Raw genomic sequence first — 141,497 nt, forward strand, 5'->3', positions numbered from 1 at the left:
AGCAAGGGTACAGAGTTGGGCCTCCATGACCGTTAGCTGTATGATCTCCGCATTTTGCTTTCACATCACCACAGCCCACTGCAAACACACGGCCTGACGCTCTGGGTAGACGCGGCGCCCCTGTGCAGACCCTCTCCTTGCAGTACGCAGCCCAGGGCGCTCCGTGTGCACAGGCGTGCACCACGTGTAAAACCGCTATATCGCGTCCAACATAACCCATTAGAAGCACAGCTGACCACAGTGCACACAGCCCTACATCGTGTGGTCCACAGAGCCTGCGGCATTCTGTCCAGAATACGTGGCGCTGTACATGCCCCTGACGACTCTGTGTGCGCAACCCCATGTATACTATGCCCACTTTAAGGTAGTTGGTGTACAGGACGCCTCCGGTGCACGCCGATATTCCACACACACAGTGTGCCACACTGCTCCCATATTAATATTTGCCACGTGCACCCACCTCAGTAACGCTCAGCACAAGAAGCAGTCGTGTCTGCACACCTCCTGCTCTTCTGTGCACACAGGCCTGACGCTGTGCACCCACCTGACACAATCGCGCTCATGCGGACGGGGCTGTGCTGGGTGCCCTCTAGTTCTACGCTTCTTGCCCTCGGGACAATACTCTGCACGTCGGCACTCGCCATACGTGTGCACCGTTAGAATCTGCAGAGGAAAACACCCCACTTTCTGCACAAATCACCCTACAATTGTGGGGAGGACACCCGCTCTCCTCCTGACCCTGACTTTCCCCGCAGTCTCTCGACCCGGGGGCTACGTTTTCACCACAAATACCCCTCCCCCAGCCCCCACCGAGGCCCCCAAGCCAGGCGGCTTCCTTTTCTGCCCAGCGCCCATGTTGGTCTGGGGTCCGCCCGCACTACCTTGTGTCGCCTTTGGACGTCGCCCGGGAAGGGGATCGAGGGAGCGGGGACGAGGGCGGCGCGGGCCGGCGGTAATGCAGAGCAGGGGCGGCGGCGGGCGGGGCGGCTGCCCTCGCGGTGGGTGGTCGGCAGCCGCCCCCGCCCCCGCCCGCGCTGCCGGCCCGGGCACAATCCGAGCTGGATCTGGTTCCCTGCTCGGGTTACGGCGCGCTCTCGGCCCGGGCGGCTTCACTTAAGCAATTAGCTAGTAAAAATACCTCGGGCTTGGGGAGTGGGAGACATGGCAGGCGTGTCTGTTTTTACAGCCCCCTCCCCATTTGGGGATTCCTGGGGCTTGCGCTGGAGCGCAGATTTGATTTGGGGTGGCAGGGGGTTCTTGATGAATCTTTACGCGAGAGCAGAAAGCAGCCGGAATCCCCCGTCTGCATTTTCTCCGACCGTCCCCGGAGCTGGGCCCCTGGGGGTTTTGTTTGTTTCTGTCTGTTTGGATAGCCTGGCTTTCTGGGCAGTCTTGTCTAACTCCCAACAGCTCTAAGAAAAAGATGCCGTTATTCAGTCCCATTTTTTTTTTTTCCAGATGAACACACTAGGTCACAGCATGGGGAATCACAGCTAATAACACTTGTATCATATACTTGAATGGTCCTGAGAGGTCTTAAACGTTCCCACCGCAGAAAAAGAAATGGTAACTATGTGACAGGATGGAGTCATTTTGCACCATATGTATGTATCGAATCAACTGCACACCTGAAATTTACCCAATGAGTCAACTGGGGAAAAATAAACCAACAACTCCTGCCGGCTCCCTGCCAAAACAACAACAACAACAAACTAGGAGAAACTAATGCACAAACGGCTTATGCAACATTCCTACACACTGAAGGCTGGATTCAAACCCAGACCACATCCGATTGTAGGTCTACAGGTAGAGGGTCTCTGCCCTGTTCTCGGGGGCTGTATCCTAATTCTGCAGGGCGACCTAGGACACGGGGCAACGTCACTGAATCCATCTGTAAAGGAAGGGACAATATTGACCTGGGAGGACCATCTGTTAAGGTTAGAAAAGTATTTTTCAGGGCTGTTAGCCAGAGTCTTGGGTTCAGTTTATGGATGCGAAGTTGTGGATTCACAGGTGGGCTCCACGAATTTGGTGAAACCCTGAAAATCATTCTACAAACGTCGCAGGTATATGTCCTTTGGAAGGGGTGTGTGTAAGGTTGTAGATTTCAACAGCTTATCAAAGGGAGTCACAGCCCAGAGAAGGGTTAAGAGCATCTGAGAGGCGTTCATAAGGCAAAGCTCAACACTGGGTGCGTGGCCAACAGTCGGTAAGTTCTGTTATTACCATGTGCTTGTGGCGTCTATTATTCTACCGCCATCAGTTCTGGCATGGGTCTCAGTACCCTTGAGCCTGGAAAGCCAGGGATGGGGGTGGGGGCAAAGGAAGCATTTCTAAAATTCACTCCCTCCACCCCAGGCCTGTAAGGAGGCATCTGGGAGGGCAAAATTCCAACAGCCAGCCTTTGGAGGTGGAGAAGAACCACGGAGAGGTGTTCGCTTGGCAGCACGGGGCCCAGCCAGGCCAGGGCCTCAGTTTCTCCATTTCCAAAACCTACGATCTGAGAGAGCTCTCGCGAGCATCTGAAGAGCCGAAAGCTTGGTCTCTGGGCGCCTCGAAAGCCCTCCTTGCCATGCCTGAGGTTCTCTCCAGAATGGGGGCCTCCGGATCACAGAGCCGGCGCACATTTCCTCCCCCTTTACCTGCTGCCCCGGTGGAGATGTCGGGGCAGGGAGAGCCTCTGTCTGCCACACTCCTGAGGCTCCGAGGCCATTCAGCCCCTCCCTGGGCGCGGTAACTGCTGGCCTTTCCCCTGCAAAGTCTGTTCTACTGCTAGACCTCAGGGGTAAATGGGGGCCAGGTGGGGCCCAGCTCCACACTTCCTTCTAGGAACGCTGAAGCTTTTTCCCAACCCACAGGAGCCCCCACAGGGAGCCAGTGAGAAACAGTGATGTGCAGGAGCTAGGAAAACTGATCTGCGGTTAGCCCAAGGATGAACTCTGCAGCCCTCTCCCCACCTAAGAGAGGGCCTAGAGGGAAGGGAGTTGCTGGGAAAAGGCCCCCCATCTTCATGCTCCATACAGTCCCCTCATTTTGGAGGCGAGCTGTCAGTGGGGGAGGAGCGAGAGAAAGGGAGGTGTCACTATCACTTTCTGGGAGCCTTCGCCCCTCGCTGCTTTGGGAGAGGACCATCTCCCTGGTTAGCTTCTCTTCTATAAAGGTCAGACGCGTTCCCAGCAGCGGGCGGTATCGGACCCCTTCGCGGGGAACTTCCCTCCCGGCGCCGCGGGGCCTCCTACCCTACAGCGGCCATTTGGTGGAAGAAAAAAAAAAAGTGATGGAGAGAGAGAATATGAAAGTGCGTGTGCGTGGACGTGTGCGCGCGGGAGAGGAGCTGCCGTGCTTGTGCGGCCGGCTGTGCGTGGGCGAACGTACAGGGCAGCAGTGTTTGCAAGTAACCGAAAGTGTGTCCTCAGCGAGTAGGCAGGGCCTGAGCTCTCGTGCGAGCGCTGGGGCGCCTGAGCCGTGTGAGGGGTGTTCTCTGGAAAGACGGATGGAGGCCGTGCGCCGTGCTCAGGATGCCTGCGTTCGGCGGGTGCCGGCCGGGCTGTGTCAAGCGGAGATGGGTCTCCAGCGCGCGTCTCCCTGCGCGAAGACACAACCACATACTACGCGGTCACGTCTCTCACTCCCCCCTTCCCCAGCCGGCCCCTGCCAGCGTGCGGAGCCGAGACCCTGGGAGAGCAGAGCGGAAGCGCGGCGCACAGAAGGTGGCTTTGCCTAGAGCGCGCTCCGCTAGGGTAAGCTACGCCGCCGAGACGCCCAGCTCCTCGCACGGACGTGCCAGGCGCCCCGAAGGCGACGAGGCGTCTACCGCCGAGGCTGCAGGCGTCGGAGCGAGAGACGGTTGGGTCAGCGGGTGACAAGGAGGCCAGAGAAACCAGGGAGGCCGGTGGGCTTTGAAAAGCGCCGCGGTGCCACACTTCGAGCCCAGCACACGCCTCTCGCCCCTGCTTGCGCCGGGGCACGGTGTCCTGGCTCCTCGAGATGACCCGCGAAAATACCCCTCGCCTCCTTCCTCGGAAGTCTGCGGAGCGAACGGCACTCACCTGGCTCCCCGCGTGCGACGTCGCGCCCGGCTCCTGCGCCGTCTTGCGCTCGGCGCCTCCGCCCCCCACCTCGTCCTAGCCCGCACCCCTGCGCCCGGAGGGTGGCGGAGGAGGGCTGCGTGCGAGCCCCCTGCTGCGGGCAGCCTGGCGCGCGAGGGCCGCCCAGGCCCGCGCTCCCCGCCCGCGCAGACTGCCTTCCGGAACCTGGCCTGGCGCGCAGTGTCAGAGGCCCCCGCGGCGGCGGCAGGCCGAGCCCACAGGGGCATTAGGCCAACTCCCCCCCGCGCACGAGGAATTCTATTATTATTATTAAAGAATCCCCCAGAACGTGTTTACGTTGGGCCGTATAAACTTCCTGCCAGGGCCTTTACCATCTGCGAGAAATCGGAACCTGCTCTTGCGAAGCGGGGACACAAGCATCGCGGGGCCAAATAGGCGGGTTTTCAGCGTGTATGTTGGGGGTGGGGGTGTCAGCTGAGCTATGTGTGGACTCACATCAGAGCGTGGCTGGTGTACACACGAGTGAGAGTAGGTGCGAACTGAAGCTCCTTTGGGCCTTTTGTGTGTGCGTGAGCGAGCGCGTGAGTGGGCACGCACATGCCTGAACGCCATGTGTGCGTGAGTGGGAACGAACGCGGTTGTGTTTGCAGGTCTGAGTCTGCGAAATTTACCGCGTTTGCCTGTGCATCAGTGTACGCACGAGTGCACGTTAGTGAATGCGCCCCGCCACTTGTTGAAGGAGCCCGTGGGGTCCTGGTTCCCCGCAAGGCCAGAGGTTCTCACTCGCTCCCCGAACGACCCGCGGCGCCGGAGACAAAGCTGCAGCGATCCGCCCTGCGCTTTCGTTTTCCGCCCGCGCTCGGCTCCAGCGGCTGCCCGCCTGCTCGCGCGCTGCTGGGCGAGTCCGAAAAGTCCCAGGCGCGGCGCAGTCCTTCCCGGGGCGGGGAGAGAGGGTAGGCGGTCCCTCGCTGGAACACCCGCCCGCCGGCCGCGGGGACTCGTAGCCGAGCCGGCTGTGCCCGCGATGGCCACGACCCGGCGGTCACAGCCGCCACTGCAGTTGCGATTCGCCACCGGGAAGTACGCGTCGGGGAAGGCCCGGGACTCCGGCTGCGTTTTCCTCCGCGCGGCCCGGGTAGGGAAGGCGGGGTGGGGGGCGGGGAGGGGGTGGCCAGCGCGCAGCTGGGCTGAACCCCGGGCCGAGGGCGCATTAACACTTGCTCGCCAGGTTGGTGGAGGCGGGGCGGGTTCCGCAGGCGGCCGCTGGGAGGCGAGGGTGGGGGCCCTTTAAGCGCCCACCACCGCGGGGTGCCGGAGGGGGGCTGGGAGGGGAGGGAACTCCTGGAGGGTCTTACGCCGGCCCGCGCGAGACGCCGCCGCCGAGAGACGACACGGAGCGGGCGGCCTCGGCTGGAGTCGTGGAGCCGAGCGCCGCGGGTGGCGAGGACCGAGCGCTGCTCCCCGCGGGGGCGCACGGCCACAGGCCCGAGAGGGGGGCGCCTCCCCCCTCAAAAAAAACCGGTGTGTGTGTGTGTGTGGTGGGGGCTTCCTCGCGGCCTCCGCCCAGGCTGCAAAGAGGCTGCTCTCAGCCTCTGCTCGGCTCCTTCCCTTGTGGGAGGGCGGGAGGGAAAGAGGGAGGAGAGTAGGGGGAGGAGGGAGCGGGAGGGAGAGCGGGGGGCTCTGCGCCAACCGCCCGCGGACCCGGCCGCTCCTCGGGGAGGACGGGCGGGCGGGGGAGGGCGCGCCGAGGCTCGCTCCGGAGAAGCGGCCGCCGATGACGGCAGAGGTGTAGCCAGCCCCGCGCGCGCAGCCCCCTCCCCCTCGGCCCCCTCCCCCTCCCCCTCCCCTTCCTCCTCCTCCTCCTCCTCCTCCTCCCGACTCGTCGGCCGCGCAGAGCAGCAGCGGCAGCGGCGGCGGCGGCAGCAGCCACCCGATGTCTTCGGCGCCCGAGAAGCAGCAGCCACCGCACGGCGGCGGCGGCGGCGGCGGCGGCGGCGGCGGGGGAGGCGGCGCGGCCATGGACCCCGCGTCGTCCGGCCCGTCCAAGGCCAAGAAGACGAACGCCGGCATCCGGCGCCCGGAGAAGCCGCCCTACTCGTACATCGCGCTCATCGTCATGGCCATCCAGAGCTCGCCCACCAAGCGCCTGACGCTCAGCGAGATCTACCAGTTCCTGCAGAGCCGCTTCCCCTTCTTCCGCGGCTCCTACCAGGGCTGGAAGAACTCCGTGCGCCACAACCTCTCGCTCAACGAGTGCTTCATCAAGCTGCCCAAGGGCCTCGGGCGGCCGGGCAAGGGCCACTACTGGACCATCGACCCGGCCAGCGAGTTCATGTTCGAGGAGGGCTCCTTTCGGCGGCGGCCGCGCGGCTTCCGAAGGAAATGCCAGGCGCTCAAGCCCATGTACAGCATGATGAACGGGCTCGGCTTCAACCACCTCCCGGACACCTACAGCTTCCAGGGCTCTGCCGGCGGCCTCTCGTGCCCGCCCAACAGCCTGGCGCTGGAGGGAGGTCTGGGCATGATGAACGGCCACTTGCCGGGCAACGTGGACGGCATGGCTTTGCCCAGCCACTCGGTGCCCCACCTGCCCGCCAACGGCGGCCACTCGTACATGGGCAGCTGCGGCGGCACGGCGGCCGGCGAGTACCCGCACCACGACGGCTCAGTGCCCGCCTCCCCGCTGCTGCCCGCGGCGGCAGGCGGGGTCATGGAGCCCCACGCCGTCTACTCCGGCTCCGCGGCCGCCTGGCCTCCCTCTGCCTCGGCGGCGCTCAACAGCGGCGCCTCCTACATCAAGCAGCAGCCCCTGTCCCCTTGCAACCCCGCGGCCAACCCCCTGTCCGGCAGCCTCTCCACGCACTCCCTGGACCAGCCGTATCTGCACCAGAACAGTCACAACGCCCCTGCTGAGCTGCAAGGTGAGTGGGGAGCCCCGAGCTGTCCCCAGGACTGGGCGGTAGGAGAGGTGTGGTGGACATCTGTGAGCGCACTACAGACCTAGCCCCCAGACTGCTGGCGCCCGGGTCTGGAGCCTGCGGCGCCAGTCCCCAAGCTGCACCATGGAGGCCTCAGCTCCCCAAGTTGTCTCTCTGTCCACCTCGCCCCGTCTGAGGGCTGAGGGCAGCCTGGAGTCCCCCCATAGACTAACATTCCCTTTTCCTTTCTGTTTCAATGCCCGGATATGTGCTGGCAGCCCCAGCCTGGCCAGGTAGGCCCCATCCTCACCTCAGAGACTTAGACTGCAATCTTCTAAGTCCCCTCAGGTCCCTTAGCCCCCTGACACCTGGGCAAGTTCCCAGGATGGAGCTGGCCCGTCCCCAGGGCAGCTGGCTCGCTCGCCCTGCTCTGGGAGAGCCGCCTCTGCTCTGAGCCGAGCAGGACGGAAGAGTTAGGCCCAAAGCCGGTGGGGCTTGGCGCTGGCGCTCAGAAGCTCAGAGCCGGGCCTTTCGGGAACCAAGCCTGGGGTGTACGAACATTGAGTTTGGGGCTTTCTGTGGCAATAGAGGCTGAGAGGGGCCCAGATCGAAGGTCTGAGCTTCGGGCCCCAACAAACTGTTTCTCAGGATCCAGGTTTCCAGGCCCACAGGTACCGCTCCGCTTCCAATCCCCCCTGAGAAAAAAGGATGCACAGCCATCTTCTCCTCTGGACCCTCCGTCTCCGTCTCCGCACGCGCTAGTAGCCTTCTGGGTCTGGTTCTTGAAAGAGCTTGGAGGGATCCAAGCAGGGGCCTGTCAGGAGTCAGCTGTCAGCAGCCAGCGGGAGGCAGGATCCGGGCCTGGAGAATGGAGGGCTCTCTCCACGGGGGTCGCACAACTGGGGCTGCTTCAAACTCCAGCCAGGGTTCCAGAGGTCCTGCAGGCTCCGCTCCCCGAAGACCCTTCCTCTGGAGAAGCCCTCTTTGCCCCTGTGTTGGCCCCTGCTGGCCTGGCTCACTGCTCTGGGGACACCGCCGCCTCCAGGGGCTGGAAGGTGGCTGCCCGGCGCCAGGCCCAGGCCTCAGGCTGCCCTGGAAGTGGAGGCCGCTGGACCTTCTCTGCTGGCCCCTCTCACCCCTTCCCCATCTGCCACCGGAAGCCTCCCAAGCCAGGCTCAGTGTCCACGGAGGGAGAGGCCGGGGCAGCGGGCACCCAGGGTTGCAGGGATCCTTGACCGTGTCTGGGGAATCTTCCCTCTGGGTGCCGGCCCGACTGAGACCTGAAACCGGGAACTGGGACGTGGGGAGGCCTCGGCCCAGCGCCGAGCCTGGCAGGCCTGTCCCCGGGGCGCGCCCCACAGTGACGGTGCTTCTCCACCTGGAGCCCGGGCCTCCGGAGGCCACCCTTTAACGCCCCCTTTCCTCTTGCCTCGCCCCCGCAGGCATCCCGCGGTATCACTCGCAGTCGCCCAGCATGTGTGACCGAAAGGAGTTCGTCTTCTCTTTCAACACCATGGCATCCTCGTCCATGCACTCGGCCGGTGGCGGCTCCTACTACCACCAGCAGGTCACCTACCAAGACATCAAGCCCTGCGTCATGTGAGGCCACAGCTCCGGGGCCCCTCCGGGCAGGGGCTGGCTGGGCGCAGGGACTTCGGAACCCGTCACCAGAAACTGCTTTATTTTTTTTTTGAGGTATAACCGTCAGCAGAAGAAAAGGGTTTGACCCCTCCCCAACCGGATTATTGGGAAAGGGATCCCGTGAGGCAAAGACCGAGCGAGGTCGGCAGCTCCCCCCCACCACCACTCCCTCAACAGTTTTTTTTAATGGTGGTGGCGGGGGCCTGATCTGACTGCAGCTGTTGATAAATAAGTATCTATTTTTGATCCGACTGAAACCGGCTGAGAAGGTGCTGTGTGGGGGAAGAACTCTCAACATCTGAACACGCATTTCTGCTATGGTCTCTCCCCATCTCCCCCTCCAACGGCAAACGTCGGGGAAGGTTTTTAGGAGAAAGGCAAACGTGTGAAACCGTCATTATCAAATACTTTTATTTTTTGGTTGAGTATTTATCGTTTTATTTTTAATTTTTTTGGAAAGAATGTCTTGGAATGCGCGTCTCCTTTTTAGAGCCGTCTCTTGTAGGGAAAGGAGGGGCCGACAAGAAGTCGCCCTCTCCCTCCCCACCTCAGAAGTCCTCCCGTCAGCCACAGGTGGATCCTTGTGCGAGTAACTTGCATTTCTGAAGCCACTGCTCATCTTAGGAAAGTAACCAGGAACCCAGAAGCAGGCGGCTCTCCCGGCCTCTGCCACCGTCCTCCTCCGCCTTCCTCTCCTTCCTTCTCTTCAGGCTTTTTTTGGTTTGGTTTCGAACTTTGTTTTGACTTGTTTGGTGGGTGTTTTTTCTCCCGAGACCCAGCTGTCTCCGATCTCTACTGTAAACCTCCTGGTGGGAGCGTGAGGCAGGCAGGGCGCCGTGGGGACGGGGAAGGCCCGCAGAGCGCCCTGAGTCAGGATTGCGGTGACGCAGAAAGGTTAAGGCACTTTTTAAAAAAAACCATAGCAAGGCTCATCCTGTTATTTATTCTACTTTCTTTCCCTAATAATCGAAACACCGCATAGGCGCCTCCGTTTATCAGTATTAATGGTGTAACTTTGTTGGCAATATTTGCCGCGTAGAATTTTTTTTTTTAGATATCCATTGTAAATTTGAAACTAAGTCTGATCTGTGTAAAGACAAATTTCCATATGTTTTATATAAATATATATATATATAAAATGAAGGACCCCCCCCTTTTTTTAGTATTTTGGCTGCTGGGGTGCAGCGTTTGTGACACGTATTTTAAATTTCCTTCTGCACTGTATAAAAATGACAATTTGAGGATGTTTTTGCCTTTTGTGTATTTTTTTCCTAAAAAAGAACAAAATAAAAATGTGTAACATTTGTATATGGCCTTATATTGTATCAACTAGAAATAAAATTGCATGAGTATTTTATTGGGATTGCAGAATATCTTCAAAATATAGACAGTAACCAGCCTGGGATCGCTAGTCTTATTTTTTTTCTTTTTTGTATTTCAAGTATGGATGATTCTTAATCTTTTTTTCCCCTTTTTATTTGCTGGCCAATCCTTCTCTTTTCACTCTTCATTTCACATTGAAGTGAAATCTGGACAAGAGTAACTATTTTTCTTGGCTTCTGTTTTTTAAAAAGAGCCCTTTGCCCCTCTAAATGTCATTTCTTGTTTAAAAAAAAAATAAACTAAAAAAAAGACTGTAGTTTTCCCTCCCCCAGGGAAAAACATACATATATATGTGTGTGTGTTCGTACATATATGTATACACAACATTTTACACTTTCTTTTTGGTCACTCCAGGACCAATGAGAAATGTATTTTGAGTTTCAAACTTTACTGTTTCCAACTGTTATCGATCATGGAGCATCTTCTAAGGTGTTATTTTTTTGATAGGATTTTTTTTTTTTTTGGTGCCCTACACTTGGTTTTCCCCAATGGTGAAGCAAATAAACTTTGAGCAAGAAAAAGGCTGTGTTGGTGGGAGAGCAAGGTGATAGGCACGTTTCCCCCCTAAATCATTAGGGGGTAAATCCATTTTAAAAAGTCTGTCTCCCCTACTGACCCTCTTTCTATTCCAACTCCCAGCTACCTAGGAAAACAAACACAATAAAGTCACATTGCCGGTGCAGCCGTTCAAGACCCACCACAGTTTCTCCGAGTCGTGGGGTCATGAGCCTCTGAACCTGGTTCTTCTCAAATTTGACATTTTGGACATGAGGGCAATTTCTCCGGTGCTCTGTTACATCAAAATTATCAATAAACTCGCATGGGCAATTAATGCCCAAACTAACAGCTATCTATAACTCGGAGATAAAGGGGACAGGAAGAAGCCGGCGACTTTGTCCCTCGGGTCTCAGGCAGCCGGAGCGGCGGGCAGCGCTTGGGGAGCAGCTTCACCGAGGACGGACGGAGTAGGCCCTGTCTTTGGGGCGGAGGCCACCTCTCCTTATCCCCTGCCCCCACTGATGCCCTGGAGAACCCGGCCAGAGAAAAACCCTCAGGCCTCCGTTGCGGGAGCCACTGCACTGGGGATCCAGACAACCTCGGCGGGCAGGCGGGAGGGGCCCCCTCCTTCCTCCGTTGGAGCCTGCGCCCCAATTAGAATGGAGGCTCCGGGGAAGTGGGGCTGATTAGGAGAAACCCAATGCCGGCCCAGTCGGCTCGTGCCCTGGTCTTCTGCTGAGGCGTCTCCAGACCCCGGACCCACTCCCTTGGCTCCTTGGCGAGCCAGAGGCCTTTGTGCGCCCTGGTAATGCAGGGCTTTGGCGCCACTGGACCAGAGTCCGGGGCGGCAGTGAACCCCAGTTTTCCTGTTCGTCTCCCCTGCAGCGCCTTCATTTCGGCAGCGCGCTCACATCCCTGCCAGGCTGGATGGGAGGCATCCAGAGGGACTGGGGCAGGAAAGCCGGCCCTGGGGAGCCCAGTGATCCGGGATGGGCCTGACCTGGGGCCTGGGGCTGAGAGAAAAGTCCAGCCTTCCCCTCAGAGAGGAGAGTCTGGCTTCGGGCAAACCCGGAAGGGCCAGATTCTACAGGCGTAACTGCTTCCACATCCACAACCAAGATTTCACAGGCCTGCTTTGCAGGACTGCATTCGCTCTTGCGGAGGCCGACCCAAGGCCCATTTTGGTCTGGCTCATGCCAGGACTGCGGGATGAAGCTCCCACTGCTAGGTGCCAACACAAAAGCCTGCACAGTTCGTGCAAGTTACCAGCCTACAACGCAAACGCGCTTCTAAGGTGGTCACACGGCCTGCCCTGGGTGTGGGTGCGTATACTTCTAGCTTAGGAACATCCTCCAGAGAATTAATTCAAAAGTCCTGTGCATACCTTTAGGGTTTGTCCTGGAACAATGCAGACGAGATACCCTAAAGGTATGAATACCCCCTAAAGTAACAGGCCTGGGGGTGGGGAAGCGCCAGGACAGAACTCGATAGGGTTTCTATAAGAAGATGATACATCCCGCCTCGGCTGCAGCTCCCTGCAGCTCTCCGCGAGGGGCCGACACCCTGGACACAGCCGCGCCTCGGCTGCAGGCCATGGCGGCCCCAGGCAGCAGCTGCAGCAGCGCCTTGGCGCTGTGTCCTGGCTCCCTGGCCCCTGGCGGAGGCAGGCCCAGAGACCAGTCTGCACTCAGGGTGTGCGCTTCAGATGGAAGGGAAAGTGCCAGCCGGGTCCTGCTGCTTTCTTGGCTCTTGGGGCGAAACTGTAGGGGTAGGGGTGGGGAAGGTGAGGTACTGAAAGCCTGGCTCCCCGCCGGCAGCACTCCTGGAGGTAGTGCAAGGACGCAAGGACGGAGCTGGAGCCCCAGCCCCACAAGGCTTGACCCGGGCAAGCCACGTCACCTCTGAGCCTCACTTTTCCTCCTGTCTAATAGTAATGTCATGTAGACCTATGGGTGAGGTGATGCCTGTCAGGAGCAAGACAGCCTAGCTCTGGGGTGCCCAGATGGGAATGGCTATGAGATCCAGGCATTTCTTATCCTTCTCCCCTTCATTGTGGGGATGGGTACCAAACAAGATGCAAGAACTAATATTTTACAAGGCTGCCCTCTCAGGGGCTTGAGTATCCAGCTTGGGGACTGCTGGACTCCCCATCTTCCAATATGATGCACCTGGACATTCGTTCCCTCCCTTCCCAGGGAGGAAGAAGACATCATCCCATTTAGCTCAAGAGATGAACTCTGACATGGGGTTGAATCAGGGGTTCCGATAAGGACCCACCCCAGGACCTCCTAACCTCTGGTCAGGAGACCCCTGAGCTCAAGGGCTTCCCTTCTGAGAGAGTGACTCAGAGACTGCCCTCATCAGAAACACCAGGGCTGTCTGTCTGCTCCAACTGTGGGTGGGGGGTATGTGTGTGTGTGCTGAGTCACTGAGTTAGAACCTCTGGAGGAGGGACCCAGGAATCCTCAGGCCCACAGACTTCCAGGGGGTCCTGATGGGCACCAAGTTTAGAGTCTCTCCTCCGAAGTTCTCTGGGCTCCTGAGAAAGCCTAGGAGAAGATGCCTCACTGTGGCCTCTGCTGCCCCCTCCCGTCCAGCGGCCCAGCCGGCTTGTGGTGTTAATGGAGAAGCAGCTGAGCAGAGTGCCTGGAGCCAGGGCTCGCAGACACAGGGCTCGCTCACATTCAGGAGGTGCCCCGGCTGGCCTGTGGCCATCCTCTTTACATGGCACCTCCATTTACCTCCTCAGCGGCCCTCCTATGCAGATCCTATAACTCACTGCTCCCGTTTCCAGATGAAGAAAGCAGCTTGGGGAGGTTAGGTGATTTTATCCAGACAGTCCTGGTGAGGGGTGGAACTGAATGCAAAGCCCATGTTCCCAACCACTGTATTAATACCACGTGGCTCCTGGACACCCATTTTCCTCCAGCCACGAGGCCCAGTGAAAAAAGGGAGAAGTCGAAGTCTGGTCCATGATCCAGCTTCCTACCTGTGCTGAGGAAATGATGATGGGCAGGGTCTGCACAGGGGACTGGGGTCTCTCTGATCCCCATGCTGGCCTTTGGATGGGGTGCGGAAGCTCCCCGAGCAGCCCCAGCTCAGACCCCTGACATTCACCTCCTCTCTGGGACGATGAAACTGGTTTTCATGTGTTCCCACCATAGTCCCCCCTTGAGAGATCCCTTCACTTCCTCAACTCCCCCTAGTCCAGTGGAGAAAAACTCAAACAAAAGTTGAAGCTCAAGACAAGAGAGACCAGTTGGAGCAGGACGTTTGGCTACAGCCTCTTGCTCTGCTTCTGGGATCTTCTGGGCATTGATGGCTCAGAGTTCTGAGCTGTTTTAAGGAGGGAGGGGCTTGCTTAGCATCTCCCGCTGGCAAGCTGTGATGGAACACTGACTTACTGTGGGCCCACAGCCGCACTGATTTCTGGGCCTTGGGGATGGGCAGGGGAGAGGGACACTTGAGTCTGCAAATGTGGAATACTGTTTTGTCAAGACACATGGGCAGAGGACGAGCTGGCACAAATTCCCTCGTTCAGAATGCCGAGCATCCACTACCCTTTGCCACTGGATCAGACAGGATTCAGCGGCTGACACACCGTTGCTGTCACAGATCCACAGACCAGCACAGTTTCCAGCCCGAGGATATCTGGGGTCGGTCATGCCAACACCCCGAAGAGGTGATGTGCACCAAGGCCAAGGCACCCAAGCCCTGAGTAGAGGCAGAAAGCTGGCGCTGTTTACGACCCTGATGTTGGATGGTCGGGCTTCCCCAGTGGGCACAGTGGTAAAGAATCCGCCTGCCGGTGCAGAAGACTCAAGACTCGAGACTCGGGCTTGATCCCTGGGTAGGGAGGATCCCCTGGAGAGTCTCTCGGACAGAGGAGCCTGGTGGGGTACAGTCCATGGGGTCGCAGAGTCAGACACGACTGATCGACTGAGCACGTGTGCCTGCTGGCATGGTCACCAAGGTCCCCTCTGACCTACAGAGCAGGCTGTCTGAGGACGTGCACGGGGTGAGCCTGTTGAGAGGACGGAGGTGCTGGGGGCAGGTGGTGGCCGCGCCCTGCGGCTAATTTCCCACAGTGCCTTGTGTCAGTGGGCTTGCAGCCCAGGAGAAGCACTGCGGCTGGACCGTGGCTGAGGAGTAACAGTGGTGATACGCCCCCCCAGGCTCGTCTCATTAAAACCAGGGAGGAGGCTGGGACTCCGGGAGCCCTACTGTGTCTAGGCCCTGGGATGTCTCCTGGAAGAGGGTACAACGTTTCTGTTTCAAACCAAGTCCCAGAGTTCAGCAGGCCCACGTTTCTGGATCCTGCAGTAACACCTTCTCACGGTCCCAACTCAGGTGAGCAGGGACGGCGGGCCATCTCTGTCCAAATGGTGCGAGGCCCAGCGAGTCCTTCCCTGGAGGAGAGCTAGGGGTGTGCGGGTGAGCAGGGACCATCCTCGGGAGAGGCAGCGCCTCTGAGGGCCCGGGAATTCCGCCGCTGGCTGCTTCTGGGGCGGCAGCGCCCCCTGCTGTCCACTTTGCAGTTTGCGCCGGGACAACAGCAAGGGCCCTCCGGGAAACCGGATCTCATGAACGTGGCCAGAAGCTGTGCACGTGAATCCGATTTTGAGGTGTTAGAACGTTGGACTTTTGTTGAGGGGCAGCTGGCATTTTTTGGGAGAGGGTCAAATTAAACGAATTTACTCTTTTCCTAATTACACAAATGAGAGGGCTTATTTAAAATAAATAAACTGTAGAAAAGTGAATGTTAAGAAAGCAAACACGGATTCAAACCCATCCCTGGAGACAGCATGTCAGCCCCAGGAGACGTCTCCCTGCACACAGAGACTCTGCTGTCCCTGGAGAAGGATGACAAGCCCAGTGGTGGAGACCTGGGGAGTCAGAGGGCCTGAGTCCGAGTCCTGACTCCGCTACTCCCAGCTGTGAGCTTGGGCGGTGGCGATGGCTCAGCCTCCTCTACACCTCAGCTTCCCTGTCTGTAAGATGGGGGTCATGGTAGGGGCACTTCTCTCAAAGCATTCAGTGAATCAGAGACTCTATGAAGGGCTGACAGGTGAAGAAACCAAGAGAGGGCAAGCAGTCTGCCTGAGGACACGGCGAGGGCCTGTGGAAGCGGGACTCACGGCAAACCCTGGTGTGTATGGCTCCCACCCCACGTACTTCCACCACCAAAGCAACCGCCTCTGCTGTCCCCATGGGCCACCGTGTCTCCCAGCTCCCCAGGGGGCCTGCTGGTGGGCGAGAGGTGATGGATCCATGTCTCCCTAGAGGACAGGCTTATCCCTTGATGGTGGGGAGAGGCCCTGGGGCTGAAGGCCAGCTCTGCTGTGTGACCTCATCAAGTTGGATAACCTCTGGGAGCTGCACCTTCTGCACCCAGAGAGTGAGGAAGACAAGGCCTGCTCCGTGGGATTCTTCTAAGGGTTAAGTGAGAGAATCCACCCTCAGAGGCAGGGAGGGATGTTTTAGTTTGCTCACAACTCAGCACTTCAGGGTCTGAGTTTACTGCTTCCAAACAATCCTAAGTCCAAAATGTCCACATTACATGGTCACATGTCAGCTCCCATCATAACCTTTGTGGATTTATGGACGTTGAAAATAAAGAATTCCATTCACAGGAAGAAATCCTGCCCCACTAGAGGAACAGGAGTGTTGGTTCCACTGTTTAGAAGTCTCTGCATGTTTGAAAGATTGCCCAGGCAGTCTCCAGTGAAAACCTTGGATGATGACAGGGATTGAGGAGGCGATGGGAACACAGAGGGGAGGGCATGGTGGGGTGGGGGACAAGGGGCTCTGCCTCGCACCAGGGAGCAAGCCAGTGAAACTCAGTGCCTGAGTCTCTCACCTATCCAGGCAATAACACACGGGTCTATTTCTAGCAAGAGGAGAGGCTGGCCCGGTGACCGGCAGATGGCGGGCTTCCAACAGGGACATGCAGATCGGAACTGACAGGATAGACTCGATACAGGATGTGGGCCAAACCTGCTGCCTGCTGCCAGGAGACTCCCCTGCAGGCTCCCAAGCTGAGCAGACCCCAGCCCCAGGGCTGTGTCTGCCACTAGCATGTACGTGCCCTGGGGGAATCCCCCCCAAACAATCCTTCTTCTAGAAAACAACCCGGTTTTGTCTGCCTCCTTCCACCTCAGGTGGTCAGGCGACCGTGACGCACAGGGATGGGACAGAAGATACACAGATAATCCTGGTTCAGCCTATGATCAGCTACATCCTGACTCCTGGCTTCACTACCAAAGCTGGGTAACTGTGGGCAAGTTACCAGCCTGTGAATAGCGATGTCCCTTGAAAGTGCCTATGAGGATCAGGTGAAATTATGCATTAGCATTGTCTATTTAACTTGTATTTCTAAATTACACCTTCAGTAAGTGTATTTATAAATATGTTATACATTAACATCATTATAATATAAATGAAACTGTGCAACTGATCATTAATGAAAAACAAATTACCCTCCAAACTGAAAGCAGCAAAAATCACCCACTTCACTCCTGACTGCAATCTGGGCAAAGTTCAGCGGAACCAGCCCGTGTCTGCTCCAGCAGGCATTGGCTGAGACAGCTCTTCTGGGGCTGGGACTCACGTCCAAGATGGCACACCCATGAGGCTGGTGGGCTGGCAGCACTGGTTCCTCTCTGTGAGCCCTCTCCATGCGCAGCTTGGGTTGGGCTCTAAGAACAAGTGTCCCAAGAAGATGGGGTGGAAGCTGCCAGTTCCGTGGCCTCCTCAGGAAAGGTGTTCGACAGTGTTCACCCACTTGTCTCAGAGCCCAGATTCAAGGGGATCTGCACAGATCTCTTCTCTCAATGGGGCTGTTAAAGAACTTTGGGTGGCATTCTACACCTTCCATAGCACTTAAAACAGCTCAACAAGTTAGAGGCATTCTTCTCAGGAGGGAAGACACAAGATACCAGCAGAAGATGTCACCCAACTCCCAGCTCCGGGACAGGGGAGGGGTCAGGTGGGCAGTGCCCCCTACGGCATACTGTGGAAAGTGATTGTTCGTTCAGCTGCTCGTTGACCTCTTCCTGCTTTCAAGTATGGAGTTTTGTGTAAGATTTATTTTGAAGACAGACCTCCCCACAGTAGCCCTACCCCTCAAAGAATCCACTTTGAAAATGACCAGAGAGCCCACAGTACCTGTTGTATGTGGAACACTGGACAGGTTAGATTCAGATACAGGGGGCGGGAGTATAGCAATCCCCAGTTATTTCTGCTGTGCAGGGGGTGTGAGGACTAAAGATCTGGAAGTATCCTCTGCAAGCCAGGTGCTTCCCTGGAGCCTGTGGGGGAGGGCGGATGGCAATGTGTGGCCATGCTCCCGAGGAATAAAAAGAAGAGATGCAGGGAAGGAACCTGTTTTGCTCCTTTGGCCAAAATGCAGACAGCTTCATTATTTCATACTGGTATCTCATAGCTGGCCCTGGTTCCTTAAAGCCCAGTGCAGTTTTCTGAAGCTTGGCTAGGTGGAGTGCTGGGATCTGCCACTGATGTCTGCTGTGGGTGTGAACGGGGAGCTGGATTTGCCCCATGCTTCCTATCCCCTGCACCTGATTATGCTTTCTAAACGTTGCTCTCATCTGACATTTATCTTCTCACCTATATCCCTCTTCACAAACGTGCGCGGTTGCAGTTTCAGCTACACAGGCTCTCCTTTCCTGGGTAGCTGACCCTCAGCCGTACCTGCTTGCAGCCTGTGTCATCACGTCTCTTTCCCCCTCTGCGGCACCTGAGAGCAGGTCTGTGTGTCACTGGAGGGGAATCAGGGTGGCCAAAAGGCGGCTGAAGGACGAGAGGAGGGCACACCTACAGAAGTTGTGGCGGGACCCCTCCCCTCAGAGCCTAGGGGGGTGGCTCCCCCACTTCCTGGCAGCTCAGGGGTTGGGGGCTGGGTTGGGGAGGGTGCGGTGTGAACAGTGCCATCCTGGCTCCTTTGCTGGAGGTTAAGATACAGTCATCCCTTGATATCTGTGCGACTGCTTCCAGAAGCGGCTGTAGATACCAAAATCCACTGATACACAAGTCCCTTGTATAAAATTGTGTCATACACTTGGCCTTCCATATCTATGGGTAATGCATCCTGTAGTCAAAATTCTCAGTTGGTTGAACCCAGGGATGGTGAGGAATCAGCAGGTGTGGACGGCCAACTGATAATGCAGGAAGCCGGCAGGGTTTTGGGGGCAGAGGCTGGGATCCAAGTGACCACCTCACCTGGGTCTGGGGCCTTGAACAAGCCGGTCACGCCTTCTGAGAGCCCCGTTTCATCTGTAAGTCGCCCATCTGCTGGTGCAGGTAAGGCACTCTCAAAAGGCAGAGCTCTTGTCCGCTGGGATGTGCAGTCCTGGCCTTGGGGAGCCTCCAGTCCAGACGGCCCAGGTGTGAGATGGGGGCAGAAGTGGGCTGAGACCTGAAGTGACCATCTGTACCAGGCTCAGCACTGCCAGAACTGGCTGTGGGGCCAGGTGGGGGCACCACTGCCCCCTAAGTGGCCTTACTCTTCTCATTTGCAGAAATGGGTAGAACGCTGCGCACTGCTTCACAGCTGAGACAGTGTGTGCTGGGACCTGGGCCCACAGAGAACATGGCACACGTTACTTGTCTGCACTGGGTGGCCAGACTCCAAGGACTAGGATGGACCTGCTCACCTGCACGTACTGAGGGGCCACTAAGTGCTACCCTGAGCAGTCCAGAAGCTGATTTTAGACATAGGAGACACATGCTGTAGCACTCCAAAAATGATTTCAGTTCAGTTCAGTTCAGTTGCTCAGTTGTATCCGACTCTTTGCAACCCCATGAACTGCAGCACGCCAGGCCTCCCTGTCCATCACCAACTCCCAGAGATCACCCAAACTCACATCCATCAAGTCAGTGATGCCATCCAGCCATCTCATCCTCTGTCGTCCCCTTCTCCTCCTGCCCCTAATCCCTCACAGCATCAGAGTCTTTTCCAATGAGTCAACTCTTCCCATGAGGTGGCCAAAGTACTGGAGTTTCAGCTTTAGCATCATTCCTTCCAAAGAACACCCAGGACTGATCTCCTTTAGAATGGACTGGTTGGATCTCTTTGCAGTCCAAGGGACTCTAAAGAGTCTTCTCCAACACCACAGTTCAAAAGCATCAATTCTTCGGCGCTCAGCTTTCTTTATAATCCAAGTCTCATATCCATACATGACCACTGGAAAAGCCATAGCCTTGACTAGACGGACCTTTGTTGGCAAAGTAATGTCTCTGCTTTTGAATATGCTGTCTAGCTTGGATATAACTTTCAAGGAGTAAACGTCTTTTAATTTCATGGCTTCAATCACCATCTGCAGTTTTTAGAGTCCCCCAAAATAAAGTCTGACACTGTTTCCACTGTTTCCCCATCTATTTCCCATGAAGTGATGGGACCGGATGCCATGATCTTCGTTTTCTGAATGTTGAGCTTTAAGCCAACTTTTCACTCTCCTCTTTCACTTTCATCAAAAGGCTTTTTAGTTCTGCCTTCACTTTCTGCCATAAGAGTGGTGTCATCTGCACATCTGAGGTTATTGATATTTCTCCTGGCAATCTTGATTCCAGCTTGTGCTTCTTCCAGCCCAGCGTTCCTCATGATGTACTCTGCATAGAAGTTAAATAAGCAGGGTGACAATATACAGCCTTGACATACTCCTTTTCCTATTTGGAACCAGTCTGTTGTTCCGTGTCCAGTTCTAACTGTTGCTTCCTGACCTGCATATAGGTTTCTCAAGAGGCAGGTCAGGTGGTCTGGTAGTCCCATCTCTTTCAGAATTTTCCACAGTTTATTGTGACCCACACAGTCAAAGGCTTTGGCATAGTCAATAAAGCAGAAATAGATGTTTTTCTGGAACTCTTTTGCTTTTTCAATGATCCAGCAGATGTTGGCAATTTGATTTCTGGTTCCTCTGCCTTTTCTAAAACCAGCTTGAACATCACGGTTCATGTATTGCTGAAGCCTGGCTTGGAGAATTTTGAGCATTACTTTACTAGTGTGTGAGATGAGTGCAATTGTGCGGTAGTTTGAGCATTCTTTGGCATCGCCTTTCTTTGGGATTGGAATGAAAACTGACCTTTTCCAGTCCTGTGGCCACTGCTGAGTTTTCCAAATTTGCTAACATATCGAGTGCAGCACTTTCACAGCATCATCTTTCAGGATTTGAAATAGCTCAACTGGAATTCCATCACCTCCACTAGCTTTGTTCATAGTGATGCTTTCTAAGGCCCACTTGACTTCACATTCCGGGATGTCTGGCTCTAGGTGAGTGATCACACCATCGTGATTATCTGAGTCACGAAGATCTTTTTCGTACAGTTCTTCTGTGTATTCTTGCCACCTCTCCTTAATATCTTCTGCTTCTGTTAGGTCCATATCATTTCTGTCCTTTTATCGAGCCCATCTTTGCATGAAATGTTCCCTTGGTATCTCTAACTTTCTTGAAGAGATCTTTAGTCTTTCCCATTCTTTTGTTTTCCTCTATTTCTTTGCATTGATCACTGAGGAAGGCTTTCTTATCTCTCCTTGCTATTCTTTGGAACTCTGCATTCAGATAAGTAATGCTAAATAAAATCGTCCATGCATAGTGACAAATTTTAGAGAACATACAGAAATCATAATGCAGAAAACACAAGGGTTAACACTGCAGCCTGGAGAAGCGCCCAGAAGACAGCTCATCCTAGAGGGCTCATATGGATTCCAAGGGGGAGGAAGGAAAAAGCTCTTCCTTAAATTCAACGTCTTGTCCATCCCTTCCTAACCCAACATTAGAAAACATTCTCTTCTATTATCCCCGAATTCCTTTACATTTATTTTTATGTTCAGATACTTAATTAGCCCGGAATTTATTTTTACATGTGGTATTATTTAGCATCACTGACATAATGCACATGAATTTGAGCAAACTCCAGGAGACAGTGAAGGGCAGGGAAGCCTGGTGTACTGCAGTCCATGGGATCACAAAGAGTTGGACACAACTTAGTGACTGAACAACAATGATTTAGAAATCCAAGCTGCTTTATTCACCCTTCAAAATAACAAATGTAGAGGAGATCCTGTCACTATGTCCATTTACAGCTGAGCATGTGGAAGCTCAGAGAGGAGGTGCCCGGCAGTGGCAAGACAGATGCTCTTGGCCCAATCTGTGTGGTTCTGAAGCACATGTGTTAATGCTAGCTGTGTTTTACTACTGTGCAGAGGAAAGACCAGAGGTAAATAAGAGGCAATATAAAGGCTGCTTACGTGGTGGGGTGAGGGATGACACCCTTTGTACAATACTTCTGACAGCCCCAAATTTCCAGAGTGGAAAAATCTAAGTGATGGCGAGCAGTGAACCTCAAAAGAAACAGGACGTTAGAACTGGCCAGGCCTTAGGAACAACACGCTTGACCCTCTCACTATAAAGCCAAGGACACAAATGCCCAGAGAGGCTCCACGATATCATAGGGACTGACAGCGGAGACGGCACAGCCCCAGCACCTGGCCCCGTGCAGAGCGGAGGCTGGGTTTCTGGAGAGGGTGCTGCCCCAGCGTGGTCGAGTCTCCTCGCATCGCAGGCAGAGCTGCACCACCGCTCAGCAAACAGGATGGGACCCAGGAGTCACGGCAGAGCCACTTAAAAAGGTCCATGCAGTCTCAGCAACTTGTCAAGTGCTCATTTTCCATTATTCTCTTATTATGTGAATTTCATGATTATGACACTGACAAATACTCAAGAACCCTGGGAACAAAAACCTGGGTCCCTGATGCCCCTTCTGGCAGAGCTGAGAACTCTGGCTCCAGGGCGGCCCGAGGCGGGCAGAGGGGGGGCACGCACATGCCACATCGGCGGCTATTTCAGGCCCTTGGTCCTGTCTCCTGCCTACCAACCTACTGTCCCAATATGAAGACAATGAATGCGTTCAGACTATGTGTGTATCAACACACCTGGGTTCTTCTGGCTAAAAGTGACAGGGAGCCCAGCAACCTGGCCCAGCCCACAGGGGTCATCCCTAACATGCAAAGCTCAGCAGTGTGAGGAGCTGGCTCCAGGCTCACCGGACACCCGGCCCCAGGAGCGAGGCACGGACACAGCCTGGCCCTCGGCTCTGACTGATGGGTCCCTTCATTTCTGCGCACGCATCAGCAGGCAGTTCTCGAGGCTAGGGGACGGATGGCAGAGAGCACAGGCAGGAGCAGGCTTACTTCCTAACCTCCCAGGGCGCTGCTCCAATGGTGGCAAACCAACAATAAAGACATCAACAAAAACTCAGCATGTCAAACGCAAGAGGTGCTCTGGGAAAAGGGGGAAACCCAAGGGGAGTGAGGAGTTCAGATATCAGGCCACTACTCTGGACTGGGCGGTCAGCTGGTCTGCAATGGCCAAGATGAACACAAGTGACCAAATGACACCAGCTGAAGGACAGGGGCGTGTGGTTCGGGCAGAGAAAGGTGAGCCCAGAGGCCTGACAGTCTGGCCTCCGTTAAGATATTCTACTCCCTGATTTTGCTCACAAAAATGTGGAAAGAGGCGGCATTTAACGAGGAAATCTAAGGGTCGAGTCTCTTCCCAAACTCTCCATCAATGAGAAAATGCTTTTTCAAACAGAGACTGAGTGCCTTGAGAACATTTTCTTCAAAGCGCTGGCAAGGCCTGCCCCCTTGAGGCGTAATGATGGGCTCAAACCATGCTCAGTAAGACCTTCTGGTGAAAAAATAAACACTTCCAATGAATATACATTTGCAAAAAATAAAATAAAATCTCCACTTAAATACTTATCTTGACTTTTCACCCAGGATCAACTGCAAAAGCGCTTCTGTTTAGAAAGCACAGTTCAGCCAAAGTCCAGCTTGATTTTAGGAGAGAAATGGAGGGAAAGATGCAGAGAACACACAGCAGTGGGCAAATGAGTGTGAGAGCATCTGTTTGGCCTCGTCTGTGACACAGGCTGGGACCACTCACTTTTCAAAGCCAGGATCTCCTAGAGGCAGAGCTTCCTGCTGTGCGAGGGCAGCTGGCCAACAGTGGGGATGGGGCGGGGGTGGGGGTGGGGTCACCCAGAGGGAGGAGCCCAGCTACAACAGTGAGGAGGGGACAGAGGTGAGACGACACGGCCAGAGGGTCCCATTGGACTGGCCGCCATCTCCAGCATCAGGGCTGAGATGAGATGAGCAGACTGTGCCCCGGGGATTGGACTGAACCCCCTGGCTTCTGCAGGTTGACTGCACCTTTTTCCCTCTAGCAGTGCGAGGCCAAAAAGCTGGGAACAAAAGGGTCACTTCTGGTTCCACCCTGCTGTGCCTCTGCAGCTGGTCCCTGCCAAGGCCTCTCCTGGCAGACTCGTCTGTCCACCTCCTCTTAATCCCCCATGCCTCTCAAGTTCAGAATGCAGGCCCCCTAGACTGCTGCAGGAATTCACTTCTCTGTTTACTGCCCACGCAGTCCCCTCAACCAAGAGACCAGCAGGGCTGTGACATTCCGAAAGCTGAAGGACCAGGATGCGCCAAAGCCTGAATGTGAACTTCCTGCCTCCAAGAGACTCCAAGCGCCTCACAGGCTGACTTCCTGCCCCCAGGAGACACTGGGCAGCAACTGAAGCTCTGACTTCCCAGAAAGGACCGAATTCAACAGCAGCTCAGGCAGCAACGGCTCCACCACGGCCCGCTATGCTGGGCTCAGAAGTTCGCTGGGGACTGGAGCGGCACGTCGTCATGGGCCAGCAATGGCCAGTCGATGGTCAGGGAGTGGCTCTGTGGTGTGGCCACCCACCAGATCACTGGCTCTCTGCTGCCTGGCCAGCACCACCCTCACTGTGTTGGCACCCAGGCGGAAGCCCTGCAGGCAGGCGATGGCCTGCTGGGCCTCGGCCGGGTCCCGGAAGTGAAGGAAGGCCCTGTGCTGCGGCCCCTGCCAGGTGAGCCGCGAGGGCGCCACGCCCAGTGCGCTGAGGGCCCGCTTCAGCTCGCTCACCCTGGCATCCCGGGGGAGGTTCCCAATCTGAACAGAGCTGGGAGGCACAGAGCCCAATTCTGGTGGGGCCAGGTCCCGAGGGCTTCTGGTGGCACCCGGAGGGCTCCGGGGCCCGTCCTGGAGGGTGACGTCCTTCCCAGCCTGCTCTTCTCGGTGGCGCAGGCTTCTGAGGATGGGCATCTTCCCCAGCATCTCACAGCTGATCTGAAAAAGCAAAGCAGCTCCAGCTATTCTCGGGGCGTCCAGGAGGGACCACGGCTCAGCCCCAGGGAAGAAGCATCAGTCACGCAGGAGCCTCTGCCACACGCGCTCGCGGAAGACTCAGCACCCTCAGGCCAGCTGTCTCCCTCTGCCGCTCTGCGTCCGCCCTACAGGACACAGCACCTGCTAGGAGCTGGACGGCTTTCTCCATTTTCCTGGGGGCCCAGAAGGCAGACAACGAGGCGTCCTATGCAAAAGTGGAGCTAAGATCACTGGTGTGAGGGTTACAGGGTTGTAAATGGCAACTGCCATGGAGACCTCCCAGGATAACAGGGCACTTTCTACCTCCATATCTGTCCCCTCCCCTGACCTATATCGTGGGTGGGGTCAGGTCTTTAATGGGGCAATGGGGATCTCCTACCCCTCCTCCTAAGGGCCAAACCCATCTAGGCATCACCGAAAAAGCACAATTAAGGCAAATGTGGAACAGAACGCTATACTGACAACACTTTCTAGCAATGAGTCATCAGGCTACAAAACAACGGATTCTACACACAATATTATATCTCAGCCAGTAGAACATTCATACAAAGGACCCTTTTGGCTTTTTGGCTAAGTTGATCAAAGAGCACTTGTAACAACAGAGGCGACAGAAGAGGCCCAATACTTGAGGTGGAGGCCCTGTGCTGTGCACCGGGGGCCCTGGGGGCTGAGCAGGGGCAGAATTGGTCTCATGTGTCTTAAGGAACCACACGGCAGAGAAGGAACTCTCTCCACCAGAAGCCCTCACCAGCACTGCAGGAAGACAAGCTCAGGTCTTTCTGACAAATCGTTCTTTAGAGGGGCATTCTGGCTTCTGTTTGGGGCATAAAGCACGTAAACAATCAGTCACCAAGGGAATTCCCTGGTGGTTCTGTGGTTAGGACTCCTTGCTTTCATTGCTGAGGGTGCAGGGTCAATTCCTGGTCAGGGAACTAAGATCCCGCAAAAACAACAACAACAAAAAAATTCAGTCACCAAGAGGCAAGCAATGGTCCAAATGCAGGCTTCCAACGCACATGAGTACCTCAACACAGATCAGCACACAAGATGAACAGGTCTAATTTGTCTACAAAAATAAATAGCTCAAATAGTACCAGAGTCCTCAATATATTCAGAATCACATGCAACTTAGGGCAATGGTTCTTATCCTTGGCAGGGTGTCAGAGACCCTGGAGAGAAGCTAAGGTTCCCTCCCACAAAAGAATCCCCTACAACTGTGTACAATAACCCAACCCCTGTGCATGGACCTCCAAACTGCAAGAGACACACAGGTCCCAGGTTGAGAATCAATGGATTAGGATAAGACTGAGAAGAAACAAGAACGCCCAAGCATGTCAAATGCCCTCTCAGAGACCTAGAGGCTTCCAGCCCCTACTGGCTCCCACTCCCAGCGCTAGGCAGGTAGGTGACTCCACCGCAGCAGAGCCTCGCCTGCCAGACGCTGTTCTTGTCACCGGCACAGCTGAGTCAGGAACCGTGCGAGTCTTCAGAACAGAGCACACTGCTGCACAGAGAAAAACTTCCTCCTCCTCACATTTCCCACTGAAGTGAAGTGAAGTGAAAGCTGCTCAGTCGTGTCCAACTCTTTGCGATTCCATGGACTATACAGTCCATGGGATTCTCCAGGACAGAATACTGGAGTGGGTAGCCTTTCCCTTCTCCAGCAGATCTTCCCAAACCAGGGATCGAACCCAGGTCTCCCACAAAACAGGCAGATTCTTTACCAGCTGAGCTTAAGGGAAGCCCAAGAACACTGGAGTGGGTAGACTATCCGTTCTCCAGCGGATCTTCCCGACACAGGAATCTAACTGGGGTCTCCTGCATTGCAGGTGAATTCTTTACCAACTGAGCCATGAGGGAAGCCCCACTGCTGAGATGCAAAAAGAAAACAAAAACCATGTCTTTGCCATGAAGACACCCATAAGATGGGGCCAAGCTTCCTGATCAAAGGGCATTTTCCTCCACTAGAGGCTCTGTGTCCCAAAGAATCCCAAAGACGTCCCGAGTCCAGCCAACCTGACTCCCTCCCACATCCCTGGTCTGCCTTCTTAAGGGGTTCAAATTCTTGCATTCTTTTGAAGTGTTTAGCAGCAAGTTTAAACTGGTCACATTTAGAGTCGTAAGGATTTCTTAAGTTCCTGGATCATTTAGAAAGGATGATCAAATTTAAAACAGTAATCACAGTCAGATGGAAAGCGTGTCTGTGTCCTTGAGTGGAAGAACGAAGCGTTGCCCCAGTCCCCGCACCAGCAGTGGGGGCCACCAAGGCCACGCCTCCTGGTAAACACGGTGCGCCCACTGGGTGGGCCTGCTGCGAGGCTGCCTCGGCTGGACGGCTGCCCCTGAAGTCCTGAAGTGCCTGTGATTTTTGCCCAGTGGATCCACAGGTAGCTGTGCACATTCTCAAGAAGCCTGGCCCCGTGGGGCAAGGCTCCACGCTCACGCAGCAGATATCCATCCTAGAACGTGTGTGAGGCACACATGCATCCTGTGCGCGTCCCCGGAACTCACTGACCCGAGCCGGCACCCGGACAGACTGCAGTCAGCGGCAGGACGAGGAATGCCCTCCAGCACACCACAAACCTACGGGGTCCACAGCATCGCCATGCCGACACACACTAAGCGGTCTTGGGAAGGGAAGTGCAGAAATGCAAGCCTTTTATGTAAAACTGCTCATTTTGAGAGCACTGTGTTCCTTAGGACGGCAAAGCTCAGCATTAGTGCCCTCTCTGCAGACCCGCAGGCCCATGCCCCATGAGTTCTAAAGGAAAAGCCTCTCTGATGAGGGGGCCTCTGCTGCTTTACTTCCCCAGCCCCCTGGCCCCCGTTGTGCTCCTTGTGGAATGGCACATGTGGGCTGATGGAGGCCCAGAGGTGACAGCCTCTGAGAGCCCAGAAGACAGGCTGGATTCCCACATGGGGACCCGTAGGGGTGCTATTTTTCCTGGCTGGCAATTAGGAACATTTGTTAGGTTTTTTGTCAATTTGCCATGTGAAATAAAAGATATTGTTTGTTAATCAAACAGGAAAAAAAAATTATGCCTTCTGTAACTAATCATTCCATTTGAAAAGCTGGTATAAAGCAAAACTGGCTTTTTTCTATGCCCCAGTCACTTCTTGCTGAAGCACGGAGATGGCAGTCATTTATGAATACATGTTCCCTTTAGAGATTAAGTTTAAAACCTGTCCCCTACAAATGCACACTAAGCCCAACACAATCAGAAATCTGACTCTCGAGGCATCTGCCGCCAACCCAAGACGACACTGGCTCTAACCTCACCCCCGGGCCACACTGGGGTCACGTGAGTCTACGTGGGGAGCGTCACAGAAGGCTCAGGACCTACCCGTCTGTGCCCAGGAGCCAGCCTGAAACAGCACTACAAGCAGCACTGAGCCGCCCCCGCCACCTCCCCGTCCCCGAGGCGCTCTGGCTGCACACACTGCAAGGCCAGGCAAGAGTCTGGGGGCCGGAGGACCCCGCCTTCACAGGGCCCACACAGGGGGACGACCAGCTGGTGGCAGAGCTGAGAGCTCAGGACCCACAGTGAGGGATTCTCGGCACGGCCTCACCGATGGTTAGCATCCCCCAGGAAGACGGTGAGTAAACCGAGGTCCCGGCAAGCAGGCATCGGTGTGGCTGAGGGGTCTCAGGAAGCTGTGGCTGTTTCTCTTTCATCTAAGAGGGATTCTATTCATCTAACACAACTGATAACCTAACTTGTTCCTGTTTTCATCTTTTTCTTACTAAATTATGGGTATTCTCCGAGGCAACCATCTCCTCTCCCTGGCGAGGCCCCCAGAACCCTCCCTCCCTGCACTGCAGCTGGCCCTCAGCTATGAAGAGCGGCCCCTCTGGCACATCCTCCCAGACCACATGCTCAGCCCTGAGCACAGCCCCTTCACTCCCACGGCCGGTGTCTTTGCCACCACTCCATCTAAATGGAGACTGTGGGCCCGGATTCCAAGGAACCTTCAGTTCTAACCACCCTGAGGGATGTTTCAACAGTCATGAAGGATGTTGCACCTTCTCCCTGCTCTCACCAGGGGTGATTCCAGCAGGAGCACAGGTGTTCTGCAGGGAGACCCTCGGGGTGGGATGAGAGCAGAGGATGTCCCCTCTGGGCCATCCTTGGCGGTGGACACTGCTGATTCCCACGCCCAGAGGAAAGCAGCCTTCCAGCCCTGGATGACTCAAGTGTAAGGAATGTGAAATATGGACAAACATGCTAATTTGACCAAGAGTTTCAATCCAATCGGAGCACAACTTCTCCAGCTTTCTCAGTAACTCTGGCTATTTTCCAGCAGACAGCATCATAACCTAGAGGTTGGCTTCCGGGGTCAAACTTCTATTGCAGACCAGTCTGTGATGCATGCTACTGCCTACTCTGGAGAGAAAGTCACCATGGCATCAGCTTATGAAGCTGTGGGTGCTGCCTCCCCAATTCCATTCTGCATGGAGGCGCAGATGGCACTGAGAAAGTCGGCTTACAAAAGGAAAGCCTGATGATTAGGGCCATGTGCAGCTGGGGTGGCAGAAGACAGCTCCTAGAGATGAACCCAGCTGGCAAGTAGATTCGAGGGGCTGGCTCTCCTAGTGGAGCTGGCCACCTCCCACCGCTATCGCTGGCGCCATGTGCAGACCTTGGATCCTGCCTACTTGGAGGATCTCGCGGGCTTCTTAAGCATGTTCTCCAGCCCATGCCTGGAGCCTGATTCAGAAGCTGTTGTTCAAAAGCTCACGGGTGGCTCTAACACACAGCCACGCAGGCCTGGGACAGCAGTCTGACAGAGAACGCAGGGAGAGGGGGTGTCTGTGAGCCACGGGCTGGCACTAGCCTCTCTCCACCTCGCGGCGACCCACCTTGGACCACGCGATTCCCGCTGGCTTGGGGCGCTCACACCCTGTGGTGATGACTCGAGTTGGAGTGAGGATATAGTCCACAGTGAGGTCGTGGTCCTCGAGGAGTGCTTCAGGTATGTCAACGACCTGGTCGAACAGAAGTGGGTGAGGGAGCTGCTTGGGGTGCGGCCCCGGCCGCGTTCGCCGCGCCTGTCGATGGAAGGACGATGTCCCCCAAACCCGTCCTGCTCCAGGCCGAGCTGCCACGCCATCAAGCACATCTGGCCCGGCGAGCCACACCCCACACCCGACACAGTGCAGAGAGAAGGCAGAGGCCCAGCTGCCTCGCCCTGGCCCTCACGCTCCATGCCCAGTGGCAGCTCTGCTTGGCCTGCTCCCAGGAAGCACCTGGCAATCATGGACGATGGTGACCACTGGCGTCCCCTGGCTGACCGCTCCCATCGACACCATCATGGCGTATTCGAGGTCGGCATAGCCTTCTCCCTTCCCAACTCTCCAGCCTAAGAGGCAAGGCAGAGAAGCAGCACGTGTGGGTTCTGGGGAATCAGGCAGGAGCACACTTCTCATCGTGGACTTGGGGGAGTTCAAGGGGAAGTGCCACGTGGGACGGTGCCTCGGATAACACACAGTCAAGGAACTTGGCAGCCTGTGCACCTTTACGAAGGAAGTAGAGCTTGTACTTGCAGGAGATTTATGTTAACAGATCCACATTTAAAAGGGAGGGAAGGGCAGTTTCTAAAGCACTAAAAACAAGTTCCTACTAAAGGCAAATCGTTTTCATTGTGCAGGGACAGTGGGAAGTCTGCATCATGGGCTGGAAGTGAACTGGCTCAGCCCTGCCTGAGGTGCTAAGCAGGGGCCTCGCTGGGGGCCCGGTGCTTAGCACTCTGCCACTGCCGGTGCCAGGGGCACCAGCTCAGGCCCTAGTCAGGGAACTAAGAGCACAGCCCGCAACTTGGAAGGAGGCAGTTTAAGCAGGGCTATGTCGCAAATTCACAAATTTGGCACAAGAAAAGGATTTGTTATCTGAAGCTCAAGGACAAGCTAAGCAGGGGGAAAGGACACAAGACAGTGGACGTGAGCATGCTGCGAGCTCCCAGCCAAGTCCAGTTACTCCTCTCAGTAGGATGCCCAGGCCAGCCAGGAGTTCTGACTTCTATGTGACATCAGCACCATCTCCGAGCACAGAAGCCCCATCACTCAGGCATCCTTCTAAGAGTCAGACCTGACTGTGCTACTTTAACAATGAGAAGTCTTCAACCATGCATGCAAAGAGAAAGACAATTCAATAGCAGGGCAGCAAAGGATACAAATGGACCAGAGAGACAGGCAACAGTGTTCACAGGAGAAACATTCAAGCTCACCCAAATCGGATGTAAATCAAGAGGCAACTCAAACACCATTGCTTACTATCAGACACAAAAAGTGAGGTGTGATAATCCTAGTTACTAACAGGGGAAGAGAGAGAGAGGCAAGGCAGATGGTGTGCGAGGATGAGAGGTGGGCACCCCTGCTGCAGTATAACTTGGCGACATCAGGATTTAAGAACCCACTGGTCCAGTAACTCCTCTCCTAGGAGTCATCCCAGAGAAGGAAATGGCAGCCCACTCCAGTGTTCTTGCCTGGAGAATCCCAGGGACGGGGGAGCCTGGTGGGCTGCCGTCTATGGGGTCGCACAGAGTCGAGCACGACTGAAGCGACTTGGCAGCAGCAGGAGTCATCCCACAGGCAGTCCTCCAAGGCCCCCTTAGGCCATAGGACATGACTACACAACACCCTCCGCGTGTCTGCACACAGAGCGTACCCTGAGGACATAGGTAAAGTGTCTCTAACGGGAACACGTGGAAAACAAGGAACCCAGAATTGCAACATCCTGCTCCTAAGCATCTCACACAGTAGCTCAGAGCAGGAGCAGGCAAAGAGTAACTTTAGGGCAATATGTTAAAGGCTGACACTGAAAAACACAGTGCTCAGGGTTGGAAATGAGAGACTTAGAGTACTTCTCACCAACGACTTACTGGGAATCGCCAGCAAGTTACTGGGAACCTACTGAAGGAAGAACGTGGCTTTGGCTGATACACTTCCAAAGAGAGATCTGGGGATGAACATCTTCGGACAATCTCTTGGCGGGAAAAGAAGAAAGAGAGAGCTTTCCTAGTGACAGGGGCCCCAGCCACACACACAGGTTCAAGTCTGCAATGCGCTGACCCCGCTCCAGAGCAGCAGCTTGTTCCCGACAGCACCAGACAGCACCACGCCGAGCCTGGAGCAGGGCAGGGCAGATGGGAAGAGGCCCCAGGGAATGAGTCCCAGGGCGGGTCAGCCCAGCTCACAGGCTGGCGGGGTGACCCACGCTGTCCCGGCTCACAGGCTTGCAGGGAGAAGCCTCAGGCCCCACAGGCAGGCTCAGGACACCCCGCACTGACCAGGAGGCTACTGCTGCACAAGAAAAAAGAGGTTCAGAACCCAGCATTTCTCCATTTACTGGAGGCTCTCCAAAACCAACTATTTACTGACACACTGCAAATAAATCCAGCTCCAGTTCCAGTTAACTTAAGAACAGAGGAAATCTTTCACCACCTGAAAAGAGATGACCTCATGTCATTTCTCCTGTTAAGAAAAAGTGGAAATGCTGTAAAGGTGTTGAGTGGGGATAAGAGTGGGAGGGACTGAGTTAATTCTTCAACATGAGTGATAGATGCAGTGGTTTCGAGGCCAGGCATGCATCCAGAAAGCTGAAATTACTCACTGTCATCATCTGTAAGGCGACCGGAGGGCTGGGGGAACAGCAGGCTGCAGAGTCACATCTCAGAGTTTCTGTTCTTAATCTTACCTTTTTCAGAAACAGCCACGGACCCCACCACAACCAAGTCCACAAGGACCTTGGAGTCCAAGCCCACGGGAGTGCTGTAGTTCCTCACGCCCTGTGAACAGACACGCGACCTGAGAGCTCCCCGTGCAGCGACACTGCTGGCCTCATAACCCACGGGCAGGCGCGCTCAGGCTCTGAACTTCCCGCGGGAAGCAGGTGGGCCGCCCCCCCAACGGCAAACGATGCGGCATCGCGGAAGCTGTAGCTCAGGAAGCCACGCATCAGAACCATTTTAAGGCAGTTCCCACAATTCTTCACCAGGGGGAACTGACAGCAAAAGGGACAGGACTTTCATTTCATAATATTCAGGAAATCCCTTCCTCCCAGGAGGCAGGAGAGCACAGTGATTAGAGCCCAGGGTCGGGAGTCACAGGAACCGGGTCCAGACCCCTCCTCTGCGGCCTCAGCAGAAAGAAGCTCTCTGAGCATCAGTCTCCTCCTCTGCGGCACAGGGACAACAGCCCCGCCTCGTCCCGCACATTGGAATGAGGTGACAGAGCGCAGGCAAAGCATCCAGCATGTAAGACACGGCCATTAAGCATGTGGGACATGTCAGTTCACCATGAACACTGGAGGCCTCTCTGCATGAACAGCCAGTTATTCAACCAAAGAGCACCCAAAGGACACCCACTTATCCCAACTAACACAGCCTGAGTGGAGGCACAGGGAGGCTACTGCGGCCACGACTCTGATGACAGGCCCTGGGGAAATCTAGGGAACTAGAGTCGGACACTGCGAGGCCCAGTACCCGGCAGGAGTGGCCACCGGACAAGTGACAAGAACACGACAAGTGACTGGTCCAAGGAGCAGTACTATGATTACCTTGGGGCCTCCCAACAGTCAAACCACAGTCATTGGCCCCAGGTGCCCCCACTGTGGGAAGGCCTGTCTTTCCTTAAGCTCACTACACCCATGCAGCAAGGTGTTTCTTGCCCATGGCTGGCATCTTCAAGCCTGTTTCAGGGGGCTCAGTGCCTGGCAGCCTTGGGGAGCAGACACTGGCATCAGATCTTCTGTGCTGTAACCCGTCTGTCAGGCCCCCCTTCTCTCAGGGGTCAGCCTCACCTGCTCAGCTTGAGCAGACAGAGCATGAGCAACCAGGAGTCTCCCTGACACTCCAAAGTCCTATTCTACTTAACCGAGAGTCACCGGAGGGGCAGAGGGACCTAGGCAGTGAGCAGATCCCTCTGTCTCCCCCCGGCATGGTTCCCAGAACACTCCTGAGGCCAAGAGTAAATGCGGAGACAGTGGTGGCAGACACAGGCGGCTGGGGCACGACAGTGGCAGGAGGCTGAGGCGCAAACTCAGCAACGTGCCTGCCGTGAAGTGAGGCGACATCACAGTCTCCTGAAGTGGCATACACGGTGGCAGCATTTCACCACCAAGCTTCGGCCACCTAAATAACAATCGTACTAAGTCTGCGTCTGCGTTAGACATGTCTTTATGACTCTCTATTTGCCATTTTCCTCCACCACAGAGAAAACAACACTCTGAGGTTCATGACCCTGGATCTCTGATTTCTAGCCAGTATCTCATGATATAAAAGAGCCCAAACACTGTTCAATTTGCACTCAAGCTCAGTCGTGAGAGCCGGCCTCGCTTTACTCTGGCCGGGCCACACTTTCAGGAGTGCCCACGAAAGACTGGCCAGTGCCGGCGCGTCACAGAGCCTCCTGGGAACAAGCTGAGTGTTGGTTGCTTTTCAAAGGGGAGGGGATGCTGTGAAGGGGGACACAGACCATTGCACCGGCACCACAGCCACAGCTGACCTGGACTTCAGTACGAGGAAAAGGGCTGCTTTACTGTCCAGAACCCAGGATTATAACTGACCAGATTCCCGCCAGCCCTCGGAAGTGTGGGCCTGGGTCTGCGGCCACATCCACCATCTGCAGGGCAGCATGTGGTGGGCACTTTGAACAGTGACCAGAACCAGGGTCATCTCTTATATTCTCACATTTGTTTTTCCTTTAATTTTTTTTCCACACGTTTTATTATCTTACTTTATTATATGTATCTTTGTATGTCACGCCAAATTCTGTTTTTGCAATAAGACAGATTATCAATAAACGACAATAAAGCATTCACTTGTTATACACTAGACTTAGGTGGAAAATCCCTTTTAGAAAGGTATTTCTTGATGCTCCATTCTCCTTTTCACCAGACTAGGAATCAGATGATCTGAGGTGAACTCCAGAACTCTGAAAAAAGTCACCAAATTCTATTTCTTTGTCTGTAAAATACTAGACAAATTTCATTATAAGGCACTCTAATGTAATGTTTACAGTATACTGGTTTCATGGCATCATGAGGCAGGAAAAGAAAATATTGTTAAATTACTAAAGCCTTTATTACTTCAGCACTTGGTGAGACAATTTCCAGTTGAACATATTTTGGAAATTCTACCCTGTGGTACTACCCTGTGGTATCTGAGAAAATGCTCTAGGACACCGAACAGCATCAAAAGTTAACTCTAGAGGGCGCCAGAGCACCAGAAAATTGGCTTTTCCTTTTCTCTTTCTTACCAGGAAGTTTACTATTTGTCACCCTGGTGCAGAAGAAAAATCAAGTGCCTGGCAGCTTTTCCTCTGGGCTCCTGTAACGACAAGATTGCTGAACACCTCACACCATGCTTCATTCGGTTTTGCTAAACACAGACTTCAACCCAGTGGCGGAGTCACAATGTTCTAACTCACCGGAGGGCATGGCTGAGAGTGGTTCTTCCCTGCGGCTGGCGCTGCTTCCAAACTCACCTGAGAGGTGGCACATTTTCTCAAGATGTCTTTAGTTGCTCCAGGGGGTGGAGTAATCTTATTAAACAACCCCGTTCTCAGTCGTGGTGTTGGAACCAACAATGTTTTTTTGCTCTTTTAAAAGAAAAGACAGTAAATAAATTACAAAATTTAACATGGGAACTTTCTTATGTATTGTTTTAACATTTCAGGAACAGAAGCAAGCTACTATTACCTGTATTTTGGGGTATGTGTCAAGAAGATGAGCTGGTTTGCAAACTCAACTAAATAATACTTGGGCACGATTTTACTTAAGAACAGTTTACACTACCCTGACTCAGAATAAAGGGGCGAGGGTTTGTAAAACTTGCTGATTCTATTCTACTTGCCATTCAAAATTGTTCCCAGTGAAAATGATGATGCAAATCCAAAAGAAGTCTGTCCTGAAGAAAACTCCAACCATAATCTTACTGCCTTATGCTCCTCGAATTACGCGCTATCCAGGTACAATGATGTTTTATTTTGAAGCCACATTAAGACATTACCCCATCAAGCACTTATATCTAATTCGCTGCTCAGTAAATCAGTCTGAGAGATCAGTACCCGTTATAATCAATATTTTACACTGACTTGTGTCAATAGCCGTTTTATTCTATTTAATTCTCAAATGTTTATTGCAAGACCAAGAACAGAGGTTTTCAGAGTGAGGGCCCCTGGGCACCATTTGACATGATCAGCAGCTCTGGGATGGGGCCCAGCAGCCTGGTTTAATAAGCCTACCCAGGACTCCTGATGCACAGGGCAAGTTTGAGAACCACAGCCAAGGACACTGCTGCAGATTATACAAGGGTGGGCCATGAGGCAGTTATAAAATTTTAAACTCTTTTATGTTAAAAATAGCATATCTTACTTTTTGAGCAGGAGATGACAGCCTAAGACCAATAAATGTCCTATAAAATTACAGTTTGGCTTTCTTAAATAAAGGTTTTCAATCCCAAGAAGCGTATTTCAACAGAAGTAACAACAGAGGTGGGTGACTTTGTCTGCAGTCTCCAGACTCTGGTGTACTGCCCAATACTCTGCTAACCCATTGGTTGCAAACTAGAGGTCCCTGGGGAGCTCTGAGGCTCACCAAAGTCGAGGTCCACTCAAGCCTGACTCAGAACTGGACATCAGCAACAGTCTTTCAAAGCTCCCCAGCAGGTGCTAACTTACAGACAGGATGCTCAGACTGGCGGTCTCACAGCTTCACCAGTGTGTTTACCATGACCAAGTTCTCATAATAGCACCAGATGAGGGTCTGGGGCCGAGCCTGGGAAGCTGTACCCCCAGGCATCACCCCCAGGTGATATGGCCGTGCATATCACCATCCTAGCCTGATCAAGTATGCACCCCCCCACCCAGGATGGAAGGTGCCTGCAGAGCAAGGCTTCTCAGGAGGTGTAGGGAAACTGAGTCGCCACCTGAGGCCCAGCAGCATACGACAGGATCCCACAGACCCCACACTGCCCCAACATCAGCCATTAAATGAAATGAAGGCTGTCACCTGAATGGTACTGCTTTTATAGTTTTGTTTATATTTAATTTACATGTGTATTTTGATTTTACAATCACACTGGAGCTATGAAATTTAAATTTATGCCAAGTTTTATACTTATGCCTATTAAATGAAATTATAAATTAAGGCAACCCTGGGGGGAATTTTTCTTCTTGAAAAGGGACCTATTATATATAAGAAACAGTGTTCTAATTCATGTGTTTGGGGAACTCATTTATAAGATTTCTTACTCATAAGTCATCAAATTTCAAAGAATTATAGTATCACAAATGTAGTAGAAGAAATATACATATTGTAATTGTTCTCTTCTGGAGAGGTACATCAACACCTTTCCTCTTTTAATTCAGACACGTTCAGGACTTCTGACTGACAAACAATGAAAGAGTTCTGAATGTCCTGGGAAAAACAATTCCACGGACACATTCTGCATGGAGGGAGTCAGAACCCTCCTTCCAAATGCAGGATGGTGCCCACTCGCCAGCCACCGGTGGCGGGCAGGCTGGCCAGCAGCCAGGGCTCTGGCTCAGGGAATGGGATTACCTGCAGCGCCAGCAACCGGACACCTTCCAGTGGCTTATCAGGGTCCACTTTAAGTTCCTGCGTTCTGGCAAAAACCTCGAGGTCTCTGATGTTTTGGCAAGCCAGATAAGAGCCCTGGTTAGGTAGAGAGACAGAGGTGCACTTACTTCAAGGACGAAGAAACGGGCGTTTTTCTGGGGAGCGTCAGGGTTGACTTTAATGGTTCTGGCCATTTTGAATGCCTGCAAACGTGGGAAATGCTCGGCGGCCCGAGAAGCACCCTGTTTTTAAATGCAAGTGCACGTTACCAAGAGGCCACTGCCCTGAGCCACCTGCAGCCTGACGCTCCAACACCTCCCCCACACAGGTGTGGGGGCCAGTGCTGAGACCAGGTCTGGGGTCACCCGAGAAACGTCTAAAGGGCAGCCAGGGTGCAAAGGGCTTAGAAGCCAGCCCCACTGGCTGGGGCTCCCTCTCAGAGTACATTGGCCCTTAGGAGCCAGTTGTATGAAAAGGCACCACAAGGATCGAAGGCTTCCAGCCAGGAGAAATATTCCACTCTGTACCAAATGGGAAGCAGTAGCCTCAGTACCACCTCAGGGCAAGATGCAACTCAACCACCAATCCCGCACAGAAAGGCAAGAGGTGCTTGAGAGTGAGTGTGAAGTATTAATAACATGATGAAGGACATCTCTAAGCATAGAGACATCCTGGCCAGCTGGTTCAGATTTCACACCACTCACTGTTCAGCGAGTTCAAATTCACCGTGAAGCGGGGTGGTAACTGTCTTACTACTGTTACTCATTCAGGAATATCCCAATTTCCTTGTGAATGTTCCAGGAATGGTTCAGTACCTTGAAGTTGGGAATCCTGTGATGAACAGGCCGGGGAAAATCAGCTAAATTTTGTGATTCCATGTAGTCCCAAATCCGCTCACGAATGTCCTGTTTGGAAACACCTACAGCAATAAAGGGTGTGACTGATAAAACACACGGACAGGACCCCCACAGCACAGCAGTCCCAGGGCCCAGGGCCTGTCTGCTCCCACTGCATCCTCAGCTCTACCACGCCAGACAGAACCTAGGGCTTCTGACCCCTACGTCGAAAAACCAAGGCTGGTGACACTTGACACCTCAACAAATTGTTATAGTCCAAACACAGTGTACATTTAACATAACTCAAGTGCTTAATGAAGCCTATTCTATGAACCTGTAGCAGCAGGACAAACACCACTCAAGCCATGGACCCAAGCACTCCTAAGTCCTTTCTCGGAGACACGAGTCCTGCTCAGTCAAGGCTCTGTGATCTCACTCTGTCTGTCAGGCTTGAGACAGCTATGATTACTTCCCTCTCTCTGCAAGGCCTGTTCGCTTGCCTGAGTGATGTGTAAGCCAGCTGCTACTTTGGATTACCTACCGCAATCCACTTTATTGCGAGAATCTTTATTCTAGATCTCACTTTGGAAACGAATTTTCAGGCAACAAATATTCCTTAATTATTTGATTAGGGAATGCCCTTAGAAATCTTGCATTACCTACATGCTCCTCTTGAAATGGAGAACTACAAAAAGCAGTTTCCAGTTGAGCGGGAAAAAAAATAATAGTGGCACATTAATATAAACGCATTTATATGGAGTTTTGTTTCTCTTGGTCCAAAGGGCTATCCTTGCACCTGTGCAGAAGTTTGCGCCAAATCACTCTGCTGTGACATGGCACCTCTCAACACCTGGGCGGCAGCTTCACCTTCTCAGGTCCTCAGTCTCCCCTGAGTAAAAGCTGCTCAAAAGTGACACAAGGCAGCAGTCCCACAGCAGACCTGGAGCCACCAAACTGGGCGGTAGGATGTGACTGGCGGCTGGCTTCTCACCATAAACATTTATGAATTATGTGACTTTGAATCTTGTGAATAAATTATATTTTAAATAACTTCTTTGTAAATGGAGTTTTAAAACACACAAAGGCATCTATATAATGAAGAGCCTCTCTCACTGTCTCCTGAGTACCGGGTCCCTTCCCCTGAGATAGTCAGTTGCATCCGCTTGTCCTGATGAATTTTTCCCCAGGCATCTCAGGCTGCTGACAGGAGACACTCCACTCCTGTCCCCCATTCTCTTTCCCTCAGAGGGTGCCCGAGACAAGCAGCTACATATACTACAATGAGTTCTGTTGCTGTTTACTTATTATCCTGCAGATTGGCCTGCACGGTATATAAAAAGCACCCTCACACTTTTCTGCAATTGTGGGTAGGTCAAATTTTATTCAAGCAGTCCTTGACTGATGGGCAGGGGGCTTTCCAACCTTGCTACTGACACATGCCTTTACAGACCTCGCCAATTTATAATGATTTATTAAAGGTTTACATGTAGTTTTATCATGTTCAGGGCCAGAGCCAAAGGTTTCCAGTGCTTATGCCCTCAGGCTAGACACAGATCCCCTGGAACACCAACCATACCAGGCCCTTCACAGGTAGACCCCAGAGCGTCCTGGAACCCACTGCAAACACTCTGGTGCCTCTTGACCCTTCTGAACCACGGCAGAAATCAAGACTGCAGATTCATGTGTATTTAGGGAACAAGCATCTCCAAGGATGCAGGACTACAGTGCTGTCGGCCTGGTTAAGGCCATGTAGGCAGCTTCCAGGACTTGGCTTGTTCTTTCCTGCTGGGAGCTCTGCATTTTCTGGTCTCTGCTGGAAGTCTGTTCTACTCCCTGTCAGTCAAACCCTCACTCTTCAAGGCCTAGCTTTAGCACCACCTCCAGGAAGTCTCCCCTCCATGCTGCTCCAGTGCTCTGAGGATCCCTGACACCGAGTGTGGAATGAGCTGCAAAGCCCTGTTGTCCACTTCAGCCTCGTCTCCTGCCACCCCCCACCATGAATTTTAAAAGGGGCCCAATGTTGGTCCCTGGCCTCACACATCTGTACCCCTGTCTTTTTCAGGTCTTTGTACCTCCTCTCCTGTCAGGGCTAGCTGAGACAGACATTCCTCCTTTGGGACCTCTGATTCTTGAGGAACCCAAAACACCCTCACTATTTTTTTTTTTTTTTTTTCAAAACAGAAACCATTAAAACAAATTCCCTGGTGGTGCACTGGTAAAGAATCTACCTGCCAATGCAGGAGACACGGGTTTGATTCCTGGTCCAGGAAGATCCCACATGCCGAGAGACAACTAAGCCCAGGAGCCACAACTATTGAGTCTGTGCTCTAGAGCCGGGGAGCCACAACTGAAGCCTGAACCCTCTACAGCCTGCGCCACAAGGAAAGCAGCCTCAATAAGAAGCCTGTGTCCTGCATGTAGAGAGCAGCCCCTACCTGTCACAACCAGAGAAAAGCCCCTGCAAATAAGGAAGACCCAGGACAGCCAAATAAATAAACACTTTTTTTTTAAAAAGCCACGACATTACTTTCACTAACAACTTAGAGGTCCAACAATATCCCCAGCACTGTGCAGGTCGCTGTGTGGGACCCAGGAATTGTAGGAATTGCGGCCCTTGCTCCAGAGTCAATTAATCATCACATCTGAGTGACTCCCATTTAGAAAGCAGCGGGCTAATTGCAAGGGGAGGGAGAGAATAAAAGGGCAGCGCCCTGCCCTTGGAAAGTTACCAAAACATGGGAAATAATTAGGATAATAAAAGGCGACATATATTAATGTGAGAAATGCATGAACCCTGTTCTGTAACTGCCCGTCAGGTCAGCCTGGGTCTCCCTCCTCCTTCTACCTCTAGCCCCGAGCGCAGTCCTGGCACTTGGCAGGCATCTCCAAAGGTCTTTGTTACCATTCCACCGGGCTACCAGCACCTGTTTCCTGTGCTGTTCGATGCTGCCCGGCCAGTAACGGAGGAGGGGATTTATTCACATTTCTCCAACTCGGCTTTAACAGACCGTGGGGGCAGCGAGAGCCTCAGTACCATCTTTGCCAGGCAATCCTGCAATCAATCACCGAAGCTCAGGGGCTCTGGGGCGAGCCTCCTCAGGGCCTGGGGCAGACGACACAGGAGGCAGAGCTCATCTGGGGGGAGGCGGGTGCGGAAATGGACACCACCACCTACCCAGAAGGCAGCCCCGCTTCTTCTACCTACTCCACCGACAGCGTCCCGACCCCCCTCAGAACCCTCGGAGACCCCGCCTATCCATGTCCCCTTCTGTCTCTGGCGGTTTCTCCGCCCAATCCCTGGGGACTCCTCCACGACCCCTTGCCCGTCCCTCACGTGGCCCCTCCGCGACCCCCAGTCCATGTCTCAGGCGGCCCCTCCGCGTCCCCCGCCCGACACTCAGGTGGCCCCTCAGCCTTCCTTGGCCCGTCTCTCAGGTAGCCCTCAGCGTCCCCTGCCCGACTCTCAGGTGGCCCCTCCGCATCCCCCGCGCGTTTCTCAGGTGGTGCCCGGGGCCGCCCCTCACCCGCCCTCGGCTCCATGGCGACGCTGTCAGTGCGCGACACCTCCCTCGGCGGAGTCCCGTGCAAAGTGACGTCACCGGTGCGCGCACTCCCCGCGCCTGCGCACTAGTCTGGACCGGGGGTGGGGGCACGGTGGCCTCGCCGCAGAGGCCTGGTGGGAACGCTCTGCTGCACGCATGCGCGTGCGATTCTGCGCGCCGGGAGGAGGGTGGTGCGTGTGGGCCCTGAACGTTTATTCTCAATCAGGCGAGCACTGAGCGCTAGGTCTGACTGGCATTTGCCAGGAGCTGGGTGGGCAGAAGAGGGGGCTACCGAGTGAACACCCGTAGCCTGTCCGAGCCCACTGCCAGTTCAAACACACCCACCTCCACTTCTAGTCCCCAGAGGCCCCCTACTCCGAGAAGCCGACCGGGATTGCTCCTCCATGACTCAATTCCTCCCCTGTGAGACTCTACAGATGTTAAATGACACGGTCTGTTTTCTGCTCCCTCTCTTCTCTCCGCATCATCTTCACACAAACACCTCCTAAAGTGCTAAAAAGTAAATAAATAGAATAATAAATAATTCTAATAGCAACAGAAGCTGGCTCCCAAGAAACTAGATTCCCTCCCCGCTGGTGAGTGAGTCACTCTGCTTCGTTCAGTCCTTTGTAGGCCCGTAGGATCTCCCTCTCTTGTGGTCACCGTGAGACCCAGTGGTCACTTTGAGGGAGGATGGTGATTCTAAGCCTGATGTATTTCCTGGAGCTCAGAATACCCAACCCACAGTCTGCAGGCTCGGTGAAAAACAGCTTCCTCACCTCTTTCTTTCCCTGCCCTGTCCAACAATCAAAGCCCTGTCTGCACCTCCCAGGGAGCAGTCTGCTTTTTCTGGGCTCTGATAATGAATCCTTTTACCCCACAGGGTTAATTACAGGCTTGTAAGTTGCTGGTATAAAAAACTAAAATATCATAGACATTGAGTCATGTGTTCAGTCATCCCTTCACGCATACACTCTTGACTGTGTATATATATAGTCATGAAATTATATAAATGTATGTTTCCACATAGACTATTTACATAGAAGTTTGTGTTTTAACTTTTTAAGTTGTCTCTAATTTCCAAGACACTAACCCTAATCTTAAAGAGGCAGCAAAGTAATGAGTTAAGAGATCCCAATTCCCTCACTTGTAGCTGAAAATTTGGGGTTACTTAAAATCTCTAGACCTAAGTTTCCTCACCTTTGAAATGGTGATAGTAACAGTTCAGTTCAGTCGCTCAGTCGTGTCCGACTCTTTGCGACCCCATGAATCGCAGCACGCCAGGCCTCCTTGTCCGTCACCAACTCCCAGAGTTCACTCAGACTCACATCCATTGAGTCAGTGATGCCATCCAGCCATCTCATCCTCTGTCGTCCCCTTCTCCTGCCCCCAATCCCTCACAGCATCAGAGTCTTTTCCAATGAGTCAACTCTTCGCATGAGGTGGCCAAAGTACTGGAGTTTCAGCTTCAGCATCTTTCCTTCCAAAGAAATCCCAGGGCTGATCTCCTTCAGAATGGACTGGTTGGATCTCTTTGCAGTCCAAGGGACTCTCAAGAGTCTTCTCCAACACCACAGTTCAAAAGCATCAATTCTTCAGCGCTCAGCCTTCTTCACAGTCCAACTCTCACATCCATACATGACCACAGGAAAAACCATAGCCTTGACTAGACGGACCTTAGTCAGCAAAGTAATGTCTCTGCTTTTCAATATGCTGTCTAGGTTGGTCATAACTTTTCTTCCAAGGAGTAAGCGTCTTTTAATTTCATGGCTGCAGTCACCATCTACAGTGATTTTGGAGCCCCCGAAAATAAAGTCTGACACTGTTTCCACTGTTTCCCCATCTATTTCCCATGAAGTGATGGGACCGGATGTCATGATCTTCCGGATGTCATGATCTTCGTTTTCTGAATGTTGAGCTTTAAGCCAACTTTTCACTCTCCTCTTTCACTTTCATCAAGAGGCTTTTTAGCTCCTCTTCACTTTCTGCCATGAGGGTGGTGTCATCTGCATATCTGAGGTTATTGATACTTCTCCCGGCAATCTTGATTCCAGCTTGTGTTTCTTCCAGTCCAGCATTTCTCATGATGTACTCTGCATAGAAGTTAAATAAGCAGGGTGACAATATACAGCCTTGACGCACTCCTTTTCCTATTTGGAACCAGTCTGTTGTTCCATGTCCAGTTCTAACTGCTGCTTCCTGACCTGCATATAGGTTTCTCAAGAGGCAGGTCAGGTGGTCTGGTATTCCCATCTCTCTCAGAATTTTCCACAGTTTATTGTGATCCACACAGTCAAAGGCTTTAGCATAGTCAATAAAGCAGAAATAGACGTTTTTCTGGAACTCTTGCTTTTTCGATGATCCAGCGGATGTTGGCAATTTGATCTCTGGTTCCTCTGCCTTTTCTAAAACCAGCTTGAACTTCAGGAAGTTCATGGTTCACATATTGTTGAAGCCTGGCTTGGAGAACAGTACCTACCCCAAAAGAGGATTAAAGAGATGTCACAGGCAGAACATCTTGGCACACAGTGGGCATGCATTATATTTTCTCTTTATTTATTAGGGAGAAAAGTCTTGGAAAAGTCATACATTCATTCAGTAAACACTTCCTGTCCACCTGCTCCAGGGTACCCTGCAAGGCCCTAGGGCTGCAGAGAAACAAGACAGAGTTGCCACTGCCTGGAGAGATAGGACTTGTGTAGAAGACATGAGGTTGCTAAACAAAAGTCAGCTTATCATCTGCCTTGGCCCAGGGAAGACTGAACTTCCTGTCCCTGGGGTGTATTGGGGCCACGTGATCAGCTCAGTGAGTTGCAAATGGAAGAGACATGTCACTTGGACACTTAATTTCCAGGGCAGAATCTCCCTCTCTTGCCCCTGCCGAGGTGACAGGAGAGGAAGCCTTTGAAAACCCAGGCTCCTGAGTGACACCCAGCTGTTGGCTCAAGACTATGAAGTCAATGAGACTTGGGTTATCACTGCAGCATATACCAGCCTCAATTGACTGATACACTGTGTAAGCAAACCAACTATACAGCAACAAGGAAAAGGCCAACTATAAAGTTCTGGCATCCATTTAGCTCTCTTTAAGAAGAAACCCTGGTGCTTGGAAAGATCGAAGGCAGGAGGAGAAGGAGATGATAGAGGACAAGATGGTTGGATGGCATCACCGACTCAACGGACATGACTTTGAGCAAACTGGGAGATACTGAAGGACAGGGAAGCCCGGCATGCTGCAGTCCGTGGGGTCGAAAAGAGTCAGACACAACTGAGTGACTGAAGAAGAACGTACATATATCTTTAGTACTCTGTTTTGGAAACATCTACAGTACTCTATTAAATTTCTCCAATTTTGATTGTGCTAATTGGGGCAGTGCTTGAATTATAAAGATAGATAAGCTCCTTAGGGGCTTCCCTGGTGGCTCAGATGCTAAAGAATCTGCCTGCAATGCAGGAGATCCAGATTCGATCCCTGGACCAGGAAGATCCCTTGGAGAAGTTAATGACAACCCACTCCAGTATTCTTGCCTGGAGAATTTCATGGATAGAGGAGCCTGGTGGGTTGCAGTCTATGGGGTTGAAAAGAGTTGGACATGACTATATTTTTGAGGTCAAATAAGTGGATCCTAAAGGTAATAAACCCTGAATATTCATTGAAAGGACTGATGCTGAAGCTGAAGCTCCAATACTTTGATCACCTGATGGAAAGATCCAACTCATTGGAAAAGACCGTGATGCTGGGAAAGACTGAAGGCAAAAGGAGAAGGGGGAGGCAGAGGATGAGACAGTTAGAAAGCCTCACTGACTCAATGGACATGAATTTGAGCAAACTTCAGGAGACAGTGGAGGACAGCAAAGCCTGGTGTGCTACAATCCATAGGCAGCCAAAGAGTCAGACACACTTAGTGGCTGAACAACAACAAGGCTCCTTAGACATTCAGCTTTAACAAACAAACAAACAGAACAGAACAACCGCAAGTTAATGTGATAAAATCCATGGTTGTTCAAGATTGTTGAACACAAGAAGAGGAGACACTGGGAGCCAGTTGGGTCCCCAAGGTAGTTTGCAATATGGAAACCCTAATTTCCTTCCATGGAAAGATGTTTGCTTCCATCCCTTTTTAATTTCCAAAATAACAATGGTGGTTTCCTCCCATTTGTTTTTAATTTTGAAAATTTTCAAAGTTAGAGAAAAATTGCAAAATCAATAAACAATGAATACCCACATACCATAGGTTCAGCAATTGGCCTCATTTTAGATACATTTCTCTTTCCGTCTCCTCTCTATACACACCCTCCCTCTTAGTTGAATCTTTTAGAAGTTGCAGAGATGATTAGTATCAGCTCTAAATATTTTGACATGCATCTTTTAAAAACAAGACATGCTCTTAGTTGATCACATATAATTATCACACTCGAGTTTTAACCTTGATACAAGACTACTACTGAATATGCTGCCAGATTAAAATTTCTCCAGGTATTCTCAAACCTGTCCTGTATAAGTGTTTTTTAAAATTTCCTCCATCTAGGATTAAGTACTGCACTCAGTTGTCAAGTTTCTTTCATCTTTTAGTGAAGAATAGCCTTTACCCCCGTTATTTTGTTGTTCATGGTGCTACCTTTTATGAACGGTGGTTTGGAAAAGTTTCTAGCAGTGACCCACTTTTTGCCCCGGAAAATATTTCTAGGTGCTGGATTGCAGTGGATCTTTAAGAAAGAGCATTGATTGTGATGAACCCAAGAGTTCATCAGATCCCAGGTAGCTTTTGGAAGCCTGAGACTGCTCTCATTCCTGGACCCTTTCCCTAAAACCTCGTGAGCCCAAGAGAAAAATGTACTGAAAATAGAAGAGACACAAAGCTCCTTTCGCTTGTCCAATCTTTGAGTTCTCTGTTGTGCCTCAAAAGCAGAAGCGGTTGCAGAGATGTTTAAGTTTTTTTTTAACTTTGGTTAAGGTTATGGGTTGTTACTGCCAATGTCAGGCACACACATGCAGCACAAACATTTTTGATGAATTCCCTGAAACTCACGCTACACATGGGGCAGAAAGACAGCTGCCGCGGGGAGACACGGAGGAGAGCAATTTGTTAACAGCCCTGGAAAAAATATTGCCAGACTTGTAGACACCTAAGAGGAGCAGGTTTTATTTGCTTAAAACCTCAGCAAGTCTCCCTAGAGAGGATTTCTTGCTCCCCAAGCAGTTTCAAAGACATTTCTGTTTTCCAACACATCATGTTCTTGACACATTGCAAAACTATGGAAAATGTTTTGTTTTTTCTTGATCCACGCTCGGCACAGTTTATTTACCTTCTTTCTACTTTATTCCTGCCATGCAATGCTAAGGTGCCTCCATACGGTGTCAGCACCTCCATTGTAACCAAAACGGTTGACCCCACCCCCACCCCCCAACTATTTTAAGGGTAGTTCCCTAGTAGGCCTCAAGGTGGCGCCGACACCACGGGGCCGCCCCAGCTGCCTCCAGGTGCAGGAGCCCGAGGCGCCCAGACTAGGGCTCGATGCCGGGTGGCGGGGGATTGATTTCGGTATCTTCTGCCGTTATCTTCGCTTATTATTCTAGTGATGCACGGGGCCCTCTGGGGGCCCGATTAGGCTTTCAGCTCACTGACAGCAAGGTCAAGAATGGCAGAAATCAGCAGCCTCCAATCCAAAATACTTTGGCAGGAAAAAGAAAAGATCGGAAACATGGTTTTTGCAAAGTCCAGGTGTGTGGAAGGTGTTGTTTTAATAACCTGAACAAACATCTCTCCCGGAGTCCTACTGAGCGGAGAAGAAACCTAATTCCAGGGGCAAAGGAAAATGTCTCTCTCACCTCTTCTGTCTTGATTATAAGGACTTCCCCCCCCACCCCACTTTTTTTTTTTTTTTTTTTTTTTGCACTGGGGGCATAATTTAGGCAGTTCAGCCTAGTTCTTTTCAGATGTTATTGGTTTAAACCTGGACACCCTTGTAAACAGAAACTCAGGCAGAAACTGCCATTTGGGGATTTATTTTCCGTGGTCCTTAGCTATTTTGTTTTTTGCCCTGTGATGTGATAAGGCTTTAAAAAATGTTTTAAACGCACCTCATTAAAAGCAGAGTAAATAATATTCCTGTAGGAAGTCTACAGACTGAGGGGTGTTTCCTGATCAATAGTTTGCATTTCCATTAAAACTGTGAGAACTTGGGCTGCCTGTCACGTAGTCAAGGAGAAAGACACTTTTTGCTAAAATTTTTTTTTTTTAGTGGATGTGAAAATACTAGAGTTATGAAAAAATAATAAGGTTGTAGTGGAAGCTGGAGGGGTGGGAGTTCAAACCATTCACCTGTGAGCAGAAGAGTGGGCAGCCTCATTTTACTTCGTTGCCCCCCTAAAAATCAAATTAGAGAAAGAACCCAGAGTGCCCATAAAAAATGGAGTGAATGTTTCAGAAGCACAATATTCTAGGTAATAGGAACCTATTTTGTAATAAATACTTTCCCTTTGATTTTTAATTTATCAGGACATAATACCATTCATCGGTAAGGAACGTATTTTTCTTTTGTTCCGTTTTTGAAAATGAATGAAGTGTACCCAGCGCCTTCTATTCACTTCTCCAAAAGCTAAGGCTGACGGTAGATTCTCGAAAACCCTTTTCTTGGGGATCTAATAAACAACTGATGGGGACAGTGAGGAGGGGAAAAGGAATCCTGAAATACAAAAGTTTTATCCGAAGTCTTCTTTCCTACCCAACCGGAGAGACAACTTCCAAAAGAATTCTGTCTAGCGTTTAGCCCGTCACAGAGTGTCCTGCCCTTCGGGGAAGCGAGCGAAAGGGGACCTGATTATTCGAGGTGTTGAAGAAATAAATACTCAGTGCACAAATAAACAAACTTCCCGGGATTCCTCGAGAGAAGGAGAAAGCTCTGAAGGGCGAGGATCTCCGAGTCGCTCTAGGTTCGTGTACAGAATAATAACGTCTCCCGAGGTGTCTTGAACCATTTGCAATCGCTTGCCCCATCCTCGCACGGAGCCCGGGTGCCCAGATCACCTTATCAAACCGCAGCCAAACAAAAAAGACTAACATACAGAAAATCAACGCGGAGACTCCCGAGGGGGCTTCGCCAGGAGCGGGAGGCGGGGGCTGCGCGCCGGGCTGCGGGTTCCTGCCGGCGGGGCCGCAGTCGGGAGCCCGCGCTACGGACGCGCGTCCCCGGCGAAGCCCCCGCCGACTGTGGCTCGGGTTTCTCCTCGCGGGCAGGGGAGCCCGGCTCTGCCGCAGGGCCGGGTGGCTGGTGCATTGTTCCCGGCTTCGGGGAGCGCGGGAGTCAGCTTGTCAAAGGGAATTTATCTCTGGGAAAAGGGAGCGACGCGGCGAGGCTGGGGTTGGTGGGCTGCGAGCGTCTACGCCGGAGGGCAGAGGGGGAGATGAGCAGAATTATTTCCCTCTCTTCCCCAAACCCCACAACACCGCAACCGATGTCGGGGATGCTTTACCGAATCCACTGAGAGTTTAGAGGATTATATTCTGGAGGCATCGCTACGATCCCCGCTTCGCTTATCTGCCTATCCCCTATAGACGCCTGGGCCTGCCTCCTCAGGCGGGGGTGAGGGGCACTCGGTTTCTATAATTCGCCTCTTAAACATTTATAGGTTATTCTTGACGGCCCTGAACCTGGAAACTCCCCGTTGATTATTAATTATTTGCTTAAATAATGACCACATCCAGAGGAGGCCTCTCCATTCCAATTCAGCACATTTACTTGGAATCCATTATACCTGGGCCCCCACAATTAGGAAATCTAATTATTCGCCTCATCACTCATTAATAAGAAAAATAGTCCCAGGTTCTTTGCTACTTACAAGGTCTTTGGGGAGATATTGGACTACATTAATCAATTCGATTTTATATCTCAAACTCACTTTTATCTGCAGAGGAGAGAGTTTTGTTTTGTTTTTTGCTCTGGGCACGTGGGCCCATTAACCAAAATGTGATAATAAAATAAATTTTAATAAGATATAACTCTTTTTAAGAAAAAAAAAATCTTTTCAAGTTAAGACTGGGCTGCAGGAAAGTCTGGTTCTGCGCGGCTGGGTCTTAGAGCCGACGGATTCCAGCGCTCATCGTCCTGATTGGTGCCAAGTCCCCACAGCGGCCGCCTTATTGGTCCAAAGTTCCTGGAGGGGGCGTGGCCGGGGGAAAGTAAAACCTCGCTTTCACCAAGAAGACTTTTGAAACTTTTCCCATTCCCTAAAAGGGACTTTGCCTCTTTTTCCGGGCTCGGCAGGGCAGCACTCTGGACCCCGGCTCGCCGACCCTCAGGGCTGCCGATTTGCTGAGGGGGGGCAGGGGGCTTGGAGAGCCGCCTTCCCTTTCCTGACGCGGACCGAGGGCCAGCCTTGGTCCACCGCGCGCGCGGCGTCTCCGCTCGGTCCCCGGCCGCCCGCCGAGTCCCGAGAGCGAGCGAGGAGTGAGCCGGGGCCGGCGCTGCGTTCGCCGGGGCGCGCCTTCCAAGATGCTGCTCCGCCCGGTCCGCTGAAAGCGAGCGCCCCTTCCCGGCCCGAAGGCGGGCGCCTCGCGCCGGCGCCTCCTCCAGCTCACCCCTGAGGCTTCCAGGCGCCCGGGGCTCCCCCCGCCGGCTCCCTTCTTTCCTCTCTCGCTCGCGCTTGCTCTCGTAGGGCCTTCCTCGCGGTCCGTGCGCGCAGGCGGTGGCTAGCCGTCTCGGACGCAGCATGCAGGCGCGCTACTCTGTGTCCGACCCCAACGCCCTGGGAGTGGTGCCCTACTTGAGCGAGCAGAACTACTACCGCGCGGCGGGCAGCTACGGAGGCATGACCAGCCCCATGGGCGTCTACTCGGGCCACCCGGAGCAGTACGGCGCGGGCATGGGCCGCTCCTACGCGCCGTATCACCACCACCAGCCCGCGGCGCCGAAGGACCTGGTGAAACCGCCGTACAGCTACATCGCGCTCATCACCATGGCCATCCAGAACGCGCCCGAGAAGAAGATCACCCTGAACGGCATCTACCAGTTCATCATGGACCGCTTCCCCTTCTACCGGGAGAACAAGCAGGGTTGGCAGAACAGCATCCGCCACAACCTCTCGCTCAACGAGTGCTTCGTCAAGGTGCCCCGCGACGACAAGAAACCTGGCAAGGGCAGCTACTGGACCCTGGACCCAGACTCCTACAACATGTTCGAGAACGGCAGCTTCCTGCGGCGCCGGCGGCGCTTCAAGAAGAAAGACGTGCCCAAGGAGAAGGAGGAGCGCGCCCACCTCAAGGAGCCGCCCCCGGCGGCGTCCAAGGGCGCTCCGGCCGGCCCCCCTCTAGCGGACACCCCCAAGGAGGCCGAGAAGAAGGTGGTGATCAAGAGCGAGGCGGCGTCGCCGGCGCTGCCGGTCATCACCAAGGTGGAGACACTGAGCCCCGAGAGCGCGCTGCAGGGTAGCCCGCGCAGCGCGGCCTCCACGCCCGCCGGCTCCCCTGACGGCTCGCTGCCGGAGCACCACACGGGCGCGCCCAACGGGCTGCCCGGCTTCAGCGTGGAGAATATCATGACGCTGCGAACGTCGCCGCCCGGCGGCGAGCTGAGCCCCGCGGCCGGGCGCGCGGGCCTGGTGGTGCCGCCGCTGGCGCTACCCTACGCCGCCGCGCCGCCCGCCGCCTATGGCCAGCCGTGCGCACAGGGCCTGGAGGCTGCGGGCGCCGGGGGCTACCAGTGCAGCATGCGCGCCATGAGCCTGTACACCGGGGCCGAGCGGCCGGCGCACATGTGCGTCCCGCCCGCTCTGGACGAGGCCCTCTCGGACCACCCGAGCGGCCCCACATCGCCCCTAAGCGCCCTCAACCTCGCCGCCGGCCAGGAGGGCGCGCTCGCCGCCGCCGCCGGCCACCACCACCAGCATCACGGCCACCACCACCCGCAGGCGCCGCCGCCCCCGCCGGCTCCCCAGCCGCAGCCGGCGCCGCAGCCCGGGGCTGCCGCGGCCCAGGCGGCCTCCTGGTATCTCAACCACAGCGGGGACCTGAACCACCTTTCCGGCCACTCGTTCGCGGCCCAGCAGCAGACTTTCCCTAACGTCAGGGAGATGTTCAACTCCCACCGGCTAGGGATTGAGAACTCGACCCTCGGGGAACCCCAGGTGAGCAGCAACGCGAGCTGTCAGCTGCCCTACAGATCCACGCCATCCCTCTACCGCCACGCGGCTCCGTACTCCTATGACTGCACGAAATACTGACCTGCCCCGGCCCTCCTCTGCCCTGGCCCGCTCCGGCTTCGCCTCCCAGACGCGACCCTCTCAGACAATTCAGGCTGCAGAGACGCAAAAAGAACCAAAACTTGCCCACCGCTTTTTCCGCAGACCCCGGGAGCAGAGAGCGCGCGTGCCAGCCTCCGCCCTCTGCGAAGCTGCAGGTAACTTTAACTCGCCGCCCCGTTTCTGAGATCCCAAGAAGCCCCAGTACAGGGACGCGGCCCAACGAAATGAATAATGATTTAAAAATCCCCCTCCCCTTCCAAGATGGCTGTGCTCACTGCTCCATTCGGGGTTTCAAAAATTATAACTTATGGACCAAATCCCATAGCGACCCAGTAATGACTCTCTGTAGAGACCCCCATAGACTATGGGGGTCTCTATAGATTATGTATGTGCTGTGTGTAATTTTAAATTTCTCTAACCGTGCTGTACAAATGTGTGGATTTGTAATCAGGCTATTTTTTGTTGTTTTTCAGAGCCATTAATATAATATTTAAAGTTGAGTTCACTGGATAATTTCTCATCTTGCCCGACCATTTCTAACTGACAAAGTGAAAATTCAAGAAAACTATGTGAGGTTTCCTTCTTCCCCTGTACAATTATGAGACATAATTCTTTTCCCAGTTGTAGGTCTTTTACAAAACAAGAAAATAATTTATTTTTTTGTTGTTGTTGGCGGATAAAGAAGTCAAGTATCTGATACTTTTTATTTACAAAGTGTGATGGTGTTGTATAGTAGATTCCTTCCCCAGCATTCCTAAAAGAAAAAAAAAAACACTAAAAATTTAACTTCACCTGTGTTTGTCTTATGTGGTCTTAATTGTTGTACTTGCCTTAAAATAAACCCATGTTGTTTTTCTGCCCAAAGTCCGGACAGTGTGTTTGTATTCTCAAATTTTTACAAATGAGGTGTGGTCACCAATCCACCTGTTTTGATTATTTTTGTTACACAGGTGGGTAAATGTGTAGACACCTACAGATGAGCACAGAGGACTGCGGGAACTCCCCTATCTTCCTGCTGGTGTCAGAAAAGGCTTTTGATTAATTCAGAATCCCACCCTGACCCAGGCAATAGAGAACCAGTCCTGGTTGGATGTGGCTGCCAGAAGGGCTGTGAGCCGTAATGACATTTGCTGTAATGCATTTTGTTAAACGCAGAAAAACATGCCAATAGTCAAAACAAACACCACCATTCCATCCCAATGTCCAACCAGCTCCGATTTAGGAGGTGAGGGAGGGGAAGATAAACATTTTCCATTAGCTACCAGCGAACCAGGGGGAGTCCTGCTTTTCCTCAATTTCCTAAAATGCGGGCTTCCTTCCCTACTTTGACAGTTCTCCAGAAAAGGATCTGAACCAGGATTTCAAAAATCCAAAGGGGATTGAGTCTGTACCATTTAACGACTGTCCCTGGGAGTAGCCAGATCAGAGGTGAATTTTAGACCTCTCTACTTCTGGATTTGATTTCTAAATCTTTACCCTATTGCAGTGAAAAACTTTAAAGTCTCGTAGCACTTAAAAAATAATTTACAATGCTTTCAGAGTTATAAATTTGTCAGCTTTTACAGGATTTTAAATGACAGATGACTTTTCAATTTTGATATCTCATCCTTAAAATTTTAAGTAGCAACACAGCCTCTGTGAGGTACAGCTGTGGGGGGAAATGGCTTTACTATCTGTTTCACTGGCTGAAACACATAGCTCCCCTCCTGGTCTCTCCGTGTGTGACTTTGGGGTCCAGAGCTCCAAACTGGGAATGCGTTTCCCACCCCAGCAGGTGAGCTGTAACCTTCCCTGGAGTACAGCTCCCTGAACTTAACACTTCAGGAGATAATGATTTTCCTGGATAACGGCGGCCTTGAATGTAACCTGGGTATTCTGTTGTTTTTAACATGCCATTTTGTCTCTGTATTATGCTGAAATAGCACTGGGGAAAGTTTCAGCATAATAATTTCCCCCATATGTGCAACACAGATTCTTTCAATCTATGGCCCCAGAGGTGGCAGCTGGTTAAGACATGAGGGCTGCATTTTCTTCCTTTTCGTGACCGCAGGAGGGGTGAGCCAAGGTGCTTGGTGCTTAGTGAGTGGGAAGGACCAGAGACAGAGGGAGAGACCCGGGAGACCATTCTCTGAGCGGCAGAATGAGGCCGCAGATCGCTGCTTGCGGCTCAGGGCACTGGGGTTTCACTTTGCTCCCCTCGAAGAGAGGTTTCTGGCCGGTTCTTCTTCCCCAGATGTTTTAAAGAGTCCTCTCTGAAAGCCTGCTCTCATCTTAAGATCTGGAACTCAGAGGAGGTCTCAGAGACACAGGGAAAACAACGGAGAGAGAAGTGGAACCCACCGGTCAGAGACCTGATCTGCCCTGACACCCTCTGGGGTCTCCTACCCCTTTGCGAAAGTCTCTTAAAGAAGTCCCCGCTGTGCGTGGGCTGCTCACCTGACTGGGTAGCTCCAGAAGGCCATGGAGCCCAGGGCGAAGGCCCTTTCCAGTCCCCTGGGCACCTGGGCACCTGGAGAATGTGTTGGAAGCGTCACCCAGGGCCTCTGGAGGCCGTGGGGTGGAGGCGAGTCAGGGCCTGGGGCGCAGGGAGGCCGGGGCTCTCGGAGCCAGGCCCAGCCCCGGCCTTCGGCCTTCGGCAGCCCGCGCGGCCGCCGGGCTCCGCGGCCTGGGGCGCCCGTCGCTCCGCGGAGTGGGAAGGGCAAGCCAACTAGGCTGAGCCCAGGCACCGCCGGCGGCCTTGCGGGTCTTCGCGTCTGCAGCCGGCGCGCGATGCGGGGCGGGGGACCCAGGGTGGGGGACGTCCTGGCCCCACGGATCCATCCACACGCAGCTCCTTCCCCCGCCGCTCTCCTCGGGAGGCCCGGGGCCTTGGAGGAACTGGGGAAAGGAGGCCGGGGCTGGAAGGGCCGGAATGCCCGTCTCAGGCTGCCAGCACTCCTTGCTTGGGCGGCTCTGCGGTCCACAGAAGCAGTTTGCATGAAGCCGCGTGTGATAGCCATGTTTCTTCCTGACCCAGTAAGATGCAGCCGGGCAGGTCTCAAAGATACTGCGAATAAAACAGAAGCCACCCGAGCACCACGACAGAGACCGTTTCCCATAGACATAACCCTGCGTCCCTCACTGGCCTTGGCTGGGTGGACTGTGTCTCTCCCCAGGGTGCGGTTTTGACAGGTAAAGGCCACCAGAGAGACCCAGTGGCCTTTGAGCACCCTGGTTCTGAGCCCCGGAGGGGCTGCAACTGGAGTATCCTCTGCTTCTTGTGAGACTCAGAGAGACACTCAAGCTCTCTGCTTTCATCCAAGGCTGAGAGCTGGGCCTCTCTCCTGCGTCCAGATTTGGGTCTGCGGCCCAGCAGCCCTCACTGCCCTGGTTCAAGTGGCTTGTCCCGGAAGACGCCAAAATCGGTGGCCATATGCACTCTCAAATTGCTGGAGCAATGGGCTAGGGGGTCATAGGAGCACATCTCGCCGTGTAAACAGGTGTCTTTCCTTCCTGGCCTCAGTCTTCTCATCTGCAGAATGAGCAGGTGAGTGCAAGGGCAGTGCTGGATGCCGGTTGTGCTTTTTCCTTCATCCCTGGCTCCTGCGATGGCCCCTCACTTATCCTCGCTCCTCTGCTCTGCTCGTAAGAGGTGACGACCAGAAGTTAGAGGGAGAAGAAAATGCAGGGTCCCAGGAACGTCAGCATTTGGCTCATAGATCGTTGGGGGTCCATCTCCTCCCCTTTACCCAAGACTGCCTGGAAGGTTGCCTCTGAGCCCAGGAGAGGTTGGTGAGCTTCACCCGAAGTACAGAGCAAAGTTCCCAGGTCCCTGGAGGCTGAGTGATCACTGCCTCCGACCTCATCTCCATCCTCAGCCCCAGCCCTCATCCAAAAAACCGGCAAGGGTTTTGGGCCAGGATGGCCAATGGGAATGTATGTGCCCAATGGCTCAGTCGAATCCAGTTCTTTGTAACCCTATGGACTGTAGTCTGCCGGGCTCCTCTGTCCGTGGGATTTTCCAGAAAAGGATCCTAGGGTGGGTTGCCATTTCCTTTTCTAGAGAAGCTTCCCCACCCAGGGGTAGAACCTACATCTCTTGCATTGGCAGGCAGATCCTTTGCAGATGAGCTACCAGGAAAAGACTCCCCTGAAGAATGAACAGAAGGCACTGGGGGCTCAGAGCCTGTTCAGGGCATCTCAGGGGATGTGGCCTGCATCGTCAGGTCACACTGGGCTCCTGGGCTCGGGGGTTTGGGGTCAGTGGAGAAGTAGAGCTGTGAGGTTCGGCACCTGTAGGTGCGGCCAGGCCAGGGGTGCTGGGAGGCCAGACTCCAGGTGAGTGGAACACACTGGTCAGAGCCACCCAGTGTGCTTGCTGGCACTATATACTTGAAATGCTTTCCCAAACTTTGAGAAGCATTCCCTGTTGGCCTCTGTCTTGCATGGCCTCAGCTCACCAAGGCGTCTGAGATGTTGCTTTTTGACAGAGGCATGTGAGGAAGGGGACGAAAGCTTCAGGCAGCTGGGAGGGCTGGGACCTCACCTCACGCAAGGCTTGTCCTCTCCACTGCGGCAGGGTTTCTGCTCTGCAGCAGAAGGACGGCGCTTGTGTGAAGTTTGGATCTTGAAGGTCTCTTACCAGTGCTACGGTTTTTGCTTTGTCAGGTCTGTGAGGCTTTATCCTGGGGCTGAGAGTGTGTGGAGGCTGAAACGCAGGAAGGGGGTGGGTGAACACCCTGACAAGCTTGCTGGCATCCATGGTCCCTTTGAGGGGGATGAAGTTGGGGAGCGCTTTGTGCTGTCCACATGCCCACCCAGGCCGGGAGGTCACGGAGGCCAGAGAGACCACGCTGACCTCAGGAAGGCTCAGTGGCCCTTGACCTTGGGTCCTACCTTTCCAGCAGCCCCTCTGGACACTCTCTGTGCCCTGACATTATTTTTCCAGATGGTCTCCCAGAGGAAATTTTTTCTCTAACTGGAACCCAACTCAACCGGAGCACCAACTCAAGCCCTACGCACACAGGCCAGCTGAGGGTTCATGCACCTGGGGCATGTTACCTCAAGCTCTCTGAGCCCCTTTCTCAACTGGAAAAGTGACAGGATCATCTAATAGAGCTCTCGTGAGGACTAAGGAACCCAATACCTATATGCAAAGTGCTGCCAAACGTCCAGTCCATTGTAAGAACTGTTGCTATTAGGATGTACCTGAACAACAAAAGAGAAAGGATCCTTGGATCTCAATTAGCTGCATACATCAAGCTACATGCTGATGTGCTTGGGCAGGGCAGTGCCCAGGCCCCAACTGCCCCTGCTCTTTAGGACTAAATCAGCATCAGCTGAGCAGCCAGCCCTTACCTTCATGGCTCACTTCCCCTGAGAGAAGCAGATGACACTGCTCCCCATCCTTTCAAAGTGGGAGAGGAGGGCAGGGGAGGAAAGAGTCTCCCCGGTTTTGTCAGGGTGTAAGTGAGGACTCTGGGTCTCCTACTTAGGATGCCTGAAATCTCCCAGCTCTGGGGGGAGGGGCAGCACAGACCTCTCCTCTCCAGAGGGTTCCCCTTCCCCCCACCTTGATTACTCTAGACACACCTCTCAGCTTCTGTGCTCAACTGAGGGTGTCTGACCGCAGTGAACCCACCTTTGGAGGAAACCATGTGGATTCCAACCTGTGCTATTTACTACCTTCATTGTTTTCTGGTGCTCTCTGCCTGGCCTCAGTCTCCTAATCTGTAAAATGGGCAAATCCATCCTCCCATCTTCTGTAGATGGTGCCAGCGTTCTCAATAGGATTTCCGCAGGGTCCTTGGCATCCACACACAGTAGCTATTATAATGTGACTGTTTTCCTGTCTTTGGAACACTTCCTCCTGAAGACCTGAGGCAAGTCAAATTCCTGGCCTCAGTTTCCTGGTCTGCAGAATGGGGCTGATTTTTTTTAAAGTTCTGTTTCTTAGGATTACTGTGAGAATGGAGTGACTTAATACAAGGAAAGCACTTAGAAGAGTGACAGTGCATAGTAAGTCAAGACAGAATTAGCTATTAATGTTATCCTTATTCTCATCATTCTCAACATTTTAGATTGTCAGTAAAGCGATCTTGAATCTTTTTAGCGCTGCTCTTCTCAGACTTAAGGAAGAATCGTTCATTCACCCCACCTCTACACACACACACACACACACACACACTCACTCACTCACACACACACACACAATGTGTTAACTGTCTTCACACTTAGAAAAGCGAGGCGGATAATCGGGAACACGACGCAGATCATGGTTCTCTTGAATGTCAGCCTTCTTTGTTTACCGGTGAAGCAGAAGAAGGGCGTATGGGGGTGCAGCGCAAGAGCAGGGCTCTCCCCGCCGCCCAGCCTGTGTCTGTGAGGCCTCTGTGGTCCCCGGCTGGTTGCCTGACCAACCCCAGGAGCAGGCTTCCTGCCAGGGCGCTGGGAATGGTTCGTCCTACGCTGAACCCAATTTGTTCTTGGGCCCCCGAGTTGGAACTGCCGCGGTCTTTCCGGAAGCATGATTTCTGGGAGACCCGCGCCCACTGACTTCACAGATGAATGTGCTTTTCCGGGATCTGAAGACTTCTGAACCTGCAGGGAACGGTCAGTGTCTCCATCTGGCTCTCTGAGTCACCCTGTCTCCCCGCCGTCTCCCAGGCTCGGCCGGTCTCCCAGTGAGTCTCCCGACAGAGCTTCCGCACGAGGGCGCATCCACACGGCTCTCGGCGCCTGTTCCCTGCGCTCCCCGGAAGTAAGCCTCCGCTCGGGGCTCCTGCCGGCGGCGTCTTCGGCTGCAATTGCACACTTCACCTGGGAACCCAGGATCCGACCCCTCGCCGGAGCCGGGTTGGGGCGCCCTGCCGGAGTTCTGCGGCCAGAACCTCCCAGAGAGGTTGCTAACTGCTGCCAGCACGTGGAGAGGGACGCGCCTCTCCAGACGGCCGCTAGAACTGGGGTTGTTTTTTCTTTACTATCAGTGCCCTGCCCACCAGCCGCGCGTGTCTCCGCCTGCGTCCCGCCCATGCCCAAATCGGGCAGTGTTTATCATTGTACGAATTCAAACTCGGATTTGCCTCCTACTTTAGAAGGAGCGCCGCGGTGGCGCGCCTCAGGCAGCGCTGTGCGTGCTGGACTCTGGGTGTCCGGGAAACTCCAGGGAGGGCTCGGGTGAGGAGGTGGGGGGCGAGGTACCGCGGAGTAACACCGGTGTGTCTCTCGCTCTGGGTCTGTTGGGGCCGGGCACCGAGGCTGGATGCAAACTGGAGCTTGCAGGAGGCGCGCTGATCTGGAGGGTTGGGGGTGACTCTGGAGCCCGTGGAGCCCGTGGAGCCCGTGGGCTGCAGAAGCGCCGACATTGAGGTTCTGTTTCCATCCCAGGATTGAAGGGGGGTGCTCCGATGAAAGCCAGGGATCCAGAAAGAATACAGCTCTCCGCCCCCTCTTGGCTGGAGGGCCATCCTCGAGACCGAGTCGGGGACCAGCTGGACACTGGGCTTCAGTTAGAAAAGTAGCGCTGGGGACAGGGGCCTGAATGTGTCCCGGGGCCTGACCTGGCGCTCCCTCAAGCCCTGCCTGCACCCGAACCGGTTTTTCGACCCTGTCAGCGAGTTCCTTTTAGGTATTTCAAACGTCCCTGCTCCCCTGTGGTCTCTCGGGAACCCCCAAACACAGGCTTTGCCTTCTGGACCCTCCATTTTAGAGTTGGGATCCTCCCTGCTTTCCCACGTTCAGAGATGATGCCCCGAGCGGCGGCGGTGGGTCCCCAGCGTGGTGCTGCCTGTGTGACAGTGGGACAGCCCTTAAGGGGTTAAGCAGCAAACGTGCCTTAAGGCACCTTTAGTGTCCTTCCTCAAGCTACCCCCACGTGCCATCTTCACCCCTCCCTCTTCTTCTTGGGCATCCACATGGTTTACTCAATGAGATGTTAATTTAGTTGTCCTGAGCTTTTTCTTTCTTCTAAAATATATCCAGCAAAGATCATAAACAGGAACTAGTCACGTTAAGTTCCAATCCACCCCCCTCCCCAAAGGCAGCAGAGTAGGGGAGACACCCCCTTCTAAATCAGCATCATCAAGGTTTTTGATTCAAACCAGGACGTGGCTAAATGTAAAATGAGTCAGGGTGGGGAGTGCTTACACCCCAGGGTGAGTGGGTGGGGTGGGGTGGGATGGGGGGGAAGCGAGCAGGCTTCCCAAATGCTTAATGTAATCATGGGCCAGCTGCGTGCACTTGTAAAGTTGTTATAACCCCCTCCTTGTTATAAACAGGAAAGCGCAGAATATAAAGCAAGAGACCCGCATTCACAAATACCAGCTCTCCCCCGCCAGCTGCCAAAGTCCCCTTTTATGGTGTTCCTCCTTGCAATCTCAGCCCCATCAGAAAGACTGTAGCTTCTCCCCCTCGACTCTTCAAAAGGGGTGATTTTGAAACTTGCCCCCAACCAAGCTGTGGACCAGCTACAGCATGCCTTTGCCAATTCTCAGTGCCCCGGGCCATCAGCATCAGAAAAGCTGGGCTCCTGGGGTCGTCTTCTTGGATCCTCAGGGAGCCCTAGGGGGGCAGGCCTGCCCGTTTTGGGACGCGAGGCCCCTAGGGAGTACACCCCACCCCCAATTCCTCCAGGGCATCCCGAGGATGTCTCCCAGGAGGGCTGCATCCTCTTCTGATCGGGCATTCATCTATCTCCTCTCCCCTGCTAAAATATCTGAGAGCTCTCCAAGACCTCCGAAGGCATTTATGAGACTGTGTCATCTCTCCATCTCCTACTAAGCCTGGGAGAAGAAAAGGTCTTTTGTGGGAGGCCATGGGATTTCGGGGCTCCCCCAAGCCAGAGGTAAAACACCCCTGCGCCCCTCCCACCTCCACCTCGTCTTCCTGGCGGGGCAGACCCTGCTCCGGAGCCACCTCGATCCACATCCTGCCTGACTGACTGTGTGTGCTTACAGCGTCAAGGGGTGGACGTGATATTTCAAACATCAGATCAGTGCGTTTATATATTGGGTGCCCGGAAATTTTTCCAAATAAACACAGCTTGATTCAACTTGGGTGGGCGGACTTATCAACAGACTAATTCTATAAACAAATGAAGGAATAACCCTGAAACCGATTGGCTGGTATCAAAAAGACACGTGGAGGGAAAAGCTTGGAGTTTTTCAGCAATGAAATTTTAATTAATGTGGGTGGGCTGAGAACACAGCGACTGTTTATCATAGACAATTTATTTTCCAGCGCTAAGTCAACATATAATAGCAAACTTACAACAATTATTTAACATTTTTAAAGCCATGAAGAAGGGACAGAGCGCGGAGCGGCTGGGGAGAGCGGCAGAGCGGGAGGCAGACGCAAGGCAGGCTCCCCGGGAGGGCCCTTGCGGCTCCGGGCGCAGTCCCTAAGCCGCCCGGTTGCCGGCGTCGCCGGGAGCGCAGCGCGGCTCCCGCTCGCCATGAGCCACCTCTTCAGCCCCCGGCTGCCTGCTCTGGCCACCTCGCCCATGCTCTATCTGTACGGCCCCGAGAGACCCGGGCTGCCTCTGGCCTTCGCCCCCGCGGGCGCGCTGGCGGCCTCGGGCCGGGTGGAGCCCCCCCAGAAGCCGCCCTACAGCTACATCGCGCTCATCGCCATGGCGATCCAGGATGCGCCTGAGCAGAGGGTCACACTCAACGGCATCTACCAGTTCATCATGGACCGTTTCCCCTTCTACCACGACAACCGGCAGGGCTGGCAGAACAGCATCCGCCACAACCTCTCGCTCAACGACTGCTTCGTCAAGGTACCTCGCGAGAAAGGGCGGCCCGGCAAGGGCAGCTACTGGACACTGGACCCTCGCTGCCTGGATATGTTCGAGAACGGCAACTACCGGCGCCGGAAGAGGAAGCCCAAGCCCGGCCCAGGGGGCCCGGAGGCCAAGCGGGCCCGCTCCGAGGCGCAGGAGCGCGGTTCAGAAGCGCCGCCGGAGGTGCGGAGCGCGGCAGGGTGCCCCCGCCCGGCGACTCCCATCCAGGAAAGAGCGCCCGAGCGCCCCTCGCCCCTTCGGGAAGCCTCCTCTCCGCCACCGGCGTCCCTCCCCTGGCCCAGGCCCGGGTCCCCAGAGGGGGACGCGGGCGACGCGCTCCAGGGCGCAGCGGCGGTGGCTGTCGGCCAGCCTGAGCGCACGGTGGACGGCCGGGCGACTCCTCCGCGCCCCGCCTCCCGCACCTCTCCGAAGAGTTCGGACAAGTCCAAGAGCTTCAGCATAGACAGCATCCTGGCCCGACGGCAGGGGCAGAAGCCGGCTGGAGGGGGCGAGCTCCTGGGGGTCGCCAAGCAGGGGCCCGGCGGCTGTCTGGGCGCCTCGCTTCTGGCCACCTCCTCGAGCCTCCGTCCGCCTTTCAACGCTTCCCTGATGCTCGACCCGCACGTCCAGGGCGGCTTCTACCAGCTCGGGATCCCCTTTCTCTCCTATTTCCCCCTGCAGTTCCCAGAAGCGGTGCTTCATTTCCAGTAAAGCAGACGGCGGCTCCTTTCCCTCGCCCTGGTCTGAGCTCCGTGTGAGCGAGCAGGGCTCTCACCACTGGGAAAGCAATCGCATTTTTAAGTAAATGATTTCCTCTGCCTGCATATGGATCGTGGGAAGTATTAGCATCCTCAGCTGCACAAAGTGGGCACACTCCCCTGCCTCCTGCAAGACGGACCTTCCCAGAACCGGAGCAGCTTCGGAGATTTAAAAGACCCTGCCCACGCTGCGCCTTGGGCATCTCAGACTTCCTACCGCAGGCGCAGGAAAATTCCTTGAACCTTAGGTCAGTCTCATGGCATGGTCTTCCACTAGCACCCAGACAGGTCCTGCGCGCCCGGAGGGAGTGGGGGAGGGCCCAGACAGCCGGAGGGCAGAAGGACGGCCGCAGTGTGGTCCTTTCTGTCTAAGAGCCACGGTCTGACCATTGCCAGCTCGGCTGTCACTGTGGCCCCGGCCTTGGCTTTTGGCCCCAAGGAGTGATGGGTGTTCACAGCTGGGTTTGTCCCTAAGGTCCAGTTGTGGGGACACCAGGGCCAACCCGTTTTTTAGGTTCTTTAGCAGATCCTGGGGCTTGGTGAGGACTTAGGACCAATGTTCAGGCAGAAGCTGAGAGACCACACTTTCACTGTAAATAGAGAAATCTTCTCTTTTCCTTTTAGATAGTAAAAGGAACACACTATATTCTTTGGCTAAAAGCTTGATTCTTTTTACTATAAGGGTTGCCCTGTGAACGTGTGTATTAACAACCTCTATTAAAAAAGTGCACTCTGTGTAACTTAGCATTTTGCTGCTTTACAGTAGATAGCTGGATAGGTCCTTAGTCAATACACGTGCTCTCCAACGCCTGTTACCAACCACAGACATCCGCCTATCTCTTAGCTTTATTGTTTAAGGGGTCAAAACATTTCTAGGGACACAGGAAGTGCACGAGGGTTAGGGAATCTTGATTGTTGCCACATTTTCCAGAACTGTGTAGTGAAAGGACTATTTTTAATCTGAAGAGTTGGGTGAAACAAGCACACGGAAAGCAAGTGGAGGCAGGGATGGGTGAGCGCTCAGAAGAGCAAGGGAGTCCTCTGGGGTCTGCAGGGGTGGGGGGCGCCCCAGGAACAGGAGGCTTAGTGGGAGGCTCCCTGGCCAACTGCAGCTGCCTCCTCCCTCCAAGCGCCAGCCAGGCAGGCCCAGAGCCTGCAGCTAAACAAACACCTTATGGAGGTGACTGCCAGGCTGGGGCAAGGAGTGGGCGGGGGGGGGGGGGGGGGCGGGCAGGGGTCTGAGACAAAGATGTGATTATGAAAACTGAGATTTTCACAGCCCACTTCAGCTGGGAACTTCGGGGGAATGCATCTAAGCTCTCACGGTATCTCTCTGGGTTGTTGTGGCGGTTCTGAGACTTGATTTCCTGAACCTCCAAGCTACCTTAATTTTACCAAACGTGGGCAAAGCATAGTAAGTCAGTAGTTCCTGGAGGGAGGCGGAGATAGGTCTTTGAGATAATTTTTTTTTTAAAGCAGATTGAAGCAGTTTCCAGAACTTACATAAAAGTGAACACAAACTTCACATCTGAGAGCCTGTTGGTTAATATGCTGGAAAAGATATTTCAGACAAATAGGATAATTTAAGAATTAGTAAGCACAGAGCTGACTGAGAATTCATGTTGAAGGCCATTTGCTACTGACCTCCAGAAGCGTCCATGTCCGAGTTCTGCCCAGGCTGGTGGGAACACTGTGGTGGGCGAACTTCAGGGTCCTTGATGTTAAGAACTCTGATGAACCATGCTGAAATCTAAGATCACTGTGATTAACTTACAATGTGCTGGAAAGGCCATTGTTGGCTATTTTGTTATCCTGAAGTCTCAACCTCTGTGAATAAAGTTGTTTTTTCATTAACCTCTCAGGGACTGGTTCAGTGGATTACTGGGAGGAATAAGCAGTATAACAGGAAAGGGGAGACTGGGATCGTATCTGGGAACCCTAGCAGCATTTCTTGGACTCTGGCTTCTGAGGGAGGAGGGCTCGTGCGTGGACCGGAGGGCAGGACGGAAAACTCCAGGACTGGAGGATGTTGCCTGAGGTTCCCCAGTAAGATGAAGATTCTACTGAGCGGGGTATGCTTATAATGTTTTCTCTTTATGTTTGATTTGCTATCTTTTGTTAACTTATGATGGCTCATTTCTGGAGAAGCAAATATTCTAATACTATCATTTAAAAAGGATGGCATCTTAGAGTTACAATTCCAAAAAGTATAGTACACACATTATTTTTCTGGCATAGAAGGAAAAAGGCAGGAGGATGTGTCACTCTGTCAGTGTCTATACATACATAAGGAGGGATTCTCTTACCTCAGCCCCACATTCATCTGGTTGAGGAAAAGAAACAGAAATGGACAGTGGGGTCATTATCTGTGGATTCTACACAATTCCATGTGTGCTGCTCCCTGCTAAGGAGAAAGAGGGGCTTTGGGACTTACGGATCCAAATAGCTGTTCTAATGTCCCAGTTTTAGTTATGTGCTCCTGATTATGGATCAATGAGACCATGAAAAGGTTTCCACTTTTAATAAAAGCAAAATCACCTAGATTTTGAGTAAACCAGAAGCAACCATATTGTCTTGTTCTTGGGCAATGCAAAGTATGCCTCTGTGTTCTCATCTACACAAAAGGACCAGATTCTGTTTCCTGTAGGTGATCTTTCCCTTGTGTACATGCACATGAGTACGCTGATCATAATGGGGGATAAGGCAGGTTTATGTACAATGATAAGTAAGTGTATATGTATGTATATACACAGGTACATATCTGTATATGTGTATATATACGTGTGTATATATATTTTCTACACACACAAATGGTCAGAAATTCATCTTTTTTGCATAGTTGAGACAGACAGACTCGGATCAAGTGCTGATTTCTTTTAGAATAACTCAAGTACTGGCACTGTTGGAAAGATTTTGTTTTGCTATAGAATTTGAACAAGGAATAATTAAGTTTTTTTGCACGATTATAGTAAAACTAACAAAGATATTATAAAAGAGTCTTGGAAGACATACCCACCCGAGACCTTTACTTCCCAGACTCTTGCAAAGGTGCGGGGACTCTGCAAGGGCCTTTGTGTTGTCCGTTCTTAGGTATTTCCTGGCTCCTGTGGAAGCTGATGGCCTCCTGGTTCTCACATGCCCCATGAAGTTTTCCAGAACCGGAGGAACAGGATATGTCTGCCATTTTCCAGGACAACCGCACCTCTCTGGAAAGGAGCCTACTTGCGGTCTCTACCATTTCACTAAAAGTGCTCAGTGTCTATCCATGTGTGGGTTAATGAATCAGCCACACTGGATTTTATTGTTACAGCCAAAGGCCAGAGCCCGTCGGCCAGGAATGCACACACCCATGTGAGCGCACACTCGGTGTGCTTCACAGTGGCTAGAATCTTATTTCCATGAAGCAGGGGTTGTTTCATACAGTCAGAAATACACATGATAATAATCCAGCTTCATTCTTAAAATTGAAGAGCATGAGTTTGTTGGAAAAGTAAAATCTTTTTTTTTTTAAATCCACATTTCAAGCAATTAGTATACCTAAATACCCAGGTGGCAAGTTCTCATCTACATTTGTCTTTGGTCTTTGCCCCAGACTCGGGGTTCTGCAGGGTCAGACAGATCCCCATAGATGGCACAGTGACCTAGAGAGGGTCACAGTGAGTGGTGGGCCCTGGGCCCAGCTGGGCAAAGACTTGTCCCAACTTCCCTCTTCTATCAGCGTGAAAACCAGGGTTCCGGGAGGAACCAGAACCCGACTTAGACGAGCCACTGGAAGGAGACTGGGGTGGAGGCACTATTTTCAGGGGAGTGGGCGGAATGAGTGTAGATGCGGCCACAGCACTGACGGGAGCTGAGCAGAGACACCCAACTCCTCTTCTGCCTTCCACCCTCACCGTGGTGCTTCCAATGGCTAAACCCACCGGAAGTCCAGCCTATAGGGAGCCCAGGTAACAGCAGCCCATAGGGGTTAGCCTGTAGGGGCAGAGAGGGATACAGAACACGCCACGATGGGGACAATTCCAACAGAGCGCGGCCAGTACAGTGAGGGGGGGATCCTTCCTCTAGGGCCCAGACCACACTGCTGGCCTCCAAGGGCCAAGACCAGAATGTCTTGCTGAGTTGCTGGGGCCTGGGATGACTGCACATAGTTTGTATCCGTTTGTGTTTGTCGAGCATTTAAAACAAAGCTGTTCCTTCCTGGGTAGTAGGCAGAACATGACAGATGCTGTCTAACTCTTCCAGAACTCGTGGCCCGCATGCTGGTGTGGGTGTCCTCCAGCCGGAGTCCAGAGGAGGGACTTGAAGGGAGTGTCCCAGCCCGGCAGCGGCGAGGTTGGGCCTCTGGGAAGGGAGGGTGGCCCCTTGCTGCTCACAGCCCCTGTCACCCTGGACAACACCTAGCTTACAGCTGGACTCAGATCCCCATCCTGTGCAAAGTGAGCACTGCGCATACCCTCCTCCCGGGGTCACACTTCTTTCCCAGGCAGTGGTCACCTTCTCCTGCTCCACACATTCCCAGGTCTCTCCAGACACACCTGCTGTGAGGAAACCCCTCCTATTAATGTCTTAGGACTCGTTACCATTCAGTGATTCGAGGTTCAGGTGAAGGAGCGGAGGAGTATGTTAACCCCATCAAGACTGTGCCCACCAGACACAGGCTAATAACCCAGCTCCGCTAATAACCCGGTTGCTGTGTGGCATCAGCAAAATGGCTTACCCCCCTGTGCCTCAGCTTTCTCATCTGTACTGATGGGAGCAACGTTAGTAACTGCCTCGTCAAGCTGTTGTGAGGAGTAAATTTTATTATGGGTCTAAGTTCCTAGTTCTCACCAGCAAAATGGACTAGCACTAAAGCCTTCAGCATTGGGCAGCTGTCAGAACTAAACTGGTGACCCCATGGACCATAGCTGCCAGGCTCCCCCGACCATGGGATTCTCCAGGCAAGAATATTGGTGTGGGTTGCCATGCCCCCTCCAGGGGATCTTCCTGACCCAGGGACTGAACCTTTGTCTCCTGCATTACAGGCGGATTCCTTGCCGTCTGAGCCATCAAGGAAGCCCAAAACAGTAAATATATATACATAAAATATCTGGCATGCAGGAAGCGTTCGGTAAATGGGAGGTCTCATCTCTGTATACAGGCGTAGCCTCTAATCTAAACACTTTTGTTTTACGAGTGCATTTGTGATGTCTCGGTTTTGCAACAAAATCATGAACCCACAGTCCTGCTCGCGTTCCATAATTCCGAGGTCGCGGGAGCCTCCTGGGCGGACTTCTCCACCTCTTCCTCCAGGGCAGCCTGGCAGCCATTTCATCTCTTCCTTGCAGTCTCATAGCTCTTGAGATGATCCAACCATTTGAACACGAAACCAAAAGCAAAAAAAACAAGCTGCCATACCCGGCAGGGGATCCTCGGAAACCACAGGAGAGCGATTTTCACAGACAGAGGAGAGCCAGTCCTTTGGTGTTTCCTTCCTTTGCCCGGGAGCTTAGAAGCGGCTTCCCAGGGCTGGCCATCCAGCCATTGTGAACTCAAGGGCCTTGGGAATGAATGTAACTCTTTATTTTTGCCCCCCCACCCCTGGCCCTGAGCACCAAGACCATGCTTACTGTAGGTCAAGGAGAGGCTCCACCCCTCTCCCAGGGACAAAGGGACCAGACTGGGAAGCTGCTTTTCCTAAATTCATGTTTCATGGCCCGCCTTATAAAGGGTAAGGAACATTTCTTTAAATGCTGTGGCTAAATATAGCAGGGGCTGGGTCAGCTAGAACATTTTTAGAAAGCACATTACAAATCAGGAATGTTTTGGAGAAATAAATAAACTTTCCCACATTTTTGGACTTTGTGTCTGCCCTGCGGGCTCCATCTTGAGAGCATGATGGGGGGGCGGGCGGAGGCAGCGATGAATAATTCATGTTGGGCTCTTGCTGGTGCCTGGAGCACCCTGCAATGACGGCTCCTTCCCTTCATTGGGCATGGGCTCCAGGGGGTGGGGTAGGCATGGGAGACACTGTTAGCCTAGGGACAGCCCAGTATCTGAGTAAGGGCCACCCAGCGACATAAGGAAGATGGGATTCAGGAGAAATACATCTATTTCCTGTGTGTTTCATTTCTTGTCTCTGCTGTTTGTTCCAAGGGTTCATTGGTTTTCTATGCGGGGTGAGAGCAAATCCAGGGGCCGCGTGCTCACCCCTCTGATACAGGATGGCCTTCCAGTGCTTGTGTCCTGCTCCCAAGGGCTCCCACTCCTCTGGGACCAGATGGCATGTTTCTGAAGACTCCTCAGGAGGGTCTGCTCGGCAGCCAGGACCGCGAGCCACGTAGCGCAGTACCAAGGCCCTCAGGCGCATCTCCAGGGAGGAAGGAATCGTGCAGAGGGGTTGTTGGCCTCTTACTCTTTATTCTTATTTATCCACATTTGTACTCAATTTCGAATGATCAAAATAGTCTCCCCACATGATGGAGGACGAATCAAGGCCCACTGGTTCCTAAAGTGCCTGTTCTCTTTCGTACCGTCTTTGCTGCCTGAGCTAGTGCCTCACCAGTACTGACGCATGCTCAGCTCGGGGTAAAGGACGCACATATGTGTAGGGATTCCCAGAAAGGAGTAAAGACGTTTCTATTTTCCCACAATCAGGAACTTGTTCCAAGTGCCTTTGTCATCAGAATAGTTTGATATTCTCCATCCACCAAACAGTTATTAAGGGCCAGGCCTGTGGCACACCTTAGTCATAAACAGCCCAGACGCGAGTCCTATCCTTGAGAGGCTTATATTCAGCTGGGGAGACTAGTGAAGTATATTGACGGGCACCAGTGAGGGCCCTGTTGATATTTATGATCTTATGTTGATATTTAAAATCTTTTAAACACTTTCCAATTCCTGATAGATTCCCGTTCTTTTTATCTAGTCTTTCAGATACTAAAAGGAAAGACGCCCCTTGCTCACCTGTGTGCTAGGCCAGGGCCCACCACCAGATGTACAGGTGTGACCTTGGGAGCCAGGTGGCCAGGAGGCGGGGTTGTGTACCTGCTTGGATGCTGTGGACCACAGGAGTGGTCCTGGGACCTGGAGCTGTGAGAACCATCCAGGACCTGAAGTTATCGGTCCTGCTGGAGGCGGCAGCTTCTGCGGTGGCTTGCTCTGTGGTCCTGGCAGTTTGGGACCCACGGCTGTAGCCTTTGCAAAGATCCTGTGAGCAGCTTGCAAATTCTTCCTGTATAATTGAAGGAGCGTTTGCAGTAAAAACTTATGCCAACAAGAGTGATCAGATCTCTGAGGGCAGTGCTTGCAGAGCACTCAGTCCCAGCTGGGATCTAAGGACTCTATGTGTATTATCACTTATTTACTCTTCCTGGGTCCATGAGCTAGGGAAGGTAGTTTCCCCTCTTTTACAGGTGGGGTAGCTGGTTCAGAGAGCATAGTCACTTCCCAGGGTCCCGTGACCCATACGTGGCAGAACTGGGTTTGGATCTAGGCTCTCCGGCTCTGCAGCACCCTCCTTCATCATCAGGCTCCATCCTGAGGTCTTGTGTGCACAATCTCTTTCATCTTGAGGTGAACTTGGGAACTGGGGAGCACTGTGTCCATTTTATTACTGATATTTTACCAGTACCCACCCCCCGCCCCCAGGTTGCAAAGCAGATCCTTGACAAAGCACCACACCCAGGCACGCATTCCTGTCTTTAAAGCTCGTAGCCACTCTTCCGTATCACCCGACCAAGCGTGAAAGCAGGGAGCCGACAGGGCGAACACCTCCTCACCTCCTGAAGTGGAAGAGACAGGCAGGGACCACACCCTCTAGCAGACAGCATCCTCCACGAGGCCTTCAGTGGGGTCTGCATGTCAGAACCTCCCAGCGAGCTTGACAAATTGTGCTGCCCAGACCCCTCTACTGAAGACGCTGGGGATTCTAATGCAGAATCTTCACCTGGTCCCACACTGGTTGAGCGGGCTGGTTCTCACCAGGGCAGTCTTACCCCTGGGGCAGTTGGCAGTGTCTGGAGGCGTTTTACATTGTCATAACCAGGGGAGGGGTGCTAGTGGCATCTAGGGGGTTGAGGCCAGACATGCTGTGAACATCCTATAGAGCGCAGGACAGCCCCTCACAATGGAGCATTATCTGACTCGACAGCCCTGGGATTTGAGAAACCCCAGATAGTCCCTCTGTGTGATCTCCACACCCGAAGAACAGAGCTAGTGGCATAGGCCACATTTCTGTCTCCTTCCAGTCTCTCCGGGAATTTCAAGCTAAAGGGCCACAGAAAGCCTCTTGCTCAGGGATGCATTTTTGGATCTTCTAGTACAGCGAGCTGAAGAAGAGTAATCTGACAATTTTTAGAAGCCACCTTAAAACAGAAAAAGTGAAAAGAAACAAGTAAAGTTCATTTCAGGGGTCTAAGGTACTGGGCTTCCCTGGTGGCTCAGAGACCTGGACTTGATCCCACTGCAGCATGTGGTTTAATATAGAAATTATTGACATGTTTTACATCTTTTTGGCACCAAGTCTTGGAAGTCCAGCGTGTATCCTGTGCTAACCACACATCTCAGCTTAGACGAGCCGCATTTCACGCACTCTGCCTCAGCCCGAGGGATGCACAGCTTGATTCTCGCTTGCCCTTTCACACACTTTTAGAGGATTCTGCAGCTCTTTAGAGTACTTATCCCAACTGCAATTAAGTAATTATTTGCCCAGTAATGAGTTTTGCATCTGTCCCTCCCCAGGATGCAATGCGCTCTTGAGGGCAAAGGTCAAATCATTCTCTGTTGTGCCCCCCTTTCCCTATCATGTCCAGCCTAGAGCCTGCCACTCAGCAGGCCTCCAAAAATGTTTGTTACAGGATTGCACTTCTCCACGTCTGGCTCTCCTGCCAGAGTGAACGTCCTCAGCTTGTGATCCAACGCTTGGTGCGGAGCAGACAGTGAACATTTGTAGAGCCATCCCGGGAGAGCGCCTGTCTGACTCCTGGTGCTTTTCTCCACACAAGGCTGTTCACCCCTTTGCTTGCTCAGCCCACCTGACGGGTAAACCTGGGCAGACCTAGACAGGCGTCCAGGGTCCCAGTTGGCTCATTTTCCCTGGGAGTGAGCTGCCCTCTGTTTTGCTCTCGAGGATCTGCCCACTGCCCCTGGTCCACGGGGTGGGGGCTGTGAGAATCCAGACCAGCTGCCGACTACTGGGCAAATCTGCTGCTTGCCGTGGGTACCAGCCCCTGTCTCCAGCTGAGCTTTCAAAATACATATTTTTGATGTCTCCCTGCTCAATCTGTCATTTTCCGAAGGGTTCAGGGCTCAGGCAAGCTCCTAGTTTCACTGGCAAGGACCGCTCCAAGAAGCAGGGAGGAGAAGGCGCAGAGTTACACAGTGAAGGGTTGTGCGGGGGCCCCCAGCTCCCAGTCTGGAGTGCAGGAGGGGGGTTAGGCCACAGCTCATGAGAAAAAGGCATGTCTGGACTCTGGACGCGCCTCTGCAGGCAGAGACCTCCCCGAAGAATCAAAGGGGAGGGCGGTCTTCACAGCGCAGTGGACGAGACCCAGGGGTTCCATATTTAATCTCTGCGACTTCCCAGAGGGGCAGGGAGAAGGTTCAGACTGCAGGCGCGACCTCTGGATTTATGGGTTTGCGAGTGAGCTGTATCCCAGTCCCCTCTGGCGAGAGGATGCTCCTTGGAAGCTGGAGTTGAGGGGGCGGGGGCAGCGGGGGCGCTGGGATCAAGGAGGCGGGGTGGCAGCTGGGGACTGTGAGAAACAGGAAAAGTCCTTCGAGCTCCATTAAGAGCAAGCGGTTGTCTTTCCCAGCAACAGAAATTCTCCATGGGCCCCATAATTCATACCGCAGAGCTGAGCCTGAAATCAGCTCTGAGAAGCTGCACTCGGTATGACAGCGTCTTTAGGATGGGTTGTGTGGTTACATGTGTGTATCTGTGTGTGTGTGTGTGTGTGTATGTGTGTGTGTGTGTGTGTGTGTGTCAAAGCTGGGTGGCAGAAAGAGACCTGGGGGAGAGCCAAGATGCTCGGTCCCTGACTCTCTCTCCGTCCCCAGATCCCATCCCCGCCAGCACCCAGCGTAGTTCCGTGAGGGTCATAAGGATTCCCTCAGTATCTCCCAGTGCTTCCCAGGACCTTGTTTTCATTAGCAAAGCAATATGTAATAATAGTTGTTAAAATAATTGTATTTCTGTTTTTACATCTGTAAAGATTAAGTTAAACAGTATGAAGCCCATTAAAGTATTTCATGACACGCTGCTGTGAACTGCCCTTCATCCCCACTGCTACTATTATTCCAGAGTAAACTTCAGAGATCGGGCGGCTGCCATGGAGGGTTATTTATAGCGGCTCATTCATCAATAAAAAAACTTCAAAAGGAATCTGTTACTCTTCTATTGGGAAGCCAAAGAAAACTCACATAAAGACAGCCCTGTTAAGAGACAAAGCGGAGGCGACCGCAGGACGGTTTGTGAAGTGAAATCCTGATTTCTAACAAATACCATGTCGCAGAGAGAGATTGCTGGCAACGTGAATCCATTTAAGCAACTGGGTTCCCATTGGATAGTTAAAATAAGCTGTTAAACAGTTGTATTTACGTTGGCTTCAAAGGGCCCGAGTCTCCTCTTTGGGTTTTAAAAGTGTAATAGGTTTGTGATCTTGACATAGCAAAAGCAAGTTCTTTTTCATCTGAAGCAAGCCCAGGGCCAGGCTCATCCCTGCGCCTTTGGGATATGGTTTGATCTACAGTTTTCTTGGTGCTTGGTGTGAAATTGGATGGAGGGTTAGAGTCTCCCGTGGCAGGTGGGCCATTTACTGAGCACTTGCTGTGTTCTTGGTACTGCCCCGTAGAAGCAGGGGTCACTGGCTGTTTTACAGATGGGAGAACCATGGTGGGGGGAAGTTGAGTCCATACCCACCAGGCGTCCCACATATAGGACCCCGTCTTTGGTGGCATCTTAGAATTGTAGTGACTGGGTTGGTATCAGATTTTGAAGCGTGACGAGATGCAGCAAGTTGCATGTTCCCAGGCAGAACAGCCAGTCAGGCCAACGTCAGAGTGTCAGTGGAGACAGACACAGGGAGCCCCGGCATGTCATTGCATTTCTGTGCCTGGTCCCTAGACAGGTTCTGGGAGGCACAAGGCTGGGCTATGGAAAGGACACTGTTACCTGTAAAGAACTCTGTTGTGGAGACACCTTGTCCTCCTGGAGGCGGAGGCTGGAGGGTGGGGGACAACGCAGGCCTGAGCTTCCATAATTATCAGGCAATTAGCCGTGCTGGGAACTCTGCCCAGCGAGAGCAGTACAGGCCTTCTGTCATTTATTTTTCCCAGCCTTGTGATGTAAATACCAATGACAGGCCCATCTTACAGATGAGGGGACTGAGACTCAGTGAACGAATCTTCTTGGGGTTACCCAGCGGGGAGTGGGGTGGTGGGGTGGACTTGGGCTCTGCACTGAGGGTGGCGGGGTGTCTCTCCTTCACCCCTCGGCCTCTCCTCGGCTAAGGAGAGTGGATGGCCTTGGATTCAGACAGGCCCATGGCGACTGGTCATGCAGCTGGTCCATGGCGCAGAGCTGGCCGAGGGGCCCAAGCCCAGGCTGAACACCCAGCCCATACCCCTCGGAGCAGTGGCGCCTTTGGGGTGCAGGCGGCCAGGGAGCCCGCCCTATCTGGACTGGAAATCTGGCTGTGCAGCTCATTAGCAAGTTATTCAGCCTCCTGGAGTCTCGGATTTCTCACCCCTCAATTGGGGGTGATGACATCGAGGCGGTGGTGAGGATGGAGTGGGGTGAGGTCATTTATCTGCAGCGACTGGCACTGCGTCACCTTCAGCACCGTGGGCATGCGTGGCGGGTCCCCTGGCCAGACAGACGCCGACAGCCTCACACGGAGAAACTCATGCAGTCCCTCCAGCTGCGCTCGGATGGGAGCGATTAGCATCCTTGTTTTGTAGGTGAGCCAGCTGGGCCACAGGGTCCCTGGCCGCTCACTCCGCACCACACGGCTCTGCGTGGTGGAGCTGGCGGGCCGGCCCCGCTTCTGTCCTCTCACCGCTCTCCCATCCGCCTCTTGGGTGGGTCCTCTGTGTGCAGGGTGGACGGGGTGACCCTGCAGACAGTGTGACACGCAAGCTGAGAACTGGGGCTTATTCTGGGAGCAGGGGGCCACCGATGGATGTGCTTCTGCGCCTCTCCCGCGACGCCATCCTCGAGGATGCTCGGTGTCAGTCGTGCTCCAGAATGGTTCCTGGTGGTGCTCTGAGATGCAGCCTGAGTGTGACCTGGGGATCGGGAATCTCAGCTCCTGCACCCTGGCGTCACTGCTGTGTGTCTCAACAGGTGACCCCGGGGGCCCTGTGCTCTCAGCACTGTCTCCTCACCGGTAATAGAAGGAGTTCTCTGGGGCTGGTTGAGGGCTGCTCCACTGTCTCATGCCTGGGGTCTGCATCTGAGCTCAGAGGGACCCCCACGTATACGCCTGGCCACAGGCCTCCCTCTGGAGGGCTCTTCTTACAGAACACATGCTGGGGTTTTGTCCGAGCCTGTGGCAGGCCCATCTCAGCCCAGAGCCAAGATTGCGCTACTTTCTTTAGCTGAGAGCCATCTGAGTTCCCCCAAAGGGAGCTTTGGCGGAGGTTGGGAGGGAGACTTGAGGGCATCTCTAATCGGAGGTGGGGACCTGAACTGGCAACCTGCTCCAGTGTCCTTGCCTGGAAATTCTATGGACAGAGGAGCCTGGTGAGCTGCAGTTCATGGAGTCACAGAGTCGGACACAACTGAGCACACACACCTGAACAGAATGGAAATGCTGCCTTCTGCAGCTTCTCTTAATTTCCTGTCATGCAGTTAGTTATCAAGAAGAGCGGGTGGCTGCACGGACCAGAATCCCTTTATGGAGCCGTCCGCTGGGGTCTTCTGCTCACAGAGCTCTGGCGTGTGGAGGGGAGGCCTTTGCTCACCGGGGGAGGGGTCGCTTACAGCTGCCCTGCGTGGTGTCCCCAACTTGAGCAGCAGGTCGTTCTCGAGACCCGCCATTATCACAGGATGAATTCAGCTGCATGTTGAGTTTGCCAACCATCTTGCACTGTTTTTAAAATGCTTGGGGTCTGATAAAACCGAAAAAGATATTTGCCAAGCTCCATTCCCCTTCATTTTTTAAACCCATGTGGATTATAAGGAGAATTTAATCCATATGTTTCTGATTCATTTGCTCTTAACTCATCAAAACCTTGTTTCGAAAAAGCTATTTGATGTCCAAGGAACTTTTGGAGCTGGGTTTTAAATCTTTTAAAGTCCTCCCTTCCTGGCTTTGAAATGAGATGTTGCCGTTTGCCAAGCATAAATGAGTTCCCTAGCTGAAAAAAAGTTCATGTTTGGTTCACAATTAGAGAACTGTGAATTCTCAGTGGGCTGTGAAATGGGCAAAACCTGCCCCCTTTGAAGACCTGTCAGGACCCCCTTCCCCAAATCCAGGACCAGGGCCCCTCCACCTCTGTGTCTAGGAGCCGTGCTGTTGGCTGGGTGATGGACACGAATGATGCATCTTTTTACTTCAGCACCTGGAAGATGGTTCTGAGGACCGGGCTCCACACATTTAGGAGAATGGAACTTAGGAGGGGCTTCCAACATGTTTGTAAAGGCTGACTTATTTTAAACTTTTTATCATGGAACCTTTGAAACACATAGAAGAGTGGAGAACGTCCACACGCCCTGCTTACCAGACTTCAGCAGTCATCAGTTCCATATCAGCTTTGCCTCCGAGATAAAGGCTGGATTTTCTATCATTTCATTCTTCCATTTATGTCCATAGCTCTAAAACATGAGGAAAGACTCTTTAAAGGTGCCCAATACCCTGATTACAAATTGGTAATACATTCCTCAATGTTATAAAAATCCTGAGTCATTTCCCCCCATTTTTTCATAATTTTTAAAAACTGGGTTCTTTGAATCAGGATCTAAACAAAGCTATATATACATTGGGTGGCTTTTAGTCCTTTGATTTCTCTCTCTCTCTTTTTTTTTTTTTTCCAGCAATTTATTTGTTGAAGAAATGTCATTTATCATGTGGGATTTCCCACATTTTGGATTTTTATGGTTACATTCTTATAGTTAACAAGTTTCTCTTCCCCTAAAAAATGCAATTTCTTAGGGTTTATGTATCTTCTTAAAAACTTCATAGAGTCAATTCTAGTAAAACAATTTATTATACATTTTGATAGGCTTAATATTTTCTTTTTTGTACCTTAAAACATCCCCTGTGGCCCTATATTTAACTCCATTCTCTGAGCATTAATTGCCCCTCCCATCTCTCTCTCCCTTCCCCCAACCCTACATACGCTTTTTTACTTACTTGGCACCACAGTTACAAGATATCAAATGCTGCAGTGGCAGGCCCTTGTTCCATCATGTACTAAGACCCAGAAGGAATGAGGGGGCAGGAAAAAGCAGAGACATTCTGAAAATGAACACACAACCATAATAAACATGCTTTCCCATATTTGATTTTGAGTGTTACATATCATGAGTCACCCAGTGAGAAAGTGAGAAATGCCCCTTCGCATTCTCCTGCACGCCATCCAAAGGCATCAAGGTCGGCTGTCTTTCACTCCCTCTGACACCCGCGGATCTTCTCATGTAAGGAAAGCAGACCAAGGCCTGGCGTGGAGGTGGAGCTGTGGGCAGGTAACATTGTCCAGCTAGGGCTGAGTAACACTGGTTTCCCATTCTTGTATCTGCTTTTGGTTACCATCTATCTATCAAAGAGGTACTGATAGTCCATTGTCAGCAATTCTTCAAAGTTCACTTTTAAAAATTATTAAAGTAAAAACCAGAGTCAACCTAAAGGAAAATATTAATGAGGTCATGGAGCGGCGGTTTGTGCTTTGGTAAGCCTCACACTTCCTTCCCTGCTTGCTGATGCTTTGGCAAGCAGGGGAGGGAGACTGGGAGAGGCAGTAAGAAGGCCCAGGTGCTTCCCCTCCTTCTTCATAATCTAAGCAGTAAGTGCAGGCAGGCCCTTCACCTCCTCGAAGTCTGTCTCCCCTATTGAGTGGGACATAATCCCTGCCCTGAAGCCCCTCCTCGTCTCTCAGGGTTTTGATGGAGGAACAAAGAGACGAGGACTGTGATGCCTTGTAAACAATAATTTTTACGCATAGTCTAGTTGTCTCTTTTGCGGCCCTCCAGACACGACTTCTTCCCTCTGAGTCTTCTCCTTCTTCAGTAGTCTTTACCCTTCTTGATGCCCCCACTAACCCATCATCCTTCTGCAGCTATAACAGGAGGTAACAGCAGGTGCTTGGGGAGAGACTAAAAAGAAAACCACAAATCCTTGTTGGAGAGACCAGAAAAAACTGGGGCTGGCAACCTGGGAGTCCTCCAGGGGTTGCAGGTGGATCGGGTTCCACCTCTGGGCCACAGTGATTGGGCCCAGCTTCAGACACATGATTCCTGTTGGGCCAATCAGAGTCCACCACAGGGTTTTAATCACTGGTATGAGGAGGAACATAGGAGCCTTGGAGATGCCTGTGGCTGTGGTTCCTGCCTTCGGAGGGTAGAGGGAGCTGACCCGAAAGTCACCCAGGGAGAAGTTTCTCCCTTTTCAGTTCTCTCTCACACCATCAGACTATATCAAGGAGGACAGTGTCAGTTTGGTGGCTTCTTTTTTCTTGGATGGAGAAGGGAATGGCAGCTCACTCCAATATTCTTGCCTGGAGAATCCCATGGACAGAGGAGCCTGGCGGGCTTCAGTCCACAGGGTCACAAAGCGTTAGAATTTGTGACTAACGCACACTTTTTCTTGGAAGAAAAAAGAAGAGGCGGGATAAGGCAGGCAGAGAACAGTACTTGAGTCTCTGAGGCTCCCTCTGCCCCAGACATCTGATTAGAGGAGCTGATCAATTCTTAAGCCAATTTACTTAAGCCAGGGTGTGTTCTGTTTTTGTCATCTTCAAACAAAAGAGTCCTAATGAAATACATCTGTTAAAATTACATTTAAAACCATGTATTGGATGGTGACTGCGGCCATGAAATAAAAAGACGCTTGCTCATTGGAAGAAAAGCTATGACAAACCTAGATAGCATATTAAATAGTAGAGACCTCACTTTGCCAACAAAGGTCTGTATAGTCAAAGCTATGGTTTTTCCAGTAGTCATTATGGATGTGACTGAAAGTGAAAGTCACTCAGTCATGTCAGGCTCTTTGTAAACTTATGGACGATACAGTCCATGGAATTCTCCAGGTCAGAATACTGGAGTGGGTAGCCGTTCCCATCTCCAGGGGACCTTCCCAACTCAGGGATCGAACTCAGGTCTCCCGCATTGCAGGCGGATTCTTTACCAGCTGAGCCACAAGAGAAGCCATATGGATGTGAGTTGGACCATAAAGAAGGCTAAGCACCAAAGAATGGCTGCTTTCGAGCCATGATACTGGAGAAGCCTCTTGAGAGTCCCTTGGACAGCAAGGAGATCAAACCAGTCCATCCTGAAGGAAATCAACCCTGAATATTCATTCGAAGGACTGATGCTGAAGCTGAAGCTCCAGTACTTTGGCCACTTGATGAGAAGAGCTGACTCACTGGACAAGATCCTGATGCTGGGAAAGACTGAAGGAAGGAGAAGGGGGTGGCGGAGGATGAAATGGCTGGATGGCATCACCGACTCAATGGACATGAATTTGAGCAAACTCCGGGAGGTGGTGAAGGACAGAGAAGCCTGGCATGCTGCAGCCCATGGGGTCGAAAAGAGTCAGACATGACTTAACGACTGAAATACAGCATACAGAGGTATATAGGCGCAACATCCGTAACATTTTAGACACGTGGACACTCTCTGGGTCACCTCTGGGGTTACGATTTGGACTATTTCTATCACCAGACAGGCAGTACTCCCCCACCCTAGGGTAACTGACCCTGCGGCCTCTGTCCTCATCGGTTAGCTTTCTCTGCTCTCGACTGTCGTGTGGATGGACCTGCACAGCATGTGCTCCTGTCTGCCTGCTTTCCCTCGTGTTATGATGGAAGCTCACCCATGTGGTCGTGTGTTGCGGTGGCTGGTCTGTCTTCACTGCCGAGTAATGTTCTCCCAGATGAAGAGACCACGACCTCTTCATTCTCTGCTGGCAGGAGCCTGGGCTGTTGGCAACTCCTGACTATTGGGAGCAATACTGCGGTGAGCGGGCTGGCACATGCCTTCTTGTAGAACAGAACCCTCCATTCGACTGGGGACTCTCCAGAAAAGGAACTGCTGCTTATGGGCTCTGTGTCCTTTGAGGTTCATCCTGCCGGACAGTATCCCAGTGAGACAGAACTCTTGTTCCTCCATGTCTTGCTCTTTTCAGAGGGGATGCGTTTACACTCGCTTCCTCCTCCTCCTTTCCCAGTACATGGCAAGCCCCTGGTATGCAACAGGTATTCAGCTAACTCAGCTCACTTTTGGAGAATAAATACTGATCAATCCCGGTTCCCATCATCCTGCTATCACAGTCAGCGCCAGCGCCCTGATCCCTGTCACAAGGGATGTTCAAGCACTGCCCGTCATGAACCTGATCTCTAATCTCCATGGAGCCCTGAAGGTTGGCAGATGATGAAGCTGAGGCCCAGAGAGCTATTCACTCTGTCTCAAGGTTCCTAAGTGGGGCTGGGAGGCAGGTCTGCCTGAGGCCCGTGGGCTGGGACCACAGTGCCTCCTCTGAACACCTCCTCCACCTCTGGTGCCCCTGCAGCCCGTCTCCCAGAGGGCTCCGTGCTTGTCTGTTCCCGTGGAATGGTTTTCAGGGCCCAGATAATTTCTAGACAGCTCGGCTTCCCCCAGAATGTCTCTAGGGGCTACAGTCTGTTTATAAATGCCCCCTGGGGCTTTTCCTTTACTGGCCTTTATTGACAAATAAATGGCTGACTCACAAGAGTAAAAATATACTTCTGGTTTAGAGTTGTGTAGAGTTATTAAAAGTTTGTTGTGTCTACTCAGATGGTACAGCCACTGCCCGAAGACAAGGCAGCTGATCTGACTGTAGGACAGACACAGATAAACGTTCCCTCTCCTGACTCAGTCGCGGCCATATGTTGGAGGTCACAGTGACAAGGCCCGCGAGGTCCTAGGGTCAGGGTTTGGGTGGAGTGGCAGAGCGCTGGGTCTGGAGCTGGGGACCTGGGTCGATGCCACAGCTCTCTCATTTCCCAGCTGTGTGACCCTGGCCGAGTCCCCTCCGCCCCAGTTGGAAAGTGGGAATCACACAGCCTGCCTCCGGGATTGGTAGGAGGAGTGAGCAGTTTCAAACAAGTTGCCAGAGTAACCATTAGAGGTATGAAGGGTGGGCCTTATGTGAGCTGGGAGAGGAGGGCTGTGGCCAGGAACGCCCTCAGGCAGGGCTTGGGAGCTTGCCCTGGGAAGCTGTTATGTGTTTAGGCAGGGTGAGGGCTGAAGGGCAGGGCGCTGGCGGCCTCTGCTGCAGTAGAGGTGGTTGCTGCTGCTATTGCTAAGTCGCTTCAGTCGTGTCCGACTCTGTGCAACCCCATAGATGGCAGGCCACCAGGCTCCCCGTCCCTGGGATTCTCCAAGCAATAACACTGGAGTGGGTTGCCATTTCCTTCTCCAATGCATGAAAATGAAAAGTGAAAGTGAAGTCGCTCAGTCATGCCCGACTCTTAGCGACCCCATGGACTGCAGCCCACCTGGCTCCTCCGTCCATGGGATTTTCCAGGCAAGAGCACTGGAGTGGGGTGCCATGCTGGCCTGCCAGAAAGCTGCTCAACCCCAGAGGCTGGAGAAGAGCCCTGCTTAGTTCAGACCCCCTCGCAGTCGGGTGCCCTCCTGCCATGAACTTCCATGGTGCTTCAGCTCCCTCAGTGGGCAAGCAGCTGATGCTTTGAAAGAGAGACGGGATTTCCCATGCAAGTGAAGTGAAAGCCGCTCAGTCGTGTCCGACTCTTTGCGACCCCATGGGTTACACAGTCCATGGAATTCTCCAGGCCAGGATAATAGAATACTGGAGTGGGTGGCCGTTCCCTTCTCCAGGGGTCTCCCCAACCCAGGGATCAAACCCAGGTCTCCCTCAGTGCAGATGGATTCTTTACGAGCTGAGCCACCAGGGAAGCCCTACCATGCAAGGGAAATGATAAATACCGAAGGCAGGAAAAGACCGCAAATAACATCCACAAGCCGGCAGATACGGGCCAACTGCTCAGGCCTTTCCACCCAGCCTGCTCCTCCCCAGCCTCTGGGCCTCCACTGGGCCCTGCAGGCTGCACCTCCAGCTTCAAGTTGGCACAAGCGAGCGCTCCTCTCTGCCTCCCAGCCCTGGTTCCCAGAAGCTCACCCACCAGGCTGCATTCAAGTGATGGGCTTTGGCAACTGTGGTGAGACGGCATCTACATTTCCGAGACGGAAAAGGCTAAAATGATATGTTTTGGCCCTGTCTCTAACCTTTGGAAGGGTGCCCAGCTTCCGACAGCCTCTGACGCTGTTTTGGGGGAGGAAACCTTATATTGAGGAAAAACATATTGCTTTCCTTCAAGGCTGTTACTTGCTCTTTTTGAAACTCTCGTTGCAGGGGCCACAGACACTGTGTCCCATCGTGTGCCTTGCCACCTCTCAGCGGGGCATCCCCTGGACTCCCAGGTGGTCAGAGCCTGGATATTAGTTTCCAGAAAGGCTTAAGGAGGAAAAAGTCTTCTAAGAATCATTACTCCTCTGCCCCAAACACTCATGGTTCCTTCCAAGAAAATGTGCTCCCACCAAGACTGGAAAAAAAATTACCCAGTAAAGTCCTCTTATCAGGAAGGGATTTATCCCTCAGTGACCAACCCAGAGAAAACAGACGTGCTCTGTGGTTCACAGGACGAGCCCTGGCTTCCATCTCTTGGCTCTTACAGACATTGTCATCAACGCCCCCTTTAAAGTCCTACCAAGAATCTATGCATCTGAAGTAGATGCAAAATATATGCCTTAACTTGGGGATGGAAGTGTGAAAGTGTTAGTTGAGTGGTGTCTGACTCTTGGTGACTCGATGGACTGTGGCCCGACAGGCTCCTCTGTCCATGGAATTCTCCAGGCAAGAATCCTGGAGTGGGTTGCCATGCCCTCCTCCAGGAGATCTTCCCTACTCAGGAGTGGAACCCATGTCTCCTGCCTTGGCAGGCGGGTTCTTTACCACTGAGCCACCTGGGAATAATAATAATTAAAAGAAACCAAGCACCATGCTATTTAAAAGGCAGGTGGTTGAATCCATTGAAAAATCAATTCTAATGGGTTATTTACAGGAATAGCTACTTATTTGTTTTTCTTTTACCATTCTTAATGGTTCTTTGTTTGTGTGGGTTTTTAATGACTTAAAATTGTTTCCTAGACTAGTGTTGTACTTGACATGAAAATAAACATTTTTGATTTGGACTTACTAGATGACTCAAATGAGGGGAGGGAAGTGACACTTGGCCTCATTGGGCCCTTGGGTAGTTTTGAGTCACTATCTGAATCTGGGTTTCAGTTTCTGCGCTTGTAACGCAAGTGATTTGGGGACTTCCCCGGTGGCCCAGTGGTTAAGAATCCGCCTTGCAATGCGGGGCACCTCAGTTTGATCCCTGGTCAGGGAACTAAGATCCCACAGCCATTTTGAGCCCAGACGCCTTAGAAGTCAATGCAGACAGGCAGCTTCCATAAACATTTGGCCAAGATGCAATACTACGTCAAATCTCAAAAGATGTGAGAGTGACCTGAAACCCAGGACGTGGGCATTGAGTGCGTCTGGCAGAAAGGTGCCCTTCCTCTCGCGGGGACCCACCTCAGCTCCAGACCGGCCATTTCAGCTCAGGCATCACAGTGGCTCCGGGTAGAAAGGGCCTTTCTTGGGGTCCTCTGTCGCTGAAACAAGGTAGTTTGGGAAGATTTTGGTCATTCGGAGGTTGAGGTCATGGGTGGAAGCAGATCGAGGGAGTCAGGGCTCTGTTCAGGCGGGTTGGGGACAGGCCTGGGGCAGGGGTCAGTGATGGGCCAGTCAGGCCGAGCTCAGGCCGTTTGCAGTGGTCAGCCCCCAGTGTGGAATCAGTGGTACAGCCAGCCTGCTTTGCATGCCAGGCACAGAGACAGGGGCAGCTGGAGATGGAGACATGGGGGAGACACTGGGGCACACCTTGACATGTGAAGAGGACACGGCAGATGCAGACCCGGAGCACCTGCGTGTCGTCAGTCTGACTAGGAAGCCAGTAAACGGTAAGACGCTCGTTGCCTTCGAGGTGGAGGAATAGAGCGAGTGGCTGACTAATGCTCCTCTGTAGACAGGACAGGGGGGTGGGGGCCCGGGGGCTCTCCCGCAAGCTCCCTGTGGGATGGAGACTGACCTGCCCCCGAGCCCACCACACACAGCCCTCCTCGTCCCACTCCCGCTCTGCATGGCCGCCGCACCTCCCAGCTCACTGCCCTGCTAGGAGCTGCGCCTGTTCTCGGGCTCCCCGACACAGGCCGTCCAGGAGAATGTTCTACTATGACGGAAGCTTCTAGAACCTTGCTATCCCAGGTGATGGACATGTGTGGCTCCTAAGAGCATTGACACGGGGCTGGAGTAACCGAGGAACTGAATCTTCAATGTCATCGGGTTTCAATGACTTAAATGTAAACAGCCACACATGGCTGGTGTGGGGGTGGGGGTGGGGCACACTGTGTCTGTGCTGCCTGGTGGGACCTTTGCCCACAAGCCCCTGCCTTGTTCATCTGTTTCTCTGTACCGAGGGGAGTGACTGGCGGATAACAAACCTGTATTGCACGAAGGTCTTGTTTTGGTTTTCTCTCTCCTGCTCTTTTTTTGAGGGGGAGGGGTCTTGGAGATCCAAGAAGTAAGTGGAAGTCACTCTCTCCTCAGCAGATAGACATACAATTCATGAAGGAACTCGACTGGCCAGGCCTGGCTATGGGTCTGCTCTCTGGAGAGAACCATTTCACACCTAAAAAATGAATAATTCTTCAAAATAATTAAATATCCAATCATGGTTCAAACCATCCCAATTGCCATATACACATATGTCCATATAATCTGTTATCCCCATCTAGTTACCCTACTATCTACCCATCATCTCTCTATCTATCCACTGTCTATCTATTGTCCATCATCCATCCACCTGCACATCCATCATCCACCTCTGTCTCTGTGATCTGTTTATCCATCATCTATCTGCATCCATGCATCCGAGTCAGGGTGCATGAGGGCCCACACGCGCGCTTGGCATCTGGACCCCTGCTCTCCCCTGCCTGGCCGATTCTCTCATCACCGGGTCGGCGACACAGATAGAATCGGCGACCTCCCTGCAGGTCCAGAGCTGCTTCCTATGCGAGCTCACCTGGGAAGTGACGGCTTCTCAGCCCCTAGCTGCGTCTGGCCAGCTCCCCGGCTGACGGCTGCCAGGCCCGCCCTCCTATCTCCCCATCATCGGTCACCGACGATGTGCTCGCCGAGTGTGGAGCGTGGAGCTGGCAGCCGCACAATCTGATACGGCTCCGTCTCGGGCAGATTTCAGCACTCTGTCATCCTCCCAGTCCTGGCGCCAACGCGCGGCCCAGCCCACCGCCAAATGGAGCTGTCAGGCCCCATGGTGGAGTCTTGCATGCTCGGACACAGCCAGGCCATGTCTAGACAATCCCCAGCACCCAAGCAAACTCCCTGGGTCTGGTCAGACTGGATTGAGCCTGGCTTCCCAGAGGCCTGCAGCCGTCGGGGCTCTGACAACCCTGGGTGCTGTTTTCAGGGCCCATGGCTCCAGAAGGCGGCTGTTTCCTGCTGAGTCTGGAAGCCTGGGGGCGGTGCTGTCACAGCTGGAACACAGATTTCCGTTGGCAGCATTGGGTGTTATCTGAAATGTTGAAAATCGTTTTCTTTTTAATTTCTCCATTTTTCAACCTGACCCCCAGTCCTCGTTTCTTAACACCTATCTCATTCAAGCTGGTACAATAAAAATAATATTTACCATGTGCACATAATGCCTGTTTTCATCCTCACAATGATCTTAGAGGGATCCTTATCATTCCCGTTTTACACAGATGAAGAAAGGAGCCCAGAGAGATTAAGTCACTTGCACCAAGGCCGCACAGCAGGGATTGGGCTTCAGCCTTCGTCTTTTCCAAGATTCCAAAGGTTGGAAGCAGCTGATTGTCCAACAGACCTGTTTCTTCCTGGATGGCAAGGCCCTGGGATACCAGGGGTAGGAGAAGGGCAGAGCCGGGGGCAGAGTCTGGTAGGACCCCCAAAGGATGCTATGGGGACAAGGACCGTCTTCCACAAGGCCCATGGGCCCAGTCCCAGAGCGGCCCTCCTGTTTCACTGATTCCTCTCTCTCCCTCTCCAGAATGAACTCCAGCTACTGTAACAACAGTATGCTTCCTCATGCGTGGCAGTCCAGGTGAATAAAAGCTGGGGGTCACTTGCCCACTAGACCACCTGGCAAAGTCTGAGTCCCATTCAAGACCCCCAGGACACAACGCCATCCCTATGTTACAGATACAGAAACTGAAGCTCGGAGAACAAAGGAATTCATCCCCAGCCCCAGGGCTGTGGGGTTCAGAGCCAGGTGTTTGCAGCCCTTGACTCAAGCACATTAGGATCAGTGTCAGAGCTTTGGGAAAATACAGGATGCCTCTGGGTCCCAGAAACTCACATTCAATTCGCATGAGCTGGGTGCAAAGGTCCTCAGGTGATGACTGTGTTCAACCAAGGTATAAAACTTGATGCTCCAAGTGGGGTCCCCGGATAAGCAGTACCACCCAGGAGCTTATAAAATGCAGAGTCTCAGGCTCCACCCAGACCCCATTGTTTTGAAAACAGTGTTTTTTCCTATCACCTTGGGCACTGGAATCACACTTAGCCAGTCCCACACTGCCCACCTACAGTACCCCCAGTTCTGAGTTGGCTGCAACCTGTGCACTGGGGTGGTTAAAACCCTGCAGGCAGCTCCAAGGAGCTGAGAAGTCTATAGTTCAGAATCTCTGCTGAGTTTGACTTCTGAGAATGAGGTGGTTCAACTTAGCATATCTCTTTTGGGGTGAAGGACTCTTTCTTCAGTGTCAATAACATTTGTATTTATTGATGAGCAAATGAAAAAAAGTCACAACAAAAAGGCGACTCTCTCTTCTCAGGGCTGTTGTCCTGAACTTGGCTTCATTAGCTACAGGACATCCCTGTATATCTTCTTCTCCTGGTCATCTTGACAAGAACAAGGGCTTGACCACAAGATTCAAATTTAGGGAAATGAGGGTTTAGCAGAAAGAAAACGTTAACTTTGGGGAACATGCTTTACAGCCTGGCATAGCCTGGCATAGCCAGAACCATGTTCCTGCAACCCCAATACAGTCTGCTGCAGATGGTATCACTCCGTTCTTCTTTATGGCCAAGTCATATTCCATTATATATGCCGCACTCTCTGTATCTATTCTTCTGCCAATGGCTATTCAGGTTGCTCCCACGTCTTGGCTATTGTGAGCATGTATCTTTTTGAATTAGACTTTTGTCCAGATGTGTGCCCAGGAGTGGGATTGCTGGATCATATGGTAGTTGTATTTTTAGTCTTTGGGGACCCTCCATCCTGTTTTCCGTAGTGGCTGCACCAATTTACATTCCCACCAACAGTAAACTTGTTCATTCTACTCTACTTCATTAAAGAAATACTGCTTATGAGCCACCCAATTGATTTTTATAATTCATTGGCCCCAAGTGTTCCAAAAATATTTGTGTGTCTATATATATATATATATATATATATAATGGAATATTACTTGGCCATAAAAAAGAATGGAATAATGCCACTTGCAGCAACACAGAAGGACCTAGAGATGACACACTAAGTGAAGAAAGTCAGAAAGAGAAAGACCAGTACCACACAGTATCGCTTAACACGTGGAATCTCAACTAGGGCACAAACGAACCTGTCTACAGAACAGAAATAGACTCACAGACACAGAGAACACACTGTGCCAAGGGGAGGGGGTGGGCGAGGGGTGGATTGGGAGCCTGGGGTTAGTAGTTGCAAACTATTACATGCAGAATGGAAAACAGCAAGGTCCTACTGTACAGTACAGGGAACTTCAACATCCTATGATAAGCCATAATGGAAAAAGAATACGAATAAGAATATAGCTGCATAACTGAATCAGATTGCTGTATGGCAGAAATTAACACAACACTGTAAATCAACTATCCTTCAATTAAAAAAGAAATAACAGACAAGGCTAGACTAGAATAGAAAATTGCAGACTGTGGCAGGAACACGGCTCTGGCTATGCCAGGCTGTAGGTCACGTTTCTCATCATGCCTGGGGTACAGACAGGTGATCCCGAGAGTGAGATGTGGTTCTGCCAAGCTGTGCTGGGGCCCTGGACTGGGAGAGCGATCAGGCTAAGTCCCCTGGAGGTGAAAGGTCAGCTAGCAGATTAATTAGTGGCTGGGGAGGGGGCGGTAAGCTGACTGCAGGTCACCCCCCACCACCACTACTAGGATCCCACGATTCTTCCCAAAGGGCAGTCTCCCCTCTTTGGAGGCCAGGCCATGGATCATACTGGGGGGGCTGTACGGTCCTTCGCTGGGGCACCTTGTGTGACTGCGGCCGTTGGGTGACAGGGAGTGCTGTCCCAGGCCTCCTGAGGGGTCCAGGGGGAGTCAGTTATGGAGCAGGAAAATTCCAGCGCCCAGGCTGCCCTCCAAAGAGAGGCTGGTCTGGGCGGGAGACGCCAGAGAGCAAGCCTGCGTTCCCAGGCCGAGGTCCCCAGGGTGTCAGAGGCTTCTTTGATCCGAACCAGATCCCTGTGTCCCCAGCGGCGCCCTGCTGCGCGTCTGTCCACTCTGGGTTGGAAGCCAGACGTCTCGGCCTCCTTTAAAGGCGTGGGGCCCTTGCTCCCCATGTCTGCTGCTCACTTCCGTAGAGGCCGTGCTGCTGGGGCTGAGGGCTGAGCGGGAGCTTGTCCCATGGTCCCGGGTACAGGCGCCTTCCCAGGGGCCCCGGGTCCTCTTGCCAGGGGATGTCAGCTTGCTGAGACCTTGTACAAAGCATCACTGCATGTGGATAATATGTGGACATCTCAATTACTGCCTCGGGTCCAGGAGAAGCTCTGAGCATCCTCGGGGCCTGAGTGGCCCCCTTGTCTCCACTCACCCACGCCCTCCCGACCGCCTGTGCCCCCATGCCTTTCGGCCCCGATAGATGTTGTTGAGCACACCGAGCTCAGGTGCTGTGACCCATGTGTGATGCTGATATGTGACAGGGCCCGGCCTGACAGGCAGGTGCGGGACAGGCAAACACCAGGCGCTTATTGGTCTGTGACTCTCGCAGCTGATGGGGGGGGTGGGTTTCCCAGAAGCCGACTCTGGGAAAAGCATCTGAGTACACCCTTTCTTTGGTCGTCACTGCCTCGTAACAAATAGCGCCAAACTTAGCAGCTTCAGACAACGGTTGGCAGGTACCCCTGTAATCAGCAGTCACCCCTCCCTGGCGGGGACCCAGGGACTAAAGGCCACTGCAGCCCCTTAGTCTTCCTGCAGCTCCGGCAAGCTGTGCTCTCATGGATTTGGAAGACACCTCTCCAGTGAAGATTAGAGACTCTCGAGAATAATTGCCAGCAGACTGGGCGTCCGGGTCTTCACTTCACTGCTGACAGCTTTAACGATGGCGCTTCTGCAAGGTGAGCTTCCATCGAGATAGACTACAGATCTGTGTCTTTCAGTGTCAGGGGGAAGGGGCTAGCCAGGCGGGCCTGGGGGTCAGAGCCCTGTTTGAAAAGTGCAGGGTGTTGTCCTTGATAGGAACTTTCGAGAGCAGAAGCCTTTTGCCCCTCCCTCTTCAGGCACACATCGGCCTGCAGCAGGCCTTCTGAGAGAAATGCACTCTCATAGGTTCTAGCGGGGAGAGGAGCCCATGGCCTCTGGGCGGGGTAGGGTTGACCGTGAGCTCAGCATTTTCAAGGTGCATCACGGTGCCACCATACGACCCTCCACCTCTTCCCTTATCCAAGCTTCCCAGTGATTTCTGGGATCCACTTGTGAGGACAGAACCCTGGGGGATCTTGAGGAAGGAGTGGGTCCATCCCACTCTATACAGGTGCCTTGGAAGCATGTGAAATCACAGGGTGAGACTGAGCCCCAGGGGTGTCTCTTCCCGCTAAGCATTTCCCAACTGACCCTCAGCACGTGTTATAAGAAGTCTGGCCTTTGGAGGAGGTGGTTTTCATCCCTAAGATGAAAATGCTGATGTTTAACCCAAACAACTCTGTATCATTATTTTTTCTTCTTTCTTACTCTCCTTTTCTCTCTTTTTGGGAAGAGGAAAGTTATTGATTGGGTAAACACAGATGTGTTTAATGTTTTAAGTCAGTTCACAGTATATGTGTAGTCAACTGAATATCTCTGGGCCATAACTAGCCCAGAGGTTGTTCATTACAGCTGTGAACGGGAGGCTGCCAATGAGAAAGATTTTTAACACTGGGTTGACGGAGTGGAGTGGTGTGGGACGTTTGCTGACTGTTTCCACATGATCCTTTAATATCAGCGAGAGTGCAGGGCTGGCTTCTAAGCTCTCTGGTGAAAACCCAGAGACGAGCTCCATCACCAGCCCCAAACTACTGTTAGATTCCTAGTTACGTGTTATTGACTAGGCTTCTTCCTGGTCCTTCTCACTTCAGTCCTTTATTTGCAAGTGCATAAACACCCACAACACAATGGTTGTTCCAGGTTTCACTGCCCAGGATGGCTGCACCAGTCCAGCGCAGCCCCTGCTCTTTGTATGCTGGGACACTGACCCCCTCCTTCTTCTTGCGTCTGCCCAGACCGATGACTGGTGTGAGTCACGCTGTGTACCAGCAGAGGCTCTGACACGAAAGGTGATGCTGGGTCCACCTGGACCTCTGGGGATGCTTAGGCTTGGCGCCCAGTCGCCATTAGCCACCTGGAAGGACTACATGTGGGCATCCTATTCCCAGCTCATCTGGGGTCCCCACCAGCATGGATCACTAGTGGGTGAGCCAGAGGACCTCCAGACAATTCGAACCTTCACCTGAGCAATCCTGGTGAGAACCACAATGCTGAGCGGAGGTGAGCCAACCCTCCTAAACCCTGCATGGTGCAGAGATTTGCAAGCTAGATAAACGTCATCACTGGGGACTTCCCTCGTGGTCTGACGGTTCATATTTTGAGCTTCTGCTGCAGGTGGCATGGCCTCAATCCCTAATTAGGGAATGAAGATCCCGCCTGCCTTGCAGTTTGACCAAAAAGTAATGAAGATTACATTTAAAAATATGTTGTTATTTTCAGTTCTGTTCAGTTCAGTCGATCAGTCATGTCCGACTCTTTGCGACCCCATGAATTGCAGCATGCCAGGCCTCCCTGTCCATCACCAACTCCTGGAGTCCACCCAAACCCATGTCCATTGAGTTGGTGATGCCATCCAACCATCTCATCCTCTGTCGCCCCCTTCTCCTCCCGTCTTCAATCTTTCACAGCATCATGGTCTTTTCAAATGAGTCAGCTCTTCACATCAGGTGGCCAAAATATTGGAGTTTCAGCTTCAGCATCAGTCCTTCCAATGAACACCCAGGACTGATCTCCTTTAGGATGGACTGGTTGGCTCTCCTTGCAGTCCAAGGGACTCTCAAGTCTTCTCCAACACCACAGTTCAAAAGCATCAATTCTTTGGCACTCAGCTTTCTTTATAGTCCAACTCTCATATCCATACATGACCACTGGAAAAACCATACCCTTGACTAGACGGACCTTTGTTGGCAAAGCAATGTCTCTGTTTTAAGCCATCGCATTTTGAAGTGGTTCACACTGCAGCAAGTGACAACTGGCACATTGGAGGTACAAGCTCAGTGCATGGAGAGCTTTCTGCCCTTGGCTGGCTTGATCTTATTTTCTTTTATCTCAATTTGAAGTCATTTTATTGGGTTATCATTTTGGTTCTGTCATGTATTTAAACACCTTGAAGAAAAATGTTTGTTTTTAGATCAAGGGTGGAATTCGCAGAACATAAAATTAATCATTTTAAGGTGTTCAATTAGTGACATTTAGTACTTTCACAATATTGTGCAACCACCATCTCAATCAAGTTCCAAAACATTTTCATCGTCCCAAAGGGACACTCTGTATTCACTGAGTGGTTGCCTGGCGTGCTGCCCCTCCAGTCCCTAGAATCAGCAACCTGCACTGTCTCTATTGATTTATCTGCTCTGGACATTTCATACAAATGGAATCACCCAGGCTCTCCTGTGTCTGGCTTCTTCCACTGAGCGTAATGTTTTCAGGGTTCATCTATGCTGTAGCCTGCCTGCATCACACTTTCATTCTTTTCTCTGACTGCGTAATATTCCATTGTATGATGGACCACATTTGGCTTATCCATTCTTTGGTTTCTGGATGATTTTTGACAATTCTGAGTTGTGAACCTTCAAGTATCTGCTCGAGTCTTTGGTCTTCTGTTCTTTGGGAGCGTATTTCTCAGAGCAGATAAGCATCTTTTAAAAACACCAACAGTGCCATCTAATGCAAGCAGCAGCGAGAGGCTGCGACTCTCTCGCTGGGTCATCTGAAGCATCAGGAAGTGACAGCATCCCAGGGAGAGCGCCGCAGTTCAGGCCCATCCTTATGGTTCTTAAGAAGCCAAATGCTTGCTCCAGAAAAAAATGGAGAGCGGCAGTTGGCCACTGCTTATTATTTATATTTGTAGTTGGTGAAGATGTTTTAATGACATTTGGGGAAAAAATTACCCATGGCAGGTCACACTTTGTAAAACTGCCATTTTTTGCAAGTTCCCAAACCAACTATTGGCCCCTTCCTATGGTTCCACCTAATGTCAATTAGAGTGGTCTCTGCACATCATAGAGACTTAACCAGTGTTTCATCAGGCTAAGAAGCTCGATTTTCATGGGTAACGAGGATTCCAGTGATGCACAGTCCAGCACATTGCAAGTGGCCGAGGGGCTTGTTAAGGACAGGATCTCCTCCTGGTTGACTGCTCTGGGTCCTACATACAGGCACTAAGCCTGCACTTCAGGCACCAAGGAGGTGAGAAGAGAAGAGAAAGGAAGAGAAGAGAAGAGAAGAGAAGAGAAGAGAAGAGAAGAGAAGAGAAGAGAAGAGAAGAGAAGAGAAGAGAAGAGAAGAGAAGAGAAAGGAAGAGAAGAGAAGAGAAGAGAAGAGAAGAGAAGAGAAGAGAAGAGAAGAGAAGAGAAGAGGTGTGTGCCACGATTTTATTTAAGATAAAACATGCCCACCTGTGTGGACAGACATGTGTTCACATCTCATTGTCCAGAACAGGGTCAGGCTGCCACCACTAACTGCAAAGGATGCTGGGTACTTTTTCATTTGGATGATGTTTTACTTGGGAGCAGTTTCAGATCTTCAGAAAAGCTGTTGAGGGTTCCCGCATATACTACATCCAGTTTCGCCTTCTGTTACTGTCTTCCATCATGAGGGCACACTTTCAGAAGTGAGAAGCAGCACTGATACGTTCCTGTTGGATTTCACCAGTCCTTCCATGGAGGTCCTTTTATGTCCCAGGATCCCATTCAGGGTCCCTCACTGTACTTAGTCACCGTGTCTCCTTAGCCTCTGCTGGGCTGTGACCACTTCTGAGGTTTTCCTTGTTTTCATGACCTTGACAGTTTCAGAGAGGAATGGTCGGGTGTTTCACAGAATGTCCCCAGAGTTGAGCTAGTTTGTCAGCTGATCTTTTCTCACACCCGGACTATAGTCCCAGGCACAGAGACAGTGGGGCAGGGGCAATGTAGCCCCATGACTTACCACTGTGACGTGACCTTGGCTACCTGATTAACACAGTGTTGGCCAGGCTTCTCCACTCGAAGGCCACTGTTAGTCTCTGTCCTTTGGAAGCAAGGTACCAATTCAGCTCATATTCAAGGGCGGGTGAGGCTCCACCTCCTGCAGCAGAGAGCATCCACGTAGATTACTTAGGATTCTCCTGGAAGGAAGAGTGATGGCCTTATGGTCGCCCTGGATAAAATCAGGGTCCTCTTGGTAAGGAAGTAGGGGAACATGGATATTACCAACATTTGCCTAATCTCTGCAGATAACAGGATCTTCACTTTCTTTTTTTTTTTTTTTTAATGCTGGAATGATGGTTGGGGTTCTTATCAGAGGTCGGAAACCTGTGACAGGTGTGTTTATTTATTTAAGACTTAAATGTTGGAGATGGGATGGTCGCTGGGGACACAATGGTGACCAGACTGTGGCAGACACGGCTACTGTCACCCTTCCCTTGGAAACAGAATCCCAGGGCTTCAGCTGGGGATGTGGCTGTCCAGGCAAGGATGACATTTCCAGCCTCCCATGTGCGGTCACATGAGTAGCTTATGGCCAGTGGGATATGAATGCAAATGACGTAGCCAACATCTAAATCAAGCCATGGACCAGGTCTCCAGGATGGATATGAGAGAAGAAGGCTATAACTTCTTTATATCTCTTACTCTTTACTGGACTAGAAGCTTTTGGTGTGGTGGTCCCTTGGGTCAAAGCTGTGGCATCAGTGATTATAAGATACCCATAAATTCTTCTTCACCTGTGAACCACTCAGACAGCAGTGAATTCACCAAGGAACTTTATCCTGGGGTCTCCCCTTACTGTCTGTGTCAACTTGAGCAAGCGGCACCACTTCTGTGCCCATCTGGGAACTTGCTCGTGTCTGTGCCTCTCACACAGACCATTAGGAGAACCCAGGGTGCTGCGTCCGTAAGGCACTCAGGGCTGTGCCTGGCAGGTAGTATATCACAAATGTTTGCTTCTGGTTTTGCTATTGTTACAATTGTTACTGGGGCTTCTCAGGTGGCGACTGTGGTAGGGAACCCGCCTGCCAACGCAGGAGACATAAGAGACTCAGGTTCAGTCTGTGGGTCAGGGAGATCCCCTAGAGGAGGGCATGGCAACCCCCTGCAGCATTCCTGCCTGGAGAATCCCGTGGACAGAGGAGCCTGGCGGGCTACAGTCCATGGGTCACACACAGAGCTGGACATGACTGAGAGACTTTGCATTCATGCATGTATGATTATTACCACAATGTTTGTAGAATTGAAAATAAAACCATTTAGAATAATAGGATCAGAGATCATAACCTTCCACTGTTTCAGGGGGAATCTGTTTATTAAACACGACTCTAAACTACAGCCCTAACAGTCTCAAATATATGAAACAATTTCCAAATTTGGGACCCATGAGCCAACTTGGGGCATAGGAATGAGTCTGCATTCCAGATCAATTAGGGAAATAGTCTGCAGCAACTACGGTATTTTGGAACACATCAAAAAAGAAGAGAGATCACTGTTGTATGTCAGAGTCAGGAAGAAAAAGTAAGGCATTTATTTCTGTGTGATTTCCAGAGCATTTCACTCACAGAGTCCCCACTGGAGACGCAAGAAATACCAGGCCCATGTCAAAACCACAGTGAACTTCTCACTGACTCAAAGACCTCCCACCCAATCCCAGGGGATGGGGTAATTCAACAGAGATTAAAGGCTCACACGGTCCTGGTAACCAGAGGAACGCACGCTCTGTTAGGTTACCGTCCCCATTCTCCTGCCAAGCAAAAGGGCACCGTTTGCCTAGAGGAGACAGAATACTTGCTCTCAGCCAGAAAACTGCCAAGGACCAGAGCTGTCTAACCGAGATTACAAAAATGAGAAGCTGAACTGCACACCCTTGCCTGGACGTTACCGCCAGCCCGCACGGCATGAGCTAAAGCCCCTGGCGTTTGAGTCGAAGAGAAATGAGTAATGCACTTAGCTAGACGTTTCCTCCCACCATGAAAGTCCTTGGTCACCCTCATTTCTTTTCTACTTGACAGTCTCACTTCTCCCTCTGGCCAGGTATCCGTGATGAAACCTGGCACTCCGAGGAGGAGTGCTTTCTCTGTGAGCTTTCGCCAGCGTCCTGTTAGCAGCCTTTGAAACTCAACCCCCTCTGTTTTTATCCTGTATCACTTCCTTCCCTGGAACCGTTCAGTCTTTACTCAGCAATCCCATTAGACGTTGAACTTCCATTTTTAAAAAGCTGATAAAAACATATAGAAGTTGGAACCCTATCCGGGGAGGTCAGCTTCCAAGCTTGGCAGAGATGGGGGAGGGCGGCAGTGGGTGCTCAGGGTGAGGGACCCCCTCCCTGGGTGCCCGCCCCTGCCTTCTGGGTGGGGTGGGGGCCGTTTGGGCACCCGTGTGGCCTTAGTGGCATGCTCTGGGGGTGGAGGAATTACTGCACAGATTTTTATGTGGCTGAAAGTCCTTGTTTTCATCTTCCTGGGAAGTGGCTGAACTTCGTAAGAGAAGGGAGTGACTTAGCAGGAAGTGGTGGGACGAATCTCGTGGAAACTTGATAAGGTATTTTAATCCCGTGGAGCCTCCCAATGTCTCCATGCTTTCCCCTTCTATTTCATGGAGGGGAGTTGCCAGCTTTGCTGTAGGGGCGTGGGGGTGGGGGTGGGGTGGGGGTGCAGAGGAACTTGGAAGGGGCAGGGCAACCTTCCCCAGAGACAGAGAGGAAGGGAGGATGTCCCCAGAGACCTCTGCCCTCCCTAGGAGAAGAGGGCTCTGTTTCTGCGGTAGGTGGTGGGTTGCCCCCAGAGCCCTCCCTGCTCCTCTCTGCAGACACAGCCTGGGGCCCTGCACCCCGGCTCTGGTGTAGCTCTGCCCCATGGGGAGCCCTGGTCAAGCCCCGAGGGTACAGCACTCTTTCCATCTCAGCGCTCTCCGTTGGAGCCTCCCCGGTGCTTCCAGCCCCATCCTCCCTGGTTCTCAGATCGGATTCAGCCCCTGCCTTGCTCATGCCTGGCCAGTGGCGAGTGACTCCGCCTCTCTGGGCCTCAGTTTCCACATCTGTGCAGTCACCTGCTTGCACCCATCTGGCACCAGACCAGGACTCACCGAGCACATGTCGGTGGAGCGCTGCTCAGCGTCTGGCCCACGTGGGGCTGTTCTCCTCCGTGTTGGGAGCAGCGGCCCAGCGGCTGTGCCATCCAAGTGCTGCCTGTCCTTCGGCCCTGTCGAAGGACAAAGCAAATGAGTAACCTGAAGATGACTATTTTGAACTCTAGCCGTTGGATGTTATTTTGGTGATTTTTGTCAGAATGTCGCCCCCTCCTTTCTGCCACCTGACAAGGAGCTGCGGCGGGGGATGCTGCTCGTGGCTACGGGGCCACTGAGTCTGCGCCCCACACTCGCCTCTGCAGCAGCTCCCCTAGACGCCAGCCCCTCCTCGCTGTCACTCAGCCAGCATGTTGGGCCCTGCTGGGTCCGGTCAGTTGTGGAAGGTGATTCTTGTCAATAGCGTTCTTACAGCAGCTCAGGTTTGAGTCTTCTTCTGTGCAGGTTCTCAGTAAGCCTGGTACTGGCTTCCGTCATGGATTACTCCCCGAGTTCACAGATGTGCAAACTGAAACTGTGCCAAGTGCCCTGCGTGTGCTGCGTGCCCCCTGGACACACAGGCTTCCGGCCGGACTGGGTCAGTCCTGAGGCCGATGCCAGGAGGGAGGTACCGTCACTACACTCATGTTGTGAGGGAAGAAGTGTGAGTAAAGACCTCACTGCTGGGGCCGCTGCTGAGGACAGAGAGGAACCTTGCAATCAGAGCTGGATGCAGAGAACATACTCGCAGAGGCCACGGGTCGGCCTGAGTCCAGGCCTCCTGGAAAGCCTGGCGAGAGGCTTGGGCGCTGCTGTGCTAGGGGCGATGGAGGGAAGGGTCAGAGGCAGTAAGCACCCTTTGCCATGGTTTCCCCTCTGTGGGCATGCGGGCAGGGGCAGAGTCCTCTGAGGGCTCAGAAAGAGGGGATACGTCCACAGCTCCCAGTCCCTGGGATGCTCCAGGGGGCACTGGCCCATCCGTCTGACCTGTCCTGAATAGAGGTCGAGAAAGTCCTCAGGGAGCTGGTGGCATGTGTGATGATGCCTGCCGACAACTGTGGGCAGGCTCAGGCAAGTTCTCTGTGGCTAAGCCCCTTCCATGCTAATGGTGCCCTGGGCTCATCCCAAGGAGCTGGAGGACACAACAGCAATGGACGGGACCTGTCCTGGGAGGGTCCCCTGCTGCCGGTGAGAACCTGCCCACACCCATAGGGAAGCAGGGCTGGAGCCCAGGTCCACAGAGGTCCCAGAGGGCCACGCTGTGTCCTGACTTCTCAGACCTTGTGCGGATGGTGGGTCATCTGGAGGAAAGGTCAGGCCTGTCTCTTCCCACTGCTCCAAGTTCCCTGGATGAGCCTTGGGGGCTTTTTTCTGAGGACTAGCTGCTCGCTCAGCAGCTACTCAGGGGCCAAGTAGTCCGCTCGTCCAGGGCCTCAGCTCTGATGCCGAGTGTGCTTGGTGCAAGTTCTCTGCTGACAGGCACAGCCAGGGTCCCGGGACCCTTGGGGAAAGTTCTCTGTTAGGGCTGAGTCTCCCCTGGGTGCCTGCTCGCAGGCTGGTGTGGGGCTGGGAGCCGGGCACAGAGACACAGGTGGCGTGGGACCTCAGAGAAGGTCACAGCCTGTCTTGAACCAGGTTGGTTTGGCTCAGAAATCCAAATGAGAACCGCCACCCCCTCACCCCCAGGCCACACAGCCTCAGCTTCATCCTGAGTCTCAGAAAAATCTAATGGAGAAAAATCATCTGGAATAGCTAATATTCAGAGAGTGCTTCATTAAGTGCCAGGCGCCAGACTAAGTGCTTTCTGTGGCTTCTCCACTGAATCCTGAGAGTACGCATGAAGGCAGCACTATCAGGGTCTCTGTCTTGCTGAAAAGGAGAGGGGAGCTCAGAGAGTTTGAGGGACTGTGCCAAGGTCACGCAGGTTAGATCCTGGAGCTGGATCTGAGCTCAGGCAATCGGGCGCCAAGCTCACTGTCTTGGGGAAGTGTTGACTTCTAATTGCAAAACCCAAAGACGAGCCACACCCCCTTTTCCCATTAAAATGGAAAGTCTAGGAGTTTCCCGGCCTGTCCTTGTCTTCATCCCAGGTCCGAAAGCTCACAGAGTGTGCCTGTGTACCGGGGTCAGTGCTGACCGCCAGGGTGTGAGCCTGGCTCCTGATTGGCCCCCTGGGAGACACCAACTCCTCAGGTCAGAGCCATGGAACATTTTCCGGGATGCCTCCAGGTTTAGCTCATCCTCCAAAGCATGCCTGATGGAGTAATCCCTCTGACAGATGCTCCAGAAAAGTTCACTTCTAGGGCCAAGCACGTTTGCAGAAACAGTGCTACACTCCCTCCTAGAGACTCAAAATTCTCCTCAGCCCTAGAGAGACTCGGAGAGGCAGTCAGGGCATGGAACCCGGGCCATGAGACGCATAAATCCGGGGAGCTAATGTACAGCGTGGGGATTATAGCTAGTAACACCGTGTCGTATACTTGAATATCGCTGAGAGTTGTTGTTCAGTCGTGTTCGATCCTTTGTGCCCCCACGGACGGCAGCACATCAGGCTCCTCTGTCCTCCATTGGAGTTTGCTCACACTCATGTCCGCTGAGTCGGTGACGCTGTCTAACCATCTCATCCTCTGCCGTCCCTTCTCCTTTCGCCTTCAGTCTTTCCCAGCATCAGGGTCTTTTCCAATGAGTGGGCTCTTCACATCAGGTGGCCAAAGTATTGGAGCTTCAGCTTCAGCATCAGTCCTCCCAGGGTCACTGAGAGGGTAGACTGCAAATGCTCCCGCCGCAAAAAAGAAGTGGCGACTTCATGCTGGGCTGGAGGCACTGTCAGCTGCTGCTGAGCTGGTGATCATCTCAATACGCGAAAAGGTCTGGGCATGTTGCATACCTTGAGCGTACACAGTGTTATGCATCAACTATTTCTAAATAAAGCTGAGGGGAGACTGAGGCACACTTCTCCAAGAAAAACAAATAAATAAGTAAGATGTTTCTCAAACCGATTCTTTCCCAAATGCAAGTTCGTGTGCCCCACACACAGTGAGGGCTGAACAAACCTTGGAGTTTAGTCCGGGGCGGGGTGGGGAGAGGGATGGTGAGGGGTGCCTTTCAGGATAGGGTCTCACGGCTGTCAGGACACCTTTGCCCATTTTACTAGATATCTCAGGGTAAACGTCATTTCAGGCTTCCCTGGTGGCTCAGCTGGCAAAGAATCCACCTGCAATGCAGGAGACCTGGGTTCAATTCCTGGGTGGGGAAGATCCCCTGGAGAAAGGATAGGCTACCCACGCCAGTATTCTTGGGCTTCCCTGGTGGCTCAGCTGGCAAAGAATCTGCCTGCAATGTGGGAGACCTAACCTTCCTTGGGTTAGGAAGATCCCCTAGAGAAGAGAAAGGTTATCCACTCCAGTATTCTGGCCTGGAGAATTCCAGGGACTGTATAGTCCATGGGGTTGCAAAGAGTCGGACACGACTGAGCAACTTTCACACTTCAGGGTAAAAGCTGTATTTCATGTAACCCTGGTCTCTGCCTCTCTTCATAACGTCACACTCCTGCGGCGGGCGGGGGCGAGGGGCGGTGGCAGAGTCCCTGGGGTGTCGTGGGGGCCAGGAGAGGTGTGGGGAAGTCGGGGCCCCCAAGTTGGGTAGTGCCAGCCATCTGGGAGGAGGTTCAGCTCGCTGGTGTAGGAGCAGAGGTTCCTTGAGAGCACACATGGAAAGAGGGGCCCCATATGGCTGCTTGTCACGGGGCCAGCATGGGGGAGGAAGCAGGTGGGGAAGCCGAGCTGGCCAGCCCTACTGCTTTGGGGGCCCCTCCTGGTCTCGGTGGTGTGTAGACGTCCGGCCCCTGGTGCCTTTCTCTCCCTGAAGTCCCCGGGCTTCTCTTGAGAGGAGCTCTCCATCACCTCGGGGTTTGAGTCTTCATGGCTTTGGGTTTCCACGCCCCTTGGGATGTCTAACATGAGCACTGAAACCAGCCAGGCGATTCCACGTGAAGGGAGCACCGTCCGGCCTGTGCGGATTTGGGTCCAGAAGGCGTCTAGGGTCAGGGGGCCGGGCCCTTCCTGCTGCCCCCTGTGCAGCAGCGCCCTCTGCTGACGCCTTGTGCGGGGGTTTGTCCTTGTCCACGTTTCTGAGACCGTCTGCAGTTGGTCCAGCCTGCTGCTGGTGTCAAGTCATTAGCTACTGGGAAGCCTGGATGGGCTGCCCTGGATCTGAGGGTGGCCACAGACCAGCAGAGGGGCCAGGGAGCCCTGGGGCGCAGAATGTGGCACAGTCCTGCCCATCGCTGCTGCCCTTAGGGACTCAGGTGTGCAGGGTCCAGGTCGCTAATGCTGCCTGAGCCTAGCAACGGTACCCCCTCCCCCTGGGACTTGCTTTTCTTATAGGTCTTAAGTTATTTGCTGCCTTCAAACAAAGACAATGAGAAATTATGACTCCATAATGATTCTTTCAATGAATCCGCAATAGAGAACATTCTCAGGAGAAACGGAAAAGTCATCAAGTGCTCACTGGTTGCAGATTTCTGAAGCCACCGTTTTAGACCCTGAGAACTCAGACAGACAAAAATAGTACATATATGGACAGTAACACGTAACTGAATTTACTCTAGCAGGAGCACATAAAACTTTACGCCCAACAAACAGTACGGTGGTTTTTCAACCCAGACTCCTAACACATCTTCTTCCCCTCCCCCATCTTCCTTTAGATCACCCCTCTGAACCCAATTCTGTTCTTTTTTTCAGACAGTGCACTCTATGATTTTAAAATGGCTGGTGCTAAGCAAGAAAAAGAATGAAGCATTGAATGGCATTTGCAAATTACTTTCAGTTTGCGGCTTTGAAAGAAAGGTTGTGTAAAGTATTGATGGCTAAACCACTTTCTCAGGAGGTGGGTTTGAAAAAAATGGCAGATCAAAAGCTCCTTGAGACTGTGTATGGGTATGTGTTGGGAGTCTGTTCTGTCCAAAGGAAATCTCTGGCAGGTATTAATTTGAGGGAGAAAAAGGGAAGTTTTTTAAAGCAAGTCATCATTAGGAAGGGAAAAAAGGGAAAATGGAGAAAAATTACAGCATGTTTTAATTGTGACTCGGAAACTTTATAAACACAATTTACACACGTATCACTTATAATCACGGTCCTGGCCAGAGCGATAATTATGATAAATCCTTTGTCAACCCTACTTAGGAGCCCTTATGAAGTAGTCGGAAATTAGTTCACATACTAGAGAATACTTCAATAAAAATCCAACCCAACCCAGACTCTCTGCACATGGAATTCCACACGGCTTGTAATCAGATGTTCACCAAATCACACTTTTTCATTGCCAAACGCCTTGGCAGGTTAACATAAACAAGTCTTGAATTCATTAAGTTGCATTTTTTAGCCTTCTAATTAGCTGAAAGTTGCATTTCAAGCATAGCATGTCAAGTGCTCGGTTTCAAGGTACAATGATACGGCCTAGGAACCAAAGTCCAACCTTTTGTTGAAAACGTCGGTTGATGATGACTTTTTGCTTAAGTGGCTTTCGGCTGGTTTAGGAGATGTGTATAGAGGGGCTGCCAAGGAAGCGTTCTTGACGCATGATCCTCCTTTCTGAAAAGTCACCCTACTTCCATCTCTACCCTTTCCATCTGAGGTTGCAGTGCTAAAAATTAGTTCCTCCCACGCATTCATCTCATGCACAATTTTTAAAAAAAGTTGCAGTTTCATTCCCCTCAGTGATTCACATCAGTAAACTCAGCCACAATCCATGTCTTATCAGGATCATGTTGAAACATAAACATTTCTCTCAATAACGTTTCACACTGTCATCTGCATTCACGCTAAAATGTCAGCATTTTGATAATACTGTAGCTCATCTGTTTGAACTTACAGTTAAATGGCTTTGGACCACGTACAGAAGACACGGCTTGCTGATGGGAAAAGCAGATTCTGCCATCAGTTCAGTTCAGTCGCTCAGTCGTGTCCGACTCTTTGTGACCCCATGGACTGCAGCACGCCAGGCCTCCCTGTCCATCACCAGCTCCCGGAGTTCACCCAAACTCATGTCCATCGAGTCAGTGATGCCATCCAGCCATCTCATCCTCTGTCATTCCCTACTCCTCCTGCCCCTAATCCCTCCCAGCATCAGTCTTTTCCAATGAGTCAACTCTTCGTATGAGGTGGTCAGCTTTAGCATCATTCCTTCCAATGAACACCCAGGACTGGTCTCCATTAGGATGACTGGTTGGATCTCCTTGCAGTCCAAGGGACTCTGAAGAGTCTTCTCCAACACCACAGTTCAAAAGCATCAGTTCTTCAGTGCTCAGCTTTCTTTATAGTCCAACTCTCACATCCATACATGACCACTGGTAAAACCATAGCCTTGACTAGATGGACCTTAGTCGGCAAAGTAATGTCTCTGCTTTTGAATATGCTGTCTAGGTTGCTTATAACTTTCCTTTCAAGGAGTAAGCGTCTTTTAATTTCATGGCTTCAATCACCATCTGCAGTGATTTTAGAGCCCCCAAAATAAAGTCTGACACTGTTTCCACTGTTTCCCCATCTATTTCCCATGAAGTGATGGGACCAGATGCCATGATTTTCATTTTCTGAATGTTGAGCTTTAAGCCAACTTTTCCACTCTCCTCTTTCACTTTCATCAGGAGGCTTTTTAGTTCCTCTTCCCTTTCTGCCATAAGGGTGGTGTCATCTGCACATCTGAGGTTATTAATATTTCTCCTGGCAATCTTGATTCCAGCTTATGCTTCTTCCAGCCCAGCGTTTCTCACGATGTACTCTGCATAGAAGTTAAATAAGCAGGGTGACAGTATACAGCCTTGACGTACTCCTTTTCCTATTTGGAACCAGCCTGTTGTTCCATGTCCAGTTCTAACTGTTGCTTCCTGACCTGCATACAGGTTTCTCAAGAGGCAGGTCAGGTGGTCTGGTATTCCCATCTCTTTCAGAATTTTCCACAGTTTCTTGTGATCCACACAGTCAAAGGCTTTGGCATAGTCAATAAAGCAGAAATAGATGTTTTTCTGGAACTCTCTTGCTTTTTCCATGATCCAGCAGATGCTGGCAATTTGATCTCTTGTTCTTCTGCCTTTTCTAAAACCAGCTTGAACATCAGGAAGTTCACGGTTCATGTATTGCTGAAGCCTGGCTTGGAGAATTTTGAGCATTACTTTACTAGTGTGTGAGATGAGTGCAATTGTGTGGTAGTTTGGGCATTCTTTGGCATTGCCTTTCTTTGGGATTGGAATGAAAACAGACCTTTTCTAGTCCTGTGGCCACTGCTGAGTTTTCCAAATTTGCTGGCATATTGAGTGCAGCACTTTCACAGCATCATCTTCCAGGATTTGAAATAGCTCAACTGAAATTCCATCGCCTCCATGAGCTTTGTTCGTAGTGATGCTTTCTAAGGCCCACTTGACTTCACGTTCCAGGATGTCTGGCTCTAGGTGAGTGATCACACCATTGTGATTATCTTGGTTGTGAAGATCTTTTTTGTACAGTCCTTCTGTGTATTCCTGCCACCTCTTCTTAATATCTTCTGCTTCTGTTAGGTCCATACAATTTCTGTCCTTTATCGAGCCCATCTTTGCATGAAATGTTCCCTTGGTATCTCTGATTTTCTTGAAGGGATGTCTAGTCTTTCCCATTCTATTGTTTTCTTCTTTTTCTTTGCATTGATCGCTGAGGAAGGCTTTCTTATCTCTCCTTGCTATTCTTTGGAATTCTGCATTCAGATGCTTATATCTTTCCTTTTCTCCTTTGCTTTTCGCTTCTCTTCACAGCTATTTGTAAGGCCTCCCCAGACAGCCATTTTGCTTGCCATATCAGATGGTAAAGACCACCAAATCTAATTCTCCCCTGCGTTAAATGTGAAAGCTGAAAAAAAGAAATCAGGTTCAAAAACAAGAAAAAAAAAACAAAAGTGAAAGCTGAGACCCAGAGGGGAGGGAAGTCACTCAAGTGTACGCGGTTGATGAGCAAGCAGACTGGGAATCTAAGAGGACCGTCGCGTCTGTCTGTTAGCGCATCCTTCGCTGTGCTGAGATGCCTCGCATTCCTAATCTCATGTCACGCTCCCGGGAGCCCATGAATCAGGGGCAGGGTCTCACGCCCCCATCTCACTGGCAAACTCCTGAGGAGCAAGGAGGCTGAGGGTCTTGTGTAAGCGCAGGCAAGCAGTGAGCGCTCACCTCGACTGCGTCCAGCTCTCCTGAAGCTCAGGTCTTGCCCTTTTCACTCGATCAGGGGGTCCTCGGGGTTTTCATAAGGGACCAGGAGTGCCCAAGAGGCACTGGCTTTCAAACGTCTTTCAGCACTTCCCTAGTAACCAGTCTTTCTCCCTGGGTCTCTAGGGCAGTGGGGGATGCTCCCTGGCCCCCGGTCTCCCTTTCCTGTGTTTAGTACTGAAGCCCCAAGTCTGGGTGGGCTCCAGTGGCTTGGCTGGAAGGCTGCACTTCCCGTCAGCCTCTCCCAGCAGTGGGTGTGGCCCGAGTCTAAGTTCTGGCCAGCAGGGTGTGGGAGGAAGTGTGTCTCGCTCAGGTCAGGTCCTTAGGAGAGGAGAGCACCTGCCTTCTGCCACCTCTCCCCCTCTCTGGTGGGCAGTGAGGTGCACTGAGGGCAGGAACCAGCCCAGGCCAGGCTAATGAGGGTCACCTGGGGAGGTGGGCACCCAGGGAGGATCCAGGCTCAGATCCTCCCACAGAGCAGCGCCCACTGCTGACCTGGCCCCTGCCCACCTCTGACTGGGTAGGACAGGGAAGCAGACGTCTACCTTGTGGAGGCAGGGCATCGTGTGCCCCTATATTATAGCAGCACAGCGTAGCCCTGACGACTCACTCACACACGGGCACACTCACGCAAACACACACGCGCACAGCCACACCAGTGCTCCAGAAACAATCGCTCTTTTTACCACGTGAAATGAGCGCTGGTCTTTTCTGTTCTATTCTTCTCTGTTCCACTTTGTAGTTAGGGATTTGGGGGAGGTCGTGCACACACCCCTATATTTAAAATGGATACCGAGCAAGGACCTATTGTTCAGGACATGGAACTCTGCTCAATATTATGCGCCAGGCTGGATGGGAGGGAGGTTTGGGGGAGAATGGACACATGTGTACGTATGACTGAGTCCCTTTCCTTATCACCTGAAGTGATCACGACACTGTTAACTGGCTACACACCTCAAATACAAAATAAAAAGCTTAAATTTGGAAAAAAAATGGATATTACTCCTCCCTCTGAGCTCATGACCCACTAACAGGTTACACCCAGCAAGACTGGGGCACCTGGAGACAAGGCAAGACCTTTGCCCAGGGGCCCTTGAGCAAGGCACTTTGGGAGAAAAAGCGGCAGGAAGCACCCTCCTTGGCAGTTGGGACAGATATGCACTAATGCAAAGAGCTAGGAGGCCAGGGATGCTGTGGGCTGGTGGCTGGAGTCAGTGAACGCTGGTCCGCAGGGGTCTGCAGAGATGAATTCACAACAGGACAGGCATGAACTTTGCATCCAGTGGCATCAAAGCATCCGAGCGTCCAGGTGTGCACCTGTCCACTCTCCAGCCATGCTGGCACCTCTGAAGGCTCAAGCTCACGTGTGTTGGCAATAATGAGGCCCTCCCCCTCTGGGTTCTCTGCGTTCCATTTTCTGGGGGAGTTTTCATCTTCTTTGAGTCTGCTCCCACCTTCCCTTTGCTCTTGGTTAACTTTACAGGCAACAGTGGCATCAAAGGAAAGAGTCCTTTGGATTTAAATACTGGCTGCACGGCCCTGAGGAGGTTAGGGGACTCTCTCGTCCTCAGTCTGCTCACCTGTAAAGTGGGCGTGTCGCCACTTGTCCAGAGAGAGCAGCGAAGGGAGTTAGGTGGCCCTACTATGCGGCAGGTATTAAGTCAGCCTCAGGGCCAGAGAGCCTGAAAGTGGTGCCATCTGTAGGGCGCTCATGAGGACCTGGCTGGTTTTGGGATTGTGATGTTACCAGTCACGGTGTGGCTTTTATCATCATCATGGGGTCACAGGCTCCTTGAAGACCTGGAGAGTCAACGATAGAATATTGTCCTACTTGACACAAGGGGTGGAAATATAAGCATTTTTTGCAGTGAAAGTAGTTAATATCTTGCAAAGGATTCTCACTGGTGGTTCCTTTTTATCACGAACATTTAACTTGAAAAACATCACAGTGACTGCTCCTAATTTCTGATACTATCACATGATGTCGAAAGGATATTAGGTTAAGCTATACAACAAGGACACAAGGACACACAGCGAGGGTTTTGAAATGGGTGCTGAGACCCCGGGACGTGCACTTGAGACATGGCTGGGTGAGAGCTGGGCGGGCTCGCACACAGGCTGTTCCTGGTGGCCCATCTCTATCGCAGAGTGGCTGCAGATGACGGGGTCACTTCTGTTAAATAACATCTTGGGACGGAGTCATCCTCCAGGAATGCAGCTCTGGGTGGTGGGAAAGCAGGTTGGGCGGAAGCTGGGGCCACCTACAGGGTTTTCAGGATGGGGAAAGTCCCCGGTTCTCTAAGCAAGCTCACCTACAGCGGCTTTGTTTCTGAGCAGAGCAGGCTCAGTTTAAGAGGCACATTTCCCTAACTGAGCTAAATGGAAGCTGAGACGGCCCCTCACAAGGGACTGAGGGCACCTGGCCATGGGTGGGGGGCTCAGCAGGGGCTCTGGCCCCCTCGCTGTGGGCACCCCTGGGCTCTAGGCGCTGCCACCTCTGCCGTCTCACCTGTGGCCACAGGAACACCTTGAGGTGCGCCCGTGGGGTTTGGTCCTCGGGGGAGGAGGCAGAGGCCTGGGGAGAGAAAGTGGCCTCTCCAACACTGAACCCCACTGTGGGCACCCTGGGGGTGCCCCCTCACAGCTCAGGTGAAGTGAAAGTCGCTCAGTCGTGTCTGACTCTGTGACCCCATGGACTATACAGTTCACGGAGTTCTCCAGGCCAGAATACTGGAGTGGGTAGCCTTTCCCTTCTCCAAGGGATCTTCCCAAGCCAGGGATCAAACCCAGGTCTCCTGCATTGCAGGCGGATTATTTACCAGCTGCACAAGGGAAACCCAGGAATACTGGAGTGCCTTAGGTGAGATGAGACAGGGCTAAGAAGGCAGGTAGCAGCCCCTCCCCATCTCCGTGGTGGGAGGGAGAGCTACTTTCTTTTCTAAGGGGAGAGGGCTCTCCTAGGCACTTGGTTTAGACGTGTCTCTCTCCCTTACCCCCCCTCTAAGAGGAGTCTGGCGGCACAGAGCCCGCAGGCGGAGGGGGGCGTGAGTCCATTTGCTCAGCCCGCCAGCACGCGGAGGAAGGCAACAGGATTCCAGAAACGCTGGCCAACAAGGCCAAGAAGCGTAGCTGGCGGGAGGCAGAGGGTGGCCAGAGGATTTTCCCCTGTAGAGCTGACAACAGAATGAGCCTTCCATGGAGGTCAGGGCAGCCTCAGAGGGGAAATTTCCAACTCAGCAAGAAAAGGCATTCATTCCTGCCTATTTGGGTTGATGGATTTGTCCACTGAAATCCGTGCAAAAAAAAAAAAATATATATATATATATATATATATTTTAAATGACATTTAGTTTATTTTGAGTTAAAATAAACCTTGGTAAATATTTTTGTGATCTCTCCTTACCCTGCCACAAATAAAATATAATGAGTTCGACGTTTAGATTATCCTCTGATTTTTCTCAGTAGACATTTTAGATAAAAGACAAAGAGTTTCTTATTTTGGGCTTCATAAAACATTCTGCATTTACGGCTTCATTTTTCTGAAATCCAGATCAAAGCCCGGCTGTGAAATGTTACTGTCCCACTGCTCACGGGTCTGTTGACTTACTGCATACTTCAAAAATCCCTTCTTCCCTCTAGACCCTCTGACCACCTCTTTTTTTTTTTTTTTTCCTTGGAAAAAAAAGAGGCATATTTGCATTTGGTACTATTCAGGACCTTGGAGATGCAGATTGGCAGAGTAGGGGGGTGGTGGTGGAGCTGAAACAACATTTTTCCCGGGTTCTAATTAGAAGAATCCACTGTATTCATGGCCAGGTCCTCTCCTAGGGCCCCTACTTCCCCACGAAGCAAGATGCTCCTGCATTGAATGCAAGTGAAGCTGGTCATTCACAGCCTGCGATCTATTCCCCGCCCCCCCCCCCCCAACCAGCCCCGTTCACTGGATGTCTTTATGATCTTTGTTGATATTAATCCCCAAAGAACTAAGCTTCATTTCATTTTATTTGGTAGAGAAACCCAGCAGCGAAAAGTTCAGGAGACCCAAATGTTTCCATAATTGCTTTGAGTTCTGAATGTATTTCAGGCTGACAGCTAAGATAAAAAGCCCCTTGCGGTCTGGTGTTCGGAATCATTTTTCAGGGCCGTGTGTGGGAAATTGAGCCGAGGCTGTAACCGGGTCGGTTCAGGGAGGCTGGAGACTGCAGACCGCAGTGAAACGGACCCCGACTGTCACTTTAAATCAGCCCCGGGTTTGGGGGCCTGGGTAGCAATCACTCCTCGGATGAGAAGCACCACGCTGGAAACAGATTTGGGGAGAGGCGAACAGGAGGGCGGCCAGGCTCTGGTTTGTCGTCCTGCTACTTAGATTGTTCACATTTTCTTTTTCCACCCACTTGGATAATTTCTGTTTTCAGTGGTGACGAAGGGGAACAGGGGCCAGGATACTACAGGCTATTCCCATGGTGACTGCAGCTGAGACCACAGGCCAAACCAGGGGTGTGTCATGAGAAAGCCAGGCCCTGTGCGGTTTCCTGAGCTGTGGGGGCTCCTGGGGAGCTGGAGAACTGGGGTCTTCCTCCCCTATAACAGGGTGCATCCACCCAGGATCTGCTCTTCAGTGTCATCTCAACTTTTTACCTTTATTTTTCCCATCTGAATAATGGGCCCATTTTATCTTGCCACTTCATATAACTATAAAAATCTCTGCAAATGATTTCAATATGACTGTGAAACACACAGGAAATTGAGATCCTTATAGCATGAGAAGGGACCTGTAGTCGCCTTTTCCCTAGAAACTCGAGTGGATCATGCCTCTAAACTTCTCTAGCATCGTGGGAGCCAGTCCTGCATGGAGTTCAAATCAGGGCGGGGGCTGGGGGATGCTTTCAGGAAGTACTTAGTTTGAATAGTGGTTCTCAACCTTTTGGTCTCAGAATCCTTCTATAATCTTAAAAAATACCGAGAGTCTCAAAGAGTTTGGTGTCTGTGGGTTATATATATTATTATTCACTGTATTAGAAGAAATATTTAGAACATTTAATATATTTTAAAATAGCAAAAATAAAGCCATAACCTAAATACGTTTACTTTCAATGAAAAATAACAATATGTTCCCAAACCAAAAAAAAAAAAAAATCAGTTAGAAGAGCAACACTGTTTTAGCATTTTTGCAAATCTCTTCAATATCTGTTATAAGAGAAGACAAGTCGATTTTCAGTCTGCTTCTGACTTGTCTGTTGTAATATGTTCTGACTGAAGTATAAGAAGAAAATTCACCTCATGCAGACAGTTGGAGATGGTAGGAGCATTTTGATAAGCTTTTTCGCATCACTGCCTATTCTTCTTCCTTGATGCTGCTGCTACTGCTGCTGCTAAGTCGCTTCAGTTGTGTCCAACTCTGTGCGACCCCATAGACGGCATCTGGCTCCCCCGTCCCTGGGATTCTCCAAGCAAAAACACTGGAGTGGGGTGCCATTTCCTCCTCCAATGCATGAAAGTGAAAAGTGAAAGTGAAGTCGCTCAGTCGTGTCCAACTCTTAGTGACCCCATGGACTGTAGCCCTCCAGGCTCCTCCGGCCATGAGATTTTCCAGGCAAGAGTGTTGGAGTGGGGTGCCATTGCCTTCTCCGTTCTTCCCTGATACTACACCAAAATTCGACAACGTAGTTTTGTTAAGGCTAAATGCAGTGTTGAATTTGAAGTCCTGTGAATGGACTTTTAATTCTCTGGCACATTAAAATCCCTCGGTATGGGATTGTTTTTCTATTCCCTCTGTGAATGCTACTTAGCACTGAACCTACCCCATCTACATACTTAATGCGATATCTCCCAGCTGCAACTGTGCAGAAGACATGGCCCAGACACCCTGCTATTGTCCAGTCCACTGGGAAGGGAAGCCGAGCTCCTAGTGCACTTGGGTGCAGAGTGGATCTGAGCCATTAGATGGGCAGCTCCACGGACAGCATGCTAGAGAAAAGGGACAGTTTCTTGCTCGACTTCTCAAAGAACATGTTTGAAAGTGTGATTTTATTAATTTGCTTGCACATAGTCATTGGGTCTCTACCATGTTTTTAGCACCCTGACTCATTCTAGAGAAGTTTAAGACCCCAGTCCTTGAATCATACTCTGAATTTATTTAATCAGAGTTTCTTTGCTGTCAGGGTTTCCATAGTTGTGTTCTTTTTTTTTTTTTAAAGAAAGCCAGAGAGCTAATTCATTACCATGGATATTTCACCTGAGCCTGCTTTCTATCAAATCGTCTGTGTTTCCTAATCTACAAAAAAATGTGTGTTAATTCTTTTCTTTCTCAGAAAGTGTTTGTGAACTTTCAAGGGGGAAGTGAAAAAGAAGGAACATGGAAAAATGAAGAGCAAGTTCAGGAATTTCCAGAGTAAATGAGGCTTTGAGTAGAGCCTATGATCAGTGTGCATAATTCATTAAAAACAAATCACTCTGCAAAACTGGGTAAACCAACATCCGAAGCCTGTTTCTGTGTGCCATGTGGCCACCATTTAGGCCACAGTTGTTGCTAATGAAGCTTGTCATATAAATTTGAGAGTAAACAGATTTGGACAAACGTTATTTGCTAGGAAAGCAACAGCTAGCACCCCTGCCTGAATCACACAGGCCCTTAACATGTGGTTTGGAGAAAATTACCTTCCTAGAGGCACGTGCGTGCATCTGTGTTGCGCACGCCCTTGTGTGCATCAAGTAGAATTATTTGCACTATTATAAAGCTATGGAGACAGAGACTATGTTTTAAATAACTAATTTCTTTCAATAGGGGATAAATGAAGAAGACAAGAGTAGTTGCAGAATTGAGCTGGTGCTGTGAGAAGAGATGTTAACTTGGTGACCACTTCTCCATGCCTCATGTCTTATCACCTCCCCAGCAACCCTGAGAGATGCTACAGCCCCGGCTGAGTGAGGGGAAGGGATTTGCATTTCACACACAACGCGTCTATAAGTAGCCGGCTGAAGACGGAAGAAACTCAAGGTTTTTGGGTCCAAAGTATACGTTCTTCATCACTGCCCTTTACTCATAAATCTGGTAGGCTCTTTGGAAGAAAATGAAACTGAGAACGCATCTCCTATTTACCAATTTGAACCTAAAAGGCTAGTTTTGGACCCACATGTTCCAGATTACACATGGGCCATGCTCATAGTTGCTGCCAAATCTCGGGTCCTCCATTCCGTCTTTTGTAGACAGGCAAGGTATTTGACATTTCTTGTTGTGTCTGTTTCTGTTTGTTTCATTTCACTTATAAATTATCCTAATAGGAGACAATCAATTTAAATTTAGAATTATGACTCAAAATATCCTGGTGAACCTAGTTCTGGGCTGCTAGTGGAGTTCTGAGGAAAGGAAAACCCCAAATGTTTTATCTGCACAATGGTTCCCGTCTGTTGTTGGACGGAGTTCTGGAATGGTTTCACGACTGACGTGAGCATGTCCTTTAGTGTTGGACATTTGAAATATCTTATGGTGAGCTCTGTGGAAAGCCACAGCAACAATGGAGTCTCACCCTAACAGCACGTTCCTCTGCCTGTAGGTTAATTCGAGAAGCAACCCTGAGCTAAATGCTTCTGGAGGCAAAGCAAAGGATCTGTGTCACGCGGTCACCAAGACAGTGCTTGGAAAGGTTTTTCCAACTTGTTTTGCAACCTGGGATCCTGTTGTTCCTGTGTTGACTTAGCTGCTTTCACTAGACTTTAAAGTGGCCATTTTTTTGGCAGCTCCTCTGGTTCCACTCAGTATGCAAGCCAAGCTCAGATACGAAGCTGTCCCTTCCTCCGCAGGCACTGGTGCTAAGCTAGGTTCATGGAGAGACTCGTGGCTCATTTATCTCCCCGTGGTCTGGATTCCTGAGGAAAACTCTGACTTTTCTGATGCTTTTCTACCTTGTTTACTTGGGGGGAAAAGTACAGAACGCACGAGTGTTCTGAATGCTTTCCGGAGGGATTACACTTGCTGGCGAGCGGCTCTCTCGCCTTTCTGCCACGTGGAGCGCCATGCTGCGCCCCCTGCCAAGGCCTTCTTGGGGGAAGTGAGGAAGGAAACTCAAGAGACTATGTATGTTTCAACACAGCGAATTCGAGTCCAACGAGAGAAGAGCCAAGCACCTCCTGACCTGCCATGTTTGCCTCTTTATTTTTCTGAACCATCTTGGAGTCTGCCTGGCGGAGTTTCTATTCTCTGCTGCTTGTGGGCTGGCTGGCGTTGGCCCTGGTGAGGAAGAGAACAGAAAAATCCTCAGGGAAAGTACAGGATGTAACAGAAAACTGAGCTGGTGAATCAGGGTGGGCTGGTCTCCATTGTGTCAAAAGTGCAAGAGCTCTAGAAGTTGTGGGCAGGAAATGGCACTGCTGAGTCAGAGGAGAGGTCCTTGCCCCGTGAGTCAGGACCGAGACAGACACATCTTGGGGCACAGACGCGGAGGAAGCCCCGGAGAAGGCTGCAGCGGGGTTCGTGGAAAAGAGGGCTTGTGAGTTTGTAGAGTATTATTGAGTCCCAAACCTCAGTGACTTCTGGGGAAAAGGTATCTTGAGATGTGGTCTGGGGTGGGTTCCTGAGACACAGGCCCTGGGGCAAGAGTGTGTGAGAAAGGAGTTGATTAGGGACGTTCTCAGGAAAGACAGGTAGAGGAGGAGGGAGGAAGTGGGAGTGAGAAAGGAAGGAAGCCCGACCGGGGTGAGCTTCGGGCAAGGCCTCACCCGCCAGGGTCAGCTGCTGGGCAGGCAGTGCTGCCCACAGGCGGCCAGGAGGTCAGAGGGCACGTGGGGGGGATGCTGGGACAGCTGGCACTGCATCAGAAGAGCCAACTCTGTGCTTCCCCACGCCAAGCCAAGTGACAACCACGTGGGAGTATTTACACTGTGGGGATTGGCAGATGCTATGGTCCAGGACATCCTTTGGTAACCATTTACCAGTCCTGAGGGACCTCTGACAACGTCTCGTACGGACACATCCCGTGGACGGGCCTGAGGATCTCCTATGTGGCAGGTGCAATTCTAAGCATCTCTGCGCACACCAGCTCAGGCAGTCCTCAGGAGAACCCCACGGAGAGGATAGTATGTGTGATGTCATCCCTGTTTATGAAAGAGGAGGCAGCAGGTGGTCTGTTAAGAACAAGTCAGCCTGCTCCTGAGAGAGGAGCCGCAGCCAAAGCAGAGAAGCCTCGGAGTCCACGCTCCACCATAGGCAACATCCAACCGGGCACAAACACACAGGCTTGCACTGCACGGAAAATACTTCCATGTATCTGACGATGAGAAGGCATTCATGTGGGGGTCACCGCAACATGATTTGCCATTGCAAAATATTGGAAATACCAAAATGCCCACACCTAGGAGATCCGGTTGAATAAACTGGCCCATCCACACAGTGGAGGCCGACACAGTGGTAAAAAGAAGTGGGAAGGTCTGGTCGGGAGTGACGTGGGATGATATTCAGGGAGCAACACTGGGGGAAGAAACCGAGTGCAAGGCCAAATGTAGAATGTGCCTTATTTTGCATATAATGCATATTTATTTTCTATGTGTCTCTCTTATATATATCAGGTGTGTTAAACATTTTCCCTCTCAAAGACAGGCAGGATGGACAGGTCAACAATTATCAAGGAAACTGATTAACTATAGAGAGTGAGAACAGGTGAAGGATTAGGGGAGAGAGCGGAACTTCCAACTTTGAAGAGTTTTGATTTTTCAGTTCAGTTCAGTTCACTTTAGTTCAGTCACTCAGTCGTGTCCAACTCTTTGCAACCCCATGAATTGCAGCATGCCAGGCCTCCCTGTCCATCACCAACTCCCGGAGTCCACTCAGACTCACGTCCATCAAGTCATTGATGCCATCCAGCCATCTCATCCTCTGTCATCCCCTTCTCCTCCTGCCCCCAATCCCTCCCAGCATCAGAGTCTTTTCCAGTGAGTCAACTTTTCGCATGAGGTGGCCAAAGTATTGGAGTTTCAGCTTCAGCATCATTCCTTCCAAAGAACACCCAGGACTCTCCTTTAGAATAGACTGGTTGGATCTCCTTGCAGTCCAAGGGACTCTCAAGAGTCTTCTCCAGCACCACAGTTCAAAAGCATCAATTCTTCAGCGCTCAGCTTTCTTCGCAGTCCAGCTCTCTCATCCATACATGACCACTGGAAAAACCATACCCTTGACTAGACGGACCTTTGTTGGCAAAGCAATGTCTCTGCTTTTGAATATGCTGTCTAGGTTGGTCATAACTTTCCTTCCAAGGAGTAAGCATCTTAATTTCATGGCTGCAGTCACCATCTGTGGTGATTTTGGAGCCCCCCAAAATAAAGTCTGACACTGTTTCCACTATTTCCCCATCTATTTCCCATGAAGTGATGGGACCAGAGGCCATGATCTTCATTTTCATAATATTGAGATTTAAGCCAACTTTTTCACTCTCCTCTTTCACTTTCATCAACAGGATTTTTAGTTCCTTTTCACTTTCTGCCATAAGGGTGGTGTCCTCTGCATATCTGAAGTTATTGATATTTCTCCCAGCAACCTTGATTCCAGCTTATGCTTCATCCAGCCCAGCGTTTCTCATGATGTACTCTGCATATAAGTTAATGCTAATATTTTCCCTATTTAAAAAGTTAAATCCATGAGGATGGGGGAGATAACTGGAAGGCAGTGTGCACGGTTGATCATGTGGGCCCCACGGCAGTGGCCGCTTTGGCACAAGAAAGTGAAATTTGCTCAGTCATGTTCGACTCTTGCGACCTCCGTGGACCCATGGAATTTTCCAGCCCAGAATACTGAAGTGGGTAGCCTTTCCCTTCTCCAGAGGATCTTCCCAAGCCAGGGATTGAACCCAGGGTTCCCACACTGCATGAGGGATCGTCACAACTCATGCACACGTGTGGTTGGCATTGCTCTGAGGGAAGCCCCAGCACAGAGGTTCCGACACGGTCTCTGGTTGCTAAGGGTGTGTGTTGCTGCAGCAGAGGCCAGCAGTGTGCTCCTGGGGTGGCCACGTGCTGTGGAAGATTCATAGCACTCAGATGTGAGGGTGCTTGGGAACAACGGGAAACCACCCGGGGCCTGGCAGCTTCACCAGACACTCTCCCCGGGCTGCAGGAGACGGCCCCTCAGGAACCTCCGGCAGCTACGTTCCTCAGCAGAGTCTGGGGTCATGGCCCCCAGAAGACGAGTCAGGAAATCATGGTGATGGGCTCCCTGTAAAGACCCTGGAGCTCAGGTTTTTTTCAGTCCCGGGTTTGCAGTTTCCCTTTTCCTGCCAGATCCTCTCTCATGGGGCTGAAGGCTCTCTGGAGACGGGGCTGAGAGAGTCAGGAGATAAGAGAGCGTGAGCCTCCCTTCCCACTCCGAGCAGCCCGACCAGACAGGATTCCCTGAGAACGGCACTCTCTTGAGGTTTGTGCCAATTCCTTTTCTGGGCTGGGAATGCCATGAGACAGCTGCACTGGTGTGGCCCAAGGTGTCTGCGTCCGTCCTGATGGGCTCTGGAGAGCACGTGAGCCCGAGGGCCCAGGGAGGACACGTCAGAGTCCTGCGGCTGTGTGAAATTAGGAGGGGTGTGTTGCTGGGTGTTCCGGCTCTTTCTCGAGACTCGCTCTGATTCCACGTCCCTGGTCACAGGGGGTAAGAGTCACCTTCTCGTCTATCGTAGAGGAAAGAGCGTCGGTCAGAGCAGAGCAGCCCTGTATACATGTCCAGGTTTCTCTCTTCCAAGCTGTGTGAGCTTGGAGGGGTCCCTTTCCTTCTCTGAACCCCAGATGATACAACGGAAATACTGCTATCCGCCTGCATCCAAGGCTAGACCAGGCTGTCTTCTGAGAGCCCACTTACCCCTCTGATAAACAGCAGCTCTGAGAAATGAACCTAATCTTGTCCATTCAGAGCCATCAGCCTTTCCTCCCCTCCCTGGAGGAAGTCCAGGAGGTAAGTGGTTAAAGGTACAGGATCCACCTTATTTTGCCTTTTCCTGAGCACAGGACTCAGTCTCTCCTCCCCTTAGTCCTTCCCACAAAACATGGGCCGTATCTCACAGCAGGCTGATAAAAGACCAAACGTGCTGAACTCTTGGAACGCTGGCTATCGTGGCAAGGTGACTCCAGACACACACACACGTGTGTGTTGAGTTCTTCCCTCCTTCAGCCCAAGCTCTAGGTCGGGCACGGTGTATTGAGGCACACACTCCACCACGTCCACAGCAGACATCACCCGTCGATGGCCTCAGCCTTCTCCATGGCCTGGGTGCAGCCTCAGAAACCCCAGGCAGCCACGGCAAGTTGATGGCGGCTGACGCATGAGCATTGCTGTTGCCCATTAGTGGAAAAGCGCTGTAGGATGACCTGCCTTGCGTGGAAACTGAGGCCTGCTCTGCAATCTGGAAAATACCCAGGTGCCTCCCCAAATGTGGGGAGCCTCTGTGCCATCCGGAAGGAATAGGGTCAGATGCGCTCCTGCTGTCTGGGGTCAGGGAGAGGCCCCTGCAGGGAAGGCAGGCGTGTCAGTGCACACAATGGACGAGAGGATTTAGGGAGGCAAGCCTGCTGTGTTTGTTGCACAGCCGGTTAGCGCAGGGGCCAGGTGCCTCCCCCCTCTGCCCCAACGCCAGTCTCCTTACCCCTGGGCAGCTGCGGCACTTCCCCTGGCTCTTACAGCTGTTTAGAGTCTGTAAACCCGCTAATCCCTGGCCATGTGTCATTCCCAGCCAGTTAATGGGCCTTGCTTCAGCTCACAGCAGAGAGGCCAGGCTCCCCTCTCTGCACACTTAGTGTCCAGACTTCTGATTTAGTGGGAGAAGCCCAGCACAGCCCCCTCAGGGTCTCCCTGGCCAGAGCCAACGCAGAAGGCCCCTGAGGCAGCAGGCCTGAGAACGCGATTTCAGATGGGAGGAGAGGAAATCTCTCCAGCTTGTCTGGGGGAGATCTCAGAGAGGGTTTGTCTTTGCTCTTCCACTAGCTCCCAGGGCAGTGCTGACCATCATCAGGTCAACCTGGAATTCCAAAGACAAGACGCAGCCCAGGACAGGCACTCCAGCTGGCCAGAGGGCTGCTGTTCAGTTGCTAAGTCATGTTCGACTCTTTTCGACCCCATGGACTGCAACATGCCAGGCCTCCCTGTCCTTCATCATCTCCCAGAGTTTGCTCAAATTCATGTCCATTGAGTCAGTGACGCCATCCAACCATCTCATCCTCTGTCGTCCCCTTCTCCTCCTGCCCTCAATCTTTCCCAGCATCAGGGTCTTTTCCAATGAGTTGGCTCTTTGCATCAGGTGACCCAAGTATTAGAGCCTCAGCTTCAGCATCAGTCCTTCCAATGACTATTCAAGGTTCATTTCCTTTAGGATTGACTGGTTTGGTCTCCTTTCAGTCCAGGGGACCCTGAAGAATCTTCTCTAGCTCCACACTTTGAAAGCATCAATTACTCGGCATTCAGCCTTTTTTATGGTCCAACTCTCACATCCATACATGCTGCTGGAAAAACCATAGCTTTGACTAGACGGATCTTTGTTGGCCAGAAGTTGCTGATAGGAAAACAATTTGGGCCTCTTCAAGTTAAACAAGTGGCTTATCTTTGGGTCTTCAACTCTGCAGAAAGTTCAGGATAGAAATGAGGTCCTTCCCAAAGAAAGTCTGGTTTATGGGGACCACAGTGGACGCTGGGAGTGGTGCCAGCGCTCTGGACGCTCACAGAGGTCACCTTGGAAAACCACCTGGGTTGCGTCTTTCTCACTCTGCGCTCTGCTGGTGCCCACACAGGATCTCTGAACTGCCTTCCATGTAAGGGGGTGCTGGAATGAAGAGCTACTGGGCTGGAATCCCAGCTGGGCCCGTATCAAGACTTGAGCCACCTCTGTCACGCTCTGAGCCTCAGTTTCCCCATCTGGGAGGCGGGTGATCTCAGACCCTCAACGTCACTCAGTCATCCAAACCAGAATCTTCCGAAGGTGAGGGGTTCCATCAGAGGCATCGGACATGAGTGAGGACCTTCTCCCAGCAAATGAGGGCTGTTTGGGAATCGGCTCCTGGGATGCACTCCAGGAATGTCACCCCGGTTCTGCACTCACACCCCCAAGTCCTGGTCCTTTCGGACACCCACTCACAACTCTGAAGTTTGTTTCTGTGACAAATGGTGCAGAAAGATGTGTTGGGGGGAGTTTGCTATCATTTTTGAAAACACAGGTGAGTCACCCTGGGGTAGAGAAACATCCCGCTTTATATCCGCATTACAGATGTGATGCTGGGTGCTCCCTCTGGTGATGCTGAAGGGGAGACGCTGCTGTTGGAGGCATCGGTAGGGGGCTGTTTCCATGACACCCCCGCCCCCTGCCCTGCCCACTGCTCTCACCTGCGGGCCCCGGGGCCCAGGAACCGCTGTTGAGCGGGTCGGCTAGCAGACGGCTGTCTCCCTTCAGGCTCCTTCCTGACGTTTCTCCAATCGACATCTCTGAAGCCACCCGTCCTTTTCAGGAAAAAGAAAAAAAACGCAGTAGTCTGACGTTCCAAGAAACCCCAGAATGAGGAATGCAGAAAATCAAACAGGCTGGTCCCCGTCCAGAGGCTCCTCCGGGGAGAGGAGTGATTTCGCACGCTAATGGCCCGGCCTCCGACGCTGACATTTTCTTACAATGTACTTAAGTCCGGTTTGTTTTGCTTTCTGTCTCCACAACAATTACCAAGATTTATTTTTTATTGCTTCGGTTCACTCTGCCAGGACCACACTTCCTTTTTCTCTTTAAAGGAACAGCCATACCGAGCCGAGGGGCCTAGGAAGTGAGCATTTTCAATCGCAGAAATGAAAATAAACAAGGCTGCACGCCTCTTCTGGCGTAAGCACCCGCTCCCCCCTGCGCCCAGTGTCAGAAGGGGCTCTGGCTCTTCTCTGCTTGACACACGGGCTCACCTCACTGCTCGGCCGAGCTCCCTGCCAGCCGGCTTGTCACAGAGAGACTGTCCTCCCCAGGGACTCCTCAGAGGAACCCCGGGAGCTTGAAAGGCACTTGGTTCTCAAGACTGGGTGATTGGCTTTCTTGCAGGGCAACAGGGGTGAGGTTGGGGTGCGTCTTTCTCGGAGGTGAGGTGATTTTCCAAGGTGACCTCTGTGAGCGTCCAGGGCTTCTTCAAGGGGCTTGTCTGTGTCTCTCCTGGGAGGCCCTTTGCTATGAAGGTGACGGCCCTGGGGATTCCACATGGTGAAGGGGGGGCCATCAGCAACAGGGCAGGTGGATGGGGGTGACCGGCGCCGGGAGTGCATCTAGGACCCAGGGGTGTGACCTGGGAAAGTCATCCTCTCTGAGCCCCAGTTTCATCACTGGAAGCAGCTCCTCCCTGGGTGACTGTGAGGGCCTGAAGACCAGGGATGGTAAGGGGCTTGCACAGCCTGGCAGAGGCTCCTGGGTGGGCTGGAAAATGGCCCCACCTTAAGATGCGAGAGGAAACTGGGTTATCCAGCTAGGTCCCAGGTAGCAACAGGAAGGGCCTTAGAAGAGGGAGGCAGGAGTGCGAGCAGAGGGGGAGATGCAATGACGGAAAGGGAGATGGGAGGGGTGCGTGGCTCCGAGCCACAGGACGCAGGCGCTTCTAGGAGCTGGAAACAGTGAAGGAAGGACTCTCCCCTGGGGCCTCCAGAGGGACCCAGCGGCCCTGAGACACCCGGCCCTTGACCCCGTGAGACCCACGTCAGTCTCCTGGCCTCCAGACTCTGAGAGAACCATGTGTGCTGTTTGAAGCCACCAAGCTCGTGGTCATTTGAAGCAGCAGCTCCAGAAGTGGACACAGTGCAGGATGCTGCCGTGACATTACTAATGGGGCTGATGAGCCTCCTCCCTGGGCTGTGTCTCAGGCGCCACGTGGGCCTCCAGCCCCCGGAGGCTGCACCATCCATCCATCCATGCATCCAATCATTCCTGAGCCACCAGAACCTGCTGAGACTCTGCTGGGGCCGCCAGCTCAGGCGTCCCTATCCGTGCTCCCTCCCCACCTAGGGCCTGCTCCTAACCTGGAGCAAGAGTTATCCCTCAAATCCAGCCCGGGCCAACCCCCCCGCCTAATGCCATGAGCCCATGTCCTGGTGCTTCCTCCACTGTGTGGCGCTCAGGAGCCCCCCCCACCCCCACCACACTACCCTCCCCCTGGCTCTGTCTCCTGTTCCAGGTCCAAGGTGCTGGGCACCACCCCTCGGTGCAGTGTCTTCCACAGGGGGCCCAGTGGCCCCCTTCGTTGGGTCTTCTTGGCGAGACCCTCCCTGACCACCCTCTCCCCTCTCCTGCCCTACCTCCATCGCCTTTCTCCCTCTTGCATGGACGTTTCTTGTCTCCTTTGCTGGAAATAAGCTCCCTCAAGGCAGAGGTTTCCACTGTCTTGTTCTCTGTCATGTCTACAGTGCCTGCACACAGCAGGGGCTCAATAAAAAGCTGTGGAATAAAGGGGTGAATATCGGGGGCTTTAAAGCCGTGGTCCCTGCAGCTCTGCAGCTTTGTCTGGAGCCTCACGACCTCACCTTCTCCTTGCACTGACCGCCAGAAACACAGCTCTCACGCATGCCTCTGTGCTTTTGCACGGGTGAGCTTTCTCTTTCCCTGGTGAGCTCCTGTTATTCCTTCAAAACCCATCTCCTTTGCAGACGTTCCTCTAAATCTTCCATCCCAGGCTGTTTGTCTCTCCCTGTTGTGTGTTTCTAAAGCACTCGGTGCTTCCTTTTATTGGAGAACTTATCGTATTGTTTAGAGTTTTCTTTTTTTAAATACACCTGTTTTCCTGATCAGACTGTTACGGTAACTCTTCCTTTTCAGTTTCCCACACTGTCTAGCAGACTCCCTGACAGCAGATGAGCAGAAACAGGGTATGGGTGAATGGACGGATGGACCGGGAAGAGGATGGAAGGGGACAGGAAGCTTGTCTCATTTGACTCTGGGTCTCAGTCACCGAGTGCGATCTCTGCACGTAGTAGGTGTTCAGGGAAATCTCTGGTCCATCAGGACAGGGATCTGTGTCGGGTCCTAGGGTAGTGTCTGGCTCGTAGCAGCTCAGTGATACTCGATGAGTGAACAAACACGGGGCCCTGCTTCCCTCAGCTCTCTCCCAAAGGCCAATGGTGGGCTCCAGGAAGGGAAGGGGTCTCTAGGTGCCCTGAGGTCTCCCCCTCCAGCCTCACACACGTGTCCACGTGAATCAGAACGTGTCTGACATGGAGAGAGCAGGACAGCTCTGTGTCCAAACCCCTCCATTTAACAAGGTACCAGTCCCACGGGATTAGAGCCCACCCTAAAGTCAACTAATTACGTCTGCAACAAGCCCATTTCCAAATACTGTCACCTCCAAGGCACTTGGGGTTAGGACTTCACACAAATTTGGGGGAGACACAATTCAACCCATAACACCCTCCCTCACATGGACACCACCCCCTCGCATCACTACCATCACTGATGACCCCTTCCTCTGAATTTCCTGAGCAAGTTTTGCATTCCCCTTTGTCTACATTTGCCATGAATTTAAATGCCATGAGAACAGGGGGTTTCATCTTATTTGTGGACTGCCGCGTCCCCGCACCCCCTAAACAGCACCTAGCACATAGCAGTGGATCATACGTGTTTGCCAATTGAAGGAACCAGAGACGGATCTCCAGCAGTCTCTGTTAGACTGTGCGCCCGCCCAGGGCAGGAACGCAGCGGCTTTATCAGGGCAAATGCTCAGTGAATGCTTGGGAAATGGGATCACTTTTTGGGCCAGCAGCAAAATTTCCTGTGACTCAGTAAATCACTTTAACTAATGAAGGAATAACAATCCCAGAGGAATAGAAGTTTCAACTATGCAGATTATTTCTGAGTTTTTAAAAAGTGTCTCTTCAAAGAAATAAGTCCCCAGGGGCTGCTGGCTCTCTATAAAGCCTGACTTTCCGCTCTCTTAAGTAGCTCATTTTGGCCCTGTGACAAGATCCAGTTGGTGGTTTTTAATAAATAATGTTTTTTTGTGTTACAAAAGTAAAATTGAGAAAGTTTACAGAAGTAGCAGGAATTAGAAAAAAAAATAATAACCCATCAGCCCTAGACAACCAGACTGTTAATATGTCAGTGTATTTTTTTCTGGTCTCTTTTTATATGTCTATCTATACGTGGTGATAAACAAATTTCAGTGAAATTGGGTTGCTGTTTCAATTAAACAAAAATCCATCTTGAAAATATCCTCCAGTTTTCATACAATTTGAAAACCCCAGGGGTGCGAGTCTGAATGGGGCTGGAGGGAGGGGGCAGGAGGGACAGGGCGCAGCTGTCCTGGGCAAGGCTGTTCCCGGAATCCCAGGACGCGATTGCCCACGTGGCCCGCGCTACTGGACTGGGTGTAAGACAAGGACAAACACAGCGCCATGAAAACCCGTTTCCTGGCCCGGGCTCCCAGTTCATCTGCTACTTGCACTTTTCCAATTATAAGGCCCTTCTGGAGCATGGGTGGGAAAGCGAGGCCGCTTCCCACCGAGGGAGCGGCTCCAAGTCGGCTGGGATCCGGACAACGCCGATGGTATTTTGGAGGGGAAATGATACATCCCCACGGCCGAGAGCAACGGGGCCGACTCGGGCTTTGTGGTGGCCGCTGATGTCATTTCAGAGAAAGAGCTAAAAAGCTGTTTTGTTTTTCAGACTGTGTCTCTGAAATTGTCTTCTTTAAAAAAAAAAAAATTCTGATTTTATCCCAGTGTGGATGTTCCAAACCCCAAACCTCTAATCCAAGCCTGTTGAAGGCCCCTGCCCTGGGCTGGTGCTGGCGCCGCCGGGGGCACATGGAGGTCGCCCGGTTCAGTCATTTGCTGCTGGCCCTGCTGGGGGGGCTGGGAGGGGGTGGAGGGTGGGGAGGCCGGGGAGGGGGGCCCCGTCGGGAGGCAGACATTGGGGCATCTGTGCACTGGCGGACCGCCGTGGGTATCTAAGATGCCAGCGAGTGCCTTCCAGAGTCCCATCTTCCGGGAGTGCGGGGGAGGCTCGCCCTTGGCTGACTCCCTGGGAACGTGGTCCGGGGCTGGTGCTCTAATCCAGGCAAACACAGAGCAAGACAGGGAGGGCCCAGGGAAAGGCCCCGCCCGGCCGGCTGGGGGCCGTGAAGGGTGAGAGCAGGCCTCCTGTCCATCTAGAGCCCCTCCTTGACCCACTCTGTTCTGCCCCGTCTCCCATGCAGGAAAGGCCAGCACGGCCCCTTCTCACAGGCCCAGACCGGGATGTTGCTGTCTGGTGGGTGGAGTATGGTTGACCACTAACTGCTGGGTCAGAACTGTGCTGGGCTCCCCAGTACCAGGGCCACACAGTGTGGTCAAGGGCAGCGCCAAGGGCTGGCCTATGTGCCAACCGAGGCAGTCCTCATGGCAACCCTGTGGGTGATACAGATGGAGAGCCAGAGGCTCAGAGAGGCGCGGGCCACCCCGCCAGAAACAGCAGAGCCGAGATGCACACTGGGGCCAGCGGCGTCTCCGTGTTTCCTGCACTGCACTGCCCTGAGGTGAAGCGTGCCACGGGGGCCGACATGCCCAAAGTCATGCCCACATCCTGTCTCTGATACCAGTGAGCAGGACATTATTTGGAATAAGGGTCTTTGCAGATGTAATCAGGGATCTTGAGTTGGCAGGTGTCCTTATAAGAGACCGAAGGGGAGGTGACACGGGCCGTGGGAAGGCGGCCGTGCGGAGACGCGGGCAGGGTTTTGGTTCTCCCAGGAAGAAGGCTCAGAGGCTGCCTTACGACTCTCACTCTCTGGATGGAAAACCCTGCGGCCCTCAGAAAATCAGGGGCTCATGTCAGCTGTGACCTGTAAGCCACTGCGGACGCTAGCTGTGTGCCAAGCCGCCCCCAGCAGCGATAGAATAGCTTAGCGCCTGTTCTATCTGTCTGTGTCCTCACAGACCTTGGCCAGCGGCTCAGGCAGGGTCTCTCACGCGGGTGCATGTGGACAGGGGCTGGCCGGGGGCTCCCACCTCCCAGTGCTTCTCCCCTTGCCCTGGCTGCCCCCGACCCTCTGCCATCTATACGTTGGCCGTAGGGTGACTAGACATCTGAGTGGCTTACGGGTCCGTCAGAGATCCCTGGAGACAGACCAGGGCAGAAAAGCAGAGGCGGTCTGGCCTGGGGGCGGGGGGTGGGTCACAGAGCCACGTCTGTCATGTGCTATTCAGGATGTGGCCCCCTCGACACAGACCATCAGGGAAGCCAGCAGGTTTCACATCCTCCCCGACCTGACCGCCCTCCCGGCCCCTCCAGCTCTCCCACACAGAAACCTCTCCCCCCGGGGTCTCCCTCCCTCCGCTCGCTCTCCAGCCGTCCAGCCACAGGGCTCACATCCTGCCCTGAGGATGCCAGTGACAACATTCCCACCGGGGAGCGGGGCAGCTGGTCTGGGTTTGGAGGCTCCAGCTGCACAGCGGTCTGGTGCCCCCACCCCTGCCTCTCAGTTCTCCTTAGCCACGTGAGCACAACTGCACCCCAGAGAAAGACCTGTGACGGTTTTCAGACAAATACCCGTGACCTGAGCTCTTCTTGGATGCAGCCACAGAGCCGTCAAGCTTCCAAAGTGAGGCTTTTCTAGTTGAAGTATATTTTGGGTGCTGGGAATGTAAACTCCAGCGCTTCACCAGGTGGGGCCATGGACGTGTCCCTAATGGGACAAACTGCATCGTCTGTGGACTTGTACCACAGGTTTATATTTGTAACATTTACAACCAATAAACATTAGCTCCAACATCAACATAAGAAAAGGAAGACCATAAATCCTTCCTTTCCAGGAGTAAAGGGAACGGAGCCCCAGACCATAATGCTCGTTGTCATATTTTAATAGCAACTGCTCATGGAATGCTTGCCCGGTACAAGTCTGTGCCAAGCTCTGCATTCATCATCTCATTGGGCTCTTAAACAACCCTATTATTATTATTCCCATTTTAGAGAGAGGGAAACTGAGGCTTAGAGACGGTTAGTCACTTGTGGTCATGAGTTAGCAAAGGGCAGAGTCAGGGAATGAACACCCCTGTCACTGAAGGGACACCGCATTCACATCCCTGTCGTTCAGGCTGTTGTGTGAGCAGCTAGAGCATCTCAAAATCCACACATGGGTTTTTACTGAAGTCTCTGACTGGAATGCTCCAGCTTTGAACAAATTTTCACATGAAATTCAGAGGCACTGGGGCCAAGGGGGTTGAGAAAATGGGGGCGCTGGTAGATGTCTCAGCCCTGGAGCCCAGCCCCAGACCAGGAACAGGTGAGGTGCTGTCTGAGGGGCTACTGAGGCACAGGGAAGGGAGGAAAAGGGAGGACTCCTCTGGTGCAGGGAGATTCTAAACAGGGAATGACAGAGAAGACCAGTGACCCCCAAAACTGGTTCCTTGAGAAGATCAATAAAAATGATAGACATCAGATAAACAACAAGGTCCTACTGCAAAACACAGGGAACTATATCCAACATCCTCTGATAAACCATGATGGAGAATAATGAAAAAGAATATATATATATATATATATATATATATATATATATATACACATAAAACTGAGTCACTTTGCTGTACAGCAGAAATGAACACAACACTGTAAGTCAACCATGCTTCAATACAAATTTAAAAAGCAGTGTCAAACTAAGAACACAAAACTCAAATACAAAAAACAAATCATAACCATTTGGATCAGGAAAAGGAGAAAAGACAAGAATTACCAATATCAGAAATGAGAATACTGACCCCACTACAGATCTTACAGGCAACTTGGTAAAGTGCATAAATTGCCTGAGAGACACAAACTTACCAAAGCTGATTCCGAAAGAACCAGACAATTAGATGGGCAAGAGTACTGTCTACTATCAATAATAAAATTATATTTGCAGTTAGAAACCTTCCACAAAGGACACTCTAGGCCCACATGGCTTCACTAGTGAATTCTTTTCAAACATTTAAGGAGAATAATTATTCCAATTTTACCCAAATTTTGTGACTTCCCTGGTGACTCAGATGGTAAAGAATTTGCCTGGAATGCAGGAGACCCAGGTTTTATCCCTGGGTCAGGAAAATCCCCTGGTGAAGGAAATGGCAACCCACTTCAGTATTCTTGTCTGGGAAATCCCATGGACAGAGGAGCCTGGCGGGCTACAGTGTGTGGGGTCGCAAAGAGCTGGACACGACTGAGCAACTAACACTTTCACTTTTCTAAAACATTGAAAAGGACTCATTTAATGAAGCAGCATTACCTTTATGCCAAATCCAGACAAATAAATTTTAAGAAAAGAGAACTACAGACCACTATTCCTCAGGAACATAAAAGCGAAAAAGCTAAACAAAGTCTCTGGCATCAGATCTAGTGATATATTAAAAGGAGAATGCATCATGACTAAGTGAGGTCTGCCCCACTCAGAAAGGCAAGATTAATTGATTAGATAGTCAATGTAATTTGTCACAGGAACAAACTAAAAAAGAAAATCATATAATCATTTCAATAAAGGTAGGAAAAATGTTTGAGAAAATCTAAGACCTATTCCTGATTTAAAAAGAAAAACAAACTCTCAGAAAACAATGAATGGAAGGAAACTTCCTTCCCTTGAAAAATACAAATTGTCACCACCTCATCTCATATTTAGTAAACTCAAAATGGATCATAGATCTAAATATAAAACCAGAAGCTATAAAAGGGTCCAACCTTCGTGACCACGTGTTAGGCAAAGATTTCTAAGGTTTGTCATAGTCTCTGTCTTTCACATGTGTGTGATCTACATATCAACAGTTTGAAATTTTGAATTGCATCAAAATTCAAAACCTCTGCTTTCAAAAGACAGTTAAGAGAATTAAAAGACAAGCTTTATAATGAGAGAAAATATTTGAAAATCATATATCTGATAACTTTGATTCAGAATATACAAAGACCTTTCCACACGCATTCATAGGGACTTCACTGGTGATCCAGTTGTTTAAGACTCCACACTCCCCACACAGGGGCCCACCTTCAGTCCCAGGTCAGGGAGCTTAGACCCACATGCCATGTCTAAGAGTTCCCGTACCTCAACTAAATATCCCGTACAAGGAAGCGAAGATCCTGTGTGCTCCAACTAAGACTTGATGCGGCCCAAAACCAAAGAACCGTAACAAAACACTCAATCATAAGAAAATGAACAACCTGATAGAAACAGGGGCAAAGACTGGGACAGGAGCGTCACCCAAGAAGATTCTGTGGATGGCAAGCACCTACAGGAAAACATGTTTCACATCAGTCGTCATTTGGGAAGTGCACATACAGACCACGGTGCTACCACACACCTAAGCGACGAGCCACACCTGTGTAGGGGTCTTTCTCAGCCACTTTCTGTCAAAACCCGCTGAGCCGTGAGCCTATGGACGTGCCCTGAGCCTGCAGGCCTGGGCATTTCTCACGCTCATGTCAGCCTACACTCAGCCTCCAGCAAGTCGTCATTTAAGAAAAATGCTCCAGATTGTGGCTCTAGCAGCTCCTGCTCCAAGGAAGTAGATCTTACTTGTGACCTTCCAGTGGTTTGCCCTTAGATCCCAGTTCTCTGATGTGTCCAGGGAGAGTAATCAGTCTTCAGGTTGTTCAGCGCTTTTCTTGTGGTGAGAGTGTGATCCCAAGCTTTTCACACGTCAGAGCTGAAACTGAAAGTCAGCACAAGCACTTTGGAAAACAGTTTGGCAATGTCTTAAAGAGTTAAACATATAATTGTCGTATGATCTGGCCAGTCCATTCCTCGGTATTTACCCAAGAAAAATGGAAGGCAAACGTCGGTAGCAGTTTTGTTTATAATAACCTCAAACAGGAAACAACTGAAATGTCTATTAGCACATGAATGGATGGACAAAACTGTGCTATATCCATATAATGGAATTTTAGTCATAAAACAAACTATTGACCTGTGCTGCTGTATAGCAACTGTACCTCGATCGCTTTTAAAAAATGATTGAAACATGCTATAACATAGATGAATCTTGAAAGAACTGCCAAATGAAAGAAGCTACACAGGAAACAGTACAAAGTTTATGACCATATAAGTGAAATTCGACATTCATATACGTGAAATTTCCATATACATGAAATATACGAAACAGAGACAGGAAGCAGATGGATCCCTGCCAGGGGCCAAGGGCGTTGCTGGGTGGGAGGAGGGAGGGATTGTACAGGAACATGGGGAGCACTCAGGGGATGAGATGCACATTCCTTGATTATGCATGCACACGCCATGCACATATGCCGAGACTTATCCAGGGGAACACTGTTCAGTTTCTAGTTTAGTTCAGTTCAGTCGCTCAGTTATGCCTGACTCTTTGCAACCCCATGGACTGCAGCACACCAGACCTCCCTGTCCATCATCAAACCCTGGAGTTTACTCAAACTCATGTCCATTGAGTCAGTGATACCATCCAGCCATCACATCCTCTGTCGTCCCCTTCTCCTTCCACCTTCAATCTTTCCCAGCATCAGGGTCTTTTCAAATGAGTCAACTCTTCACATCAGGTGGCCAAAGTATTGGAGTTTCAGCTTCAACATCAGTCCTTCCAATGAACACTCAGGACTGATCTCCTTTAGAATGGACTGGTCGGATCTCTTTGCAGTCCAAGGGACTCTCAAGAGTCTTCTCCAACACCACAGTTCAAAAGCATCAATTCTTTGGCGCTCAGCTGTCTTTATAGTCCAGCTCTCACATCCATACATGACTACTGGAAAAACCATAGCCTTGACTAGATGGACCTTTATTGGCAAAGTAATGTCTCTGTTTTTTAATATGCTGTCTAGGTTGGTCATAACTTTCCTTTCAAGGAGTAAGTGTCTTTTAATTTCATGGCTGCAATCACCATCTGCAGTGATTCTGGAACCCCCCCAAAATAAAGTCAACCACTGTTTCCACTGTTTCTCCATCTATTTGCCAGAAAGTGATGGGACCAGATCCCATGATCTTCGTTTTCTGAATGTTGAGCTTTAGCCCAACTTTTCCACTCTCCTCTTTCACTTTCATCAAGAGGTGCTTTAGTTCTTCTTCGCCTTCTGCCATAAGGGTGGTGTCATCTGCACATCTGAGGTTATTGATGTTTCTCCCAGCAATGTTGATTCCAGCTTGTGCTTCATCCAGCCCAGCGTTTCTCATGATGTACTCTGCATAGAAGTTAAATAAGCAGGGTGACAATATACAGCCTTGACGTACTCCTTTTCCTGTTTGGAACCAGTCTGTTGTTCCATGTCCAGTTCTAACCGTTGCTTCCTGACCTGCATATAAGTTTCTCAAGAAGCAGGTCAGGTGGTCTGGTATTCCCATCTCTTTCAGAATTTCCCACAGTTTATTGTGATCCACAAAGTCAAAGGCTTTGGCATAGTCAATAAAGTAGAAATAGATGTTTTTCTGGAACTCTTTTGCTTTTTCGATCATCAATGGATGTTGGCAATTTGATCTCTGGTTCCTCTGCCTTTTCTAAAACCAGCTTGAACATCTGGAAGTTCATGTATTGCTGAAGCCTGGCTTGGAGAATTTTGAGCATCACTTTACTAGTGTGTGAGATGAGTGCAATTGTGCAGTAAGCCGTGTCCAACTCTGCACTGATGAACTTTCAAAGGTGATTTGAGTGGCCTGCTTTTAATACAGATTAACCCCACATGAGCGCTGTGTGTGACTGTAACTTCGTTTTGAATATGACCAGAAGAAGCAGGTCTTTAAGAATGCTGTAGAAAGAACACGGCACTGTCAGCCACATGTGTGTCCTTTCAGTTTGCACCCATCCAGTCCTGGCAGCTCCTGTGAGCATCTCCTGAGTTAGCTGTTCCCTTCTTCCCCTGTGACTCCCGGGACCTCGGCCGGGACCTCGGTGGGGACCTCAGCGGGCCAGTAAGCCGCAGTCGGGAAGGCGTTCAGAGACCATTAGTACAGGAAGCATGGCAAAATCCAAAGAAACCATGAATCGGTGAGTTGGAAAACACTCCATGAAAGGCCTTTTCAGCCTGCTTCTTTCAGGAGGAGTTTGTTTTTGGATTAAAGGAGTTTATTCAGGTATTCACAAATACCCAGGCTCCGCACCAGCTGGAGAGTGGAAGCCCGTCCGTCAGGATCAATTGCCGTGCAGGGGACTGGCATGTTCCGACTGGGGAATACACGGATGAAAGCAGCGTAATTAGGTGACACGCCTTCAAAGGAGATGAAAGACCCAAAACATCCTCAAAAATGTAGGCAAAAATATACCCAGAAATCACTACTTTCTTTATTTTGGAAGTAGCGGTTCCAATAAAAGGCTAGGTGTCAACGGCATGGAATGTAGCAGTCTTGCACTGGGGCCCTTTCTTTCTTTCTCTTTTTTTCCTTCCTCGCTCGGGGAAGAAAAATGATGGAAATGTCATTGCTGTGTTTCCTCCACCCCTCTGGCAAGTGGTGTAAATGCCTCCCTCCTTAAAGGGACTCTAGACTAAGCTGACGCTTTCACGGCTGTCCCCTCGGGGCAGAGAGGGGACAAGACCATGGCGGGGTGGTTGGCTAATGGCACAAGTGCTTGATGCCCCCCACCCCATCAGATTTTTCTCCGAGTTTTCTGAATGGCTCATTTGTATTCTCAACTCCTTTGGATAAAAAACAGGGCCTTTTCTCTGCTTACACTGCTAAGAAAACACAAAGTTCCATAATCTTCTTGCAAGCTCCATTTCCCTGGACAATTCTTATTCTCCAATTTCGTTGAATTCAGGAGATTGACAGGTCTGAGGATGGGGGGTTCTGTAGCTGGGGATTCATCCATCTATTCCCCTGTGCTGTCAATTTTCAGATGAGAAAACGGAGCCCCAGTGAAGCTGCGTGGTCTTACTCTAAGCTGTAGGACTGGAGCCAAAGCTGATTCTGATCCCTACCTGACTGTGTTCCCCACTGTTGAAACTATTGCTTCCCCATTTTCCTTTATCTGTAATCCTTTAATGGACATACTCGGACTCTGTTCGCAGCACTCATTAACACATATTTAAATAATTATGGAAAAATCCGCATTTTATGCATCCTTAAGCACTCTGACCTCTGGATTTCTGCAGCCAGATGTGAGGGAGTGCCGGCTATTTGGCACATTTTAATTGGGGCCTCGTTCACCCCTGCGGTCTTGAAGCAGCCCGCAGCACACCTGCCTCACTGAGCTCAGAGGCTTCAAGATGCTGACACAAACACTCAGCGTTTTCTTTTTCTTCTCTCCCTCCCCCCTTCCCTTTCCTGGCTGAACTCTCCGGTGCAGAGTGACTGTGCTATTGAAAGACCACTTTGACGGCACCACTGAGTAAGGATTCCTCATGGTTGGCAGGGTTTTTCCAGTTTAGATCAGGGCTGCACAGAAGGGGATGGGTGGGTATTCATTGCCAAGACAGTGGTTATAGCTTGAAGTAGAAAGCATATATATATATATATATATATATATATATATATATACATCTTGAGGTAGAAGACAGAAGTATATATATAGATACATAAATACATGTTTTCCTTGTCTCTGTATGTATGGGTATCTGTGCATTATATATATATAACATATATATATAATATACATGTATATATATTATATATATATAAAATATATATATATATATTTTTTTATCCAAACACGGGGTCACACTGTCATGCACTTTTGTAGCAGAACATTACTTTATGCTCATTTTCTTTGTCAGTACACCTAATGTTAATGGCATAATATTTCATCATATGTCACATGGATAGATCATCAGTTTTAAAAAACCAAGTGTCTGCTGCTGGACAAACAGACATTTAGTTTGTTTATTTAATTTTGCTGTTATTGACAGTGTTTGATAAGACACCTTTGCACACCACACCTTTTCAATCTAGTCTGAATCCTTACTTGGGACAAATTCCTACGATGTTGTCCTACAAAGATCTGCACATCTTAAATGCTGACACATACTGTTCTTACAAGAAAGGTGGGCTGTTGCTATTGCTGTTCAGTAGCTCAGTCGTGATGGACTCTTTGCAACCCCATGGACTATAGCCTGCCTGGCTCCTCTGTCCATGGGATTCTCCAGGCAAGAATACCAGAATGGGTTGTCATTTCCTCCTCCAGATGATCTTCCCAGCCCAAGGATAGGACCTGTGTCTCCTGAATGGCAGGTGGATTCTTTACCACTGCGCCACCTGGGAAGCCTTGAGAAAGGTGGAGACAATTGAGAATTCCATTGCCTGTGTTAGAGAAGCCCCCTCCCCCTACCATCACCAGCACTGTCTATGTCATTAAAAGCAGTCTCTGCCCATGATATTTTGAAATGTCACATTGACTGAGGAGGTTTGATGGGAAGGGTGAGCGGGTACTGGGCTGGAAGGGTGGGTAGGGGCGCTTGTGGACAAACTGGGGCTCTTGTGCACCACAGTGGGGAGGGTGCAGCCAGCCACTGTGGAAGGCAGCATGGTGATTCCTCAAAGAATTAACAAAATTACCATATGATCTAGCAATTCCACTTCTGGATACACCCAGAGGAACGAAAGCAGGGACTCAGATACTTATGCACCCACATTCATAGCGGCATTATTACAACAGCCAAAAGATGGACATAAGCCAAGTGTCCATTGACAGATGGTGGATAAACACCATCTCTGGTCTCCATCCACAGAGTGGAATATTACTCAGCCTAAACAAGGGATGGGGCACTGACACCTGAGGACACTGTGCTCAGTGATATAAGCCCGTTAAAAGGTACACACCACAGGATTTCAGTGACACAAGGTGCTAGACTAGTTAGATTCATAAAGACAGATGGTCGAACAGCGGTACTAGGGGCCAGGGAAGAGCTACAGGGAGTTAGTGTGTAACGGGGACAGAGACTCTCTTTGGGAAGTTGGAAAATTTCTTAGGACGGATGGTGGTGAAGTTTGCAAAATAATGTGAGCAACACTGAGCTGTACACGTAAAAAGGGTTAAACGATAAAGATGTTTGCTCTTCCATAATTGGGCTTCCCTGGTGGCACAGACGGTAAAGAATCTGCCTGTCATGCAGGAGACGCAGGTTTGATCCCTGGGTTGGGAGGATGCCCTGGAGAAGGGAATGGCTCCCCACTCTAGAATTCTTGCCTGGAGAAGCCCATGGACAGAGGGGCCTGGTGGGCCACAGCCCACGGGGTCACAGAGTCAGACTGTGCAGTTTGCTACAATTAAAGGCAGCATCTGACAGAAGCAGCCCCCATGAGAGGCGCCTCCCTCACTGCTTGGGGGCCCCAGAGTGAGAAGGTTGGGAGCCCCCCCGCAGGACCAGTGATGAAAGGGGCCCCTAGAGTCGACCAGGGGTGTGGGGGGCTGTGCCTGGGGCACCCAGCATAGGGGAGGCCCCGCCCAGCTCCCCTCCATCGAGGCCCAGGTGCCAAGAGGTCACCCAGGGGACATGCTCCTGCAGAGAGGCCACCGAGCTGCCAACGTGTCAACGTGTCAACGCGTCTCCACTCAGAGGCGCTGATGGAGATAAGAATGCAGAAGAGGTGTAACCCAAGTGTCATCTGAAAGCTACCAGGGGCTCAGCCGTACTTCAAAGCAGACACGGGGCGGGGCCCAGAGACGGGCCTGCAGACAACACGCTGGGGCCAGTGATTGCCACTTATCATATTCCACCTGGCTGGCGTGTGAAAAGGTGGCGGGACCTCCCCGGGGACGGTGACTGGTAACTGGTAAATCCCAGGAAAGTCGAGAGGGCTCAGATGGGAAGGCACGCCTTGTCCCCAGCAGCGGCCAAAGCCCTGGGCCCCGGTTAACAGACTAACCAGCTAGATGCTGCAGGAATGGCCTGGCCAGGAACTCAAGGGCCTGATGGCAGCCCAGGCAGCCCCAGGCAGGAGGCGTACAGTGTGCCCACGGAATCTGACTCTTGTTCCAGGAAGACAAATGAAGATGGAGAATCAACTCCGCCAAGTCTGGGGTGCTTGAGTCCAAAGAAGAAAAAAAAACCTAAGTGTCTGAGAGCCCCCTGTGTGATCAAACCTGATGATGCCTTCTCTGCAAATGCGGTGGCCTCTTCCTTTAAGGAGGGGCGGGCAGAAAAGAGCGCCTTCTGCTGGCCTCTGTCAGGGGTTGGTGTCAGGAGAAGGGGCAGCAGAGGCCAGAGGTGAGGGGACCCGGGTGTGGGAGGGACACGCGCCCCCTCCCTGAAGCGTGAGCACAGGGAGAGAGAGGGAGGGGAGGGGAAAGGAGCTCTAGCAGCCTCGAAGGCCCTGCAGTCACCCGGTTTGTCTGGGTCTCTGCTCGAGGACCATGAGAAGCCCTGAGATGGCTAAGAAGAGGCGGTGGTTCCACAACTCAGGGTCGTGTCTCACGTGGTGCAGTGGGTGTGGACTGGGTGGGGCTGGGAGGTGGCCGCTGGGGTGTCCGGGCGAGGTGGCGTGGCTCAGGCAGGGGACTGGATGTGAGGGTGCAGAGGCGGACGGAGCTGTGCGAGGCTGAACGAGGCTCTTAATGAGCGCTCCCTAGAGTGCTTCATCAGAATGTGTGCAGGGGTGGGACAGCCTCTGCATTCTGTCTGAGAGAAGAGGTGACATAATTTGTTGTGGTGGGGAGTATGGGTCACAGTTTGTGGAAGGAGAAGGGGGCCTCGCGCAGAAGCAGGGAAACCAAAGTCATGGCTGGAGTCGTCTCTCCTGCCAGAGCCATCCGGGGCTGGAGGGGACTCTCAGTGACCACATCACCTCCTCTCTAGGGCAGAGAAGAGCAGAGAGCTGGACTGCGGAGGCGCCTGAGCCCACTTTGTGGCTGGCAAGCCTGGCCTGCACCTCCTGGACGTGGCCTGCCAGCTGCAGACACTGACCCCGCGCCCCCGATGGACACCCCCGCTGCTCACGTGATAATGCAGAGCTCAGGCCCTTAGCCAGTGCAGTCCGTGGATGCCCAGCCGGCCAACCGGATGAGGTCCCCCAGGATGGCAGAAGGCCAGCGTGTGCAGCCTGGTCTGCTCAACTGATTGACGGAGCAAGTGGACATCCCAACATGGAAATGTGGGGATGGAGAGGCAGGGGTCCCCAGGGTGGGGGTGTGCCTCACCTTGGTGACTCCGATCAGCAGGGGTTCGAAAGTGGCTGTGCATTGGGATGGGTTGCAGGCTCCACGAGGCATTCCAGGAACACAGCTTAGGAGTGGTTGGAGTCTCGGATGAAGCCCGTCACCCGTCTGATCTCAGTGCCCTCTGAGTGGAACGAGTGGGTGGTCCTTCCACGGTGCAGGCCAGGCTCAGTTTGAAACCCGCTGAGTCTGCAGGAACAGGGGCGTTTAAGGAGGCCTGTTGGAGGTCCAGAGGGAGGATGGGGCAAGAGTGAGCTGCGCTGGAGATGTGGGTGCAGACCCATCGTGAATGCTGGTTGGAAAACGGGCGGCTGCTGGGGTCACAGCCTGGCTCCAGAACCCACCTCTGCCCCTGCCACCATGAGGCCGGTGGTCACTGGCTCCCCGTCTTGTGCCTCAGTTTCCCCACCTGTGCGGGAAGGACAGTTAATGACCACCCGCTCCCGAGTTCTGGGAGGTCAGGGAGCTGCACTCAGACCCAGCGCTGCTGGTTCATGGTCTCCCCTCCCTGCTCAGCATTTCGCTGTGTGCTCTGGAATCAAGAGACACCCAAGTGTAGAATGAATTATGAGATCTGCGCGGCCCAGGTCAAACCTGCCTAGACTGCTTAAAAACGGCTCTGATTTAACTCTGCAGAACGCTGAGTGGTTTAACCTTTTGGGTTCTTTAAATAAACTCTCTTTGCTCTGAATGCCATTCTAGCTTGGACTGGGACCAGCAGAGTGGCTGGCTCCTCCCCGTTCCCCTGTGCTCGATGGATGCGCCTTCTTACCAAGCAGGCGCGGTGCTGCCTGCAGTCACACGGCCCGTGTCTGCCACGCGCGCACGTCTGCCCTGCGCGAGGACCTCGGAGAGTCAGCTGCAAACGTCCTTGGCTTGAGGCAGACATTGCCTTTTGGGTTACTCTGCTACCAGAATGTTCTGCCTCCTGCCAAAGACAGTCAAGTCAAGGCACATCTCCCCAGTGCAGAGAAAACAGTTTTATAGGAAACCCCGACACAGCCTTTCACATGTGCGCAGAAGGGCTCCCATCCCTCCAGCACATCTGGGGACCTGGGAGACGCATGGAAAGATTTGTGATTAAAATGCTCCCTCTTCATGTACAGGAGCATCCTGGAAAAAAAGTGGACCTGAAACAACCCAATTCCAGAGGGGAGGCTCCCCGATGGCAGGTCACTCCCGCCAAGTCTGGGACTGAAGCCCCCACGAGATTATGGGGCTGATTCCAGTCAGACTAGGTGAGACCCTACTCCAACCCCCGTGACCTTGGGCGTCTTGTTACTCACCTCTGTGTCTGTCTGTGATGCTGTTGTGAACATTACATCAGATCATGCCTTCAAAAAGCAGGCACGTGGTGATTGCCGGGTAAATCACTACAATTTACTGACTGTACTGTAACAGTTTTTTATGCTATCGGTTCTTTTAAAGCCAAAAAACAAAAACCCCGTGAGATGCTTATCATTGTCATCATCTCACAGATGAAGAGTCTGAAGCCCAGGAAGTTTGAGTAACGTGCGGAAGCTCACCTAGCTGGGCAGTTCTGTCTCCCACTGCTTGCAGCACGTTGCCATTCGTTTCAGCTTTCCTCCTCCTCCTTCTTCTTCTGTGACTCCTCTTCCTATTTCCAATCCTCTCCCTACACCACACCCCTGCCACCTGACAGCCCAGCTCGTTGATGACCACCTCCTGGTTTCTTTTCCTTCCTAGTGCTTGCTGCATGAATGACATGCCTGAACTTGACTCTCCCAGATGAACTTGAGTTCATGTTTCAGGTCCGGGGCTCAAGCATAAACTCCTCTCTGAAATCTCCCATGGTCCCTGCAGTCAAGGTCATGGCTACCTCAGAGTGCCTGGTGTCTGTTCTTTCCACTGCGTCTGAGAAGTGGTCGCTTGTTCTTCCCTCCCACTGAGACTGCAGTTTGTTTCTCTGCCCTGGAACCTAGGCTTGGCCATGTGACACGCTGTGGCCACGGGGACCTTAGCAGACATTCTGGGAGTGGTTGGGCATGGGGCTCCACCCCTGGCTGCTCTCGGGATGCTGAGAACTCATGTGAACGAGCCTGGGCCAGCCACTGGAGACTGAGGGCCACAGGAGGCCGAGACGTGAATGAAGACTTGTTGTTTCATCTAGCTCCCAGCTGGCCACAAAGCAGGAGAGAACCAGCAGATATCAACTGCCCATCCCAAGCCAGGGGAACCACCCAGCCTCCTCACAGCATTGTGAACTAAATAAGTGTTCAGCAGATATCAACTGCCCATCCCAAGCCAGGGGAACCACCCAGCCTCCTCGCAGCATTGTGAACTAAGTAAGTGTTCAGGTGGATTGTTACACAGCACTAGCCAACTGATACCTTAATGTGGCTCCACCGCCTAGGTCAGTGCAGGTCTCGACATAGGCTCAGTTCAGAGGTGGGTGGATGAATGGATGGGAAGACAACGAAGTGCGGCTTGGAGGGAACTTCAGCTAAGTTGGTCCTGGGAATGTTCCCTTTCCTTCCTCTCCCACCTTTAGATGGACCTCCCATCTTCAGCTGCTGTAATGAGCTCCATTAACACCCATCACCTGAATCACCAGTCTGCACCCAGCAGTCACTTCTTGTCCACTGTGTTTTGACTGGCAGTCGACACTTAGAGCTTCCTCAGCTGCAGGACAAACACCCCAGAGTCAAGTGCTCCCCAGCACTTTTGAAGAGCATGGGTCACGTATTCCGTCGAACGCTCTTCCACCTGTGTCCTTCTGAAGTGTGCTCACAATTAGCTTCCTGCCCTGCAGTCTTGGCAAGTGAACCCTGGAAGTGACGTCCCGTCCTTCTCAGAGTAGCCTGTCGAGGGGGGGGGCAGGTACATGATGTACACGTGTCTTATTACTAGCGATGGCAGTGACAGGATCTTGCGGTTAAGGCGGTGTCTGCCAGGCTTCTCTAAAGATGCTTTTCTCCCGGTCACGTTCTGTTTCACTGGTCGTGTGCTGTTCAGCTGCGTCCCTGGGTGGTCACTGCTAGAGACAGGGTCCATGTATTTCTCCTCATTGCTGTATCCCCAGCACCTGTGGCCACATTTCCTAGTTCTTTGTGTGTGTGCTCAACATCTTATTAAATAAATGAATGTCATGAAAGATACAACCAATCTTCAGGGAGCTGACAGAGTGGGTTTCAGACCGATTATCTGAAACAGAAAGGGCAAATGATTCCATCCATGCCTCCTGCATGTCCCACGTCTTTTAATCTCATACTTTACTTCGCTATCCTCTTACTCTTAACCCACAGCCGAATGAAACACGCTGAGGACCCTTGATCTGGGTCCTGTAAAATTTCAGAAGGCCAGGCAGAAAGCAAACAACCTTTAATTAGCCATAGAAAATCAGTATTTCTTATTGACCCATCTTCACGAAGCTCACCTCCCGCCACCAGCCATCCTGATTTCTGAGTCTCTTTCCGTGACTGCCAGCGTCACTGCCATATCCACGGGGAGGTTCAGCGTGATGTCTGGGCTGCAGGTGACCAGGAATCTGACTAACAGCCATATAAACAAGCTGGGTAATTATCCCTGTCTAGAGAAGCACACGGTGAGCTCCAGATTGGTTCAGCGGCTTACTGATGTTATCAAGGCCCAGGCGTGGCCGTCCTCAGCCTGTCGGCGTTGCGTCTTTGGGCTACAAGACGGCAGCCCCAGACGCAGGCATCACCTCCTGTCTTATGACGGCGTCCTAAGCAGATTTGGGGAAGCGCGGCTCTTCTTGCATCTTCCAGGAGGCAGACTCTCTCTCATGTCTTCTTGGTGGGAACTGGGTCGAAAGACCCTCCCTAACTACAGGAGAGCCTGGAAAAGAGCACCTAGCATAATAGCCTCCACTGTGGGAGGTGGACTTGCCAGCACGCAAGGGGGAATGTCTGACTTTGCTTAGACGATTCATACCACCTGCCATGAGAGGCTTCTAGGTGGGAGACTGGCTGGACCCCAGGGCCTTCCAGGGAACTGGAAAGGCAGGGCTGGTCTGAGGCAGACTTTCTGCTTTTCTGACAGTGTTTTATCAGGTCAAGACCAGAGCTGGAATCCAGGTTTCCCATTTGCTATTTTTTTCGGTCACAAATCCCATTAAACTTACAAATATAATCACAAGGAAGCATGCATGAAGAGCAAGTAAGGAAAAAACCCACCCATTCATCCATCCTCCATCCTCCCATCCTCCATCCATCCATCCTCCATCCATCCATCCTCCATCCTCCCATCCTCCATCCATCCATCCTCCATCCTCCCATCCTCCATCCATCCATCCTCCATCCATCCATCCTCCATCCTCCCATCCTCCATCCATCCATCCTCCATCCATCCACATGTTCATCCTCCCATCCTCCATCCATCCATCCTCCATCCATCCATCCTCCATCCATCCATCCTCCATCCTCCCATCCTCCATCCATCCATCCTCCATCCTCCCATCCTCCATCCCATCCATCCTCCATCCATCCCATCCATCCATCCTCATCCATCCATCCATCCATCCATCCTCCATCCATCCATCCCATCCCACATGTTCATCCTCCCATCCTCCATCCATCCATCCTCCATCCATCCATCCTCCATCCATCCATCCTCCATCCTCCCATCCTCCATCCATCCATCCTCCATCCATCCACATGTTCATCCTCCCATCCTCCATCCATCCATCCTCCATCCACCCATCCTCCATCCATCCATCCTCCATCCATCCATCCTCCATCCTCCCATCCTCCATCCATCCATCCTCCATCCTCCCATCCTCCATCCATCCATGCTTTCATCCTCCCATCCTCCATCCATCCATCCTCCATCCATCCACCCTCCATCCTCCCATCCTCCATCCATCCATCCTTCATCCATCCATCCTCCATCCTCCCACCCTCCATCCACCCACACATTCATCCTCCCATCCTCCATCCATCCATCCTCCATCCTCCCATCCTTCCACTTGCCCATCCATCGCTTTATCCTCCCTTTCTTCCATGCTTTCATCAGTTCTTCTTACCCCACCTCCCATTTCTCCCTCCTTCTGCCCACCCTTTCCATGTTAAGGTAGCCATTTGACCCAGTTATGGCCAATGAGACACAAGAAGTCTGCTCCTGGGGAGTATTTTCACCCTTATGTAAGGGAGAGACGTTTAAAGAGAGGGCTCTTTCTCCCTTTCCTTCTCAGGACACTATCAGGAGAGGGTAAGATGCTCGGAGCTGCCACAGCCATCTTGCAGCCACGAGAAAAGACACACGAGGATGTGACATCCCAAGCATCTCATTGAGGGCCACAGTGAGGAAGGGACATCTCGTAGTTTCTGGGCCCACAGACCAGTGCAAGAGACAGAGAAATGGGTGATTACGCTGGGGTGTGAACTAGCCCTGTGGAGTAAGTGCTGGGAGGGAAAACAGGGGATGGAATTGGGGAGGGGTGGTGAGGTCCCCACAAAGGCTCAAGGAGGACCAGAAGGGGGCTGGACAAGGGGGTTCTGGCACGAGGGCAGGGCCCGGACAGACCAGCACGGAGCTGCGATGCGGTCAGGATAGAAGGTCAGGGGTCACCTGGGGGAGAATGCTGGGGAATCAGGTGGAAGCGAGCAGTCTTGACGAGAAAGGGTGGGAGTGCCTGCTCTGGCTCGGCTGCTCCCCCGGCAGCCCTGCTCCTGAGATGCCATCCACTGCCTCCTTTCTGCCAGGTTGACCCGGGGGGCACGCTGGAGGGCCAGTTTGGGCCTTGCTGCTCTCCTGATGTTGAGAACCTCGTGGCCTTTGATATCTGCTCTGGATTCCTGTTTCCTGCTCTCCACTGTCTGGGGGATAGACAGAGGAAGACAAACCCCTCCCTGGCCGCCCCCTCCTCACCCCTTCCCTGATAAGGTCGGTATCAAAGGCCCGAGGAGGACGGTGGCAGAACTCTGGGCCCCCGCGCTGGGCTGCCAGACTCCTTACACATGGAAACAGCTGACGACCTGGCTCCGAGCCGTCACCTCGGAACTCCCGGCTCACCCTGGGTCCT

General features: G+C 52.0%; 4 protein-coding genes across 7 annotated transcripts; 3 read left to right on the forward strand and 1 right to left on the reverse strand.

The window, feature by feature from the left end:
* FOXF1 (forkhead box F1) lies at positions 5,946-9,916 on the forward strand. 2 transcript variants are annotated; one of them, XM_018061820.1, is made up of 3 exons: positions 5,953-6,970; positions 8,410-8,566; positions 8,663-9,916. In XM_018061820.1, the coding sequence occupies exons 1-3, from the start codon at positions 5,983-5,985 to the stop codon at positions 8,691-8,693; spliced, it is 1,176 nt and encodes a 391-aa protein (XP_017917309.1). In that variant the 5' UTR covers positions 5,953-5,982; the 3' UTR covers positions 8,694-9,916. The 2 variants fall into 2 exon arrangements, with proteins under 2 accessions (XP_013826434.2, XP_017917309.1); XM_013970980.2 differs by having other exon boundaries at positions 5,946-6,970; positions 8,410-9,916.
* MTHFSD (methenyltetrahydrofolate synthetase domain containing) lies at positions 21,510-41,705 on the reverse strand. Of its 3 annotated transcripts, none has more exons than XM_018061823.1 (8): positions 41,641-41,705; positions 38,096-38,185; positions 37,263-37,376; positions 35,186-35,299; positions 32,397-32,487; positions 29,951-30,063; positions 29,564-29,689; positions 21,510-24,663 (listed from the first exon to the last, which is right to left on the reverse strand). In XM_018061823.1, exons 2-8 carry the CDS (start codon positions 38,156-38,158, stop codon positions 24,199-24,201), a joined length of 1,086 nt encoding a protein of 361 aa, XP_017917312.1. In that variant the 5' UTR covers positions 38,159-38,185; positions 41,641-41,705; the 3' UTR covers positions 21,510-24,198. The 3 variants fall into 3 exon arrangements, with proteins under 3 accessions (XP_017917312.1, XP_017917310.1, XP_017917311.1); XM_018061821.1 differs by having other exon boundaries at positions 38,096-38,199; XM_018061822.1 differs by lacking the exon at positions 37,263-37,376 and adding an exon at positions 37,409-37,522 and having other exon boundaries at positions 38,096-38,199.
* FOXC2 (forkhead box C2) lies at positions 49,898-52,897 on the forward strand. Its single transcript, XM_018061824.1, has one exon. It carries the CDS (start codon positions 50,369-50,371, stop codon positions 51,875-51,877), a length of 1,509 nt encoding a protein of 502 aa, XP_017917313.1. The 5' UTR covers positions 49,898-50,368; the 3' UTR covers positions 51,878-52,897.
* FOXL1 (forkhead box L1) lies at positions 61,078-64,274 on the forward strand. The gene has a single exon (XM_018061825.1). The coding sequence runs from the start codon at positions 61,329-61,331 to the stop codon at positions 62,367-62,369; it is 1,041 nt and encodes a 346-aa protein (XP_017917314.1). The 5' UTR covers positions 61,078-61,328; the 3' UTR covers positions 62,370-64,274.

This window comes from Capra hircus, chromosome 18 (genome assembly GCF_001704415.2).
Source record: "Capra hircus breed San Clemente chromosome 18, ASM170441v1, whole genome shotgun sequence".
Taxonomy (NCBI): Eukaryota; Metazoa; Chordata; class Mammalia; order Artiodactyla; family Bovidae; genus Capra; species Capra hircus.

Bases quoted from the DNA above. Each gene is read 5' to 3' on its own strand.
- FOXF1 (XM_018061820.1), top strand. From the start codon at position 5,983: ATGTCTTCGGCGCCCGAGAAGCAGCAGCCACCGCACGGCGGCGGCGGC. The intron at 6,971-8,409 runs GTGAGTGGGGAG...TCGCCCCCGCAG, and splicing joins CGCCCCTGCTGAGCTGCAAG to GCATCCCGCGGTATCACTCG. The intron at 8,567-8,662 runs GTGAGGCCACAG...TTTTTTTTTGAG, and splicing joins GACATCAAGCCCTGCGTCAT to GTATAACCGTCAGCAGAAGA.
- MTHFSD (XM_018061821.1), bottom strand. The intron at 29,690-29,950 runs GTGCTTCCTGGG...CTGTTCGACCAG, and splicing joins CCATCGTCCATGATTGCCAG to GTCGTTGACATACCTGAAGC. The intron at 24,664-29,563 runs GTGGGTCGCCGC...TTGCTTTTTCAG, and splicing joins CGGGAATCGCGTGGTCCAAG to ATCAGCTGTGAGATGCTGGG.
- FOXC2 (XM_018061824.1), top strand. From the start codon at position 50,369: ATGCAGGCGCGCTACTCTGTGTCCGACCCCAACGCCCTGGGAGTGGTG.
- FOXL1 (XM_018061825.1), top strand. From the start codon at position 61,329: ATGAGCCACCTCTTCAGCCCCCGGCTGCCTGCTCTGGCCACCTCGCCC.